General features: G+C 34.0%; 17 protein-coding genes, 2 long non-coding RNA genes and 1 other non-coding gene across 26 annotated transcripts; 11 read left to right on the top strand and 9 right to left on the bottom strand.

Moving 5' to 3' along the window:
• The first annotated feature begins 2,315 nt into the window (after window positions 1-2,315).
• On the top strand, window positions 2,316-11,145 carry LOC103852806 (disease resistance protein RPP5). 2 transcript variants are annotated; one of them, XM_009129708.3, is made up of 5 exons: window positions 2,316-3,027; window positions 8,604-9,702; window positions 9,798-10,091; window positions 10,176-10,478; window positions 10,560-11,145. In XM_009129708.3, exons 1-5 carry the CDS (start codon window positions 2,537-2,539, stop codon window positions 10,929-10,931), a joined length of 2,559 nt encoding a protein of 852 aa, XP_009127956.1. In that variant the 5' UTR covers window positions 2,316-2,536; the 3' UTR covers window positions 10,932-11,145. The 2 variants fall into 2 exon arrangements, with proteins under 2 accessions (XP_009127956.1, XP_009127955.1); XM_009129707.3 differs by having other exon boundaries at window positions 2,328-3,027; window positions 10,554-11,145.
• Window positions 11,146-15,017: 3,872 nt separating this feature from the next.
• On the top strand, window positions 15,018-17,179 carry LOC103852805 (nuclear transcription factor Y subunit A-3). 3 transcript variants are annotated; one of them, XM_018656216.2, is made up of 5 exons: window positions 15,018-15,297; window positions 15,615-15,890; window positions 16,066-16,232; window positions 16,320-16,490; window positions 16,564-17,179. In XM_018656216.2, exons 2-5 carry the CDS (start codon window positions 15,641-15,643, stop codon window positions 16,936-16,938), a joined length of 963 nt encoding a protein of 320 aa, XP_018511732.1. In that variant the 5' UTR covers window positions 15,018-15,297; window positions 15,615-15,640; the 3' UTR covers window positions 16,939-17,179. The 3 variants fall into 3 exon arrangements, with proteins under 3 accessions (XP_018511732.1, XP_009127954.1, XP_033140671.1); XM_009129706.3 differs by having other exon boundaries at window positions 15,025-15,293; window positions 15,614-15,890; XM_033284780.1 differs by lacking the exon at window positions 15,018-15,297 and adding an exon at window positions 15,324-15,496 and having other exon boundaries at window positions 15,614-15,890.
• A 656-nt stretch (window positions 17,180-17,835) lies between these two features.
• On the bottom strand, window positions 17,836-23,956 carry LOC103852804. Of its 2 annotated transcripts, XM_009129705.2 has the most exons (4): window positions 20,726-23,956; window positions 20,470-20,645; window positions 19,680-20,346; window positions 17,836-19,594 (listed from the first exon to the last, which is right to left on the bottom strand). In XM_009129705.2, exons 1-4 carry the CDS (start codon window positions 22,019-22,021, stop codon window positions 19,514-19,516), a joined length of 2,220 nt encoding a protein of 739 aa, XP_009127953.2. In that variant the 5' UTR covers window positions 22,022-23,956; the 3' UTR covers window positions 17,836-19,513. The 2 variants fall into 2 exon arrangements, with proteins under 2 accessions (XP_009127953.2, XP_009127952.2); XM_009129704.2 differs by having other exon boundaries at window positions 19,680-20,645.
• A 232-nt stretch (window positions 23,957-24,188) lies between these two features.
• LOC103852803 (threonine synthase 2, chloroplastic) lies at window positions 24,189-26,394 on the top strand. The gene is made up of 2 exons (XM_009129703.3): window positions 24,189-24,877; window positions 25,335-26,394. The coding sequence occupies exons 1-2, from the start codon at window positions 24,272-24,274 to the stop codon at window positions 26,283-26,285; spliced, it is 1,557 nt and encodes a 518-aa protein (XP_009127951.1). The 5' UTR covers window positions 24,189-24,271; the 3' UTR covers window positions 26,286-26,394.
• A 1,314-nt stretch (window positions 26,395-27,708) lies between these two features.
• On the top strand, window positions 27,709-30,845 carry LOC117132167. Its single transcript, XM_033285894.1, has one exon. The coding sequence runs from the start codon at window positions 29,340-29,342 to the stop codon at window positions 29,571-29,573; it is 234 nt and encodes a 77-aa protein (XP_033141785.1). The 5' UTR covers window positions 27,709-29,339; the 3' UTR covers window positions 29,574-30,845.
• A 1,040-nt stretch (window positions 30,846-31,885) lies between these two features.
• Window positions 31,886-35,321, top strand: LOC103852802. Its single transcript, XR_630009.3, has 2 exons — window positions 31,886-34,788; window positions 34,856-35,321. It is a non-coding gene; the product is annotated as an uncharacterized LOC103852802 (long non-coding RNA).
• Window positions 35,322-39,537: 4,216 nt separating this feature from the next.
• Window positions 39,538-40,344, bottom strand: LOC117131946. The gene has a single exon (XM_033285189.1). It carries the CDS (start codon window positions 40,342-40,344, stop codon window positions 39,538-39,540), a length of 807 nt encoding a protein of 268 aa, XP_033141080.1.
• A 1,749-nt stretch (window positions 40,345-42,093) lies between these two features.
• On the bottom strand, window positions 42,094-42,175 carry TRNAS-AGA. Its single transcript has one exon. It is a non-coding gene; the product is annotated as a tRNA-Ser (tRNA).
• An 841-nt stretch (window positions 42,176-43,016) lies between these two features.
• LOC117125717 lies at window positions 43,017-44,379 on the top strand. Its single transcript, XM_033285188.1, has 4 exons — window positions 43,017-43,161; window positions 43,243-43,534; window positions 43,623-43,817; window positions 44,148-44,379. The coding sequence occupies exons 1-4, from the start codon at window positions 43,017-43,019 to the stop codon at window positions 44,377-44,379; spliced, it is 864 nt and encodes a 287-aa protein (XP_033141079.1).
• Window positions 44,170-46,752, top strand: LOC103853386 (U-box domain-containing protein 52). The gene is made up of 2 exons (XM_033285996.1): window positions 44,170-45,160; window positions 45,388-46,752. The coding sequence occupies exons 1-2, from the start codon at window positions 44,416-44,418 to the stop codon at window positions 45,819-45,821; spliced, it is 1,179 nt and encodes a 392-aa protein (XP_033141887.1). The 5' UTR covers window positions 44,170-44,415; the 3' UTR covers window positions 45,822-46,752.
• Window positions 46,753-46,793: 41 nt separating this feature from the next.
• Window positions 46,794-47,917, bottom strand: LOC103852801 (mitochondrial import inner membrane translocase subunit TIM23-2). Its single transcript, XM_009129702.3, has one exon. It carries the CDS (start codon window positions 47,572-47,574, stop codon window positions 47,008-47,010), a length of 567 nt encoding a protein of 188 aa, XP_009127950.1. The 5' UTR covers window positions 47,575-47,917; the 3' UTR covers window positions 46,794-47,007.
• Window positions 47,918-55,018: 7,101 nt separating this feature from the next.
• On the top strand, window positions 55,019-57,690 carry LOC103852798 (eukaryotic initiation factor 4A-3). 2 transcript variants are annotated; one of them, XM_009129700.3, is made up of 4 exons: window positions 55,019-55,214; window positions 55,549-55,618; window positions 55,697-55,806; window positions 56,386-57,690. In XM_009129700.3, the coding sequence occupies exons 2-4, from the start codon at window positions 55,551-55,553 to the stop codon at window positions 57,450-57,452; spliced, it is 1,245 nt and encodes a 414-aa protein (XP_009127948.1). In that variant the 5' UTR covers window positions 55,019-55,214; window positions 55,549-55,550; the 3' UTR covers window positions 57,453-57,690. The 2 variants fall into 2 exon arrangements, with proteins under 2 accessions (XP_009127948.1, XP_009127949.1); XM_009129701.3 differs by having other exon boundaries at window positions 55,086-55,214; window positions 55,558-55,618.
• A 268-nt stretch (window positions 57,691-57,958) lies between these two features.
• LOC103852796 lies at window positions 57,959-58,749 on the top strand. The gene has a single exon (XM_009129698.2). It carries the CDS (start codon window positions 58,154-58,156, stop codon window positions 58,529-58,531), a length of 378 nt encoding a protein of 125 aa, XP_009127946.1. The 5' UTR covers window positions 57,959-58,153; the 3' UTR covers window positions 58,532-58,749.
• Window positions 58,750-58,999: 250 nt separating this feature from the next.
• LOC103852797 (casein kinase 1-like protein 2) lies at window positions 59,000-63,498 on the bottom strand. The gene is made up of 14 exons (XM_009129699.3): window positions 63,202-63,498; window positions 63,095-63,135; window positions 62,191-62,260; window positions 61,948-62,096; window positions 61,761-61,856; window positions 61,613-61,680; window positions 60,945-61,006; window positions 60,800-60,863; window positions 60,627-60,711; window positions 60,423-60,549; window positions 60,233-60,312; window positions 60,086-60,149; window positions 59,827-59,966; window positions 59,000-59,611 (listed from the first exon to the last, which is right to left on the bottom strand). Exons 1-14 carry the CDS (start codon window positions 63,275-63,277, stop codon window positions 59,336-59,338), a joined length of 1,398 nt encoding a protein of 465 aa, XP_009127947.2. The 5' UTR covers window positions 63,278-63,498; the 3' UTR covers window positions 59,000-59,335.
• A 2,039-nt stretch (window positions 63,499-65,537) lies between these two features.
• On the bottom strand, window positions 65,538-70,925 carry LOC103852794 (probable phospholipid-transporting ATPase 5). Its single transcript, XM_018656757.2, has 9 exons — window positions 70,679-70,925; window positions 68,236-70,135; window positions 68,054-68,164; window positions 67,692-67,968; window positions 67,528-67,616; window positions 67,359-67,446; window positions 66,843-67,277; window positions 66,568-66,759; window positions 65,538-66,495 (listed from the first exon to the last, which is right to left on the bottom strand). Exons 2-9 carry the CDS (start codon window positions 70,047-70,049, stop codon window positions 65,809-65,811), a joined length of 3,693 nt encoding a protein of 1,230 aa, XP_018512273.2. The 5' UTR covers window positions 70,050-70,135; window positions 70,679-70,925; the 3' UTR covers window positions 65,538-65,808.
• Window positions 70,926-71,586: 661 nt separating this feature from the next.
• On the top strand, window positions 71,587-72,949 carry LOC103852795. The gene is made up of 2 exons (XR_004455731.1): window positions 71,587-71,792; window positions 72,160-72,949. It is a non-coding gene; the product is annotated as an uncharacterized LOC103852795 (long non-coding RNA).
• A 2,657-nt stretch (window positions 72,950-75,606) lies between these two features.
• On the bottom strand, window positions 75,607-79,289 carry LOC103853384. The gene is given in 7 exon segments (XM_033285187.1): window positions 75,607-75,882; window positions 76,132-76,291; window positions 76,370-76,504; window positions 76,937-78,509; window positions 78,720-78,769; window positions 78,772-78,809; window positions 79,198-79,289. Coding segments are annotated over 4 exon segments (276 nt in total). The 3' UTR covers window positions 75,607-75,882; window positions 76,132-76,291; window positions 76,370-76,504; window positions 76,937-78,413.
• On the bottom strand, window positions 78,278-82,102 carry LOC103852793 (protein ELF4-LIKE 2). 2 transcript variants are annotated; one of them, XM_009129695.3, is made up of 2 exons: window positions 81,326-81,723; window positions 78,278-81,245 (listed from the first exon to the last, which is right to left on the bottom strand). In XM_009129695.3, coding segments are annotated over exons 1-2 (390 nt in total). In that variant the 5' UTR covers window positions 81,328-81,723; the 3' UTR covers window positions 78,278-80,857. The 2 variants fall into 2 exon arrangements, with proteins under 2 accessions (XP_009127943.1, XP_009127944.1); XM_009129696.3 differs by lacking the exon at window positions 81,326-81,723 and adding an exon at window positions 81,735-82,102 and having other exon boundaries at window positions 78,315-81,245.
• Window positions 82,103-97,641: 15,539 nt separating this feature from the next.
• LOC103852792 (AP2-like ethylene-responsive transcription factor AIL1) lies at window positions 97,642-102,891 on the bottom strand. Its single transcript, XM_009129694.3, has 9 exons — window positions 102,629-102,891; window positions 101,723-102,320; window positions 101,454-101,536; window positions 101,318-101,326; window positions 101,096-101,184; window positions 100,828-100,901; window positions 99,314-99,364; window positions 99,145-99,221; window positions 97,642-99,065 (listed from the first exon to the last, which is right to left on the bottom strand). The coding sequence occupies exons 1-9, from the start codon at window positions 102,840-102,842 to the stop codon at window positions 98,887-98,889; spliced, it is 1,374 nt and encodes a 457-aa protein (XP_009127942.2). The 5' UTR covers window positions 102,843-102,891; the 3' UTR covers window positions 97,642-98,886.
• A 2,075-nt stretch (window positions 102,892-104,966) lies between these two features.
• On the top strand, window positions 104,967-106,485 carry LOC103853381 (putative nuclease HARBI1). Its single transcript, XM_009130300.2, has one exon. It carries the CDS (start codon window positions 105,013-105,015, stop codon window positions 106,351-106,353), a length of 1,341 nt encoding a protein of 446 aa, XP_009128548.2. The 5' UTR covers window positions 104,967-105,012; the 3' UTR covers window positions 106,354-106,485.
• Window positions 106,486-107,519: the final 1,034 nt, after the last annotated feature.

The raw sequence follows: 107,519 nt of genomic DNA, 5'->3' as shown, positions 1-107,519 counted from the left end.
GCGGGGGCAATGCCTCTAGTAATAATAATAATAATAGAGATTCAATCCATGTTTGAGCACAAAAGCAAAGATATTACTAGACCATTAACTTTTGGGTAAAAATTAAATAGCCAAGCCGAGAATAAAAAATGAAGGGAAACTTAACCTACAGTGAAACTTCTATAAATTAATAATGTTGAGACTACACCAAAACTATAATTTTTTTATTAATTTATAGAGATATTAATTTATCGATATACTAATTGAACCAAAAACTCAATTTGGGACTATAAAATTATATTATGTTATAGAGATTTTTAGTGTATATTAATTTTTTCTGGCAACAAACGGCTATTCTATTACTCAAACTTGGGGTGGCCTGGGTAACCAGACCGAAATAGAACAACCAACAAAGCACAAATACCTATGAAAAGAACGTGCATTCCTAGCTAATGAGTCAGCAATTCCATTTTGCACTGTTGGGAAGTACTCGATTTTGAAGTCCGGAAAACACATCTTGAGAAGTTGAATGACATGTAGCTCGGTTGAGAAATTTGGCCATGCTTGTGGATCCACTACTATTGCAATCAGGTCCTTGAAATCTGTCCCAAATCTCTGACATGTCGATTGCTGTAGCATGCTTTCCATTGCCCATCTTAAAGCTTCCAGTTCAAAGTGTAATGATGTCTCACGCCTCCTTAGATTCCTTGTCCCCATTAATTGGATATTCCCTCTATCATCCTTCCACACCCATCCAATTCCACTGAATTGATCCGTAGAGGTCCATGAACCATCCACCATACAAATATTTTCCAAGCTTAAGGCTTATGTGTCTTCACCCATTTGTGTCTGTGGAGGTGTATATTAATTTATAGAGTATTAATTTAAAGAAGTTATATTGTATATGGTAACATGGATAGAAACTTGACCCTCAGGTTTCGTTTCGGGTCTCTTAATTCGTAGGGACAATATTAAAAATATTTGACTGAGAGGAAAGTTAAGTTACCAATCCAGATTTTAGGGTAAAAATAGGTAGAGGCTCGGGGATTCGATGCCATATAAGAACTTTTCTTATACTTTAACTAAGAAAAGCTAAGAACCATTTCTTAATTAGGGTTCTTAACTTCGGCTAAGAGACGGTTTTTAGCTTTTTTTTTAGATTTTAACTAAGAAAAGCTAAGACCCGCTCTTAAATAAGAGATATAAGAGTCGTCTCTTAACCGAAAAGTGTAAAAAAGAAAAAAAAATATCAAATCATGAGTTAAGAATTCCGGCTAAGAAACTGGAGTTAATCATGCTGAGCTCGGTTTCTGAGTTAGCGGGTTCCAGATTTATTTGGACGATGTAGGATCTCCACTACTATGGTGATGGAGATCCCAGTCCTTTAAGTTTAAATGTTTCACATGGGAATGCAAGTGCCTCTCCAACCATACCCGCGGGATTGGTTGAGAATCAATCACCAAAATAAATAAATGTTAAAATTACCAATCGCTAAACACTCAGTTGTCATTTTTCTTTAATGAATGTTAGATTGGATTCAAGTAAGAAAAACTGTTTTTATTAAGACATCATCTTGATGCAAACCAGAGCTGCATCGCCTTCTCATATTTTCTATGAGTTCTTCCACGAACAGAGTCAACACGTTCTGTGTGTGCTTGTCATCAGGGGCGAAGCCACATCCAACACACTGGGTGCATGTGCACCCCGTATTTTTTCAATTTTTGTTTATTTTGTAAGGTAAAATGAACTATTAGATATGATAGAAAACTCTCTTTGTTGCACCCACTAATTTATTTTATACACACTTGATGCACCCAGTAATTTTATGTCTAGATTTGCTCCTGCTTGCCATTATATCTTGCTACAAGATGTTGGCTTGTAGGTTGCTTAACGTGACGTCATTTCAGCACAGTAACCTTAATTGTCAAATTAATATTTCTTTAAGACTGGGAATTTTTGACATTGGTCCTGTAGTGTTTTAATATTCGACGTTAGCGTGTAATCTGTTATAATATTTAAGGGTAGCCTGTCAAATGAAATTATAAGTTGGAATTTGAAAAAATCAACTCGTATTACCGATAGACCATCATGTCTTCGGTAATAACAGAAAAATGAAACAATATTGTTGCACTACTTCCAGTGTGCAATATGTGTATATATATATGATATATCCTATAATCATCAAGGGTAACTTATATTGTGTTTAATTCAGTACAAAAACGTCACAAAAACATAATCCGCCGACGAAAGTTCACGAAATGTTCGTCTTTATTGTTTTTTTTTTGTCACCGAGCGTTCGTTTGATAAGTAAACTAGTAAATCCAAAAAAAAAAAGAATTGGTATTAATATACTTAATTTTCGACATTGTCCTATTCATATCTTCAATAAGAGAACGATATATAGCATCTATCGTTGTATATGTGCGATCAGAAATGCTTTGAAGACTTTTCCAATCCGATTCATTTTTTTGTTTCTTTTGGCATGCACACGTAATTAGCAAAATACATAGTTATCTTATCATAAAGAGTTAAGATCGTCCGAGAAGGTCCTCACAAAATGGCGTCGTCTTCGTCATCGTCTGCAACTCCGGCACCGAAGTTTGATGTGTTCCTAAGCTTTCGAGGACCAGACACCCGCAAAAACTTTGTCAGCCATTTATACGCGGCACTTTGTAGAAAGGGTTTATATACTTATAAAGACGATGAGGAGATGGAGAAGGGAGGCTTGATTCCAGACGAACTCATCAAAGCCATCAAGACTTCCAGGTTCTTCATAGTTGTAATCTCAGAAAACTTTGATAATTCATACTGGTGCTTGGAGGAGCTCCGGGCTATAATGGAGGTGGAAGCGGTCAAGCGAAAGGAAGACATCAATGTGCTGATTCCAATCTTCTATAGAGTTAAACCAGGTCGCATCAATCGCGAAAACTTAGCCGCTGCGTTTTCTGACATGAAACATCCACCGATGGAGGAAACGGCTATGATTAACGAATGGGAAAATACTCTCAGTCAACTAGCCAATAGGGCAAGCTACATCTTCAGCACCCGGTAAGAACTTGTTTCAACTGAATCTGTTTTTAGTCTAATATTGTGCAAGTTCAACTGGAATGCACTTTTATAGAATAAAATCTTCATGTTTTCTTTTTCACTTTTCATAATATTCACCAAGTTTGCTGCTGCACTTAGTGTGTGGCTTTCCACAAGATAACATGGAGTTCTAAATTTATTTAAAACAAATGTAGCACAAGTTGCAAAACAGTGTATTTTCTTTTTGAGTAACATATATTACAAAAAAAATTCACCACTTAAAAACCAAAATAATTATTCCTTTACATTTCATAGTATTTCATATCATTCAAAGAAAAAGGCATTTAATTTATTCAAAGAATCCTTCCAAGTTGTAATTTTTTTTGGAATAAGTAAAATGTTAATTTCATTCCAATAAATTTCATTAATATTTTTTTTAAATCATTAATATTATTCATTTTATTCTTGTTTTTTACTAATTACTGGTTATCAGTTAGATTCTAGTTTTTTGGTTCCCAACACTGAATTATTTTAATACAGTTAAGATATAGATTAAAATTTTAATTACTTTTAGGAAAAGAGACCATTCATATATTGACACATAGGTGTATCCAATCCAGATATCAGTTTGGTTTCGGTTCGGGGTTTTTGTTTTTTTGGTTTATAAAAATAGCTACCATATCTACTTTGGTTTGGTTCGGTTCAGTTCATATACCGTAGATTTTTGGTTTATTCGGTTTTATACCAAAAATACATAAATAAATTTCTTTTATAATATTTTGTGAAATTTAATTTATATAATCACATATCGACTTTAATGTAACATAAAGATATTTCGGATTTTAAATAGACTACATTTATTTTTACTATTTAAAATAAGTAGTAAACATATTAAATTAATAATAATAGTTTATATATAATAAAAATAAGAAAAGTTAGTAATCCATAATATTATTAAATTACTAAATATTAACACACATGTTTTTCAACAAAAAGGTAAAATGCAGTTTTGCTTAGTTAAAGAAGAGAATTTAACTTAAAATAAAAATTAAATTACTAACTAATCAACATTTTAAGTATGAAGATTATATCAATAAAATAAATTATGTATATATTATCAATTATATTACATAATTTATCTGTAGTTATACTATTATATTTTAGTTGATCAGTTTATTCGGCTTGAACAGTTTATACACCAAACCATATAAATATACCGCGGTTTCTTAAAACTAACATTCATTTGGTATATTTAGGAGTGTCAAAATGGGTAAAATGGGTCAACCCAACCCATAACCCAAATGGGTTTACTGTTAATGGGTCATGGGTCATGGGTCAACCCAACCCATTTAATAAATAGGTTGGGTTGATCCATGACCCATTAAATTAAATAGGTTAGATGGATTAATGGTTGACCCATCAACCCAACATTCTTATAATAAATTATTTTTAAGTTAAAACCAAGTTGATCGAAATGAGAAAACGTTTTTTATGGTTTTGGCGGAAAAACGAATTTTTACAGGAAAATGAGTTTTTGCAGTTTCCGCGAGAAAACGCGTTTTATGGTTTTTGTGGAAAACACGTTTTTGCAATTTAGGTAGGAAACCACATTTTTGTGGGAAAACGAGTTTTTGCAGTTTTGGCGGGCAAGAGCGTTTTGTGGTTTTAGCGGAAAATGTGTTTTTGCGGTTTTGGAGAGAAAACAAGTTTTTGGGTTTTGGCGGAAAAACGCGTTTTTGCGGGAAAACACGTTTTTGCGGGAAAACACGTTTTTACGGGAAAACGCGTTTTTGCGGGAGAACGTGTTATTGCAGGAAAACGCATTTTTGCGGGAAAATGCATTTTTGCGGGAAAATGCATTTTTGCGGGAAAACTTGTTTTTGCGGAAAAACGCATTTTTGCGAGAAAACTGATTTTTACAGTTTTGGCGGAAAATGCGTTTGGTGGTTTTGGCGGGAAAATGTGTTTTTGCGGAAAACATTGTTTTGCAGGAAAACGAGTTTTTGCGGTTTTGACGGAAAAATGCATTTTTGCGGTTTTGGCGGGAAAACGAGTTTTTGCGGTTTTGGCGGGAAAACGCGTTTTTGTGGTTTTGGCGGAAAAACGTATTTTCACAGTTTTAGCGGAAAAACTTATTTTTGTGGTTTTGGCGGGAAACGCATTTTACCACCGAATAAATGATTGAAATTTTGAGAAACTTATGATTTTCGAATTCTATCAAACTTTAGAATTGGGTGGTTTACGCATGGTTTTTTTTAATTGAAAACAAAATGGGTCAGAGTTGACCCAACCCAATAAACCCATTAACTTGTTAACCCATTAACTTGTTAACCTATTAACCTATTAATCCATTAACCTATTAACCCATTAACCAATGTTTTTAAACCCGACCCGGACACTGAACCGGACGACTTACCGGGTTGTTGGGTCACTGGGTCGACCGCGGATGAACCGTAGATTAAAAAATGAATTAATTTTTTTATATAATAATATATTATCTATGAAAATAAATACATAAAAATTAAAGTTTAATATTTTCTAAATGTTTTTTAAAACATCAAAAAATAGTTTGGATATGTATATATTTTATGTTTAAAAAGTATTTAGAAAACACTTAACTTTTGTTTTTATATTTTTATTTTTATTTGACATACAAAATATCAAAAAATCAAAAAAATGTTTAGACTATTTAAAATTTTATGTAACAACGTAAGAGTTATGACATTTAAAAAAATCAAGATATAAAAATTATAAATATTTAAATGTCTAATGTGAATATTAAATAAAACTTCAAATTCAAAATAAACTAAAAGTTAAAGATCATTGTAATAAATTGTCAATAACGGAAATAAACTAACACCAAAGCATATAAACTAATTTTGGTTCTCTCTACCATCGTTCACTTCATTTTCTTCAAGTGGCATAGTGAAATCTTCATCAAAATCTAAAAATCACAATATAAAACTGAAAAATGAAAACCTAACTTTTTTTTGACAGCATCTAACTTCTTAATTGGAAACAAACTTAGAATATAAAACATAATCTAAAAACTAAAAAAAAGTTATTTATTGGTTCAACCGATGGTTCAACGGGTATAGGGTTCCGGGTTTCAGTGGGTTTTTGCGAGTTTTTGCGGGTTTCTAAATATTGGATTTTTAACAAAACCCAAACCGGATTTTTTCTGGATCACCGGATTTACCGGTTCAACCGCGGGTCCGGGTCGAGTTTCAAAATACTGCCATTAACCTATTGGATCAAAAATAAACATTTCATTTGGGTTAATGGGTCAAGTTGGATTGGGTCAACCCATGGGTCATGACCCATTTTGACACCCCTAGGTATATTCGATATCATCAAATCCAAACTATTTTCACTATTTAAGTTTAGTTCAGTTTTAATTGGTTTCCTTTTACCGGATTGAATATCCCTAACACATAGACACAAAAGTTTTAAAGAGCTTCTGTTGGGATGTCTTTTAAGAACCAATTGTTAATCTCTCTCCTATTTTTTTATTTTTTTTTATTTTTTTAATTATTTTATTAGTTAAATTCCCTATTGCATCTTCCCGTTGGAGAAGGCCTAATAATATAGTAACTAGTTTAACACCCGCGTCTTGCGCGGGATGACTATTTTATATACAAATTTTTATTTATGTATTATTATTTGTTTAATTTTTTTATATATCATGAAACAAATTAATAAATATATATTGAATAATTAAATCACGTTTGTTTATTTACAATCATTTTGTGGTAAATTTAAAAAAAAATATTTTCTCTGTTTTTTTAATTTAAATAATATTAACATAATATTTAATATTAACATAAATTTAAATAATATTAATACTAATATTTACAATCATTTACAATTATGAAATTTTATAATCATATCGTTTTATGACCATTTGTATTTTTTTAACAAAAATTTTCAACCATTAATAACAAAATTTTGGTGTGGAACTTTTAATATTTTTAATAATTTATAATCTTTCTTGAAAATCCAATGAAATTTTCGCAATTAAAATATTAAGTTGTCAATACTTGTTGAATGAAATTTTTTATATGGTACATATTTTAATATATATATATATATATATTAATATGAATATCTATTAAATTTTATTTTTACTCATATGGTTTATGGTCATTGTATCTTAGCATAACAAATATTTTAAACCATTGATCAAAAAAATTTCAATGTGAGACTTTTAACAGTTTTCGCAATTTCTAGTCATTTATAAAAATTAAAAATAGAAAATATACAAAAATGTAAATTTTTATTATAGGGTTAATTTGATTGTTTAATTTATTTTAATAATATAACATTAAACAAATATAATGAAGGATATGTAAATTGTTATCAAATCTTTATTATTAAAATCATGAATTGTCAAATATATATTTTCACTTTTGATAATTATGTAGCTTTTATTCAATGAAAGATGAAAAATATTAATTGTAGATTGTTAATTAATTTTACGGTTAGCTTAATGAGAAATATGTTTAGTGGACCAACATGTCTTTCTAATGATTTCAAGAAGCATTTTAGTGATGACACATGTCATAACTAAAACTAGAGATTGATCTGTGCATCTGCACGTGTATTGGTTCTTACATTTTTATACATTGGTATTTTTCATAATTAGTGCTATATATTTATATGAGTCGTAATATAACTAACTGTATTCAAAAGATCTGAACCGAATCGGATAATATGTTTATTTTTGGTACAAATATCTGAATATATTTCAGATACATTTGTTATTTAGATATTTTTAGGTTCATATACATCAGAACCGAACTCGTCCAGATCTAGAAAGACCCAACTCAAAATCTACAAATAAATTTATAATATTTAAGCGGAGACTAATTTCAAAAAATTATACCCTAAAAGAACAACACGTACCCAAATGGATAACCAATGTTCATGCCTAAAGATTTTATAAACTAATAAAAAGAACTTTTTCTATGTGTTTGGCTAAATTAAGTGAAATAAAAAAAGTTATTTATTTAGCAAAATAATTATATGAAGTCTGAAATTAACTGACAATAAATGTATAACATTTTTATTATTTTGATTTAAGTTATTATTTTACTCAAAAAATATGTCTTTCAAATATGTTTTTGGCTACGTAATTTTTCACCGATTGAAACTAAAATAAATAAATAAAATTTAGTAAAACAAATTAAACCGAACGTTTAGCCATATGCAAAACCCAGTTATTTTACATTTTTAATTTTATAATTGGCACAAAGTGAATGTTGATTAACTAATAAATAAAAAGCTGCATTATTATTATTATGGCAATATAATTAATGATATGATGTATTGTTTATATAATATAATTAATGAAATTATTAAGCTGAGTGAAATATATAAAGATAACTAATGTAATTATACTAATGAAATTAATAAAAGGATACTATATTTTTTTATACTTTTATTTTTGTTTCCAAATAATTTTTATTTATAATATTATCCATGTTTCCAAACAGTATAAAATGTACTTTAGCTTTAATAATATAGATGTTGTAATTCTCTCTTTTAATATATAGTAGATTATTAACCAACAAACAACTGTATGTATTTAATGTCAGTGTGGACGAGGCAACCAGGATTGAAGAGGTTGTCCAAAAAATATCAGATTGGTGGTTCAGTGGGCAGGAGAGAGATCATGCCGATATAGTTGGGATAAGAAGTCACATGGAACGCTTAGCTTCTCTGTTGGAAATGGAATCCGACGACGAGGTTCGAATCGTAGGAATCTCGGGAATGGAAGGAGTAGGTAAAACCACCATTGCAGATTATCTCTACAGCCAGTTTTCCAGACAGTTCGCAGCATCATGTTTTGTCGATGTTAAGAAGAAGTATGAAGAGGGAGGTCAACTGTACCTGGAGCAATACGTCCTCTCAGTAATTCTCGGTACTGGAAGTAACAATCTGGAAAGGATGAGAACTAGATCCCATCACATAAAACAGAAACTTAGGAACCGGAAAGTGTTTGTTGTGCTTGATGATGTCGATAAAGTGGAGCAAATACATGGCCTGGCAAAAGACAAGAGCTGGTTTGGCCCGGGGAGCCGTATCATCATAACCACACGAGACAAGGGTCTGCTCGACACATGCGGGGTACAATTTGTGTATCCAGTAAAATGCTTGAGCGCAGAAGATGCCTCCCAGATGTTTAAGCAGATTGTTTTTAAAGGAAGCGATCCTCCTGCTGGTTTCGAGCAACTCTTGACCAGAGTTTCTCGGCTTGCCTATGGCCTTCCCTCTGCCATTAAAACTGTAGCTGAAAGATCATTGTGTAAATGGCGCAGTAAGACCAAAGACGAATGGGAAAAATTAGTGCGCAAGTATGAAGAAGCTCCTTTCCAGAATATTGTGAAGATTTTGAAAAGCAGCTATGCAGATCTGTCCCTAGTGGATAAAATTGCTTTCCTTTATGTTGCATGTCTGTTTAACGGAGACGATATCAAACGTGTGAGTAATCTTCTTGATGATGGTGAATCTAGCATTCAAGTTTTAGTGGATAAATCTCTCGTCGACATATCAGCTCAGGGATGTATAAACATGAATAAACTAGTAGAAAATATGGGAAGAGAAACCGTTGTTGAAGAATCTGATCTTACCCCGACAAAACAAAGAATTTTATGGGATCCTCAGATCATCTACCACGTCCTGCGAGACAAAACAGTAAGCGCACGTTTATTTCGACAGCATATTTCTTCTTCTTAAAAAAATAAAAACTTTCTTTTTAGGTCACTTGGCTTTCACGTTTCTATCATCAGGGTACAGAAAGCATTAAAGGCCTAGCACTATCCATGTGTATGATGCCTGACGTGTTAGATATTGAGAGAAGAAGTTTTAGGAAGATGCATAATATGAAGTATCTCAAGTTCCACACGCGCAATAAAACATCCAAGTTGCAGCTTTCACCCACAGCCAGGCTACCCCACATGCTTAAGCTACTAGTTTGGGATGCCTATCCATTGTCAACCCTACCTTCCGGATTTTCCTCCGGCTGTCTCGTTGAACTCACTCTGCGTTGCAGCAATCTTCAGTTCCTCTGGAAGACAAATCTGGTGGATTAAATTTATGTTTATTTTAGTATAGCAATTTGTAGAAATTATAAACTCAGTTTTGTTTGTACCTTTAATTGTTTCCAGGACCTTGGCAAGTTGAAGAGACTAGATGTGAGCGAATCCAAGGAACTGGAAGAACTTCCAGATCTTTCAAGTGCAATTCAACTTGAGGAATTGGCTGTGGAAGGCTGCAAGAGTCTTACATATCTCAAAGATCTTCCACAGAGCCTCAACTTTCTGAATGCACACGGCTGCAGTTCCTTGGAGACTGTTTCCTTACACTCCAATCACTCGATAAAACACATCGATCTTAGCGATTGCTCCCGACTGAACAATGATCAAGAGCTGATCACTCACTTCCTAACCCAGGGACAACATGACCAAGAGGTACGTTTTTTTTTTGACCTGATTTACTTTTCAATCCCTCAAAACATTCTAATATCACGATTTGATCGCTCTTAGTTTCAGACTTTGCTGCGATTTGCTTGCATACCGCAAACTACAATGCCCAGTTACTTCGAAAACTGCTGCCCTCGGCTCTCCCCCAACCTTATGGGTTTCTCTGCCGGTATCATGGTTGCTTGCAGCGGACCCTACCATCTCCAGTTTTTGGAGTCTTCTTATAGTTGGAACCGCGAGGAACCTTCGATTACTCTCAAACCACAGCTTTACCCGGATTTGGAGAGGGTGGAAGAGGAAGCTATGAATTACCTAGTAATCATCCAAGTCTTAAGTAGCATAAATAACAACCAACCTTGCAAGTTTCTACTTGAACTTCCATCCAGGTTTTACTCTCCACCCATCGAGATAAAAGAAGGTAGAGTTCACATGTTCCATTGAGTTTCTTTTTCAAACTTCATCCCAAATTTTTCTTTACTTTCCACTCGATACAATGAGAGTATTATTAATATTGTTGTGATACAACAAGACAGACCATATGCTCATATATATATTCTTGTGATACAAGACCATATGCTCATATATATAGATGAAAATCTTGTGATAAAAACTTTCCTAATCTAAATCTAACATATAAATGAAAATCTAGTGATAATGTAAATAAATATTTTTGGCTTCTTTCCAAGTCTTTCCAATCAAATTTCATGGGTGTTATCAGCTTTCTTTTTTTGGTGTAAAGGGTATCATGGCCACAAAATCCACAACTTACTATCCAAATTATCTCCAGTAGATTATCCGAATACCTCGCTCCGTAACAAAGGAGCATGAGAGCAAGATATGGTAGCCGGATATAAAGAACAGAGGCAACAGACAGTTTCAATTTGCATCCCCATGATGTGATTTTGGTTCCCATAGGTAGGTAGCCTATCGAATATGAAAGCCGGTTTAGGCGTGTTGCGTGTTACCTTTTGAACCAAATCAGTTTTGCTCAGTCCATTACTTTTACACGTCCTGCTAGACGAGTGGGTACTGAAGTTGCCATTGTCAATGGACCAACCGTAAGACTCTGGCACGGAAGTGGAAAAGGGGAACCTGAGGCTTGTTAGAACATTTCCAATCTGAGGTTTGAAGGTGTTCCGCTCAAATAGTAAAACTTTAAAATTAATCTATATTTTACGTAATAGTTCTTATAATTAGCAAAAAAGTAACCATTTGCAAAATATTATTTAAAAACATATAAATGTGATTTTCAGATGCGAGATCAAATCAAATGATCATTACTGTCCAAATTACACATTGTATCAAGAACTTTTCAGAAACGTTGGCAAGCCTGCAACACCTGCATTTCGGTCCTAAGAGTAGTAGCTGATACCGAAAGTAACACATTTACCGTCCAAGGGAATGTAACGACATTGAGCTTTTCATCTTGGAGCCTCTGGTCTGCCTCTTCCCATCTGTCTGCACTTTTTCTTTATTGACCAACCGATATTTTCTTGGTTGTTTATACTTACACCCCCAAGACTTTAGAAGTTTCTTTGTTTTCAACACTTGTTGTACTTTACTTTCAGCTGCTAAATAACCTTTTAGGGAAATTTTGGGAAGTTAATAGTTAAATTTTTTTACAAAACAACGACCAACCCGCCGAAAATGGGTTAAGCGGGAGAGACCTGGCCCGCTTCTCAGCACTACTATGCACACAACTGCAATTCCCTGGACAATGTGGCCTTTCCGCAAATCATTCAACCATACACATTTTAGCCAATGCAACAAGAGAGAAACTATCACTCGGTTTCTAGATGATAAGTCTAGCTTATTTATATGTTCTCACTGGAAATGTTAAACCTTATGTCATGACAATACAGCTAACACTCATTGAAATTGTGATCCACAGTTAACGCCTTGCCGCCTTGGGAAGCAAATATAACATCTACACGAAAGCAATCTTCTGGAGTGATTCGTTGACAACAGATAATACTAGCTTCTTCTTGGTCTTCTTTGATAAAGGTAATTAACTTTTCATTTTGGTCCCTAGGGGCTAGGGGATGATGAGTACTCCATTTTACCCACGTGTCAAAACTCTCATGGATCGATCAAGGGCTCAAAAGCCTATAAACATATGAATTAAAATCCTAATAAAATTGTTAAGCAAATTAAGAAAGAAACAAGAAGTAGCAATTATTATGTGTTGGTTGTTCCAAGTATAAAGGAGGGACATACGACTATGCTTGACTTGCACTAAAGCTTTCTTTCATTGCAAAAAGGGTTAGGTACTTGATTAAGAACTCAACCTAAGTTTTAGTATATTAAAATTATTATTCCTCTCTTATTTTACATGCCTACACTTTTCTTAAACTGATATCTATACTATTAAAACATAATCATTTTTAGGATTATGCCCCTGATCTTTTTAATTAATTACAAAAAATTTCATTACTTTTTTCAATTGTTTTTAATGGTTTTCAGAAATTAAAAGCCCAACATTGCTTCTGTCCAACAAAACAAAACAACCCAATAATTAAAAAACTTAAAGTCAAAGAAGCCCAACAGTGTTTTCTTTTAAAAACAATTATAAGTCAATTTAAATACATAATTATTATTTAATATTTGTGTAATTATAATTTAAAATTTATGCATTACTTAAAAATATGTAGAATGAAAAACGTAATGTCTATTACATTTTTCATATAATATTTAATTAATAAGTTAAAATTGTAAATAAATAACCTTAGCAAATATATATAATCACAATATGATTAAATTTATTGAGTAAAAGTTTACCATTTTAAAATCTTTTAACTAATTAATTAGTACACAAATTTATTATTATATAATAAAAAATAAAGAAGACAAGATTATAAAAGTTTACTATAAACAAATATAAAATCTATTAAAATATAGATTAGACAAATATTTATTAATTTACATGAAAATTTAAAAATAAATGATTTCGCGCTTTGAAAGCGCGGGTCAAAATCTAGCACTATATTAAAAAGAATGGTTGTAACAAAGTCTATAACTTATGGAGCAAAACTGAAATCTGATTCCAAAGTGTTAATTAGGAGATAAGAAGCTAGTGGGAGATGACTAAACACCTAAATGCAATTAAGGACGGTCCACACAAGTTTAAAAGCCTTCATTGTTTGCAAACGACAACACACTTTGGGTTATCACCATAAAATAAAAAACCTCAACCACTTTGACCGAAAAAAAGGATTTAAATGTAGGGTTTATTTGCCAAATAACAAAAAAAATGAAAAAATAGATTTTGGGAGAGAGAGTAGAGAGAGATAGAAAGAAAAAGTAGGAGAGAGGGGGAAATTTTGGCTAGTTAGTGTATTTAAGTTTTTTCATATATATAGAGTGCAATTTCCTTTAAATGTATTTATCTAATTGTTAAACATTAAAACCTGAAACAACCAACCCAAAACAAACTAATATCCAAATTAAAAAGATTTAATGTCTTCTTATTTTCAAAATAACAAATTTAATAATCTGATCTCGCGCAAAGCGCGGACCTTATCCTAGTCTATATTATTAAAAGAGGAGTATAAAAATAAATTACCCCTTAGTTTTTCAACTTATTTACAATTATATCTCATTGAAGTAATAAATTTATCTATCTTATAGTATTTATCTTTTTTACAGTTTAATTAGTGCATTTTCCTAATTGAAGTATGATAAATTAAGTACAATTTAGTTAAGTAATACTTCCTATAATCTAACTAAAGAATAAGTTATAATTAATTAATTTCAAAAATGTAATAATATATCTATTATTATGGGTTGTTTATTTATTTTTTTGGTATATTAACTATGTCAAAAAAGACACAAGAAAGCATTATAAAGATACATAATATGAAACACAAAATTGTAAATAATATATTGAATTATTTGATCTAATAAATCAAATATAGCCATTGATAACAATTTGTTTTGCATTAAATTTTGATCCATAAAGAATACATTTGCACGGACACACGGATCATATTTTAAAAATATTGGTGATATAATTGATGATCAAAAATAAAATAAAATTACTTATTATAAATTATAAAATTATTGTGTTTATAAAATATATTAAACAGTTATTAATACAAATAAATTTTAAAAATATATATACCATTTATAGAAGATACATATTTATTTATTTTAACTAAAAGTAGATATTCGCGCGGATCAAGCTCTAGTTAAATTAAATATTAATATAAGTATCTTAGCGAAAGTGGCGAAGACACCTAATACTTTTTGGCTTCACAACTAAACTAGATTGATTAGGAAGACATGATACAGCTATATGAGAGAAAAGTTATATAAATACATTATCATTTGCCTTTTAAAGTTTAGTATTTTCGCAATTTAAAATTTATAGTGAATTTAGGAATCAGAATTCTGAAATGTCAAATAATAAAATGAACAAAAAGTCATTTATCTATTAATTTTGTGGGGCAAATGATTCTAGAAAGTGGGATAGGCAGAGAGACTTTATTCTGTGTGTTTGGGTAAAGTGAAACAATTAAATTAAGCGCTCTTAAATGAATAATTAAACCACTTAACGACAATAATGAACCACAAGGAGTGGTAATGGTGGCCATGGCGATGGTGATTTCCTAGAGAGAGAGAAAAAGATCGAAGAAAACCAAGAAGCATAAGAAAGATCAAACAAGTCCAACACGACACACACACTCTGATTCACCGAGTTTCCATATAAAGAGACAAGAACCGTTTACTTCGGACAAGGAGACATGCAAAACTAATCTGGTGTCTTGTCTTCTTCACCGTCGGTCCATCTAATTCTCAAAAAAGGTTTTTCTCTTCACTCCACCTATCTCCTTCTGCATCTCTAGTCCCTTATTCGATCAGCTTAGATGTTTAATCTCTCCCAAGTCTTCCCCTTTTCGTTGTTCGAACTCTGGTTTATCACTCTCGTTGCGTGTGATTGATCTTGTGTACTGATTTGCTAATCTTTTCTTCTCAAGTCAACGCCTTTTTGCCCAAAACTGTATAAAGTTAGCAACTTTCAATCTCAATTTGTTCATATATTCTAGGTTTTTGAATTTTTCTATGGATCTTGTTTTGTGTATTAAAAAGTTTTAATCTTTGGATCATGGTTGAATGATATATAGGTCTTCTTCTTCAACTTGTTAGACGTTATGCATCAGATGAATAAGAAAGATTCAACTTTGCCGTACCTTAACACTAGCATCTCATGGGGAGTGGTTCCAGCTGAACCCCTAAGCATGAAAGTGGTTGATGCAAGGCCTGAACATACCACAAAGCAAATCAGTTTCCAGGACCAGGATTCATCTTCAACTCAGTCCACTGGTCAGTCTTACACTGATATTGCTAGTAGTGGTGATGATGATAATCCTTCCAGACAAATCCCTTTTTCAACAAAATCAGGTCAGTTTCTTACACTAGGTTCTTATTCTGTTCTGTTTGTTTATGATTGTCTTCCTATTCCAATTGAGAAGATGAGGTTCTTGCTTGATGCTTTGACTTGATCTTGATTGCTGGTATATGTTCATTTTCCATAAGAATGTTAGCTTCTCTCTTACTTTCTATGATGTTTGATTAGGATCTGAAGAAACTCAGCATAAGGGCTTCACAACTCATCCTAAACCCGGCTCCATGACCGGACTCCCTAGTATCCACTTTGCTCCACCGCAGGCTAATTTCTCTTTTCACTATGCTGATCCACAATTTGGTAGTATGTTAGCTGCAACTTATCTGCCACAGGCACCAGTAAGTGTATGCAATGAATCAGTTTCATTATTCCTTGCCAAGACATAATTTTCATGAGGTCTCAAGTCTCTTCACTCTCTTTTGCAGGCATGCAATCACCAAATGGTGGGTATGGTTCCTGGTCGAGTTCCGCTACCAGCGGAGATCACTGAGACTGAGCCAGTCTTTGTCAATGCGAAGCAGTATCACGCAATCATGAGGAGACGGCAGCAACGTGCCAAGCTTGAGGCTCAGAACAAACTAATCAAAGCGAGGAAGGTAACAATATTTATCAACACAACAAACAAAGGCTTCCCATTTGCTCATCTCTGTCTTTTTCTTACTGCAACAGCCGTATCTTCATGAGTCTCGACATGTTCATGCTCTTAAAAGGCCAAGAGGATCCGGTGGAAGATTCCTCAACACCAAAAAGCTTCTTCAAGAATCCGAACAAGAACATGGCAAGTCAGTCCAACAGGAAAGCGAAAAGGCAAACATGTCTAGATTCGAAGCTCATATGCTGAAACACAGCAAAGACCGTGGCTCAACCAACTCTGGATCAGACATTACATCTCTTTCCGACGGTGCTGATGTCTTTGGACACAGTGAATTCCAGTTTTCAGGTTTCCCAATCCCAACTCAGACTAACCAAGCCATGCGTGTTCATGGTCAGTCCAATGACATGCATGGAGGTGGGGACTTGCACCATTTCTCTGTCCATATCTGAGACATTGGATCATTTGGTGCTGTTTCCATGTTCCCACCAAACGGGGGAAGTCATCCTTGGCTACTACTACTAGTTCTGTTACTTGCTACTGTTTTCATTTCACTTTATGTATGTGTTAGACATCACAACAACAACCAAAATCTTCACTTTGGAACACACTTTTTCACTTATGTGTAAACTACTAGTTTGATTTTCTTATAAACTTTGAATTGCTTTATGTAATGAAGAAGTCTCTGGATTATGTATGAATGTGATAAATAAACACAGATTCTGCTTCCACTCCATTAGCAAGTGCGAAGAGACATTAGGATTCTTGGATATTTTACAATTTAGTTGACAATGTTTGAGATATATATTTTTAATGAACAATCTAGTTTATATATAAGATCATTTCCTATTCTGTATACAGTTCCTTTAATTAAGAATATATGTAGGTTGAAATATTCTACTTTGAGTCTCATTTCATCACTTAAGATACTTGAAAATAATACCATCTCTTCAACACTTTCATGAATAAAATATCAAAGCCGTCTCTACAAATTATTTACTATTCAAGAAAGAATAAACTACTTTGATAAGGTAAGAAGAAACGTAAGATTCTGCTCCAAAATACATTGACTTATGTGACAGATACACATTTGTGTTCCTCAAAAGCTAACAATGATCCCATTTTACTTGGATAGAAATAAAAAACAAAAGACAGCAGTTTCAGTTATATGTAGTCACAATCAAATCTGTAAGTAAGTGACTCATGAATTAAGAGCCAAATCAAATCTTGTCATGTGTCTGTTTATTGAGAGGTAAGAGTATGCCATATGCCCATTTACCAAATGTAAGTCTTGCAGGCCATACCGGTCTAATACCACGGCCATAGTGAACCAATCCAATTCAATCCCAAACCGAAAAATAACATTTTTCTTTTATTTAGAAACAACTGAATTAACACACTCCTAACATCTTATGACTGGAAACAAAAGAGAAAGCAGAACAGCAAGACAAGAACTTTCTACATGGTTTTCTCAGCTGTTAACACTATGATTTAGAGCAAAACCCGTCATGGTTCTTAGCAGAAAGCCGTTTCAAGAACTCGTAGGTAGTGATCATAGTGGTTGCAGACATTGACATTGAAGCACATCTTGGTCCCAATCCTCTGTAACAAGATGTCCATCCACCTTCCTTAACCAAGTTTCTTATACTCGGTCCACGCCTCCAGTTGTTGTTGTTATTGTTGTTATTACTACTACTATTTTCCCCATCAAGAACCAGCAACCTCGTCTTGATAGTGTCCAGTGGCATTGTGATCAAAGCATAACCGTTTTATGAACAAGAAGATTCTCGTGTTCATAAATTCCTATTTGGTCTTGATGATGCGAGATTCTCCTCAATACGTTCTCGTATTACTGATGAAGAAGCTACCAGATATAAATATATATATATATATATCAGAGAGAGAGAGAAGAGAGTAATGGCAAGAGAGCACGACAATGCAACCTTTTTACAGTTTATACTGTTATCGAGCTAGTACAGTCTAGGGTTCCGTTTTATTTTTGTAGATAAACACGAAATTGAGATTCCGGTATAGCTATCACCTAGTATCTAACTGGCTTATATATTCCAGTTCGTTTAACTGAATCGCACGTAAGTTATTGGTTACTAGGCCTAACCAAAGAAAATTAGTAGGTTTTCGATTCCAAGTGTTGTTTGGATACGGATAAAAAATATTACGGGTATGAATGGTGACCAGAAAACAGCGAGGAATAATGCATTCTCTAACGTTCCTGAAAAAAATCACCATTCACAAGGAATAATAATTCTCTCTCATTCCCTTTCATTCCTTTTTTTTAGAGAATTAAAGAACAAAAGTATTACTTGTTAAAAGTGATAAAGAACGACCATTCCTTTTCATTCCTGCTATTTTATTCCCGAACATTCCTTTTTAATCCGTTCCTCTTATTTCCCGAATGGATGGTCACCAATCAGACCCTACATGATTTTTTACTAAGACATTCCTCTTGCAACATGGGACAGAAAATGATCACCATGTTCTAACTTTTTTAACTTTAATTTTAAGATTTTTTAAAGGGAAAATGGTCACAAAAATCCCAAACTTTCAAATTTTGGCTGTTTAAAGCACAATGTTCTTACGGGACAATTTAAAACACTAAGTTTTCGTCGACTTTTACTTTAAATCATAAACTTTCATTGACTAAGCCATATTAAGCATGTCCTTAAGTGAGTTAACAGAAACATAAACGCTGTTAATTAAACCGTGTCAGCTAATGTTAAATTAAACTACGTAGTTTAGTTTTTTCTATTTATTTAGTTTGTCTGATGAAAAAAAAATATAGCCTACGTCTTTAGCAATGAATTTTTGGCAACAATTTGATTGATAATGAACATTGACATCCCGAAACAAAATGAATAAAAGACCATAACCAAACCATGTCAAAATGCATATAATACTAGTCATTACATGATCTGAGAATGAGTTCAACAAAAAGTAATAAACCAAGAGTCAAAACACAGTCACTACATACTAGAACACAACTCATTTTTATGATTCAATCCATGATCTTCAACCTTGTGATCCAAGTCCTACTGAAACACTTTGTCCTTGTGCTTGTGATCCTTGTGCATGTGATTGTAAAAGTTCTCCCTAATTCAAATGTAAAAGAAAATGTATGACACAAACAAAACTGAAATGTATCAAATAAACTGAAAAATTTCAACGACATACAAACCTGGTTCTTTGGTCGTCCTCTTGGCCTCTTTGGTTGACTCTCAACACTCGGATTTTTGCAACCTTGCTTATTGTGCCCATCTTCCTTGCAGTTTGAACATGTCATCACTCTCTTCCGGCGTGTCAACATAGTTTTACTTGATCCAAATTCATTCCTTCCTTTCCTTCTAGCATAATTACTTGGTCTTCCCGGATTGCCTCTTCTCCATGGTGGTGGCAAGACAGCTAGCCTATTCAATCGAGGCCATAACATCATCCCTTGTACAGGTTTTATACCATCTTTATATGTTTCTCGCCACTTCTGTGTTGTGTAATACTCATTCACATAAGCTTCAACCTTTTCTTTTTTACCTATTATAACACTTGCGGCATGAGCACAAGGGATTCCAACCATCTGCCACTTTCTGCAACTACAAGTCTTCTCATTCATATCAACCACATAGTTAACACTATTGTGCTCTACCTCATACAAATTATTTCTGGCCATGTATCGGATGCAATGCTGTGACCCATTTATTGCCTTTTCTATCTCACAATGTGCTCTTTTTGTGAACCTTGTCTTCAACCTTCCAGCAATAATGGATCTCTTCGCGTTACGTACCATACACTGTCTTCTAATATCTTCTAGCAAATCTAGTAAAGGTTTTCTCCTTGCTTCCCTAATAGTTCTATTAAAAGATTCACTGAGATTATTGAGATTGTCATTGCAGCATGTCGCAATCCTAAAAAACGCTCTAGACCATGACTCAGGATTGGTGTTTTGCAGAGAATTATAAGCATGAAGATTGAACCTTTTTAGCGCTTCTGAATTGTCAGTGTACTCTCCTATCGTGTAGCTGCGAGCTATCTTCCAAAATAGGCGTTGTAGTTCCTGATCATGACTATCTCTCTTCCAATTGTCCATTATATGTTTAGCACACTGTCTATGTTCAGCTTGGGGAAGGATTGTGTGAACAGCCTTAACTAACTGTAAAAGAAAGAATGCATCAAATGAAGCATCAAACAAACAAAAAATAAATATATCAAAATAATTTCATCACTACTAACCCTCTGTTTATCTAAAAGCACTGCCACATTTTGTCCATCACCAAGATCCAAATCGACAGAGAGAAGTCTAACAAACCAGTCCCAATTTGTGTCATTCTCTATTTCAACTACTGCCCAAGCAATGGGAACTATCCTATTATCTCCATCTCTTCCAACTGCAGCTAAAAGATGACCTTTTATATCCCATTTCAGAAACGCACCATCCAATCCTATGATGGGTCTACATGTTTGCTTCCAAGATTCTCTTTGTGCTCTAAAACAAATATATAAGCGATAAAACCTTTGTTTGCTTCCAATTGTTGTCCCTGGAACAGTCTCTATCTCGAAAGTAGATCCCTCATTCTGTAGATATATCTCTGCTTGATAATCCCATATCCTTGAAAAATGCTTTTCATGGCTAGCTTTCCTTTCTCTCAGAACTTTCGACTTCGCCTTTCCACACTGGTCATCAGTAACTTCCAAATTGTATTCCCTCTTGATCTCATGAACCATCTCATGTTGTGTAAGTTTTGGATTAATTCTCAGCCTTTCCGAAAACAACCACGCAATTGTTGATCGCTTCAACATGTTAGACCTCCCTGATCTAACACATATATGGTTATTCACATAGACCTTTATTTGCATCTTATGTCTCCTCTTCTTATATGAGCAGTAAATTCTCCATGGGCATTCAACATCCGTGTCACTACACTTTGCACCAACCTTCATCGCCTGAGACCTATAAAGTTCAACGTCGTATCTAGTTTTCAGAGAATATTTTAGAACGGCAAGCTTGAAATCATCGGTAGAATTGTAAGTCTTCCCCAAAGTGAGAAGTTCTTCTGTGTCTTCATTCTCTCTAAGCTCGTGCTCTGTTTCTTCTTCATCGTCGTCGCTAGATGATAAAGGATCGGGAATCCTCTCATCATCCCAAATATCATCTCCACTGTCTACATCACTCCCAACTTCCTCATCTCTAACAGCTTCTCTAAAGTAATCTTCTAAGTTTCCATCTTCTTCGATACCTAACCCATCATCAGCGTCTTCATCATTCACAACATCACAATCATCCTCACCATCAACATCACAATTTTCTCCATTGTCTGGCTCACGCTCTCTGTCAACATCTCTGTCTTCTTCCAGCTCGTGCTCAACATATATGTCTCCATCCAACTCTGAACTTCGTTGCGGTGCAGAAGATTGAACCGGAGCTCTGATAGGAGGAGTCTCATGTTCTAATTGAGTTGTTGTATCTTGCTTCCTCTGGTGCGTTGGAAGTTTTTGTCGATGTGTACCTCCTCCTCTTACCCTCACCATAGAAAAAATTCCAAACAAAATAAAAGAGAGAATACTAAAGAAGAAACAAGAAGAAAGAGATGGAGGGAAGACAAAGAAGAAAACGACAGAGAGGAGAAGAAAAGAATAGAAGACGACAAAGAAAAGAACAAAAAAAAACAATTAGGGTTTGATTTTGTGAATTGGGGATTTTTGGACAAAACTAAACTACGTAGTTTAACTTAACATTAGCTAACACGGTTTAACTAACAGAGTTTATGTTTCTGTTAACTCACTTAACGACATGCCTAATATGGTTCGGTCAATAAAAGTTTGTGATTTATAGTAAAAGTCAACGAAAACTTAATGTTTTAAATTGTCCTAGAAAACGTTTGTGCTTTAAATGGCCAAAATTTGAAAGTTCGGGATTTTTGTGACCATTTTCCCATTTTTTAAATCACGCATTTTTTTAAGGAATGTCTGCATAAAAGCAGATGCTGGCAGGTAACATGTGTCAATCACGACTAAGGATAAATAGTACAAAAGAGACACAGGCAAAATGATGATGTACTATAGGATCAACGGGAGAGAGATGAATTAGGTAATTCGTCAAAATGAACGGCTGAGATAATCCTTCATACCAAACTAAGGAGAGAGAAAATGGATCATCCGCTTTGGTGATATGAATTAAGATGGGGTTGGTGTCCATATGGTTGGGACTATTGGGCGGAGTTTGGAAGGAAAATAGCAGCAGCAGAAGAGTTAGTGTGTGTAAGAGAAGAGATTAAGCACGTGACCTCTTCTTGTGCACGATTCTTTATCACAGTTTCCACCCTCGCTCGAGTAGTTTTATTTTTTACCTAGAGATGCTAAATTTCATGAACAGTGGTAAAATCAACTTGAAAACATATACATGATAAACCACCAAACACTAGTTCAGTGGATTTTATGATTTTCAAGTAATGTCACAACACGATACAAGGACAAAAAATGATATACAAGAACATTTCCCACCTTATGTTAGCCAGCCCACCACAATGTTTGTATATGTAAGAAGTAAGATCCATTTTCGTTGGTTCAAAACATTCTCCATGTGTACTTAAACCCAAAACCTGCGTCTGTATTGTAAGTCCAGTCTTAACCCGTCTCTACAATGAAGATGTGAAAGCAACTTTGATTGAAAAACGTACCTTGAACACCCATTAGAGATGCAGTAGCTAAGGGAAATGGCTGTGGACTACTTATTCTAGCGAACCAAGATAAACCACATAGAACAGATTGAAGAGTCAAATAAGTAGATTCACAGACTAAACAAGAACCAATCCTATATTATATTATTATCCGAGTGTTTTAGCAAAGCAAACAAAGAAAGACGCGAGTTACATAACAAAGCACACGAGACCCTAATGGTTAATCAGGCCACTATCAAAAGCTCAAAATCACAGCAAAAATTACATCGTTTATATTGTAACTTGTAAGCTAATTTCACATGACTTGTTCATTTACGGTATCTTTGACCCAATCCGTATTACAAGATTCTGTGGAGAAAACGACAACCCATAGTGTGTTTTATTGAAAAGGAAAAGGTGCCAGCACTATCAATTTTGATAATTGATCATACCATAGCTAGGTACACTTCAAAATTATATCATTAATGCTTTCTATGCTTTTAATACACAAATCACAAGCACGCACTATTGATTCTTGAATCTGGATTATGACATACAAACCATTACACTCACAATCTTATCTTCATATATAGTTACTTGATTAAGAAGGCACGAACTCACAATAATTCTTGTATTCATGAGGATGTCTTCAATTTTTCTCATAAGAGTATAATCCTCTATTGAGGAATGCTTAACCATTGATGAACTAACTAATCATCTTATAAAATATAAATCAGTAGTTTACTCAAATATTATTTTATAAATACGCATCATGATAGATGAATAAGATCGTACCATTTTTAAAAGTTAGTGTTTTTTCTGATCTGTAACAATCTAATTCTCATATATAATATATGATTCATGAATGTTTAAAGATCCATTTGTGTTTAGTGCCTATTACACTACAAAAGGTAACGTTTAGAAAAATCAGTAATCATGTACATAAAAAAACATCTGAATAATTGATTTTCTAGAATTTGGAATGATAAAGCATTTAAGAATAGTTGAATAGTGAATATATTTAATACTTATAAATAAAATAGTTTCTGACTAAAGTGTCAACATTCTTCTCTCCAATCAGTTTCAGTGTGTCTGTACTTTACTGCCTACACTCTCTTTCATCATGGCTTCCTTCTCTCTTCTCCACTCCGCCACCTACTTTCCTTCCCACTCTAAAACCTCCTTCAAACCTCACTCCACCGCCTCATCCACCGTCCGATGCACCTCCCAAACCACTCCCTCTCCCGCTGCTCCGCCGCAGAAACACCGCCGCTCCGATGAGAACATCCGCGACGAGGCTCGCCGCCGTCCTCAGCTCCAAAATCTCTCCGCACGCTACGTCCCCTTCGACGCTCCACCGCTCTCCACTGAGTCCTACTCCCTCGACGAGATCGTCTACCGCTCCCAGTCCGGCGGCCTCCTCGACGTCCAGCACGACTTCGCTGCCCTGAAACGCTACGACGGAGCATTCTGGCGTAACCTTTTCGACTCACGCGTCGGTAAAACCACTTGGCCGTACGGATCAGGCGTCTGGTCAAAGAAAGAGTGGGTTCTTCCAGAGATCGACGACGATGACATCATCTCCGCCTTCGAAGGAAACTCAAACCTCTTCTGGGCCGAGAGGTTCGGGAAACAGTACCTTCAGATGAACGATCTCTGGGTGAAACACTGTGGTATCAGCCACACGGGCTCGTTCAAAGATCTTGGCATGACTGTTCTTGTTTCTCAGGTTAACTAAAAATACATTTTATTTACATAATTCAATTTTATTAATTATATTTAATTTAAAATAACAAAATATGTTTAAAAATATTACTTATAAATCAAAAAAACCTGAAAAAAGTTATCTGATTATTTCTTACCGAAAATTGAATTATTGAATTATTTTAATCATAAATATTTTAAATTATCCATATTTTATCCAAAAAACTCAAAGTATCCAATATTATTTTCTTCAAAATTTTGAACTAGTCAAAATTATCTAAAACTAGAACCAAATTAGAATTTTTTCGGAACTTAACCAACTTCCAACTCTTTTGTAGAACCGAACCAAAAATCAAATTAACCGAACATAATCTTAGCATGAAGGTTCTTGTTTCTTTTACTGAAAATAAAATATTGGATAATTTGAGTTAAAATATGATAACTCATGATTTGAAATATTTTGAATGGTTCTTGTTTCTCAGGTGAACCGTCTCCGGAAAATGAACAAACCAGTCGTCGGAGTCGGTTGTGCCTCCACCGGAGATACATCCGCCGCGCTCTCCGCATACTGCGCCGCCGCAGGAATCCCCTCCATCGTCTTCTTACCGGCGGACAAAATCTCCACGGCTCAGCTCGTGCAACCTATCGCAAACGGAGCGTTTGTGCTAAGCCTCGACACAGACTTTGACGGGTGCATGCATCTGATCCGAGAAGTCACGGCGGAGCTCCCTATCTACTTAGCCAACTCTCTCAACAGCCTCCGTCTCGAAGGTCAAAAGACGGCGGCGATTGAGATCTTGCAGCAGTTCAACTGGGAAGTTCCAGACTGGGTCATCGTCCCAGGAGGGAACCTCGGTAACATCTACGCGTTTTACAAAGGGTTCCACATGTGTAAAGAGTTAGGGCTTGTTGATAGGATCCCTAGGCTTGTGTGTGCTCAAGCTGCTAACGCAAACCCACTTTACTTGCATTACAAGTCAGGGTTTGATCAAGACTTTAACCCGATGAAAGCAGACACAACGTTTGCTTCCGCTATCCAGATAGGTGACCCCGTCTCGATAGATAGAGCTGTGTATGCTTTGAAGAAGTCTAATGGGATTGTTGAGGAAGCTACTGAAGAGGAGTTGATGGACGCAACGGCTCTTGCTGATTCGACTGGTATGTTTATATGTCCACACACTGGTGTTGCGTTGACGGCTCTGATGAAGCTGAGGGAATCTGGAGTTATAGAAGCTAATGATCGGACGGTGGTGGTGAGTACAGCTCATGGGTTGAAGTTTACGCAGAGTAAGATTGAGTATCATTCAAAGAATATACAAGAGATGGCTTGTAGGTTGGCCAACCCACCGGTTAAGGTTAAGGCAGAGTTTGGTTCGGTTATGGATGTTCTTAAGGAGTATCTCAAGAACAATGAATCTAAGAATGTTGATTAACATATGCTTTGGTTTGAAGTGTGTTTTCTTGTGAAACAGTTCTTGTCCCCACGGATGGTACTTGCTTGCTTAATTAGAGTAACTTAATAAAAAACTTAACAAATAAAAATGGTTTGCATTGTAACACAACTTAAAAACACCACATAGAAAGAAAAAAACACACATAGATAGAGAAGTGCTTCTCTAGCTGTAATAGTTCACAAAAGTAACAAAGCTAGAGAAAAACTTTATTACTTGCTGATAATCTTCTAAAATGAGAAGAGCCTAGTCTTCTAACATGATGGAGTAAAAAATAGGTCTGTTTACAGGAGACCTGTCTCTTCCTCCGCCAACAAAACCTTAACAGCGACCACAAAGCCCCAGGCCTCCAAAAGGCCAACGGCCACTATAGCTAACAACACCAATCTTTATATCTGCTTTAGCCATTCTCTGCCCAACTTTTTCACCTTTATCACTTTCCTCGTCATCTGATAATGAATCATCATCAGATTCGGATGAAGAAGAAACTTTAGCAGCTACCTTAACACTTGCAACAGTTTTCTCCTCAGAATCCTCATTAGAAGATGATTCATCCTCAGAGGACCTGATCTCTGCCTTGGCCTTTAAAGAGTTCTTGACATGATCTCTCTTACCCTTCACTGAGATCAATAGATCCACCTTTGTCGCCAACGTATCAACTTTTGATTCAATCCGCTGAAGACTATCAGCCAATCTTTCCATCGTCTCACTCCCCTCTGCTTCTTCTTCAGATTTGTTTTGGTCTCCAAATCATCATCTTCAGGCTCTCTCTTAGCTTTCTTCAAAGGCTTTGTGGCCTTAACCACACCAGAAGGAACTGCTTCACCTTCGGTGGCAGTTTTCTTGCTGAAATTTTTCATGGAGAAAATGGAAATAGCGATTGTTTAGGTTTGAGAGACGTAAACCCTAGACTGCTGCTTAAGTTATATATTAGGTTAAATGAAACTAATTCACAAAAATATTTACTTTTTTCTTGGTTAAGCGGTGTTACATGGAAACGGGAGCGGGTACGTGGAAGCGGAAGCGTATGGAAGCGCAGAAGCGAGATTTTTTAAAAAATTAGGAAGCGGGTACGTATTGGAAACGTATGTATATATATATATACATATATAAGAATCTTTTTAAAAAATCTAGAACTAAAAATTATATGATTTAAATTTAAAATAAATCATTTATATTTATAATAATTATATGATTTCGTATTAAAACTGTAAAATACACATAAATTAAATTATTATATTAATTATTTTTATTACTTTATAATTAATTGACATAATATATTTGAATATATGATTTATCTTTAATAAATATCTCAATGCATAAAGATAATTTATAGTATTAATTTTAATTGTTTTATATTTCTATTCAATCTATTCAATACTATTAAAATTTGGATTTTATATAAATTAAAATTAAAATTTTATATTTTTATTGATATAAGACATTGTGTTTTTTTTTAAAGAATGGAAGCGTGATTCCAAAATGGAATCGTAAGCTTCCAACGTGTTTTTAAAGAGAATATTTTAGAAGCGTTTTGGAAGCGAGATTCCGTAAGCTTCCACAAGGTTCCGATTCCGATTCCGGTTCCGAAGCGGGAAGCGTACGTCCGATGAAACTTCCGTGCAACGTAAGCCAATGATGGGCATTGGCTTCTAAATCTAATGGGATTATTATAAGGGAGAATTTGGTGTATATACATAAGAAAACATAAAATAAAAAATATAACCATACTACAGTAATTACTATTTGATGGGACAAATTGGTACATTTTTTACTTTATTTTTTTTAGGAGCATGTGTCACGTACATTTAACATAATAAACATATTATACCGTATTATGTATATTAAGTAAATAGTATAAAAAAATACAGAAAATATTCAAAACTAACATGCATTTGAAGAGGAGGAGGAGGAGGAGCAAGGGAAGAAGAGGAGAGGAAGAGGAGGAGGTGGAGGGAGAAGGAGGGATGAGAAGTAAGAGCAAGGGCATGAGAGAGGAAGAAGAAGAGGAGGGAGGAGGAAGGAGGTGTAGGGAGAACCGGAGAAGGAAGGAGGTAGAAGAGGAGGAGGGAGCTCCAAAAAATTATACTATTTACGTAAATAGAATAGTATACTACTATAAGTATTAGTAACACATTGTTTTAAATACGTTTAATTAAATGTATTATTTTATTTTAATAAATAGTATAGTATAATTTTTGTCCGATATTGTTTAAAAATCTGTTTTAAAAATTTTAAGTCATGCCATATGTAAAAAAAATATGTATATCTTTAGTAACATAATTATTTGGTTGAATTATATTTATTTTTAAAGACATACATCAATAAAATTGGAGGGGGAAAAGAATAAAAAAGACAAAGAAAAAAAGAAAATGAAAAAAAACAAAAGAAAAATGATAATCAATGGTTGAGATTGTTCAAAGGGTAAAATAAGTAATATTACATAAAATACACATAATACTCTAGCCTAATTGTTGTTATGGACATACACTTTATTTCTTTTTTTGTTATGTACATGTGCCCTAATTTCCCTTATTATAACCCATTTTGAGATTCAGATTTATGGGGACCGGGTTCGGGTCAAAATTGGTTATTTCTATTTTCACAGCAATCTTCTCCAATTGGATTACAAGAAGCAAATATATGTCCAATAGATAATTTGTTTTTTAACAACAAGTCTAATATATAATTTAAATAAGTAAAACGTGAAAATGTTATAAAACATTTTGAAATATAGCAAAAGAAAATTAAATAAAGACCCTAATGTGATCACAATTAAATCCACCAATCATGGCAACAATTAAAACTTTGACTAATAAATATAAATATTTTTGAACAAGAAGTTTGACTGATATTTATTTTGATTTACTGTAGAACTTTGACTGATTTAATTGAAAGAAAGCGTTCATCACGGTCTCATGACTATAAATAGAGACTACTGCATCATAAGTTTAACTCATTCATAAACATAAAGAAGAAAAAAATAAGAAGAAAGTATACAAATTTAGCACAAAAAAAAAAGAATACACAAGAAAAATGGGGAAAGTAATGAGCATGGTGTGGATAATGATGATACTAGCCGTCGTAATTGTCATAGAAGGTGAAGCAAAATCGGAAATAGAATGCAGTAAGATCTGTCGTGACCATTGCAAGCGCTCTTCGCCAGCGTCAGAATGTGCAGCTTGTCGTACAGAATGTTACAAGTCTCCACCAGTTGCAATGAGAGGCAGGAACCGTCGCATGGTTCCGGAAGTACACATACAACAATAGATCAAACTACAATAACAAATAATAAGAATCGATTTATTTTTATACATATAAATTATAGGATGACTCAAACCCTATTAATAAATAAAAATAAAATATTAACTCTTGTTACAATATAATTTCATATATATCCATGAAACTTAAGAATATTATTGTTATATTCATTTATGTAATTTTGAATCAAATATTTTAGTTTATTTTTATTTAGTTCTAATCATAATATATATTATGTTATACACAATCTTACTAAAATATATTTACATATCTAAGAAAATAAACAATTTAAATACAAATAAGAATTTAATCAAAATTAACTATATTTAGAGTAAAATATTATACTTGAATTCAGAGAAATAGATGCAACCCAATATATCACTGTAATAAATAAATCGATTGTTGATCCAAAAATAACCAAACCGACTAGATATATCCAAATCATATAATATTATCAATCTAAATTAAACATATAGATTATAAATTGTTAAAACTAAAAGTAAATATAAATTAATTATAATATTTTAACTCTATAAATATTTATACTTGTGCATGATATTAAAATCATATTATTATAATAAAAAGTAAAGTTATTAATTTAATATAATTAATAATAATATTATACTTATTTAGATAAATTATAGTTTTAGTAAGATTATGTATGAAGATGAATATTATATATATATATATATTCATCCGATTTCTATATCTATGTAGATATATATTAGTGGTTAAAAAACAAATTCTGCAAAAAATAATAATTTTAAATTCTTATACATATAATTATGATACTGGTTGGTTAGTGAATATACTGTTAGTTAAGAAGTTTATATATATTTATAATTATATATATATATATATATATACATATATATATATATATAAGCTAACAATGATCGGTCGACGTTGTTGGTGTATACAGCTTATGGGTTAAATCATTCAGAGACCCCATACAAGATATCGCTTGTAGGTTGGCGAACCCACGAGTTAAGGTTAAGGCAGAGTTTGGTTCAGTTTTTTTGGGGTCAAGTATAGAGCTTTATATGAAAAATCTTTAGTCATCTACACGCAAGATAGATGTGTGTTAATTTACTTTGGATATATCTTGGTGTATTTTATTTCTATATTTATTTTGCTATTTCTCATTGTTTAGAATTCTTTGTCTAGAAAGTTTACTTATAATACAGTCGACAAAAAAAAAGAAACAAGTACTTTATATATGTCCATATAGATAATTTGAAGAGGTGGTTGTTAAAAAAAAAGATAATTTAAACAAGTAAAACATGAAAATGTTATAGATCATTTTGAAATATAGCAAAAGAAAAATAAATAAAGACCATAATTTGATAGCAATTAAATCCACCAACATGACAACAATTAAAACTTTGTCTAATAGATATAAATATTTTGAACAAGAAGTTTGACTGATATTTATTTTGGTATACTGTTGAACTTTGACTGATATATAATTGAAAGACATCGTGACTATAAAAAGAGACTTCTGCATCATAAACTTAAGTCATTCATAAACATTACGAAAAAGAAAAATAAGAAGAGTATACACAAATTTAGCAACAGAAAAAAAAATACACAAGAAAAAATGGGAAAGTAATGAGCATGGTGTGGATAATGATGATACTAGCCTTAATGGTCATAGAAGGTGAATCAAAATCGGAAATAGAATGCAGTAAGATCTGTCGTGGCCATTGCAAGCGCTCATCGCCAGCGTCAGAATGTGCAGCTTGTCGTACAAAATGTTACAAGTCTCCACCAGTTGTAATGAGAGGCAGGAACCGTCGCATAGTTTCGGAAGTACACATACAACAATAGATCTTCCTTGTTTTTATTTAAATATATCTGTAACGATACACATGGTGATTTATATATGTATGGATGTTGAGTCTTCCAAACCTTTTAATACTTACTAGGTTAAGACTAGCACCTTGCGCATGATAAATACTATATATAAAAATTATTTTATGTATTATATGTTTTATATTATAAAAAAATAAATATATATTAAATAATTAAAAAGTCAGTAACTATTATATATTAATTAATTTTTTATATATATAATTAAATTGGTGCGAACATATAATTAAATTTTATTAAACCAAACAATAATTTTTATATTTGATAGGATATATAATTAAATGTAAATAATATTAACATATATAGTATATTTTTAATATTAATCTCTATTAAATGATACTTTCTATTCATATGGTTTTTTGATCATTTGTATCTTTGATAGCAAAAAATTAATATAACTGATAACAAATTTTTCATTTTGGAATTAATAGTTTTAATAAATTATAATTTACATTTTTATAAAAAAATAAGTTGTCTGTGTTTGTTCAAAGCTTTTATCAAAAAAAAAATTATTCAAAGTAAATTTTAAAACTAAAATGTTTATGTATTTTATATAGTTTAATTTAAAATGATATATATATATATATATATATTTTAATATTAATAATTAATAAATGAGACTTTCTACTATATGATTTTCTAATCATTTGTGTCTTGTCATAACAAAAATTTAAAACCATTGATCACAAAATTTGAATGCGAGACTTTTAAAGGTTTTAATAATATAGAGTCATTTTAAAAAATTCAAATATAACATATACATAAACATCTAAATTTTTATTATATGGTTAATGTGGTTGTTTAATTTATTTTAATAGTTTAAAATTAAACAAATATGATAGAAAATACACTAATTTTTATCAAATCTTTATTATTCAAAATTATTAAATGTCATATGCACTTTTGCCACATTAAGAAATTTCGTAAATTTTATTTAAGGAGATAATAAAGAACATAAATAATGAATTTGTTGTTAGTTTAATAAAAACATATGAACCAATTTATTTCTCTAAGAATTCTAATAATCATTCAAGTGATGACACGTGATTACAAAAATTGTTGTAATGCTTCTTAATAAATATATAAGGGATAAGTAACGGCTTAATAAGATGAGACTATTCAATGTTCTATCTTTTGTTTTCTTTTTCTTTTTGTAATTTTGTCGAAAATCAACATGTTCATTCTCTACCAATTCAACTTTTGAATCCTAGTAATCGAATTTAGGGATCTTTAATCAAACAATAAATAGTGTTTAGGGGTCCAAAAGTTTCGTTTATTGAAGTGTTTAAGCTGAATGCCGAAAGGGGGAAATACAAAGAAGGTGAATTCGTCATCAGAATGACTAACTCGTCATCAATATCAGTTTCTCTCTCGGTATTCTCTATGTTCTTCCTGTCCTTCTCTCGCTCCCTTTTTATAGACTCATCTCCGTGTCGATTCCATCTTCTCTCATCATTACTTCTCTGGTTCAAAACAATGTTCAGTGGAGCTGTTGACAGCTACATTCGGCTTCGTAGTAAGGTGCAACGTCTCTCTCTTTCCTGACACTCGGTTGCGTGTGTTAGGTCGTCCTGACGGGTGGGTAAATCGATTGACTCTCTATTAGTTGGGCTTTTGTTGGGTCGTCTTTTTTTTTACGTCCGTTATTTTACTGAGATAAGTCAATTCCTTGATGATAATTTGGGCCTACATAGAACAATGAAGTTAGTTGTTGTTGAAACTAGTAAGAAAGAAGTAAGAATCTGAAATAGTCTACAAGTTCATTCAGATTAAAAACACCGAAAATATTGATTTGATAGTGTACATATTGATAAGCTATTACTGAAGGTGATTGGTTAGGTTGTCTTTATACATTTAATTTGTATATTCAACCATTAAATTAATAATAAGGGTTTATTTAGTTTTTAAAGATATAAAAATAGCTGTAAGAAACTTATTTTCTAAAGCAATATTTAAGCTGTACAAAATATAACGGTAACTATATATATATATATCTTTTAATTCTTACAATTACATCAGATACATAATACATATACATCAGGAAATCATAAAGACTAAATTCTATGATAAAATTTCTAAAGTCCACATTAATTAACAGACTCGTGCTAATATGCATGTGTTGCTAATGTGAAATTTAGGTATGGGCATGATTGATTTAAACATTGCGATTATAGTTGTGAATGAATGATTTTACATATACATATATTTGCCGTTTTAAGCATTACTAAACGATTTGACAAAAAAACAAGCATATGTGTCAGTTAGTAATAGCGATTTAATAATAAATTAATAATATTCAACACATTATAAAATTATAGAAATAACAAATTCATATTATTATAATAGTTATTGATTTAATATAATTAATAATAATATTATATTGATTTTAAGATGTAAGTTAAAACTTTTTAATGAAGAATTTGTTTTTTTTATGAAGACGAATATTATTTTTCAAAAATATTTCATTTGCTGTCTATATATGTAGATATATAAATATTAGTACATAAATAAAATTTTATGGAAAATTTTAATTTAATTTTCTTATAAATATAATTATTATATTGGTTGGTTAGTGAATATCTATTATAAAATAAAATACATTCATACAGTTATTATTGTTATATATAATTATATAAGGTAATGATAACGGTGGTGGTGGTGGGTACGTCTCATGTAAAGATGTCAATGTAGACCGTAATCCGCATGTTATGTCCAAATAACCCAGTAGCGGAGTGGATCTAAATCTTTATATATAAAGAAGGGTTTGTATCTCTCCCAGGCTATCCACGTCAGCTGACAGGTCATAAATTCGTATGATACTGTTGCAACACGTGTCCTCCTGCAACGAAATTCTGCGTTTCATTAATTCTCAAATCAGATAGGCTTGGCAATTGGATGGGCTTATTTCTACAAAACTTAATTTTTTATGGGCCGTGTATTCGAGAATGGTCTATTGTCCGCAACTCCAAATGTCATCATCGTCTCCTCGCATACCCTATCTTTCAGAGACTCTTAGAAAACGCCTCATTCAATTGATCTAATAAAGCTTCATAACTGCGACAACAAACTTTTCGCCTCTCACTAAAGGATGCAGTAACCCCACCGTCTTTGCGTTTCTCAGAATCGTACCTATAAATATGGATGTCGACTTCCATGGCTCTCACCACTGCAATCTACATTCCATTCTTCACTATTTCTCTCTCTGGAATTCTGTTTACAGCAAAAGACATTCACAATTCCTACTCTTTCAATTGCAACACGACCGAGAAAGTAATGACCCGTTCTGGGAAGCGCAAAAAGTAAAAAAAAAATGGAAAAGCTAATCAGCGCCGCCATGCTCACGAACGACAAGGTAGTTGTTTTAATTAAATAGCGATCTTGAGAATATTGAGTGGACACCTTCATATTTGACTTTTCAGATGAAGTTTGGGCTGAGTTAGTGACGTAACCGTTGCCAACCAACACGCCACTGAGACATCGCTGGCGATGTCTTCGTTGTTTCCGAACAGGGACGAGAGGAGAGAGAGGTATATCTGATGGCCGTTGCTGCCGAGAGGTGGGAACCAGTGGATCGCCGGCGGAGACGGAGTGGATTGTGCGGCTGTGTAGAGTTTGTTTAGAACTACGCCGTTAAAGATTGAGAGGACAGAAGACGATAAGATTTGAGTGGACGACATGTTCTCTTTAATTTGATTTTGTTTAAGGATATTTCAGAAAAAGCTCTTAAATAAAAACGTAAACAAATCAACTTATGTGCCATTTACATTACGATTGAGTCTTATATTGTGTAAGTTATGCGAGAGAGATAAAAAAGCCCATTTCCAGGTTTATATCTAGATAACTATATATAGTGTTTTAAAATTGAGATTTAATTATTTTAATCAATTATATTTTAAATGACTTAGTTTGGAGGTAGACTAATTTATTATCATAAAAGAAATAATTTGTGTAAAATTGTTTTAAAATTTAAATCGTCTTAAAATAAATTTAGCATTATTTATTTAAACTTTATATTTTTATTATATCAAATTGAAATAGAAATAATAATAGTATATATATGTATATATTATTACATTTTATAAAATATTTTTGCTAATTTTTTATTCTCTAAAAAAGAAAATAATGAAGGTTACGTTCATTTTAATTCAAACCAAAAATATTTATTGAAAATAACAATATGATCTAAAAATTCTTTTCATTATTTGTTTGTCTATAATATCATTTTCTAAAATGATTTTAAATACTTTATAAACTAATATGAAATCATATAAAATAGTTTTATTATAACTTTCCGCCCGTAGGGCGGGCCGATCCTAGTATATATATATAAACCGCAATTCGCAGCAGATTGACCCACATGGACAAAGATAAAATCGAGTCTGTTACGGGTTGGACTACTTAGGTGCGAGTTGACCTGCTTAATGTTTCTAAAACTGAGTTTTTATAGAATATAACAACTATGAATTACTTGAAACAAATATGTTTTATAAATACTTTATTACTAGGTGATTTTCCCGTGCTCATGCACGGATATAAATATTTCTAAAGTAAATAAATTATAATAATTGATTGCTACTTACTTTTAATTTTAAATTAATTTATAATTTATATGCATCATTTATATTAATACTACTATATTATTTTAATTATACATATAATTTTATATATGTTATATCTAATCAGTTTTGTTGTTTTCTAGTCGATTTAGTTATCATTTGGGTAAATTAGATTACATATATGAATTCAACTGTAATATTTTTTTATTCTATATATTAAAATTTTGATTAATTTCTTATTTGCATTTAGGTGGTTGTTATTTTAGATATGTAAATATATTTTATGAAGATTATGTATAACTTAAGATATATTGTGCTTAGAATGAAATAAAAAAATAAACTAAAGTGTTTGATTCCAAATTACATAAATTAATATAACGAAACGATAATATTCTGAATTCTCATGCATATATATAAATTTTACAAAAAAAACTAAATTGTAACAGTTGGTTAATATTATATTTTCATTTTTAATATGTTTTGAGTTGAGTTACATATATTCTTTCAAATTAAAAATGAAGTATAATTATTATTTTTATTATATTTAAGTTAAATGTGCGTGTATTTTTATAATATTTATCAAATTATATGTTGATGTTTTTGAAAAACTTATTAGTAAATAAAACGATGATCAATATGAAGTTACATGCATAAGTAGCTGATGCATTTTTGATAGCTCATGTGCACATATCAATATTTACAATAATTAAAATATTTTAAAAATTTTAAATAACTTTATGCCTTTAATTTATTGAATGGAAACTAAAATTTATTTTAAATAATCTTAAAAATGAGAATTCAGATTTGTTTTGGTATTTTGATTATTGTTCTATTAAGTTCCACAAACATAAAATTTAAAAGAATATTTAATTTTAAGAAAAAATAACTTTAATAATGATAAAATATAATATATCTGTCTCATTAAACTATTTTGTAACTATTTGATCTAAGGATGTTTATTTTTAAAAAAACAATTTACTTTTTTTTTTGATATCTCTTAAAAATAAGCAGTAAAAAATATAATTTGTCGATATTTGTATGCTGTAATTGAAAGATATTACAGTCAACTAAATTATGAAACTCTTAAAAATAAGCAGTAAAAAATTGTGATTGTATTTAAAAATAATATTATATAAGTAAAATATAATTTATCAATATTTTTTTGCTGTAATTGAAAGATATTATAGTCAACTAAATTTATAAAACTCTTAAAAATAAGTAGTATTTTGATCTAAGAAAATACATTATATAGAAATTTTTAAAACTCTTACATTATATAGAAATTTATATTTTGATCTAAGAAAATATAGATATAAAGAAAGTATTTTATTAGTTCAAAATTATATTTTATGTTATTTAAAAATATTTTTTAAATGTAATATTACTATTTTGTGAACTTTCCTTTTTATGAAATCATATTATATATACATATATTTTCGTTTTTCAATTATTTTTTTTAACTTTATAAAAAATTTCCTTTTTATTATATGTGTATATTTTTGAGATTTTTTTTAAAAGAAAACTAAATAAAATAATAAATAATAGTATTTTAAATGTAAGTTAATTCATTAAGGGTATCAGTGTAATTAACCATCGTGAGAGTTAACGTGAGAGCGACACATAAGAAACTGACTTCTCAAATAATATAATAGAGATCTTTAAGAAAAAAAATTGAACCATTTAAAATACAAATGAATAAAAACAAGAATAAACAAGACATTTAAAGAAAACCGTATATCATATCTGCACAGCATAAATTAGGTTTATGTTTCTTTTAGTAACTTTATAATCCCTTTTTTATTATTTGAGTAACATTAAAAATAAATAACCTTTAGTTCATGTGTTTATTACAAGTGTGTCATTTCTTATGTGGCAACTCCACAAGCTCTCTCACCTATTCTATTTAAAACCCCTTTGTTAACTAGAGTAATTACACAACATGTCATTGATCAAAACATTATAATTACCTTAGTTTTTTCTACATTTGTCACATATATACGTTGATACATATTACATCAAACCTTATCATTTATTTCTTGCGTTAGTTACCTTAACTGAAGTTCTACGTATTACATCAAAGAGTTTAAAATTATGTTAATTACCTTGACTGAAGTTTTTTTTATTAATTTGTTTCAATACAAAAACATTATTGACATATGTAGTGGTCTAAATTTTTATTCAAAATGAATATAGATGCGAAAAAATTAATGTGCGATTATCAATCAAAGTTTGTTTTCTGAAAAATCCTAAAAAGTATTTGATGATCAATACGTGCTCAAGTGATTGATTTTCTTAAAAATGCGAAAAAAAATTTGTCCTCTTAAAAATATATCAAGAGGAAAACTTTGTTTTCTTAAAATAGTGAAACGGAAGAACCATGCATATGGCATATACTTGCCCCGTTTCATTAAATTGTTAGATGATCCCCGCCATGCGATTGTAGAAACTAAGGTACAATACGATTTTCTGGCATACAATTATAAAAGCTTAACTTAGGTGATCTATCGTAATTAAGATTTTAACGCCAGTTTGCATAATGCAAATAATGGCAGAGCAAATTGTCCATGATTCAAACGTGATTTGCAAGGACGAAATTGATTGATGATTGTGAAAATGGAAACTTCCAATAACTTTAATATATTTTTAAATTACAAATTTGGGAAATTGATGATAATAATATGTGATTTGCGAGGACTTGACTTTTCTGTATAAGAAACGTAAATTAAGGTTCAAATTATTGTAATCAATTAATAATTGTAAACTTTCTTGAATTTGTTCAATTGCGATTGATAAAAGGAAGTTTGCATTAACTATTTACAATATTAAAGTAATTCTCGACCAAGATTGGAGCGCAAGTTATGTGTAATATTCGATTTAGTTACGACCATTATTTTGAATCCATACGACCACACGGTGATTCCTTTTTAGTATAAATATACGGCTTCTATAATTTAGAAAACTCACCACACCTTTCTTCTCGACTTTGTTTATATCAAAACATTATCTCAAGCAATCAAATGGCTAGCTTTAACTCTATTTTCGATTTGAAACCATTCAAGACATTGTTTCTTTTATATTTTATTAGTATATTGCTTATGTTTCGTTTTATTTTATATTTATAATTTATTTTATGCAAACAAATATACAATTTTTAAACAAAATTTTTGCAGCTTAATTTAGATTGACATATTAAATTTTGTCTAACCTTTACTTTATAACATATAGTATTTCTTGCTATGACTTTAACTTTATTATGTCTACAAATTAAAAGTGATAATATTTTGAAATCTATTTACTCCGCGCAGGGCGCGGGTTATCACCTAGTCTAATTATTATAGCCAACACAAAAAAAAATGAATCTATATCAATATTTTAACCTTCACTTTCTTTGTAATCATCTCATGTAGTAAGCTTATGAATTATCTTTAACTTTTTTTTTTTTGGTTTAAATGTTAAGATTTATACCAAGATTTTCAGTTTTTTAGAATTGTGGCAAGCCACTTATTACAAGAAAATAAGAGAGAGCAAAGACAACAGAGCAAGAATTACAGGCCCGCGGGCAACAAAGAGAGATAGAGCAGGAGCAGCGAAGGCGATGGCGGAGGTTGGGCGTGACGACTGATGGCAAGCAGGCGATCCTTGATGAGACGATCCACCCGAGAGAAGACTTCAGCAACTGATGTAGAGACTTGCTGGAAGATGCGCACGTTACGCTCCCGCCAGATGCAATACACAATTACCTGCAATATAAGCTTCAGCACAGCATCCATACCAGCGACTCCAGCGAGTTGGGGATGAGCAATAACACCAGCAAGTGCTTGGATAGAGACTGGAGCAAGCAGAACTGGACTGGCAGAGAACTTAGCCCAAATTGCTGCAACAAAAGGGCATTGAAAGAAAAGATGAGAATGAGACTCTGTTCCGGAGAGACAAAGAACACACTGCGTTGGAACGTTCATGCCCCACGAAGCAAGCCGATCCCTGGTGGGAAGCCTAGCGAGAGCCACCATCCAAGTAACAAAAGAACATCTCGGTATTTCTTCCTTGAACCAGACTAGTCTGCTCCATGGTACCAGAGGTGAGGGTTCTCTTAGCCTAATCCAAGTAGCCTTGGTCGAAAACTTCTGGACATAATGGTCCTCTCCATTCCTCCACAGATAGACATCCCTGCCATTCTCATCAGAAGGAGGGGTCATTGTTGAGAGGACAATCTGCAAGGTCTCTGCCTCGTCGGACCGAGCATGAGGAAGTAGCCAGTGGCCATTAGCAGCCGCCTCACACACGTTTGCCTCCCTCCGAAGACGAAGCTCTCTGGTGCCAGATTCACCAAATGCACAGATCAAGGGTCCCATATCATTCCAGAAATCATACCAGAACTTAGCTGTTTTCCCATCACCCACACTACATCTTAGGAACAATTATCTTTAGAAATTATCTTTAACTTTTGTATCTCAGTTCATTATATGTTTGTTATTCTCAATATTCTTAATTTTTTGACACCAGTGTCGATTGATAATTGAAAACAAATATATTATATGTAAATAATTCAAATGATAAGAACATTGTAAAGTATATCTGCTATAGTCTCTCGTTCTTCTATAATTCTTTTATTCTCTCTCTAGTTTCTCGTTCTTTTTTTTTGGAAAATGAATGTTTTTCAATCTAGTGCATATCATTACAGAAGAAAAACTTCATGACTTATGTTTTCATAAATCACATTCATTCTAAAATGACATTTATAGCATAAAAACTATATACATATTTTAATCATCATGAATGGAGATCCGCGGGTTGGCCGGTTCAACTTTTTATGGACAGTGCAAGCCAGCCGTCGCAAGTTGCGATATGTAATTTGACATCTAAGTTCTTGGGTTGAAGTTTAAGCAGAGTATTATCATTCCACGAACATACAAGAGATGGCTTGTATTTGTAAGTTGCCGAACCCACCGGTTAAGGTTAATTCAGAGTTTGGTCCGGTTATGGATGTTCTTCTAAGGAGTATCTCAAGAACAATGAATCTAGGTGTTGATTAAAATATGCTTTGATTTGAAGTGTGTTTCTTCCGGAACAATTCTTGTCTCTAGGGCATGTTCATGTCCGTATGATACTTGCTTGCTTAAATAGAGGAACCGAAGTAATAAAAAGGGTGCATTGAATTTGAATCACAAGTTAAAAAAAGAAATAGCTAGAGAAGAGGTTTATTACTCGCACAACAAAACCTTAACAGCCGCTACAGTGCCCCAGACCACCACAACGACCACCTACAAAAGGACCTCCAAAAGGCCAACGACCTCTACCGCGACCACGGAATCGCAAAGGACCACCCCTAAAACGACCAGGGGCAAAACCGAAACGATCTTCACGCTCCTTTTCATCAGATTTCTCGGTAGAATCAACACTAGTGCCCTCCATTTTCTGCTCAGGTTTTTCACCTTGGTCACTTTCCTCATCATCTGATGAATCTGAACTAGTAGCCAGAGTTTCCTTCTCATCTTCTGAATCATTTTCTGATTCGGAGGAAGAAGAAACTTTAGCAACAGGTTTCTCCACAGAATCCTCATCATCAGAAGAAGATGATTCATCCTCGGATGAACTGATCTCAGCCTTGGCCTTTAAAAACTTCTTGGCATGAACTCCCTTACCTTCCACTGAGATCAATAGATCCAACTTTGTCACCAACAAATCAAATTTTGATTCCATCCGCTTTAGATGATCAAACAATCCTACCGTTGTGTCAACTACGTCTTTCTTCTGCTTCTTCAGATTTGTTTTGGTCTCCAAGTCACCATCTTCAGGCTCTCTCTTAACTTTCTTCAAAGGCTTCGTGGCCTTAACCACGACAGCAGGAGCTGCTTCACCAGAATTCATGGACAAGACCAGAAGAGACGAAAACCCTAGACTGCTGTTTAAGTAATATATTAGGTTTACTTAAACAGTAGGAAATGACCGAAACTAATTCACAAATACGATTTATTTTTTGTTGACCCTAAAAATGGCCCTGGGCCTTGGATTATAACCGTTTCCTTGACCGACTATAGTAGAATGATTAAGTTATGAAAAAATAATAAAGATGGCAAACAGGGAAAAAAAAACGAAAAAACCGTGAACGGCAGGATTCGAACCTGCGCGGGCAAAGCCCACATGATTTCTAGTCATGCCCGATAACCACTCCGGCACGTCCACCTTTGATGACACCATTACTTCGTAATATATAGAGAATGCAACTCGAGCTTCTAAAAATATACACTACGAGTTTCCTAGCTATTTCACAGACTTCTTGGTTTCTCATTATGTCCCAAAAACCATCACTTGCTACTATTCTCTTGACCTCGGCATGAACTTCACTTCCGGGTCTGGGTTCACATATGGCTTCAGATATCTGTCCAAAAGGAGAAAAACAACACTGTGTTGTTTCTTTTATGTATTATTTATAACACGTGCAAATACAGATATAGCAAATTAATTTTTACAAACGACGAAAATACTAAAATTCGTTAAATATTTTGAATGGTAAATAATAACATAATCACACTTTTAATATACAATTTTACTGTAAAACGATATATATATCATCTACCACCATATATTTTGTATAAGACTAAAGCACAGATAGTATGTTGCATTAGTTAATGAATAATCGGACTCCCTTTTGATTCGAACCGATGCTTAATTATAGTAACAAGCTGGAATGCACCAGCAACTCCCACTTTCTAAAGATAATTTAAGAATTGTGATATAAAATTCTCCATTTTCGTTTGTTTGTTCAGAAGACTGTTGAGAGTCGTTGAGAAAAACCTTCCAAAAATAGCTAAAAATACAAAACCACTCAAAGCTTCATCATTCACAATACAAAAGTCTGTTTCTGTTATCGTCCATTGTTACTTCTCAGAGGCTGCAGAGCCAAACGAAAGAAAACAAACACAATCGTTTTTGGTTAAAGATGTAAGTGATATATTAACAAGTGTTATGGTTTGCTTATGAAGAAACAGGCTATTCACGTTTCTTGGGAAGCAAGTCTAACAACATGTCTGCAAGAAGAATAGACAATGGCTTAATCACGGCCATCGCCATTGATAAAGACAAGAACAGCCAACACGCCTTGAAATGGGCTATTGAGAACATTCTTGTCGATTCTCCTCATTGTGTCCTTCTCCACGTTCAACCTAAAGGCATAGCTTGCTCTCTACCTCTAATCATATTAAAACAACAATGTCAACAGAACTCTAATTAGGTTTCGATTTAATTTGCAGAAGGAAACATAAGACCATGTTTACAACATGACAATCAAGACGAGGAACAGCAGTTGTTTCTTCCTTTCAGAGGATTCTGCGCTCGAAAAGGAGTTAGTAATCATTTCTCAATCTCCTTATTGCAGAAAATCACTTTATGGTTCATTACTTACCATACAATGGCTTGTCAGATTATAGCCAAGGAGGTTGTGCTTCGAGATAGTGACATCTCCAATGCTATTGTCAACTACATCACCAACTATTCCATTTCAAACATTGTTGTTGGCTCATCTGCTCACAAATCCTTTTTCAAGTATATATTTATTTTTTTCATTATTGATTCTCACACTAGACTTTGGTTTGTATGAATACTAACATTATTGACCCATCTCTGTAACCAGAAAGTTTAAGAGTCCAGACGTGCCCACCACGTTACTTAAAACAGCTCCAGAGACTTGTGCAGTCTTTGTTGTGTCTAAAGCTAAGCTGAAAAAAAGCAAATCCGCAAGCCAGGCTCAGAAACATCGTCATAGACAACAAGATCTCTCTTCTTTGATGTATAATTATGATTCAACGAGCTCCTGTGATTCAGAGAGGTAACATCTCAACTTTCTTCCAACCATTATCAAACCATGGTTCTTGTTTCAACAAGATTTTAGTAAATACTCTCTCCCTTTCATTTTATATTTAGTTCTAGATTTTTTTTCATAGAAAATCATTAATTTTTTTGTTTTACCCATAGTTAATACATTGTTTTATTTGATTATGTTAATTACTGATAAAATATGGGTAAATTGGAAAAACTATCAAATAAATGTATTGAAAAGATAAAATGACACTTAAACAAATTTTAAACTATAAAACAACAATTAAATGAAAGAGAGAGAGAGAGTAATGTCCTTTTTGATTTACATTTAATTTGGCAGACAATCATCTCTATCTGCTCAATACAACAACTCCAATTCATATTCCTCTCAATCCTATTCACCTCGCATCTCGCCACCACAATCTCTGAGTGAGTTTTCTCAGTCAGACACTGAGAATAGCAGTTATGGTGTGGTCTCAACTATGACTTCTTACACCATCTCTCAAAGTTCCACAACCAAAGGAAGCTCCATCTCTTCTACATCCATGGTCAGTATCATTACATTCAAGTAGACATTCTGTCCCTCAGTTTCTTACTATTATATTAACATGGTTTATGTTCAGAATCAACATCTTGAAGCAGAGGAAGCATTAGAGATGCTTAGAGCATTGTCTGAGGAGAAGATGGAAAGACATTCAGACATCCAAGCAGCTGAAATGGCAAAGCAGTTAGTCAAAATGGAGAGCCAAAAGAGAAGATTACTTGAGCTGCAAGCCAAGTTGGGGAAGCAAAAGATGACCAATAATGTCTCTTACAGACGTTACAGTACCGAAGATGTTGAAGAAGCAACCAATGGTTTCTCAGATGCTCTAAAGATTGGAGAAGGAGGGTACGGACCTGTCTACAAGGCTGTCCTAGACTACACTTTTGTCGCCATAAAACTCATGAAGTCAGGTATCACACAAGGCCTGAAACAGTTCCAACAAGAGGTTGAGGTTCTGAGTAGCATGAGACACCCTAACATGGTGATCCTCCTCGGTGCATGTCCTGACTATGGTTGTCTTGTTTATGAGTACATGGAAAATGGAACACTTGAGGATCGTCTCTTCTGCAAAGACAATACACCTCCACTTTCTTGGAGAGCAAGGTTCAGAATCGCTGCTGAGATTGGTACAGGACTTCTTTTCCTTCACAGTGCAAAACCTGAACCATTAGTTCATCGTGATCTGAAGCCAGCAAACATTCTACTTGACAGACACTTCACTAGCAAGATAAGTGATGTTGGTCTAGCTCGCCTAGTACCTCCATGTGGTGCAAATAGCGTCAGTGACTATCATATAACCGCTGCAGCCGGTAAGAATCTTATCTACCATCTAAGATATCTTAACATGGAACCACAGTGGCCGGATTTGAGCTAAGCCCAATGAAACTTGGTCTTGGCCCCAAAATTTTTGTAGGTTTTTGACCTAAGCATAGGCTCCCAAAATATGAAGAATTTTTTTTTATAAAAATTCTTAAGAAATGTTTATGGCCCCTAAATTCTCAGATCCGGTTCTGACCAATGTTTGTTTTCCTTTTAGGTACATTTTGTTACATAGACCCTGAGTATCAGCAAACAGGAATGCTTGGAGTTAAATCTGATTTGTACTCTTTTGGTGTGGTGCTTCTTCAAATCATAACAGCCATGCCAGCAATGGGGTTAGGTCATAGAGTAGAGACGGCTATTGAGAATAACAAGCTAAGTGAAGTTTTGGATCCAAAAGTATCAGATTGGCCTGAAGAAGAGACTCTTGAGTTGGCTAAATTGGCTTTGCAGTGCTGTGAGATGAGGAAAAAGGATAGACCAGATCTTGCTTCAGTACTGTTACCGGCTCTGAAGAGGCTTAGAGAGTTTGCAAGAGAAGATCATGAACCTATTCAGGACATAACATCTCAGATATCACAATGTGACGAACCAGATCCACTTGCCCCGGTTCCTTCCTCTCAGGTTAGTTTCTTAGAAAAATGGATATAGACCATGAACTATGTTTGTGTCATGTAGAAAGAGGATGAATCCTATTTGAGTATTGATACTAAAATACATGGAATTTGGACGTAGATTAACAAGAAGCTAACTTCGAGAGTACCTGAGACTCAAGAAGAGCGTGCTCATTTGAAGATGCGTAGTCATTCTGTACCAAAAAGTAGACCACCAAGAGCACAGAGAAGGCAGTACAAAGGCAACCGTTGGTCTTTAATGAGTTGTGCTCCATCCAAAGTTCAGTGGGGTGGTCTCCCTTAGCGTGTTGGAGCTTAGTATATTGTATATGAAACATCTTTATAGTTTTGGTGATGTAAAGTGAAACCCTCTTTAAAAGAATACTTGTTTACTAATGGAAGATAGTTTTGCAGAAACTCTATGCAACTGCAAACACTACAATTTTAAGACGTTTTAGAGGATACAAGAAGGATTACTTGAGGACATAACTTGTTTCATATCATGTAAGAAATCACCAGCAACTAAGATAATAGTCGTCAGAAATGAATTAACAATACAACAAAACTGCCAAGGTAAAACACAAAACAGTGTTTGTGACTGATCCCACATCATCTGGGAGACTGAGAGAATGCTAAAGAACAGAAGACACAATACTGTATTTGTGTATTAATATTTGAAAAACATAACTACACAATAAACAACCAAAGGAACATACCTATACAATATAGAACCAAAAAAAAAAAACAGAATTTGTGACTGGTTCTAGTGAAAAGAACCAGATAAACATAACTAGACGATATTTATAAAGACAGTGAACAATAGGGGACAACAAGGACCAGGATCAGAAAAGGCGTAACTCTGAGAACAACAGGAGAACAAAGTGATAAGAAATTCTAGAAAAAAAAATGTTCACCACTTCAAGTCTGATACAACACATAGATCAATCAAACGATAGCATAAACTGTAGCGAAGAACACTAATTTATCAGAAACTACAACCAAGAAGCGATAAACTCATGGCAAATGAATATACCATTTCATCAGTATATAAAAAAGTTTGCAGATTTATTCATCAAAATGACATACAGACTCATACACCTTAAGAACCCAAATGAAAAAAAGTTTTCATCTTTATGATTCCAAACGAAAAACCTAATCAAATCTATCAAAAATTTCAAACAAACGAGAAGACAGAGAGTCTTCCCAATTAGACACACTCTTCATCATATGGGCACATACCGCTTCACAACTTGCTTCCCTGCAACCACAGCCCCAGCCGCCAACCCACCGAGAGCTCCCGCCACCGCCGCAGATCTCACCCCACGCGCCGCCCTAAAAACCGCTCCGGTTCCAAGACCCGCCACCACGCTCGTCCAAACATCATCCCTATCCATCGCAGCCACGACGCCGCTCTCGATCCCTGCGTACATCAATCCGATGATCCCGATCCTGTTACCCCACGTTCGACCCGTGTGACCAGACGAGTTCAAGATCCTGTTGATCTTGAGCTTCGTCGTGTCGCCGGATTCGAAGTTCTTGATGCCGGTGAAGATCCCGACGGTGGCGCCGGAGACGGAGCCGCCGAGGTAAGCGGTTCCGGTGTAGAAGGTGAGATTCTCGCCCCAGGAGCGGCGCTGCTTCAAGGACTCCTCCGTGAAGAGGTACTCGGGGGAGGTGGGGAGCTTGTAGAGGTACTGAGATTTTATTGGGACCTCGAAGTTTTGGTAAGGGTTGTAGAGACGTGTGTTTTCGTCTGATTCTTGATCGGATCTGTTGTTGTTCGCCGCCATGGGAGGATGAGAGTTAGAGAGAGAGAGAGAGATTAGGGTTTCGATGGTCGCAGGAGAGAGAGAGAGAGAAGGAGAGGCGACCGAGAAATGTGTGATGCAGCTGCTCTCTCTCCGACGTTGCGCAAATGAGAAATGAGAAATGGAATTAAAATTGTTGTCTTTAGGGTTTTTAACTTTTTTTTTTTTTTAAGGGAAACTACCTCGTTAGTTCTGTCTGAAAGACCAGACTCGTTCCCACTTGTTGTCTAGATTCGTTTGATATTCGCTGTAATTTCGAATTTGGCCCCGTAGCTTTTCGTTTAAGTCAGTTAAACCCAATTTCGTTTATGTGGACTGTGGCTAGCCCCTAGCATTCAATTTTCGGTTCACATTTCAATTTGGATCAGTTCAATTTTTCTAAATTTTATTTCAGATATTAGAGATACATATAACGAATTTTTTCATATATTTATAAATTTGATCTTATTTTGATTTGACGATTTTGTTTTTCGGTTAAACTCGGATAACAATGCTAAAAACTGACTAATATCCTATAAACAATTTAGATTCATTTTGGTTCAATTTAGATTCATTTTGGTTTGATTTAGCTTCAGTTACAGATCATTTTGAATAGACCATTTAAATATGTCATGTAACTTAAGTTTTCAGATTAATCAGATAATTTCTACCTCTACTCCACCTCCTAATGTTAACTAACTCTTCTTCTTCTTCACCAGCTACTTCCCTTCCACACAGTGCATCTTCTGATTTTAGCGTTGATATCTTTGTGGTGGATACAAAAAACGCTCCCAGGTTTGTCTTTCTTTTTTTCTTCAGTTTCTTGTGTTGTGCATCTATTAATATATGCATTGGTAAAACTTCTGATGAGTTGCTAATTTTCAGGTATGATGGGATGATATTTGAAGCTCTCTCGGCTTTAGCGGATGCAAATGGATCTGATGTTGGTGATCCATTTTCAGCTTCATTGAGGTTAGACAAGTTTCTCTTTGCTATTCATTTTAAAGCTGTCCACTATGCCTATCTAAGAAATGTTATATTAATCTTGATTTTACTCTAGTTGGGGTCAGTCTCTGTTATATATTCTTTTAAATTCGTCCTAGTGGCTACAACCTTTCCTAATGGACCTTGTGGTTTACTATGGAAAGAGCAGCCAAGGCATGAAGTGCCACCAAATTTCAGAAGCGTCCTTAGTTCAAGACTACTGAGGAGGCTTGCTGCTCAGGCTAACTTTCAAAGGTTAGCAACTCAAAACCTGTAAGTCTTTGAACCCTCACCTCTATTTCTTCTCTGCCACATTTTCTTTTTAAATTCACATACAAAACCATCTCCTCCATATCTCTTTTTTTTTTCTCTTTTAATTTGTGTCTTGTTTGATCCAACACTCAGCAGTTACTGAACTTCTATAAGCTACCAGATAGATCAGAAACAACAACAAGAACACCTGCTCCAAACCTAAAAGAGACAGATATAAAACTCCGGCAAACAAACAATCCGACCCCCTCAGTTTCACAAGAGATGATCGACGAAGCTGCAATAACCGCTGCATGTAAAGTTGTAATGGCAGAGAATAAAATACACGTTGCCAAAGTAGCAGTGGAAGAGTTGAAGAAGACGACTAAGCTTGCAGAGGAAACTGATCTTCTGCTGGAGTTAGCTAAAGATATACATGAACAATGTAAAAATCGTGACTTGCGCATTATCTTTTTATTCATTAGGAAACAAGCTAAAATAATAATATAATGTATGGAGTTTTATTGTCTCTAAACTTTGTGTTATTTGTTGAACAAAAAAAAACTTTGTGTTATTTATATGTTCTTTTGCTGGTTTTCGTGACGGGGTTGTGGTCCTGGCTTGAGTCTATGAGACATATCTTTGAGCTTATCAGTCTCCTTAGGTGACAAAACTCGTGATTTTGAAGACTTTCTTCTGATGGCCAGGCAGTACACACACAGCAAGGGACGTGTGAGTCTCGGGTTTAGTTGTTGATATTATATACGAAAAAAGAAGCTCTAATTTAAGAGCTGAGCCTCTGTTTTTGAGTAATATTTTGTATTATAATGTTATTTTGGGAGAAAAATAAATTATTCAAAAATTGTAATAAAAAAAGTTTCTGATTTATTATTTTTATTACGTACTAAAAATTTTACGATTTTACAACCAAATTTTTTATAGTTTTACAAGGATGCATGTCTGATGCGTTTCTTGTTGTATTGAATTACTTATTAAAATTCACATTTAATAGTTTTTGCACTATTTTCAAATAGTCTGAATAATTAATAATAATTCTATTTTTAGAATTTCAACCATATATTTTTATGTAAAATATTTATAATATTATATAAAAAAAACAAATTTCTAAGTGTTACATTCACATTAATTTCACAAAAACATTATATCCATAATTTTGATGATTTGATTTTATATCAAAGTGACAATATCTTAAATTTTAAAGTATACAACAATCTCATATATTTGAAATATGTGATTTAATAAAAGGGAATTTTCTCAAGTTAGTTAAATATTTACATATTTATTACGACATGGGTCATGTTAACAAAAGCATATGTATCTTTTCTCTTATGTGCTATTTATACATGTTTGTTAGAAACATATTGATTTAGGATATTTAAATAATTCTTTTTGTTTACAAATTTACTAACATCAGTTAGGAATACTTTGACGACTATTTTATTTTTATAATTACATAATTTTTTATTTCTAAATAAATTTCTTTTTAACTGTATACATTTGTCTTTTTAGTTTAAATTATTAATCCTAATTACAGTTCGATGCCCATATATAACTATATAAGTAAATAATTGTCAACACAAATATATCAATATCTAAAATTTTAGTTTATTACTAAAAAAGCATTTTCTTTGTAGAAAACTACACTTATTGTTCATGCTAATTCACTATTAAGATGATATTTTGAAGATTTGGAAAAATATTCACAAGATCTATTTCTATCAAGATGGTTTTGATTGAGGACAATGTAACTTTTACAACTCATATTGTCAACCTATTACAATCATACAAATTAGAAAGCAAAGCTTCATTCATTAATTCTATATAATTAATATAATATTTGGTACATTAAATTCTTAAATTCATGGTAGAGTTTTCGACAAGAACCAGCAATTTGTGGTTACAATGACCTTATTTTAGTCTTCCATACAATTGATCCCGTAATACTGTTCCGCAAACAGGTATTTCTTTGGAATCCAAGTTTTAGCAAGTATTGAAGGTAACTAATTAATTCTCCTGTTGCCGAAAACAGAACAAAAACTCTAGTATCATTGTTGCTCCATGGACTTGGACATAACTTCATGTAAAATATAAAATATACTTTAATACAAGCGGATTACCACACTGTTTCAAAGCAAAAAGTACTAATTGAAGTAGGTAATTAGTCTTTATTTTACACAATCAAATATTTTATTAAATTAGTTAAATTATATTATTAGTAATTAAAATCTGTCGGATAAATAATTACTAATTTTATTCAAGATTACTAAATATTACCTTTTCTTTTCTTTTTAAAAATTTATAATTTTATTTGTAAATTATATAATGAAGCAAAATATATTGGTTCAAAGTTGCCTTTCAGTAGCGGAAAGCGTGATTACTATGTCGTATATCCAATTACAAGAAAAGTTTTGAATGTTAAAAAAGGTCAGTAAGGCTCAACCGCTCAAATAAAAAAACAAGGTCATTTAAGACATTAATTTTTTTTAAATGAGTACACAAACATTTTATCATTGCGAAGTGTCATAATTATGACATATCAAGTTAGTAGCTTACTTCTTATATATACCCATAGTGCATTATATTCTACATATATTTCGTAAAAGTTTTTACCTTGTACATTATCATGATGGAACTCAAATGATTGGATTGTTAATAAATTTGTTTTCTACTTTATGGCCTTCATTACTCAATCTTCAGTACTCAATCTTTCGTTATTCATAATTGATTTTGTAACATTCATTGTCAAGGTAAGTAGATTCTTCATCCAATATAACTTTTTTTTGATTAACACTATACAAAATATATACTCAAGCAACACATAAGAGTAAAGAACCTGAAACATTTTACTCACTACATGAACTCGGAGAGTGGAAAAAAAAGAGAAAGGTAATGCAACCGAATGGTCTTTCAAGTATTACAGGATTTGCTTTCTCTTATAAGAAATAGAACACTTAGTGCCCATAGTTCTCTCCATATTAATTGTCTCTATTGCTGTAGGGGTTGGGTTCAAGTACCACCCAGGAGGGAATGATGTACTTTCATAAAATTGATCTCCACCAAAGAGAGTTTGTTTGGAAAAACGATGTTGATCGAAATGCAATAGAATTATCTTTCGGAAAAGATCGACAAACGAAAGGGATGGATTTATAACTGTATCCAAGATTCTCTAGTATTGAAGCTTCAATTATTTTAAAGGTATAATCTGTTCTTTTTTTGTACAACATATAATATATCTTAGCTTGCTATATATGCTGGTCACATACATTTTGCTTTTATATACAGCTTGAATTGATAGAATATAAATTATGTATAACGTGTTTGTAAATAATGAATGTCTTGTTCACCATAGAATAGTATCATTTCTTTTATTCCTTAACAAAATTATATTGAAGGTTTTTTTTTGTATTTTTTTGTGTATAATTGATGAATGATCATTACATTCTATTCACATTAAATAATATTTTAATAGAATTTAGTGGAATTAATCATTCCACATCATTCTACTCTAAAAATAGATAATTTAGTTACAACCATACTTTAATACAAACAGATTAGCACATGGTTTTAAAGTAAAAAGAAATACTAACTGGAAAAGGTTATACTTTTATCTTATTTTATTAAATTTATTAAAATTGATTATTAGTAATTAAAATCTGTTGGATGAATAATTACGGAGTAATGTTTACTAATTTTTACTAAAAATTACTAAATAATTACAGAGTAATTTTTACTAATTTTTACTAAAATTACTAAATTTACTTAATATTTGCTAAATATTACTACATTTTTATTTTTATAATTTAAATTTTATTTGAAAATTTTTATAATAGAAAAAAATATATAGATATGGAATATATACTATATATAATATCTGAAATGTCATTTTACTCTTAACAAATGACTAAAGTAACATCGTCATTTCAAAATTAGCTGTTTACAAAATGCCATTACTAAAATTTTATATTTTCCCTTTACTTAATAATTTTTGGTTTTTATTATATTTTATTTTCCAAGAACATAAAAATATTCATAAGAATATGATGTAGATTGTCATATATATATATATATAATATATATATATATATATATGCTCTGAAAAGGAAATATCCATAAGATTTTAGTTGTTATTGAATATATATATATATATATATATATATATATATATATATAATACTTAAAAATATCATCTCAATGATATAATAATTATTAAAAAATGTGTTAAACAATATAAGTGATCATATAAATTATATATTCATCCTATGATCATCTGGTCCATTCAAAATTTTATGTTACTAGTGTTACCCTCGTGCTACGCACGAATTAAATTAACTGTTTTTAAAATTATTTGATGATAAAACTGCAATTTCAGAATTATCAATAAAAAAATAATTATATTAATTAAATATTCTATAAGTATGGATAACAATTTCATAAAATAGTTGCATTCAAATAAAGACCTTGTAAACGGAAAATAGTTCAAAATAGATATATGTTGAAAGTATTTTATATTTAAAATTTGAGATATATACAACACATAAATATAGTTTAGAGTTCTAATTTCAACGTATACTCATTTTCTCTATCTGTAGTAAATACTAAATAGATAACATAATTTTTTTTTCGACTAAATAACTGAAACTATGGACCAAGAGAAACTTTTCAGAAGAGACGATGTTACCTTTCCAGAACAAATTTGTCTTCTTTATACTTCTGATCTTTCTCATGCTCTGATTCCTAACAAATAAAGAAAGAAAAAATGTGAAAAAATGAGAAACCTGTCCCAAGAAAACTGGAAGTGAGACTAAAGAGTAAAGAGAGATATAAAGCAAGTTACGTATTTCCAGCCAACATTATCTCCGCAACAGCAGCAGAAAATATCAGCAACGGTGTGCATACCCGAAAGTATCATCCTTTCCTCTAAAGGACCCATATTTATGTTCACTCTGAAAAATCAAGACTTAGCATTGGAATCAGCTTCTACAATATATCCAACTCTATTGCATTAGAGAAATATAGTTAACATAATTTTTCTAAAGAGAAGTCACAAAACAGATATTAAAACCAATTTATAAGTAAAAAGAAGGTAAATACTTTACCTTTGTTGCTGATAAAATACTTTACCTTTGTTGCTGATAAAATTTTATTTCCCATTTAGGTTTGTCTCCTTTTAGAATCTGTGAAACAGAAGTATATATACACAAGTGTCATTTCCACTCTGAATTATTTTACTGTTTGGGCTCATATTACATCTGACGAATACAGAGTGGAGTTTGAGGTTTTGAAGAAACTGTGAAAATAGACAAAAGGAAGAGCATAAGTTCTTTACTCTTTTGACCGTTTTAAAAAGTTTTGGAAATGATATTTAAAGCTGGAAATATACAGAAGAAAACAGTTGATAATGAAACGTGGGTGAAATTTTGAGAAAATTTAGGAATTAGATGGTTGAAATTGCAGAAAAATAAGGGGTGGAGAATATTTTTTCAACCGGTTGTTTTCGCTTATTTGTTTTTAGTTTTTTTTTTTGTAAAACTAATGCCATGTGTCATACTGTTATTGCTCATGTGACTTGTGATTTAGTATATAAGGGATATTTAACTTTAAAATAAATAACCAATTCAAGATTAAAATTAAAATTATGACTGTAATAATTTAATTTAGTTATAAAATAACATATAAAAATTAAAAAAATATTTCCCAAATATATTTATAATTATAAGACAAACTGAACTAAATGTAAATAACATGATTAATTTGTTTTATTTATTTAAAATCCAAAACAATTATGGTTTAACTCGGATGAAAAATGCAACATAATATATAAAAATAATAATTAATTAATTCTCATATTTTATACATAAAATACATCTATAGACAAGACAAGATTTATATTATTTATTAAATAGTATTTATTTTCCTATATATAATTTATAAAATGAAATAAATTTTATAAATAAAAGAATTTAAATATTAATCAATTATTATGATTCTTAAAATATTTTTATCTGTGTATACAAAAAAAATTATTTACAAATGGACGATCTAATTCAAGTCGTAGAATTGCTGACAAAAAAAAAAAATTCAATTCATAGAATTATTAATCAAGTCAGTGTATAAAACTTCCACACTTTAGAACTAATGTTGAAAAAGGAACAAGAGTGAAAAAGGTATAAAAATGAAAAATTGGAGGACAAGTCAGTAAATAAAATAAAATGTTAAAAGTTGTTTTGGTTTTCAAACCTAAAAAAAGAAGACGGTGGAAGGTATATAAAGTAGAAGCAGTTACTTTCTTCTTCTTAAACTCCACGGCGCAGATCCGAGGAGTTTCCGTCTCTCATTTGACCATTTCTTCTCTCTCGAGATCTCTCTTTTTCACTTTGTGCTAACAGCAGGTTTGTTTTAATGTCTCTCTCTGTACTTTGTGTGTGTTTGGAATCTCTGATACTGGTTTTGATTCGTATTTGTTTCATCCTACGCAATGCTGATTCGTTAGAGATCTAGTTTTGTACAATGCAGATTGGGACAACTTGTTATGTTTTGGTTTCATTTTGTACAATGCAGATTGGGACAACTTGTTATGTTTTGGTTTCATTTGATTCTTGCTTTCCTTTCCAGTTGTTGTCGGATCTCAGACATTTGAATGTTTTCTTTGTGTGATTTTTGAAATCTATATTTTTTTGTTTCTTACAATGTCGTTTTGGTTTGTGTTTATGTATATCTCTCCAGTCATGGCAGGAATGGCGTCAGAAGGAACACAATACGATCCTCGTCAGTTTGATTCTAAGATGAATGCCATGTAAGTTCTCACTTACCATTTGAATCACTCTATAACCTAAGTAGCTAACCAAGACTAAGGTCTATGATGGTTTTGCAGACTCGGCGAGGAAGGAGAGGAAACTTTCTACACCACTTATGATGAAGTCTGTGATAGCTTTGATGCAATGGAACTCAAGTCTGATCTCCTGAGAGGCATCTATGCCTACGGTTAGTGAGATAGTACAAATTTTTATTCCTTCATTGTATATGTTTTGGTTCTGTCTTTCTTTTAGTTACTTCAAAGCTTAATGTCACTCTTAGCCCTAAGCACATTTACCCGGAACTGAACTGTGCTGAACCGAAAAAACAAACAAACCAAATTTCATAAATATCCCCAAGGATCCTGTGTCTAGAGCCTAAAAAAAACAAACCGGAACTGAACCGAGAATGAAATGAGTACCCAAAATTTTAAAATAATAGTTTATATATCTAAAAATATTAATTTTATTATGTTTGAAAGAATCAAATATTCTAAATATACTGTTTGTAAACCGAATTAGACCCAATATGTTATCGGGTATTAGCCAGTTCCCAACATTGTCATCCGAATCAAAAACCGAAATAACAGAAACCAAACAAAATTTCATAAGTACCCAAACTGATCCTATATCTCTAGGACCGAAAAACCAAAAACTGAGAAAACCAAACCGAAATTCCTAGGCCTAGTCACTCTTACACAAACTCATTGAGCTTCTGTAGTATAGCTTGTCATAAATTTCTGTAATCTAACTGGTAATTTGATTCCAGGTTTTGAGAAGCCATCTGCTATTCAGCAGAGAGGTATTATTCCTTTCTGCAAGGGTCTTGACGTGATCCAGCAAGCTCAGTCTGGAACCGGCAAGACCGCTACCTTCTGCTCTGGCGTGTTGCAGCAGCTTGACTACACTCTTGTTCAGTGCCAAGCTCTTGTTCTGGCTCCCACCAGAGAGCTCGCTCAGCAGATTGAAAAGGTTATGAGGGCTCTTGGTGACTACCTCGGTGTCAAGGTTCACGCCTGCGTTGGTGGAACAAGTGTCCGTGAGGATCAACGCATTCTCCAGTCTGGTGTCCACGTTGTTGTTGGAACACCTGGTCGTGTCTTTGACATGTTGCGTAGACAATCTCTCCGCGCTGATGCCATGAAGATGTTTGTTCTTGATGAAGCCGATGAGATGCTCTCTCGTGGTTTCAAGGATCAGATTTACGACATCTTCCAGCTTCTTCCTTCTAAGGTTCAGGTCGGTGTCTTCTCCGCCACGATGCCGCCTGAAGCTCTCGAGATCACAAGGAAGTTCATGAACAAACCGGTGAGGATCCTTGTGAAGCGTGACGAGCTGACTCTTGAAGGTATCAAGCAGTTTTACGTCAACGTTGACAAGGAAGAGTGGAAGCTGGAGACGCTTTGTGATCTCTACGAGACGCTAGCCATCACGCAGAGTGTCATCTTTGTGAACACAAGGCGTAAGGTTGATTGGTTGACTGATAAAATGAGGAGCCGTGACCATACTGTTTCAGCTACGCACGGAGACATGGACCAGAACACGAGAGACATCATCATGCGTGAGTTCAGGTCTGGTTCTTCTCGTGTTCTCATAACCACTGACCTCCTTGCACGTGGTATTGATGTGCAGCAAGTGTCTCTGGTGATTAACTTTGACCTCCCTACACAACCTGAGAACTACCTTCACCGTATTGGAAGAAGTGGAAGGTTTGGGAGGAAGGGAGTGGCGATCAACTTCATGACAACTGACGATGAGAGGATGTTGTCTGATATTCAGAAGTTTTACAATGTGGTCGTTGAAGAGTTGCCAAGCAATGTTGCTGATCTTCTCTGAGTCCTCCGTGTTGTGGCGGCATGGTAATTTCTCTCTCTTTTTTTTTACCGAGTAACTGCTGAATTTTACCACCCTTTTTACCGCAGTTTTACTATGTTTTGTTTCCAGCTTATTTAGAGTTTATTTTGGTAAAATGAGAAGAGAACTCATCTCATGACTTTTTGTTTTGTTTTGTTTTTTTGGGCATTATGTTAAAACTTTCTTGTTAACGCGACTCACAAGTTTCTATTTCTCTTAATCATGTTTTATTTAATTTGGTGGAGTTTCCGAGTTTGGATGTGTGTTTCGGCTAAAGTAAAAAAAAAAGGGTAAAAAAACAATATATTCTCTCGAATTCATGAATGAAGAAGCACCGGCCATGTGTATATTCAGTGAACATTAGATGAGAAGATCTTACAGAATTTTCTTAGGAAGAATAAACACACAAACACTGTACTAGGTACTCTACTAAGTAGTAATCAAACTCTTTTTTTTTTTTTTGTAACACTTTAATAATTAAACTCTAATAATATTTTTTACATTGATCTCTAGACATACACAAGCATAATTCATCTTGAATATAATGTACCTGATCTCCCTTCTATATACTCCTATATTACATAAGCCAAAAGTGTTATTACAAGACACAAAAAGAAGAAAGCATTTCTCCTTTTTTTCTTCCTAAAAGCAGACCCAGCTTCTTGAGGTTGTTGCAAGTGAAGATGTTGAAATCAAAGTCATGCAGAGAAGAGATGAGAAGTAGCAGTATAGCCTACAAGTACCATTGCTTAACGAATGGTGAAACACCAGAAGCAGTAGCAGCACCAAGCCCAACAAACCCACAGCTTCCAGTGATGTTGAGATCTTATAGCACGTCAACTTATAGTCCACACAAGAATCCAACAACAGTTAGAGACAATCCCAACAGTAAATCGAATAATAAGGTGAAGAAAGGGTTAAAGGAGGCAGAGATTCAGAGGAAGAAGAGAGTGGCTGCTTATAACGTGTATGGTCTTGAAGGGAAAGTGAAGGGATCTATTAGAAAGAACTTCAAGTGGTTCAAGGAGACTTGTTCAAATGCTGTCAACGGTTTGTGGTGATCTGATAGAGAGATATTCAGCAAAAGGGAAGAGTAGTAATCAACGTACGATATCTGATTGTATTAAGAGTGATTTTAGGAGTTTATCTTGATAATAAGAGCTGTAGACACAAGCAAGCAAGTGTTGTATCTGATTGTTCTGTTTGTAAACTAAAGGATAAGTACATAATAAAACTGTTGTCTTTTCTTTATATCGGTTTTTAACTCTTGTCATGATCCTACAACAAAATCTTCTCAGTCTCTTCTCTTGCTTCTTGTATCTTTCAGATTCCACTTTTAGCAAACTCAATATTATGATCGCTGGTAACAACAAGAGGTTCAGGCTGGCTGATACAAGTTATGATGAATTTAATTGCATTCGCTATATACTCCATTCATAGATATGAAGAATTGAAATATGACGCAACATGGAACACTCATGTCCTCTAAGGGTGCAACTTGGCATGACATACGCAACTCTCATGTCCAGTTTTAAACAAAACAGTACAATTAACGCTTACACTTCAAATCCCTTCGAGACTCCAAATTAACTTTGCAGTACCAACTGAGACATACACAACAGAGTAGAAAAATAATCAAATGGGGACTAAAAATGTCAAGTCTATTGACTCCTTGACTCACTTCTGAGTTTGTATTCCTCTGGAATCACTTCTTCAGAGTCTTTACTTTATCTTTTGTTATTTGAGAGTGCTTACAAGCACAAGCAAAGTCTCCCTCCCTCTAAAACCTGGGGAGGGCCTAAGAAAGGTTTTCTTTTGTCTTTAAATTTACAAACATCATTCACTGGTCAGTGGGTACCCAGCGGCTAAAAGTGCAGACCCTCGATCCCTTTAAGATTGGACTCATAGTTCTTCATAACTGAAGTATTTCCCCTTGATGGAGATGATAGCTTCTTGTTCTCAGATGAGACTATAGGTGAGCTTCGACCACCATGAATCTTTGGGTTGGAGCTTGTTCCAGCTTCAGTGATTTGAGGGTTTGATGGCTCGGAATCAGTTCCAGGAACTGCAGCCTCGCGACTACCGGAGACAGCAGCACGTCTTGATGACCCAGTTGCGCGGAGAAAGCTAGAGCTAGATAACTGTCACAAGCAAAACAACTCGGTTACTATTTTATATAAAGAACAAAGAATCCTATAGATCATGTTTGCAAAACATGATACTACATACTGGTAGGGGGTAAAAATAAATCAAATTCAGCGGCCAAATCCTTGTGTATACAAACTGGCTCACATAACGTTATGTTCATCTATTCAAAACAGGAGCTAGAAAAAGGATACCAACTTTATGTACTCACCATTACATCTTTAGAGATTGCAGGATCATTTGAAACTGGTGCTTTTTGTTTAGCTAAGTTGCCTGAATTAAATATTTGTCCAGAAATCCGCCTAGGGTTTCCTGATGGCCAGCCAGAAGAAGTTCTAGCTTCCTCGCCACCTGCAGTGGAATCAAAGAACATATCTAATACTCATATTCCTGTAGAACCGAGGATCATAGTTTAAATGCTTAACCACACATAGAAGAAACTACTCAAAAATCAAAATAGATGGAACAACCTGATGGCCTCTCAGCACTAGTAATAGCAGGGGGAAGGCCAGAGCTTTGCCCAACTCCAGGGACCTGTAACAAAGGTATGTACATTAGCAGAAATTAAGTAGACAGATGAAATCCGAAAAAGGAAAAAAAAACAACATGATTCTTACATTGGGACGGGGAGGAGTAGAAAGCTGTGATTGCTGATACTTCAAGATAGTCCAATCAAATACATAATCAAACTGAAAGCCTAAAATACGAGCAGAGAACGCAAATTTTAAACCAACATATTACTTTACTGATTCAAGTTAGATTTGATTCACCAGACTAGAATTAACAAAAGTGACGAGTGAACCAGACCTTCGCGGATAAACAGGTCACGGAAAAGCCGTTTCAGGTAGGCATAGTCTGGCTTGTCATCGAATCTCAGGGAACGGCAATAATGGAAGTAAGATGCAAATTCAGATGGATATCCTCGGCATAGAGACTAAAACAAGAAAAAGAATAATTATCAGTATTAGACCACATGTATCACCAACACAGGCCTCGGGTAATAATTTATACCTCAATAGATGTCGATACTTTCTTCTCACTAATTCTCTCATACTTTTGCTTCTTATTCCCAGCTTTCAGTCCTTGCCAAGGAAGACTGCATTCAAGTGGCAAAGTAAGCCGCAGGCCGCCTTATTAATAACCAATAGCAACATCTAAACATGGAAGGTAAGAGAGGTACGCACCTTCCTTTTAAGAAGTACATGAGAACAAATCCAAGTGACTCCAAATCATCTCTACGGCTTTGTTCTATAATACAAACGACCATTGCTGTTCATAATCACGTTTTTAAAATAATTAGAAAGTGAGAAACTAAATGAACTGGTATACCAATGCCAAGGTGAGTGTTCATGCTGGCGTATCTAGCAGTTCCAGTCAAATTTTTGTTTTCCCTGTGATAAACAAGATATTAGGATTACAATTGCTAAGCTAATATATCATATACTGCAATCATCGAAAGGGTTACTAATCCTAGCAATTCATCAAATATTTTTCTTACATACTATTGCAGCTTCACAAAAACTGGAAAAAAATAAACTAAATATCCTCAGTAAGAGGGCTATATATCTACTAAAACGGTAGCAATACCTTATTCCAAATGAAATAACACCTATAAAACTCTTGTTTTGTTTCTAATCATTTATATACACTAAAACAAGAATAAAGCAATGATTATACTCAAAAACAAGCAAAATTCGCCCCATTTTCTAGATAAGGCAAAAACTAACAGTAAACAGGTAAGGTACAGACAGTAGAAAATATTGTAATAACCACACTGCAGCTTATTGTAAGCAGACAAGAAGACTCCATCCTTTCGCAGTGATATATAACATTGAGAACCTCAAGTTAAACAACACAGGCTAGTAGAAAACGAAAGCAATCCCTAGCACTAGCTCAACCAATTATTCTTATGATCCAACAACTCTAGTCCGATACTGTGAGCACATAAGTATCAGATGCACAGGCTCAACAAGGAAAATCACAGGGCTGTGGCTAACCTGTACGGTATATGCTGATGATTTGAGTCTCTATACTTCTTGGCCAGACCAAAGTCGATGATGTATACCTGTACTCGGCCAGCGTTTCGTTTAACAGATAATTGAGGAGGAGTAAACAAAGCCTAAAACAACCCTTTTCAACAACTACCTGATTTGCGCGCCTCCCAAGACCCATCAGAAAGTTGTCAGGCTTGATGTCCCGGTGTAGAAATGACCTCTGATGAACAAATTCAATGCGATTGATCTGACAAGGGTAAAAAATATGTCCAAAGTATTTAGGCAATACCCTTGTTCAAAATAGGAAAATTATTTTCAGCCAATAGAAGGGATCCTACCATTTGATCTGCAAGCATCAGTACAGTCTTTAGTGAAAGTTTCCTACTACAGAAATTGAATAGATCTTCAAGGCTAGGCCCCAACAAGTCTATCACAAGGACGTTATATTCCCCTTCAACACCATACCATTTAATGTTTGGAACGCCGGCTGAAATAAAAAAGAGGAAAGCAACCTTACTTGAATTAGAAAGAAGAAAGCACATACTGCAAAATGAAAACAAGTACATAACTAAGGTCCTTACTTCCTCCTTGTAATACTTTATATAATTTTGATTCATACAGTAACTGAGGATGCTTAGTTTTCACATTTTCCTGAAAGAAGAAAAAAAGCATGCCAATCAGAACATATACAGCAAGCACAGCAGTCAAACTCTGATATATGATTATGTGTAGAAAATTCAGAACAACAAAGAAGCATGAAAACAAAAAATGAGGATTTGATTAATATCATATTTGGCAGTCGGAACCAGCGCAAACGGGTAACAGAAACAAGACATCTCAAAACGGGTATATTTATAACATACAACCAACGTTAACATAATAGGTGTCAGCCTCATAAATCTCCATCTTTAGACCACACAACAAGACATCTCAAAACCTTCAACAGGATGGACCCACCAGTTGCATGTAATGTTGTCGTGGGCTCTTAAGAGCTCACTCAGCATTAAATAAACTATCTTCCCAAGAATCAATAATACAGTACCAGCTCTCAGTTCTAACAAAAAGAAGTAACAGCCTTATAGCTAAAGGCAGTGTATTAGCCTATAAAGTATAGTACATACCTCCTATGTTTATATAGTAATTCATATTACTGCTTTATTTCACAATTCACATTGAATAGCTAGTTTTCAATCATGCTATAAACTGAATATTCGTAGTTTAACATTCAAAGCTTGGAACTTTCAACACCATTCAGAACTTGGAACTGTCAGATATTTCAACATGGTAAAAAGAAAAAGCTACAAGCTAAGAAAAACCAAACAATAACAATAAGAATTGACACAAAACAATAACAATAAGAAAGTTAATTTCTTTATAAATCGACGATATATGCCCACAAGTAAGTAGTATCAATAAGCAAGCAAAGACCTAATTCCCCCAAAACAACTAGGTTCTCTCTACTTCATTAGTGAAACGAATACTTACGAGTTTAATGGCAACTTCTTCATTAGTCTGTATATCAGTACCTACACAACACCATACTCCTTCAGTATAATTCGATTCAAACAAGCAAGTATAGTTAAGGGGATTACCAAGATAGATCTCTCCGAATGATCCACTTCCGATCTTCCTCCCCAGCCGAAACTTGTTTCCGACTCGCGGCTCCATCGAATCCAAACCCTAGAACTACCTCTATACTACTAGCTACTACTGGAGCAGAGTACTTGAGGCGTATGAATCAAGCGGATTGAAGATAGGAGTAGCGGTGGATTCCGATTGACTTCCGGCGAAAGAGCGTCGGCGACATCTCTCTACCACGCGGCGAATATAATCCCAAGAAAGGCAAGGGATTGGATGGACGCAGAGATTTGGTAAAGAACATATACAAAATGCTACTATTAATAATTTTTATTTTCTTATTATTATTGTGGAGTTGTTGGATACTTTTAATGGGCCGTACTACTGGTCCATATCGGCCCATAATACCCAACCACCTCTCAGCACTCAAATTTGATTAACCACCACATACATCACTGTAAAGTAACAAACACGCAAACAACTTGATGATTTTCATTACCTAATCATTGGGTTATGAATTTGGATGGTTATCAGATCGGGTTCTAATTGGCTATTTCAGTTTTAGAAATTGTTGGAAATTTAAATGATTTTTTTTTTGCTACCGTTCAAGTGAAACATTTCGGATATTTAGGGTCCGATTGGTAATGGCTGTAGCTTTAAATATTTTGCTGTAGAAAAAAATCTGTAGACTTTTTGCTGTGGCTTTAGATTTTATTGCTGTAGAATTTTATTAAAGCACTAAAAAATTGCTTTGGATATTTGGCTCTGCAGAGCACTTGTACAGCTGTAGGATATTTTAAGAGCTGTGGTTTCAAAAAAAAATTTAAAGCTTGATTGCTCTGAATTTGGTGTTGTGGAAATAAATAGGGCTGTGGACAGCACCTACAGCAACTACCAATCACCCCCTTAGATGAACAATTACTCGTGATTATAATTATTTGTGATTGTAACTATTTGTAATATACTATTGCATTTTTTAGTGATAAATTATTGCAACTGTTTATGATTAAAACTTTTGGTAAAGAACTATTGTGATTTTTGACCAACCATTGTAATTATTGGTGTTCACTCATAACTTTTGACTAACTATTGCAATTGTTGGTTCTATCCATTATATCCTTTAACATTCTATATATGGGATATTGACAAATAATAACTTAAAAAGAGTAAAATATCGGAAACTAATTGTTAGAAATATTGAGTGATTTATTGTTAAAATATCGTCAAATATTTTTGAAAAAAAACACTTAAATTTTATTTGTTATTCTTGTATCTTCTTAGCTTAAAATAAGATCGAAACAACTTTTAAAGAAAGTGAATTCGTACGCGATTCAATCATTATCCAAATTTGTAGTTTACACCCATTCGGGTTGTTAACCCAAAATTAACCAAAAGAAATTCTAGTATCCATCAGATTTATATAATTTTGGTAATAACTTGAATAGGTTTGGTATCATTGATAGAATATAAACTTTTAGTTTTGGTTTGGATTTCGTTTTTAATATTCGATTGTATCAAAAATAGTTGAAATATTTTAATTACTTGAAAAGTACAAGTAATATTCACCCTAATATATTTGAGTAAAAAGTTGTAATTTGGATTACTATCAAATTATTATAACTAATATTTTAAATATATTTTGAATATTTTTGAGAACTGTATTTGAGTTTGAATTCAGTTTTTGTATATTAAAAATTAGATATCAGTTTGAATATCGAGATTTTATTAATAAAGCAACAATTATATAAATTTCATTAATAAAGCAACAATTATATAAATTTCATTAATAAAGCAACAATTATCTTATAAATTATGTTATAAAAAAATTATAATTGTATATATGCAAAATAAAATTATTCTGAAGAGAGGAACAGAAGAAGAGTAACATCAGGGCCGGCTTAGATAGGGGGCGAGCGGTGCGACCGTCCCGGGTCAATCCGTTGTCCCCCTATTTCTTAATAGATAAGGATCCGATTTTTTTAAAAAAAAAATACATGTATTTTTATATTAAAAATAAGAAAAAGGGCCCAAAATTTTTTTTATATGAAAGTATTTTTTTTATTTTCATAAATTTATTTTTAAAAATACTTCTGGTATTTTGAAAAAAAAACATATATCTATCAGATTTTTTAAAGAACAATAATGGTTTGGAAATTAATTTTTTTTTCCGGGTCATGACACTATTGAACCGGTCATGAGTAACATAGCTACTTAGGCTGATAAAATTAGGTTGATAAACTACTTAGACACAAAGGAATTGTCCTCAGTAACATCAGACACAAAGGAAGTATCCTAAGTAAAGCTACTTAGACACAAAGTAAGTGTCCTAAGTAACATCAGCTACTTAGGCTGATAAAAAAAAACTGTATATATATGCAATATAAAATTAGGTTTTAGCAATCTGTGTCCTAAGTAAGTATCCACAAAACCTAAGTTTTGTACAAAAGAAACAAAGCACGTTAAAAAATGAGAACCCAACACTTAAAAAAAAAAATCAGCTACTACTCTTTACATCGATCTCACTCCTATAACCTCTCCACAAAAACAGCATCAAGAACCATCTCCAAAGTCTTGACGCATCAGAGAATTGAGACCTTTCCAGTAACCAAACCCTATACATGCTACAATGATCTAGGTGACATTGCATCTTGAGCTGAACAATGAGAGAGATTTGACTGCTTCTTACTCAGTTTCGACCTTAGATGTCTGATTTTCGCATCTACTCTAGCCGTAAACCCGATCTTGGTCTTCTCACGCGCCTTTGTACGCTCTCTGGTCCACAATCTAGCATCCTCCACATCTCTCTTGTAGTACTTGATCTCTTGTATAATATGATGATCCATAGGGTTCAAGAATCTCTGGTAAGCTATGTGAGTAACGTAAGGAATAACTGCAGTTACCGTGACCAACAATGTAGCCATCCAGTAGATAGGCGCAGGAGCAAGAATCTCATCAAGAATCCTGTAAACGTTTCCAGAGAGGCTTGATGGCATCATCCCATAGAGTGCTACAAAGAGATACCAGAAAGCGATGCTTCCCCATATCAAAACGTGTTGGATCCAAGTGAAGTGGGACATGGTTAGTGCGATTTGAACATTGACTGCCCATATAATGCAAGTGAACATGGTTGTGCCGACAGCGTCCATGTCAGCTGTTTGCCCACCTGCTCTGAAAGATTGAGAGTAAATGATTCCTATGTTGAGGAAGAATATGACAAGCGATGAGTAGACGCCGTTGCACATCCATCCAAGGATTCTTGACCAATCAAAGAAGAGGTTTTTTGTGCCTTGTTGGTATAAAGCAGGGAACTACACAAGCACAAGCAAGAAAAGGTCATCAGCAGAGATTCAACTTCTTGAAGGGTGATTATTAAAGCTTACTTGTAAGCAGATCTCGGAGGAAACATCTTGTTCAAAGACTCCAAGGGCAATCACTGGCAATGAGGTAAGGACAACATTGAAGAGCAACAAGTAGTAGTCATTGTACACTGACTGTCCGGAGAATCCAGTGAAAGCCTCAAAGTAGAAGAGAGTGAGACCAAATGCTATGTTCTTGTAGAAGAAGTAGCATATCTGGATGTAGAAACAACATAATGTTAGAAACAAAACTACAAATAAAAAGGTAATCAAAACCCCCCACAAGAGCTACTTATTACCATTTGAGCTATTCTTTTGTAGCACCAGTGTCCATGGACGACAAGTAACCGTTCCAAAAACCGAAACTGCGCAATCGAAAAGTCACTAGCCATAACAGCCTGCATGCCTTCAACACCACTAATCCCTACACCAATGTCAGCTTCTTGAATCATCCCAACATCATTTGCACCATCACCTATCGCCAATGTGGTTTTGCCAGTTCCCTCTTTAACCAGCCTTGTTACCAAAGCCTTTTGCTTGGGAGACACACGGCAGCAAATGACTGATGCACAATCAACAGCCAAAGCCAAGAACTGATACTTCATATCATCCTCCAATGTATAAGTTAGAGTTTTCCCATCTATAATCAAAGCAAACGCAGCATGTGGATCCTTCTCTAGCTTCACCATTTGCACAGCTTTAGTGAGTTGGTTCAAAATGTTCTCTTTCACAGCCTGACACATCAAACATTAGATATACAAAGTTAGCTTCAAAACTGTAGCTGAAGGGACTTGTCATTGAATGTTTTAGCATACCCTTTTGGAATCTTGAGATCCTCCATCTTGATTTATTGATGTTATGCAGATCTGTCTCATGCCTTGCCTAAGTAAACTACATGCAAATCTGCAGTTCATAAAAAGGTAATTTGTTTAATAACATATATCATTTCTAGTTTTGTGTTCAAGATAAATGAGAGATTCTAACCCAATGTTGATGGCTGTTTCCATTTTGTCCCCAGTTAAAACCCATAACTTGAGCCCAGCTTGAGCAAGTTTATCTATACATTGAGGCACCTACATTCAAGAAACTCAGTTTAGATATGCAAGATAAAAACATAACCTTAGTGTGTCTGTTTTAGTAACACATACCCCTTTCTGGAGTTTGTCCTCCACAGCAGTAGCACCTATGAGAATAAGATCTTTTTCAATCATATCAGCTCCTGTCTCAAGCAACTCATCTCTATCAGATCCTATTGAAGTTTTGGCCTTTTGAAACTCAGAGTTCCAAGCTGAATATTCTTCCTCATCAAGCTTTCTGTAAGCAAGTGCAAGTGTACGTAGCCCAGCTTCTCCATATTCAGTTAAATGCTTAGTGGTTGGTCCCAAGTATGTCTTCCCATTCTTAGCCAACCGTTCAAAGATGATGCTGCAAAATACAGTAAACAAAAAAAACTTATGTAACACATGTCTTGTTAGATGCTGTAAGTTGTTTGGTTTGGATGCTAACTAACCTGTCAGCTCCTTTGCATAGTAGAAGAAGCTGCCCTTCCTCATCCCTTACAACTACTGACATTCTCTTTCTTTTGCTTGTGAAGTCCAACAAGTTCAGAACCTTATACTCCCTACAGTGTGTATGCTACTTAGTAGAGAACTAAAGATTATAATCAAAAAAAGCCTATCTTACTACACTCACCTTTCTACTATTTGCCCTGAAGAAGAGAACCTCTCACGGATAAACACACTAGACTGAGTTCTCTTACAGAACTCAAAACCAAACTCTCTAGCAGCAGCAAGAAAAGAAGCCTCATCAGGTGACTCTGCTTCATAAGTGTACTTACCACTCTCCTCGTCAAGCTCAGGAATAGCTGTGTGGCAAATAGCTAACACGCGGAAGAACTGCAAGATATCATTTGGTTGTGACTCTCTCAACCAGTTCCCATTCATGAGTCTGTCATCCTCAAACCCAAATCCCTTTATAGGAGCTCTAGGATTGTTACTATTACCACTTTCAATCTCAATCTCATGCGTGCAGCTGCTGTCCCAAGTGCCATACACTTTGGTCTGAGACTGAGGAGTATTAGCGCTTGATATCTCTCCATGCTCTTCAAGATCAACAGCCATCTGCTTAGCAGCAGCGAGCTCCACTTCACTAGAACGCACACCGTAAGAAGTCCCAGAGATAGAGCATTTCAAGAAATCCATCTGGTTACATGTCAACGTCCCCGTCTTGTCAGAGAGGATGGTATGAACCTGACCAAGCTCCTCGTTGAGATTCGACGTCCGTGCCTGCGCAGGGACGCCGCTCTCGTCATCGTACATGCGCAAGTCCTGGTTGATGAAACTCGCTTGCCAGACTTTGACAACCTCTATGGAGACGTAAAGAGAGATTGGAATCAAGTAACCGTAAAGCAATAGAGCGGTTATGAGATGAACAACACCAGCGTAGACAGGGCTTATAGGGTTAGTTAGATCCTCAGGCGCGTCTGGTCTCAAGTACCACATCTTCGGCATGTGGAACTCTGTCTCCCAAGCAAAGCCTGATGAGCTGATGCAAGAGATCAAGATGAGTAAGACAAGAAGCGTGTAGATGATGTAGTCCATTGTTCTCTCGATTCTGCTTCTTTTAGAAGGTGACTTTGTTGAGTTCTGCATAACCTTAGTGTCGTGCCCTGTGAACACCACAACTCCGTAGATATAAGCTGTGTTCCTTAGCTTCGAGTCTCGTAACAGAATCTGACTTGGATCAAGAGGAAACGTTTGACGCTTGTACTCAAGATTCCCAACGAACGTGTAGAGACTCGGGTTAGGATCTTCGCATCTTATCGTCCCCATGAAGTTCTTGAAAGACTCTTCATCATCTAACGTCATCGTCACTTCCAAAGATCTCTTCACTTTCAAGTTAGTCTCACCGTCCAAGTTCATAGTCTCCACGTAGCAGATCCCATCCTCGTAGCTACTCGACAAGAGAAGCAGATCAGCAGGGAAGAACTCGTCCTTCTCCACTCTCACAACATCCCCAACGCTGACCTTCTTCCACTTCCTAGAACGAAATACACCATCAGTTTTATGAACACACGTCTTTCTAGCGTTGATCTTGACGTCCTGCATGAACCTACGCCAGTCTTCTAGAGCCTCTTTCATCATGCTAAGGCCCACGACGAAGACCAAGGGGGCGATCATGCTCCACTTGTTGAAAGGGGAGAGAGGGAAGACGGAGAGGATGGCTGCTACCAAGAAGTAGAGGTTTGCAGCGCGGTGGAACTGCTCGTATAAGGACTTTGGGAAGAATGTTATGAGGTTGTATCTAGTGGTGGAGACGTAGTTGGAACGGTATCTCAGAGGCTTCTTCTTGTGCATGTGAGGCTGGTTACAGAACACTGTACGGCTGAAGCCTGGACCGTGGAGCGGGTGTGGAGGGTCATCACCTTCGAGTGTACTTGGTTTAAGACATCCGAATGTATAGAGATGGCTTAGTCTCAGCTTTGATCGTATTCTACCTCGAGCCATTGTTACTCTTTTTTACTCAAGAGAACAAGATGATCCAGTTCCTCAAGAATTATAGGTTACTGCTTCATGTTGGTTTTGAATTAACCCTGTGCATATATGAACAAAACCCATTATAAGATTTTTTCCAAATTTTTGATATTTTTGGAAAAGGCAGAGAAAGTCTAAAAGGACACAAGCACCAAAGATAAAGCTATATACGGAATTAGCTCGAGTTTCGTACATATATTTTTTGTGTAAAAATATTTATAAAATTTTACCTCTATAGGGAAAACAAATCAAAAGAATCTAAGTTCAACAAAAAAAAATTATACTTTCTATGAAAGATGATGAATTTACAAAGCCCAGAGAGTAAAAAAAAATACCAAAGAAACAGAAGAGAAGAAAAAAAAAAAAGAAATCATAAGAGTTTTTGAAATCTCAATTTGATTCTTAAATTCAGATAGATAAACCATTAAGCAGGAGAATGAAAGAACACGCAAAAAAAAATTGACAGCTGTAAAAAAAAGATTAGAGATAAAAGATCCATAAACTAGATGACAAGTCAAGCACAATGGAAAACCCAGAAACACAGAAAAAAAATTTCAGACAGGTGGAGATTTGTAAGAGAAGTAGAGAATCAGAAGACAAACCCAAATGTAAGAAGCTTTGATTATTCGCCTAGAAATTGTCGGCAATGTTAGATCAAGAAGGATGAGCACAAAGCATACATATTTAAAAAAAAATGCAGCTTTCTCTCTCTATCAGTTTGCTGTCTTTTTCTTCTCTTTGTTTTCTCAGGAGACTTAGAAAAATTGAGCAAAAACAAAAATCGGAGAAAAATTTCACTCGGTTTTGGATTTTTTTTTCTATCAAAAGATAGCAAATCTGAACCAGTGCAGGTACTTTCGGGTCTGCTTCTTCTTCCTATGTATCTCTCTCTTCAACTATAATTTAATTAACTTTAATTTACAACTATTTTTAACATTTAGAATTAATTAAACAGCGTAATTGGTAGATACGTTACTATCAGTAATACGTATGCAATTACCCACAAGTAAGTTTTTCCTTAGCACAAAATAGTGATTGGTTATGGATGTTAAATTTGAAAAAAAAAATACTTGTGAGAGTTATGGATGTTAAGGAAAATAGTCAATATAAATCTGGGGAAAGATGTAAAGGTATTTATGAGCCAGCTGTAATTTATGGTAAGCAATAGTTTAAATAAAGCGCGTTTAAATGAGTTTTATGATTTTAAATATCATTTTTATTTAACTTGTATCTAGAAGGCGTAATTGGTGAAGTTGTTAATTATATCATGATTTTTTTAAGTAATTGATTATATTCCTTCCATTTATTAGTATTAAATATCAGAGTATTAAATAATGGACTCAGAAAATAAAATTTAAGTGAAACTCTAATTTACCATTCATTCTTCATTGTGTATCACATAAACCAAAAATATATAAAATATTATTTTAAAAAATACATATTCTAAATTAAGTGTTTTTATAAAAAGTTTGATATGAAAGAAAGATGTTTATCTTTTTTTTTGAACCAGAAAGATGTTTATCTAAATAGTAAAAATACCACTTTCCTATACGATATAAAAATACTTGTTTTGTCCCGACAAAAAAAGGTATATTGTTGTAGGTCTTTGATTTGATGAAAAAGGAAAGGTATCTTGGGTTCAGAAAATTAGGAGAGATGGTGGTGACGTTGTCACACACAACCTTTTTCTCTTCTGCGACGAAACCAAACTTTCAGGTAGAGTCGTTGAACCAATCCGCTCCATATTTTGTTCGCTTTAAAATCAGATTTTTCCATAGAACCTATGTAATTTTGTTTTAATTCATAGAAAAAATCTTAATGTTATTAAAGTCTTAAATCTGGTTTATTACTTACTTTTTCGAGTAATTTCAAATTGTGATAACAAGAAACATTACATAATTACTTGGAAACAAGCTAATACATAGACACATAAGCTAACAATGAAAAAAAATACTTGACCAACAATGAAAAAAATTACAGCATAAGAGATTTAAACGATGCTTTCCAAAGAATAGTCTTATACAATAACACATTATATGATCTGTTACGTATTTGATCTTCTTCTGATGTGATTTGAACGCAGCTTCAGGATGAACTTTTTGTTCACAAACCAAATCTTCAAAACCGATGTCTCCAAACATAATTCCAAAAATAGTCACTTTGGTACTATTTAGTCCGTACCAAAATCCTTCCAAGATATTGTAGGTTTCTAGTCTTCCCGACTTGACACCAATTATTAAGTGTATGCTTCAGATTAATGCACAAACAAAGCATGGTTAATGCCCTAACAAACACTATTTCCCAACGTCCAGAGAGTGGTGCAACAACATCATCCAACCTTTTAGATATATAATTCTTCAAATGTCTGAGTAACCAAATTTCTTGATTCCATATTGCCTCTCTTATCCATATTGGTCACACGTAACAGACATCAAAGGTCTTTCGTCTCCATCCCTTACAGTGATGTGTATGTTGGAAATACAATTTGATAAAAAGATAAACAATTTTGTGATGATGCAGCCTTCTTCGAGTCTCTCCCGGCCATGGCGGGATGCGAAACTGAATTCTCAAATATTAGTTGTGAATATTGAACACCTCTATGAAATATATTAGGGCGGAGACAGTGCATCAAACAAAACAGAATAAAACCGAAGCATATATTGAACATCAAAAAGTACAACTCCTAGAGGGAGACACATACAGTAACAGAGTTAGACTCCATCACCGAAGGAAATGACACACTTGAATGATAAAGCAACAAAAATAGTAGATCATAATTCGTGTGGAATAAATCAATTAACAAAAAAATAAAACAGATGAAAAAATTCCGGTGACCGTAGCCGCTGGAGACGTTTATTCGATGTAGAAAAAAATTGTCTGTCTAAATCATGTCTTTTGTCGCTCACTAACATATCAACGGTATAAAACATACAATATAATTAAATGTTTACTAGAAACTGGATTACTTAATATGAAAATAAAATGCTTTAAAATATGACATATCTACAAATAAGATTAATATATTTCGTTTGGCAAAATTTAAATTTCTAAAACAATCAATAGCAAGAAAAACGCTCCTAAAACATATATTTACACATTTTGGAGATATGTGAGGTGGGTTAATTAGGCTGCATTCATATTAACATGAAATGTACAAAATTATTGAAGGAAGACACGTAACTCTTTCAAAAACATGTAATCTATCATGTTTGAATATGAATGATAACACAATAATAATACTAACACAAATCATTAACATGCCTAAATGAAAAATACATTAGCAATGATCAAGATATCTTGACTTTGACCAAAGAAGGATCAAGATATTTTGGAATAGCAAAAAAATGCTATGTGGAGTGAATCGGATAAGAACTGGATACATCATAGATGATGTATTCTTATAGTGTATATTATCTCTCTATTTGCAAGGGGGGGGGGGGGGGGGGGACAAAGACGTGATGAGAAAAAACAAAATATGTAAATTTATTTCATATTACATGAATTAAATAACAAGGTAGGTATACATTCTTCTAACCAACCAGATATTTATATCTTTGTTTCTTCTCACAGATACATATAGAGATCAAAATTGTGCAATGACAAGTTTCGTACTCATAGATTTATGTATATTCCCCCCCCCCCCCCCCCCCCCCCCCCCTGTATTTATTTTTACTTCGATTATATAAGTATATGTTAGTGTATTTTAGATAGAGACGTTATAGTGGTTGGTGTTGACTATCAATAAAGCATATATGTGGACAAAATGAGTGAGTAAATTGTAAAAAAAAAAGACAGTAAGTTTAACTGAATAATTAAATCCTCGTTACCATGCTAATTAGTATTTTCTATTTTATCGAATGCTAATTACTTAATTAATATTCTTATTCTATGTAGTGAACATAAATTTGAATATTTATTTTTTTTAAATCATCTGGACAACAAAAATCGAAGATTTATCTTTCATATTATTTTCTTTTTAATCTTTGTTGTGTGCTACTTCTATAGTTTTCAACTTTTCATTTGTATAATGTCAACGTGAAATATTTAAGGTTTTTTCCAGAAAAGCTTTCAAGTTTACTTTGGTTCGAAGGATAGTCACATGGAACCGGTCCACGTCCATGATTCTTTTGGCTTTTTTCGAGTTTTGTGTACTTTCTTTATCCCCTGCACACGGTATTGACCACTGTTTACTATTTTCACTCACGCTTATAGACCATTAATCTCCTTTTTATCACTGTTGGGTCCCATTTTTGGAAAATCAAGTTTAACTCAATACTCGAACGAGAAACGATAATCGTTAAAAAAATCATGTGGCGATAATTAGATTTAGATTGAAACCAAAACTTACTCTAAATTTGTAGAAAAAATGGCACATGACTTTGACTAGCCGCTGCGATGTCGTGGTCGAACGACCTTAATATTGATTAGTTCACCCAACAGCTAACCGTGTCCGTCGATTTGATTGACTTTTCAACACGAATCGTTTTGTGGTAATTTAAATCTGACGGCTACAAATGGAAACGTGGAAGGAGGGAGTAGGACCTACAAAGAGGAGTCCCACAACGTAATTAAAACCGGTCAATTTGATTTTAACACAACTCAAACGTGGTGGTCCATTTTAACGTGCTGCCCAACACGGCTTAGAGAAAAGCACATATCAATGCGCCAATAAGGTCGAAACGATAATTAATTTATTATAAAGTTTAATTGAATTATTGTTAGTATTACGTTTTGAAATATTTTAAATTTTCATATGGGCGTGTAGGGTTTTAATGCGACAAAATATTAAGGCGAGAAAGATATAGACTTATAGTAATCAATTTTCAAAGACTTTATATGGTGTTTATGGTTTTAAAATCCGCAATTCCAATATTTAATGAACGAAAAAGATGTTTTCAAAATTTGAATATCCACCGGAAGAACACACAGGTGTCGTATGCTGTTACGTAGAATATTCATGTCCCAATAGGACATAAGAAATCTAGTAATCATATTAATTATTTGGTCCTGCCGTATTTATGTGACATGTTCTAGAGTAGAAGCAAGTATGCAAGACTGTAAACAAAATCATTTAAAAAAAAAAGCAAGTATGTAAAACGGTTAACCCCAAACCGGTGAAACCCCACACACAGCTCTTCCTGAACCAGGAGGACTTAACCGAGTTTGATTAGAGTCGATCACATATTAACATTTGGTTGGGACATTTACACTATATCGCATCAATTTCGGACAGTCTTGTTGTTGATATCAACAAGTCATCAACACATAGTTCAGATACGTGTGAAAGACTTCATACTTAAAAACTATTACATTGGAGGGTCCAACATTCAGATATATATAAAAACGAATGCAGATCTAAGAGTTCGAAATGAAGATCATTAACTTAATATTTGTTATAGTGTTATCATATATCATAAAGATTCCTTATAAAGTTACACAACTCTACAGAAACTGTATCTTATCTAACACTTCTTCTCTCCCTTGCTATGTTATCGACCCTACATTGCATTATCCTTGATTACGGTTCAACTTAAAAGCAAAGCTAACTACGCACACAAGAACATACACAAATCGTTTTTCCCATATGTGCAATATTGAGAAGAATGAGTAACCAAGATAAATACTATAAGAGCCAAAAATAATGTACTCACTTGGACGGCTTCTTCTGACATGAGAAACATATGGAACCTCAATTTCAGATCCAGCAAAGGATACCACCCTGGTGACGGCAACTCTCTTCCTTGAGGATACGATAATAGACCTGACCTCAGATTTTCAGATAGATTCTGATTTCTTCTCACCTGGTCTGTATATGGTTCACAAATTGTCAGACTGCAATAAACCTGAATTGATAGCTGAGTCTAATTAAAAAGTTTGCAAGTAAACAATACTGACTCTAGGAGGAAAAGCAACAGAACCATATTACTAAAAGGAAAAAGGATTGATACACTTTGGTCATAAAAACCAAAAATTTGATTCAAATCTAGGATAACCACTCCCTGTATATGTATTTATGTAAAGTGCTTCAACATGTAAATAACAGTGAGAACCAAACCTTGAGAAATTTAATGTGGGTGGGACAACCGAGGAGGTAACCCTTGGGCAGGAAGGTAGCCTATAGTCTGAGAAGCATCTGATGCAGTATACATATCCGACTCGTTCACCTCCAAAATTTCTTCATCGGTTGCAGGCACTAGTCTCCCATCTCCTGCAACCTAAGAACCATTTCAAGGCATTTATATCAAACAAGAGGATCAACTACAAAAGCGAAAGACACAATTTGTAATCTATACCCAGACAAGCTTGTAGGCAATCTGAGTTGTTGGGTGTGATCCTTGTCTGAGCACTGCCCTTCAAACAACTCTCTGCACTCCTCAACAACAGTTCCAACCACAGTACCCATGGTATATTTAACTCAAACGCACATCCTGAAATCCAAAACAAGTAAAATGATAAATGTGCTCAACAAGTGAGACTGAATCCACAATAAAGGATGCTGCTGAGAGATTACTATGTACTATTTCACATCAAACGCTAAACCAAATTTGATTCTCATTCAAATAATACCATCAAACAATTCAAAACAAAAATAGTACTAAGTTTCAAAGTAACTATTTTTATCACAAAAATAAGATTTTGAAGAGGAATGAAAACACTAAAAGAAAAACTTTTAACTCCACATCTTGAAATTCTGCAGAATTTAGCAATTGACAAAACAGAATGAACTACGCTCCGTTTAGGAATGTATAGTAGAGCTGGGGATTTTATCCGAAATACAATTTTTTTCTTTATTCAAATTGTAAGTCTATTGTTGGCCTCTATGGTAGAATCAGTCAGGGGCCTGATAGGCGGTGGTTTACCCTGTGGTGGATATCAGCGGTTCGAGTCCGCTTATCTCCAACTCGTGAACTTAGCCGATACAAAGCTATATGATAGCACCCAATTTTTTCGAGTTAAATTTGATTCGATTCGTTATTCGTTTCGATTTGATTCGAATATTCCGGATATCCGTAAACCTTCGAAGCAAAGCAAATACTAAAAATCAATATCCGTTAAAATCGAAGCAAATCACAAATATTAAAATTTTGGGAAGCGAATGTCCGATCCGAACCGGTAATATATAAATCATGTATATCTTGATTTTTTAAATGTATAAAATTATATAATTGTTATTCTAACATATGATTTGACAAATTCTATTCACATTATTACTTATATAAAAATATTACATAAAAGGAAATGACTAAATTTATGACAATTATAATTTTTTCTTAAGTTTTGTCTTATTATAAATTTTAAATAAGTTTAATTTTTTTTTACAAAATATGTGGATTCACTATTTATTTTAATTTTATCTTATATATCATGCAAACAATATTTTACAAAATAAATTTGTATCAAATTTTTAAGATTATTTGCATTAATCAAAACATATGAGATATCCGTACGTATTCGTAAATATCCGCAAATATCTATTTATTTTTTGGATATCCGTTTTTTCGAATATCCGTATTTTTTCGAAGCAAAGCAAATCGAAAAATTAGATATTCGTAGCATACAAAACAAATCACAAATACTTTCAAAACTCGGATATTTGATCCGTGTCCAGGCCTACCGTATACATAGCTTATGAGTTTATCACTTAGGAAGCTTATGTCCGATTTTGCCACGTCAGTAATAATGCCAAAACAGAATGAGCTACGCTCCGTTTTGTGTCACGTGTATAAGAACACCGTGTAGTCTAGTACATCTAAACTAGGATTACGCGCCGACTGAGAGTTTGGAAAACGGAATGAACTTTTCATGGAGTAGGTAGGTAGGTGGGTGGGTATTTCTGTTACTCCAGATTTAATTGTGGTTAAGTTATACATAATTGTCTTCTATAACTTTTACAAACTAAACCACACTGTACAAACAATTTTTGGTAGCTTATGTTTACCAAAAAAAAAAAAAAAAAAAAACAATGGCCTGTTTGCTGCTGCATCTTTCAAAGGCTAAGCATAAACCCATCAGGAGGTAAAAGCAACCGCATCAAGATAATTAGTGTATTTCTTTTCATAAACATGTGAAGATCTTTACTAGGTCAAAAGAGACCTACTCCAAATACTCAGCAATGAATGTGTTTGGATAACCAAACAAACAACAATCAATGTGATTTAATTCTTCAACCTAAACAGTTATTAAGCATCAAACCCTTTTGATAAAAGAAAAAGCATCAAACCTAATCTTAGACTACAGTTGAACATAATATGCTATTTTTGGAAAAGAAGTCTAGTGGGAAATCTTAAGTGGTTGAGATGGAAATGCTTGTTTTTTAAAAAGAGACAAAACATAGAATCAATGATAAAGGACGACATGTGTGATTGTGAACAATGTAAGGAGCTTCCGAACTCCCAAGAACTTTGACATAGAGAGTTCAGAGAGACTATTAAACTCCACTTTCAATGTAAGCACTGTCCCTAGATCCTCTTACACCATCAATTCTTGTGTGAGGATAGAGTTGAGATGGAAGTGCTTGTTTTTTAAAAAGAGACAAAACAGAGAATCAATGGTAAAAAGACAACATGTGTGATTGTGAACAATGTAAGGAGCTTCCGAACTCCCAAGAACTTGGACATAGAGAGCTCCGAGAGACTATTAAACTCCACTTTCAATGTAAGCATTGTCCCTGGATCCTCTCACACCATCAAATCTGGTGTAAGGATAAACTAGAGATTGATCAATGCTATGAGGCTTAGTTTAATAAGAAACAATTTTTACAAAAAGAATAATCTAAACCAAGAACGATGACTACTACTACCACTAGCGGTAGTTTAATATATATCAAGTAAGAACAAGCTACATCATAGTATCATCACTAGGTAAGCTAATATAGAATGAAAGAAAAACATTTATCACCAAAAAAAAAGAGAAGTAAATAAGTACTACTAAACGAGCAAAACAATCTATCAACTGTGAAATATATGAAGAAAGTCTCAAACGTTATCAGAGCCACATAACGCCACCATAATAACGTTTAAGATAAGGTTGCAACTTGCAAAATGAAAGGTAGGTATGGACTTTGGACACCTTGCAGAAAGAGAAAGAATGATATAATAATCTTATCCTGGTTTAAAGTCACTCTTTCTCTTCTAGAGGGTTACATTGAGTTGTTGGGAAGATTACAGTAGTAACGTGAGGAGGAAGAAACCGTATCTTTGCAGTTACAGACATGGCCAGTACTTCTCTACCTTCATATCTCCTCAGTCAAGGGCCCTTTTTACTATTCTATTGTTCGAATCAAGTCTCAGGAGCTAAATGTAGAGATGTGATGTAGATGATTATACTGCAACTGATTGTGAAAGGGACTCGGGTCAAAGCACTTGTGAATACAAAAGAAAGGCTGTGGAAGCATGCATCTGCATGAAGTTGACATGGTTCCAAATTCCAATTACTACTAAAATTATTTGCTTTCTCTTGCAAATTAATTTGGAGGTTTAATGAAGCTGCAGTATGTTTATGAAAGCAGCGGTAAAGTCATCTACTAATTGATCAGACCAAACATATGTTGAACTTCACCGCTTGGTTTCAGCAACAAAAAGTTTTTTTTTAAGAAGCAGGGTGCTACAGCCAAAGGAAGGCGCTGCTCGTTTGTGTGTTGAAGCTCTTAAGTGTGATCCCACCAATAGGATTGATAACAATTTTTTTTGCATTTCTATGAGTTAGTAAAGAAGTAACAAGTTTTACTGATGCTGCTGCCAGTACAAAGAAGCATTACTATTTATGAGGCTTTTAATTCTATAAGGTTTCGCATGGAGCAAGGCTGTTTCTGACTGGGAAGGACAGTTGATGAAAGTGATGCAGAGACAGGGTGAAAAGAAGTAAAGCTTTGAAGTTGAGATGAATATAACGTTAGAGATCATCATTGTCTATAAACATCTTTATGTTGAAGGAGAGAAGAAACTCCTGCATATTTGATATGAGTCTCTCGATATATTTTTTCCTCCTATTATACTAATTCAAATTTGATTTTATTTTCTGTTAGAAGAAAGTACCATGAGTATTATAGCAAGCATGAGATCTTTACCGGAGCATGGGGACCCTGCTATTTACATCCCTACATTATTGTAATTTAATAAGATATCCACAAGAAAGTTGATTGGAAGTGTGAGCCAAGAAATTTGAATATTACAAAAAAAGTGCAATACCAATACATGAAGTGAACTAAAAGGTTGGCTGGATTCTCTTGTCCAAAAGCCAAAAATAAATAAATAAAAGAAAAAGGATAGGAGGAAGTAAAGAAGCTTTCTGTTGTAAATCAACTTGGAGGAATAATGTGACCTAACTAAAGCTAAAACTACAAGTTTCTGTTGTCTTTTTGACTTTAAGGATCATGCAAGCACATAGGCAACAATGATCATCATCTTTTATTCTCTTTTATGAACTTCTTTTGTTAGATAACATTATAGTACAGTTCAATTCCTTTTTCCTTTATTTCTTAGTTTCATACTTCATTTTATCTAAAATCAAGGTCAATATGATTATATGAACATTTCTAATCTTTTAGTTACTGCAACAACAACAAAAGGTCTACAAGTCAAATCCAGAACAAAAGAAACCACATACTCTACACATGATCAGTCTGATTAATAAAAGATGAACTTCCTTTTATTCTCAGAATTAAAGACATGAACTCATTTCAACAGAACTTACAGAAGTGAAGTTGTTAATGTCTTTTTTGTTCAACAACAACAAGTCATTACTTAAATCCACACTCAAATTAGCACCGAATCTACATAACATTACCCGGATCTAAATATTTTTTGGTTGTTGGCCTTTCCATCAGATTTCAAGGTCCCAGTGGACTCCCCTTCTGATGAAGCATCAACTGATCTGGCGAAAGAATGAGAGAGATCACCATAAAGACTTGCCACAGTTCTGATATTGTTATTGAGCTCTCTTATCAAACGAACATTTCGACCCAAGTGATCTGCTTGTTTGGACTCATGGTTCTGATTGATCTCGTTGATCAAAAGCCGGTTTTGCTCCAAAATGTATTGAACCTGAACAAATCTCTTCTGGAAATTCTGCAGCACTTTGCCATCCATCTGGTATCTTTCTCCATATCCAGAAAACACATCTCCTTCCATTCTTGATTCCATTAAGCTCAAATCTTGATTAGTCTTGTTCCTGAGATTAACAATATCAGTTAGAAACAAAAGAGGGCTTATTAAAATCTACATGCAAGACAAAAGGGAAAGACAAGTCACATTTAACAAGACTGTTTAATTCTGCTTCTCCCGTTGACCTTGTCTATAAGCTTTTGATCTCACATAATAAGATCCCAATTTTTACACTAACATAAAGAAAAAGATAAAAAGTCTTCTTTTTCAGTTATATTATCAATCAATCAATCAATCTCAGAACCCTTAATTTAGGACAAGATACCAATCAATGTTTTTTGTGAAAAAAGATCTATATGTGTATATAGATAAAAGAGAAGAAGTTATAGCTGTTCTATAAGTAGCCTAGAGACAGAGAGATAATATCATCAAAAGTAAAAACCATTTCTATATGATTCATAGCAATAGGTAAAGTCTATAAACCTCAGACACTTAAACCAAAAGATTCATATCTAAGAAAAAAAAAAAAAGAAAAATAATGTTTTGATTTCCTTACCTCTGGATAATTAGCAGAGATGAAATCAAGATTATATTTTCTTGGGAAACAAAACCAAAGAATCTTATTTCTCGAGAAAATTATATGACAATTATTGGATGCTGGGAAAGCGAATCTATTTGTCCTCTCTAGACAAACAGTCTGAGACAGAGAGATTTAAGAGGAATATATAAATAAATGATTCTTATCTTTTTTCTTTTCATTAACTATTTTTTTGAAAATGATTTTTGCTCTGCAGCATCAGTTTTGTAGATTTATTGTTAAAGGTGTGCCAGTGCAGACATCTGGAGCGTATAATCATGACCCGACCTGTAAGATTTGTTTTATCTTATGTCTTAATTGGACCTGTGTATTTCAGGTAAAGAATCGGGTAATCGTGGCAGGAGTAGTAAATGTAATATTTAAAATTGTTATATGAAATGTACTCTGATAAACAGTGTTTCCAAACCCCGACATAGATCTGCGGTCAAACCGATAAACCCAGTAATCCGGTATGTAAACCGGTTTGGATTACAGGAAAACCCCATAATTAAAAAATCCGACAAAACCCACAAAAAATCTTTAAAACCCGGCTACCGGTTGAACCAATACATGAATTTTAATTCTTTTTTCCTAGGATTTTTCAGTTAATTTGTTTTGTATTCTAATTAATAAGTTAGTTTTTAGTTTTTAAAAAGCATATGATCATGTTGAACATGAATCTATTAACAAAACTAGTTGATGTGATTTGGTATTAGTTTATTTTTGATATCGATAATTTATTATAATTTTATGTTTTACTTTTATCTTATTTTGAATTTAAAGACTAGATTATTCATACTAGACATTTAAATTCTTATAGATTTTAAGTTTTGATATATTTTCATTATATCTCATGACTCTTAGTTTGTTACAAAAAATTTAAATAGTCTAATTTGTTTTGATATTTTTTATGTGAAATGAAAATAAAAATAAAGAAAACGAAATTAAGTATTTTTCCAAATGATTTTAAAACATAAAAAATTTCTTATATTTTAAATATCTAATATATTATTATATAAAAAATTAATTTATTTATTAACTCGCGGTTCGTCTGCAGTCGACTTAGTAACCCGGTGATCCGGTAAGTTGTATGGTTCAGTATCAGGTCGGGTTTCTAAAACACTGCTAATAAATGTTTAACTCATTTATATATATTTTGGAGGCGTTATTGGTTTATATATATTTTTAACTCATTTATAAATCTATATAGTATTTACAAATCTAAATAAAATATACAGATTTTCAAATCTAACATATAAATTTTAGATAATATTTACAAATCTGGAGGTTTGTCCTCGGATTTGAGTTTTTTTTTATTTTTAACAAAAAAATCTATACAAATCCATTATGAAATCAAATTTATTAGTAAAATTCATATGATTGAATAACACGTAATTTGAATTAGAATTTATAAAACCAATAACATATGATTTCAATACAAATTTTAAAATAATATAACCAATAACACTTTATTTATTGTAGATTTCTAAATCCATTAAAATACACCTACCAATAACCCTTATTATAAATGAGTTTTCAAAATTCATAGTTGAATAACAATTGATTAGTTATTTTAATTCTAATCATGCCAAACTTTTCTAATGAATACACCCTCTTATTTTCTTTACAATCTTTCCTGCCAAAACTTCACATATGGGCCGGAGCATATTTGTTAAATATATCTTTGGGTTAGTATCAATTTTTCAGCCCCATGATTGGCAATGTACAACAATGCTTTAACATAGAAAGATATCATTCTTGTTTTTGACCCAAAATAAATAAAAAGTAAGATATCATTCTGTTTTGACCAAACAAAAAAAAGAAAAGAAAAATTAAAAGAAATATGGACTTCTTTGTGTAATAGCCATATTTCAAATATAAATTAGGTAAGTAACACTGATTTTGACATAATTAGATTTCATAACATTTGTTCCATTTTCTCCCGGTTTTATCCTTCTTTTAAACCGGTTTTCAGTTACACGAATAAATATCAATATAAAAATGTACGGTGGTGTTGATTACCACATCGACAACCAAAATGAATATGACGGAACAAACTAAATGAGTGACTGGTATAGAATGAACTAAATACAATAGTACATAAATGAAATTATCAAATAATATATTATATTAGAAAAGCATAATGTGTTTATCTACAACTGTTTTCAATGTTCATATATATCTTATAGATGGTAAATAACATAAAAATAAAATTATAAGCATGTAAACATAACTCTTTCATCATATGAGAACATTCAAATGAAAATATAAATAGAATAGAACATGCTGAATGGTATAGTTTACTATTGAAATTATAAAATGGTTTAAATATATTATACTATGTATGTCTTTTGAACAAACTATACTATGTATGTCTAAAATTTACAAATAGTAGGAAAGGAGGTAATGTTTACCCTAACGTCAACTCAAACATTTCATAAACTGAGCGCAAAACACTAATCACTAAACCTTAAAAAATAATATAAATCCTAACCCAAATATCAAAATATGCAAATAGTACATAATATATAGCCTTATTAAAATAGAATTAACGAAATAACATACATTATTTCAACTGATTTGACAAGCATCGATGATGTGAAGAAGAGAATCGGAAACGCCTCGACCGTAACACCGTCATGGTATGTAGGTTTCAGAAGCGAAAATCATCATATCGTAACGATGACAGAGGGCAGGGTGGTATGGGTAGAAGAAAAGTGGTAATAGTTGGTAATCAAAGAAGAAGAATGTATTTTGAGCTTTAATTAACCGGATACTAGGGTTTAATATAGTATATATTATTGAAATAATGGAGGTATGTTTTTTAGTTAGACATTAAATTATGATTTTTTTGTAGCTATCCAGCTCAATTTTCCCAAGAAATATATCATTTTTGTACGTTTACTCTTTACTTCGCCACACATGTGCTAGTTACATTACATTTTGCTGAATATTTATAAGAATATTTCTTTACCTTCTTCTAGGTGTCAAATAGTGTCTTCTAATGGTTCATCAACTGTAGCTCTGGTCCAAACTCAGGGGCAGATCTACTTGTGTAGAAGGTGAGGCACATACTCCATACTAGTCACGTGTACGCCACCTGGGTTCGAATCCCGGCCACTGGGGAATTAACATTTCGGCATCGCCAGGGACAGAGAACCGAAACGTGGCAACACGTGACTAGTCTGGATCACTTATGTGAGGCCAGGATACCTCTGTATAATTAAAAAAAAAAATATTGAGTAGGCTTGGGACTTTTATCTAAGATCCAGATTCAATATGAGATTCGATTCGGATCCGATCCGAAAATATGGATATCCAGAAGGGCCGAATCCGGATCCGGATAGTAAAATGTTGGATCCGTCAAAGCCAGATCCAGATCCGGATATCTTAAATTTTTAGTCTGAATATCCGGATGCGTAAGTTTTATTAATAACTATTTCAAAATAGTTATATCTATTTATAAAAACTATTTTTATTTAATATAATTTCATTTTTATAATAGTATATATAAATTTTATGTAAATTTTGTAATATTATACATAGAGATAATTAAAAACATTATATATCTTTTTATTTTTAAATTATTGTTAATATTTTATATATATAAATATTATTATAATTTTTTATTTTAAAGATCCCGATCCGTATCCGGATATCCACCGGATCTTACAATTTTTAAAAAGATATCCGGGCTTTATGTAAATTTTGTAATATTATACATAGAGATAATTAAAAACATTATATATCTTTTTATTTTTAAATTATTGTTAATATTTTATATATATATATATTATTATTTTTTTTATTTTAAAGATCCCGATCCGTATCCGGATATCCACCGGATCTTACAATTTTTAAAAGGATATCCGATGCCCGGATATCCGAAAACCCCAGATCCGGATAAAGATAATAAACTTATGGATCCGCCGGATAAGGATCCGGATCCGGATACCTTAAAATTGCTTGATCCGTCGTAGGCCTAATTTTGAGTATGCAAATCTAGCGTATTTGGTTAAACAAGGTCAATGGTACCACACACTTCACGCTTGACCATATTTTTCCCATCTTCTATTTTTATTTATTTTGTTATTTTCAAATTTAACGTTTGCAATTACTCGTTTTCTTTGTCAAAGGTCTAATTTCATATTTTGACTCTACTCATTTCTTGTTCTCTTAAACTTTATTAATTTAGTTATATATGTCTAATTTGTCAGATTTTAAATACCAATTTTGAATTTCCAATTACTTATTTTGTACTCCTTCTATTTGTAGAAGGTGAATATTTTCTGGTTTGTACATATTAAAAAATATTAAATCTGATGATAAATATATTATTTTATGATTAACTATTCAGTGATATGCTTAATTTTCTAAAAGTTTGTAATTTGCTATTATTAACTCTATAAAATGTATTGAAAACTTAAAATATATATATATCTTAAAATATAAAATGCTATTATTAATCTGAACCTTTTTTACTTGAATTGATTCATATATATTTTTATATCCAAACTACCTAAATTCGTCAAAAAATATTTATTAGATACGATTCGAATCAGTTATTTTTATCCGGAAATAATTATAGATACAATTTGTTTGGATATTTTGTATCCAACCTATCCAATTTTATCAATAAAGACCCCAAAATAACTAATGTATTTGACTTATGATTTTAATATTATTATAATTATATATATATATATATATATATTTTATATATTTTTGGATATTCATTCAGTTTTCGGTACGGATTACATTTGGTACCAGTTTTTTTTGGATCGTTCGAGTATTTAGGTTGGGTCCAGTAGGATTCGGGACCCTGATTTTGAATCGTTTCTGGTCGATTTTTTCGGATACGGATATTATGCCCTGAACCTAAGATTGGTGTCATCAAATGCTCACTCTTTTGTCTGTTCTTCTCAAAACCTCCACACCTTGGCCCGAGTCCACTGGCTTCTCCTTTAAACCACCCGAAATCTTCGCAGCAATAAATATCAATGTCAACATCATCATTCAGATCACAGCGATCCAGTGATGAAGAACAGGCAGTCAAAGAAAAGACGCATTTTGTTTGTATTCAAGAGTGGTCCTTGTTCTTGGACGTCCATAATGGTTAAGCTTATCTCCATCTTTGAATGTTCACCACACACTTCATCCACCAACCTCTCTACATAAACACTGAACAGAACAGAGAAAAACAGAGCTAAAAGTAACGAGTTAGTTCTTACACCAACCAATCAAAATGGTGTGCGCATTATCTTCCTTTTCCGGCTTAGGCACTCCCGGTAACACTACCAACATCATCAGTGCTGCGGTTACACCAGGTTTTGCCGCTCAGTTCCCTGGTCTAAACGGTCTAGGCCTCTCTACCGCTAGACTTGACCTAGCTCCTAAAGGTGTGATCCCAATTAATGCACACTCACCTTGGTGCCTCTGAGGTTCTATTTGTCCTTGACGGTGCTATTACCGCTGGGTTTGTTTCCTCTGCCAACTCTGTCTACGTACAGACACTAAATTAAGGAACTTTCGGTTTGGGTTTCCGTAAAGTCTTTAACCCGCAATTACATACGCATATATAATAGATACATACAAATATATGTGTATTAAGGACCCAAGAGCAAGGACCACCGACAATCATGCTCTTAGTTCGGTCTACGCAGCAATTATTCTGCATGATATGTATGACTTTAACCCTCAAATGACCATAAGAGCATCTTTATCCCTAAATTCCAGTAAGGATTTTTTTTTTCTGATTAAAATAAAATAAAAAACGTATTAATCGTGGACCGTCACGTGTCGGTGGGGCCCACGAACAGCGCAAAAAACACACAACACACGTTTTTTATTTTGCATACATAACATACGGTTTTTTCTGAACCGTGCCCCCCTCGTAAGAGACGCTCAAAAGAGAGCGATAAAAATGCTCTAAATCCATTTGGATCTTTCTTTACTATTATTTTATCAGTAAGGCCCATCATTACATTTCTTTTGTATATATACATACATGGTTTCAGACTAAATCATTTTATAGAAAGTTTCAGGGGAAATCAAATCGTAAAATGGCTTGATGTAATGTAAAAATGATTCATTGCGGTGCAAATGAAACCGTCGGACATGAATTTCCATTAAAAATAAAACCGTTGGATCTTTCTTTTTTTTTGGCAAATTTTTTTTTTAGGCAAACGTTGGATCTTTCTTTTCATATGTTCTATTTGAAAAAAAAAAGTCTCAATCCCTTATATAGCACGTCTTCAACTGACCAACATGCTACATCTGACCCGTCATGGAGCTGAAGGGAGGAGATGTACGAGAATAACAGCAGTTGCTTATCTGATCTTGCATTTGGTAAGAGCCAGCCCGAGGTTGTCCGTAGATCAGCAACAGTAGCATCAATGGGGATGCCCATCAGTGAAGGACCATCTGAAGCCAGGTATGTGAATAGAGGCCCAAAAGGTGTCCAAGGATCCCACCAAAAGAAAGTGGATTCACCATTTTTCACAGAGATTTTCAAAAAGGGTAGAGCTTTTGGTCTCATGCCAAGGATTTTCCGAAACATCCAAGAGTAGCTGTAGTTCTTTCCGTTCAACGCCCAAAAGGAGGAAGAGGAGATATATTTATTTCTGATCCATGCCACCCAAAGCGAGCCCGACCTAAAGAAGATCATCCATAGCAGTTTAAGGATGCAAGTCTCGTTCTAGTGCATAATATTACGTAGCCCCAAGCCCCCTTCAGTCTTTGGGATTGAGAGCTCTTCCCACGAGACCTTTGCACCCGTGGAAATGCCTATTGTGCCATGCCAGAGAAAGGAGCTGCATAAACTGTTAATTTTCTTCATCACACATTTGGGCAACAGAAACGCCGACATCCAGAATCTTGTTATACCCGCTATTACCGAGGATATGAGAGTGAGCCTTCCAGCCATCGATAGAGTCCTTGAAGTCCAAGACTCCACTTTCTTTTTGATCTGGAGAAGAAGTGGATCATAATATTTTAAAGATAGCTTCTTGGAGCTTAGAGGGAGACCCAAATAACGGATAGGCAGGGAAGCTTGAGATAGTCCAAATCTTGCCTGAAACCTCTGAATAATATCATCTGGAACACCGCTGCTGAACAAAGAGGTCTTTGCAATATTCACTGATAAGCCAGAAATAAGCTCAAAATCAGCGAGGATCTGCAAAACTCCTTCTAGCGACTTCTCTGAACCATCAAGAAAGATCAGTAAATCATCCGCGAAGCAAAGGTGAGTCAGTTGCATTTCTTTGCAGTCTTGGTGATAGTCAAAAACGCCCTCTACCGCGGCTTTATTAAGCATCAAAGAGAGAACGTTCATCATCATGACAAACAAAATTGGAGATAGAGGGTCCCCTTGGCGCATGCCAGTCTTACTTTTGAAATACCTTGAGGAGACGCCATTGATGCTTACCGAGAAGGAGGGAGAGCAGATGCAAGTTCGGATCCAGGAAATGAATTTCGCAGGCAGGTCGTAAGCAGCGAGTACACTGAGGACAAAATCCCATCGGACCGAGTCAAAAGCCTTTGCTAAGTCTACTTTCAGTGTGATCTTTGGTTGGCCAGAGGGGATATGGTACCCTTGAATAACTTCTTAAGCTAGCAATACGTTTTCCACTAACAAGCGATCAGACACAAAGGCTGTTTGGTTAGGTAAAATCAGACCCGGCAGCGTCGATTTCAATCTCTTCGACAGCAGCCTAGTGATGAGCTTGTACTGAGTGTTTAGGCAGGCAATAGGGCGAAATTCCTGAATTTTATCAGCTCCTGGGCGCTTCGCTAATAGGATCAGAGATGTCGCGTTTAGAGAAGTCGACATGAAACAGTGGGTAAAGAAATTTCTGACCGTAGTTAGAAACTCTTGTCCAATAGACCAAGCACTTTTGAAGAATTCAACCGGAAATCCATCTGGTCCTGGCGTTTTGTTTCTTGGCATCTTGAAGAGACAGCTCTGGATCTGTTCGTTTGGGAACTCTTCGTTGAACAGGGACTGCTGCTGCGAGGAACATTTAACCACAATCAGGCTCTCGAGATATTCTGGTAACTCTGGACAAAAAGCACCCCTGATTGTGCTGAGAATAGTCTGGAAATGATCAACAGCCACTTGATGAACCTCCTCAAGGGAAGAGGTCATCGATCCATCAGGATTAGTAAGAAATTTTATGGCATTTCCAGCATTCCGAGAAGTAGTGAGGCTATGATAGTACAGAGTATTCAAATCACCCCCACACATCCATCTAATACGAGATCTTTGATAGAAAAAGCTATCCTCCGCAACCCTTAACTCTGACCAAATCCTTCGAGCTTCCACTTCATTTTGAACATTATGAGAAGACGGATCATTCAACGCCAGGAACTGCTTTGCTGTTAAGTCATCAAAAGCTACTGCCACCCTTTTTTCGATGTCACTATAGTTTTCCTTCAGTAAGGATTTCATCGGGCGTTTGAGGCTTTTTAACTTGAAACCAAAATCTTTTAAGGAATTAGCCTGCAACCCAACTTCTGACCAAGACTGCTCAACCTTTTCTAGAAATAGGGGATTCTTTAGCAGCAGGTTGAAGAATTTGAATGGACGTGTTCCAAAAGACGGTGGATCAGAAGACAGCTTGATGAAACCCGGCGTATGATCTGAAAATTCTGGCGCTTCAAACAAACAATGACTGGAAGGGAATTTGTGCAGCCAACAACCATTAATCAGACAACGATCCAGCTTCTTACCAATAGGATCAGAAGGTCTATTATTTTGCCAGGTGAAAGTTGGGCCAGACCAAGGAAGGTCAAATAATCCAATATCGGATAAATAGTCACCAAAAGCTCTCATACCCCTCGACGTCGAGATAACGCTTTTGTTTGACGTCTCACTGGGATGTAATATTTCATTAAAATCCCCCACAACCAACCATGGTTTTCCTTGGAGGCCGAAGGAGGCTGAGGTATCCCGGAGAGAAGTCCAAAGATCAATCCGGGTGTCAACTTCATTAGCCGCATACACTGCTGTATAGATGAATTCAGTGTTGTTTTCCAAAATAACTTCGCAAGTGATAGATTGCAGATCTTTGAAAAGAACTCTAACACGAGTTGGAGCTCTGAACAAGACCCAAATTTTCCCCAGTTCCGAGAATTCGTAGTTAGTCTTCACTGACCAATCCCCTCCAATAGCTGACAATATATTTTGCTTGCTTGCTACCTTAACGTGAGTTTCTAGAAGCGCCCCAAAAGATACTGGTCTAATGTACAGCCAGCTAGATAGTGGGCTATGCTTTGATGGTTCGTTTAGTCCTCGCACGTTCCAAAAAAATGTTCCTAACATTAAAATTATATGGTGGGGTGATTATCCTTCCACGCAATGGGAAGCATACCACCGAGAACTGGGGAGTTTCGGAGCTTTCTTTTCTTCTGATTACGATTTAGCAAAGCCAAAGAGGTGGGAGAAACTTCTTGAGAGACACATATTATCCTCCGGTCATTTACTTCTTCTGGAGAAGCCTCTATCTGAAGAACCTGGAACGGATTTTCGGTGAGCACAGGGTCGTCTCTGACAGAGACTCTTCCTTTCGAAGACCCTTTACTTCTGATCTCTGTGAAAGGAATTTTTCGTTGAGGAAGGTCGTTGCAAGTTTTCGGACGGACTTGAGTGTCAACAGCTGCTGACGCAGTGGGCGACACCAAGCCTCCGTGAGCAGAAGAGGGCTCAAAAGCCAAAGCTTCAAGGTTCTGATCGGGCGCTGGGATAGAGCCCTTGTTGGTTTCTGGGATACTTGCATTGTTTGACGTGGATCCTTTTTCCACAATAGATATAGGACGCCATTCTGGACCAACAGAAGAGCCTTTTTGTTTTACAGCCTGATTTTCCGAGGAAACACTCTGTTTACCTTTTTGCTTCTCCTTTTTCTTCTCTGGAGTCGGAGCAGAGGGACAAAGAGCTGCCTTGTGACCAATTTGGTTACAGATGGGGCAGAGAGGAGGTAACCAGGGGCAAATAACTTTAATAAGAAGCACATTCCCATCGTCACATTCAACTTCCACCTCTGGAGGCATGGGCTTAGTCAGATCAACGATAACCTTCACCTCTGCAGAAGAGATGCTGGTGAACGGTTTGGAGTCCACTACTCTACCCAGCGGATAACATACAGAGCTCAAACCCTCAGGAGTGATGAGATCAAAAGGTAGATTCTGTAGCGTTATCCACACCGGAGCCTTGTCTAGCGACGGCGGATTAGTGGTAAATTCTGACTTCCACTTCGTTACAAAGAAGGGAGAATCCCCTACTCGCCAAAGCTCGTGTTAGAGAATACGGTTACGCAGGGAAGGGGAAGGAATGTAGAAGAGGTAAGCATTCTTCGATAAGTGGTGGATGGTAACCCTTTTGTCCTTGCCCCATAAGTAGTTTAGAACACCCCAAATCTTACCATAAGAAGGAGCTTTTCCATAGAAAATACCAACAATGTAATCACTGTGAAGCTTGGCTCCTCTTTCAAAGACCCCATTGGAGACACGAACTCTAGGTCTACCTTCAGCAGACACAAAAACCGGGACTTCAGTGACCGGGAATCGAGCAGCAGAATGCAAGTTCTCCGCCCAATTAAATTTTTTCTCTTGAGAAGGGGTCGGATCTGGGTTGGAAGAACCTTGACCTGTAGCAGAAGGAGCGTCCACAGCCATAGGATATGGAGAGCAATTAGCTGGTAAATCAGTAAGACCAGCCTTAATACCGACCGACGAGGCGGAGGGAGTCGTCTGGTCAGAAGGGACCAGTACCGGAGAAGCCGAGGCTTCAAGAGATGCAGAGCCGGATTTGATGGAAGGATTAGGAGGGGACGGTGGGTGGAGCTGATGTGCCGCCGGGAGGGCCGGAGGGTCTGGTGGGAGGGGAGGGGGCGGTGCTGGCGGAGCTGGCGGAGCCATCCGGGCGATGACCTAGCATGACGGAAACAAACGGAGAGCAGAGGAAATCGTCTGTGTTGTCGCTCTCGAGAGGAGAGAGAAAAACCTTCAGCAAAGATTGTCTTCAACGCCATACGGACTCAACGTCAAAGGAAGGCTTGGGCACCGCTCATCTGGCATAAAGCTGTGATTCCTAGACACGCTACAACAGCATGGCTATTCACTCTTAACAGGAATCCAACTTTCGACCGCATTGCTACTTGGAGTTCGGATGTGGAAACGGTCGGTTTGTTGTGTGGAAGCTGCAATGAAAGCAGAGATCACCTTTTTTTCACATGCTCCTTCTCCTCTGCTGTATGGAACTCTATCATGTCTACATTTGGAATAGCAGACTGGCCTTTATCATGGTCGGAGGTCTTACTCTGGCTGCCTCATGCTCCTGGTAATAACACACAAAGGATAGCTTTTCTTCAGGGCTGGCAGGCATCTGTCTATGAGCTTTGGAGAGAAAGAAACAGGCGTCTTCATGATGGCCTCACATGGCCTGCTGCTAGGGTGGTAAAACTCATCCTTTCTTCTTTGCGGGATAAATGCTCGGCGATGGAGGCTCAAGGTCTCCCAAGAGGTCCCTTGTTGGCTTCCTTTTGGTTTGACCCACCATACTGCTTTTTCTCATTCTTGATAATCTAGTTGAATATCAGCCTTTGCTGTTCCTCCCCCCTTTCTCTTATGTAACTGTTATCTTTTAGTTCTAAAGCTTGCTTGTATCCTTTATTAATATTAATGAAAATCCTTTAACAAAAAAAAAAAAATCCCTTATATATTAATTGAGAAACATTACAATATTTAAATGTAGCCACGTGTTTTTACCAGAATGAAATTTAGAGTCTTTAGAAAATATGTTGGTCCAATTAAGTATATATTATACTTTTCATTAAACTAATCATAAAATTAATTAAAGTGTACAATTAATATTTTCTTTTCTTAAATAAATAAAAGCTGCGGAATTACCAAATATGACTAATAAATATATGACAATTAATGATTCCAATAATAAAGATTTGATAACAATTTATATCTCATCCATCGTTTTTGTTTAATTTTATATTATTAAAATAAATTAAACAATCAAATTAGCTATAAAATTAAAATATAAATTTTTTCGTATATGTTATATTTTGAATTTTAAAAAACGACAAAAGTACTAAAACTGTTAAAATTAATATGTTAAAAATTAATGGTTAGTGGTTTAACATCCCCTATATATTAATAGAAAAACATTTAAAACGTTTAGAACATGTAGTTTGTTCTAATTAAAAAAAAGTGTCATGCTGAGTTGTCATGCTTGAAAATCAATTGAGAATTTTGTTAGTCCAAAATTAAATTGCTAGGGAATGTTATATTATATAGTATGTCCATTATGGTAATTAATAATTTTAAATAATGAAGATTTGCTAATAATCTGTATACTTTCTATCATTTTTTGTTTAATTCTTTATTATTAAAATAAATTACACAATTACATTATCATATATTAAAATTTTAGATTTTGTGTATATGTTGTATTTTAAATTTTTCAAAACGAGTATAAATTACTAAAACTGTTAAAAGTCTCACATAATTTTTTGTATATGTTATATACGATATATAAGATTGATTGTTTTAATTTATTCATCCTAAAATGATTGCGAATAAACAAGAGCGGTCATTTAATTTAAATGTGCAAGCCAATTTATTACATAATAGTAACTGATTTCTTAGTTTTTTAATATATACTGATTATTTTATTATTTCATAATACGCAAAAAATATAAAATAAGTAATAAATATATAATATTTATTATACACAATGCGGAAATCTTAACCTAAGTATGTATCTCTTTAATAATTTTGAGTCTTAACCATTTTATAAATCTCATGCCAAAATAAAAGAAAGAAATGAGAATAAACTCAAAAATCGATATTTATATCGAGCAATAACCAAAATGACATAAAACGGAGAAAAATATCGAAGATAAATAGGATTGTCACGTGAACGTAAACTTCTCATAACCGTAATTAACTTTTAAATTCCTAAATCATGATATAAAACCGAGCTGACATAGTTTCATTGTAACCAAAATGTTAGGTTTTTATGCGATAAATAACTTTTTAACCTAAAATATTTTTAAAAATGAGATCAGTTTATTAGCAAACAAATTATATAATTAACAAAATAGTTTTTAAAAATTGTTTAAGGGCCAAAAATATTTATTCGATCAATAATATAAATTTTATTTTTGATACGGTATTTCTTAAATAATTTTCATATACATTTACCCTGCGCAAAGCGCATGTCTTATCCTAATTTATGTCAGTGTAAAACACGCGTTATGTCATTTTTTTAACGGTTGAGAAAAAGAGAGCATCTATGGAATAGTTCTTGTTCTGTGGAAATGGATCTCGTTCTGGTGATATTTTTTTTTTGTCTGTAAAACTATTTTTTGTGACAGATGTTTTTACCAATGTACTGATTCATATTTCGAAACAAACGTTACCTATGGAATGGTCTAATACTGATTCTGACAGTATTTTATAAAATTATTTTAAAATATTTTTTTAACTAGTATTCGAGGGGAATGTGCTGTGATTAAAGAGACACACGTAAAGTAGATTCTGAGTTATATCATATCATTTATCTGTGAGGTATGGAGCCAATTTAAGAAAGTTACACCTTCGTCATCAAAGCATATTCAAAGCAGTTCGATATATATACTTATATAGTATAACACGGACATGTGTATATATAGAGACTCGCCATCAAATGTGTGCATGTGTGGCCACATTGCGTCGACATTAAGGAATCTAGATTTTTGTCTGTGATAAAGAATCTGTGAAAGATGCTAAGCATGCAAGATACCCTACTTCAATCAAAACGCATCTTCTCCAAGACTCCAACATATATACACACAAAATTGTTATTATGATCAAAAATTCACAATGTATGTATATGTATAACGTATAAAGGTACATGTGTACACGTGTATGCAAACGTATTCAACATATACACAGACAACGAATAAAAAGAGAACGTGTAAATGCGCACCATTGGAGTGCGCGTACTTGTTATATATTAGATTGTATAGTTCGGTCCAGCAGGTTAGCTAGAATTCGAATATAAAATAATTTTTTGAAGAGATGTTTTATTTGTCTACTTTGTAATTGTTTTGAACTTATATAAAGTAGTGTCTATGCATGCTTGTATGAACTCAAAGATCAATAAGAATAACTTTCTTATTAGTTTAAGAAACTTATTCAAAAGATCTCTAAACTCATATGTTATGCCACACTTTAACATCTATATATATATAAAAATATAAACTCATATACACAATAGATAATAAGGTTTAGATAACTCCTAAACACTTAAAGACTTTCGTATTTCCTAATCCATAACTCGGTAGGAAATAGATAACTTGATCTTCAAGTTATTTCAAGCTTATTTCAACATTCTCCCATTTAAGTTTGAATTCATTTCCCGCTAAATCTTGAACACCAATGAGATCTCTCATTTCCTTGAATTTGATTCTTTCCAGTGCCTTAGTTAGAATGTATGTCTTTTGCTTGTCACCAGGAACATGATACACGATGATCTGACATTTCTCAACACACTCTCTGATAAAATGGTACCTTGAATGTACGTACTTGTTTCTTTCGTGAAAAACTGGGTTCTTAGTCAAAGAAATTGCATATTGATTATCGATCAGTATGGTGACCTTTTCACACGGCTGTTCCATGATCTCACTCAGAAACTCTTGGAGCCATATAGCTTGCCTTGCTGCCTTGGTCCCTGCCATGAACTCAGCCTCACACGAAGATAACACAATGTTTTCTTGCTTACACCACGTGATCAAACTTTCACTGAAGTAAAATATGTGACCAGCCGTGCTCCATCCATCATCAAGGTCGATGTTATGACTGCTATCTAAATATCCGATGAGTCTTGGTATATCAGAACGCACATGCTTAAAGACCAAACCAAGTGTAGTTGATCCTCGTAGATACCGTAGATATTTCTTCATTGCAGCTCTGTGAGACTCCTTAGGACATTGCATATAGCGACTCAAGATGTCCACACAATACGATAGGTTAGGTCTGGTATGAATCAAGGACCTGACACAATCGACACTCCTTCTGTAGCTCGTAGCATCGATGTCTTTTTCCTTCTCAGCTTTAGATAACTTTAACTCGGACTCCATCGGTGTGCGCGTCATGTTACACTTAACCATTCCGATTTCCTCCAAGATTTTAAGTGCATAACATCGTTGTTGCAGGGTTATACCATCGGCTTGTCGACTCACTTCTATTCCCAAGTAGTAGGTTAATTCACCAAGATCACTCATATCAAACCTTGATGCCATCTCCCCCTTAAACTCTGTAATAACCCTTTTACTTGTTCCCGTGATGAACAAGTCATCTACGGACACTGCCCCAGTTAAGAGGCATCTATTGACAGTCTCTCTATAAACCGATGGCTCTTTCCTGCACTTCTTGAACTGTAGCTCCATAAGGATTTGATTTAGCTTGTTGCTCCAGGCCCTTGGTTTCTGAAATCTCTATTGTAGTCTCTCCTACCTTCTTGATTGTTTTGGCTCGTTGAAACTTCATTGTTTGCATCCATTAGTTTCGTTTGATCTTCATGTGGTTCTTCATCATCGAAGATGCGTTCTTCGTAAAATTTTAAACGACCGATAATGTCTTCGAAACTAGTAGTATTAAGATCTAGAACTTTCTCGAGAGAAGCCACAATATTAATATACTTCTTTCGCGGGAGACTACCAAGGAACTACTTAACGAGTTTGGCCTCTTCGATGCTTACACCTAGAGCTGCAGATTTTGATGATATCTCAGCTAATTTCCTCCGAAAACATCGATAGTCTCGTTCTCCTTCATCTTGAGTCGATCAAACTCATTCATAAGGGTGTGTAACCTAGCTCTTTAACCTGTTCTGCTCCTACATGCCTTGTCTTGATTGCTTCCCATACTTTTTCGCAGTGCTGAGTTCTCCAGCTTGAAGAATAAGGGTTTCATGTATATATTGAAACAATAAAGCTATAGCCATTATCTCCATCTGATTGGTTCATCTTCCTCGATAGCTTCCCAGAATTTTTGGAATTTCAATGCGATCTTCATTCTCATAGACCAAACGGTGTAATTGGTTGAGCTCAACATCAGACATTGTATCGAAGGCGTTCATCCACCATGTTTTATCTTTTCAGACGCAGCAACAATATCCCCCATCGCTTCCTAAGGCTATGATACCAATTGTTGAGATTGTGAAAGTCCATGTCCAACTCTATATTGTCCCGATTATTAGTACGATACTATCAACTTTGGGCTTAACAGGCAAACCCGCATGAATTTGCTTTTGGGTTCCTTCCAAAAAAGCCTCATACTAATTAGAGTTGGACTTATCTTTATATATTAGACACTCTTTGTCTAATCTACCAATGTGGGACATAGTTTGATATCTTATATTCTCCCCTTCAAAGTAAGGATCACATTCATCTCGTGCCCCACAATTAACTTCTGGGATCTTCTGACTTAATCTCTGCTACATATCTCTCAATCATATCTCGATAGATACCATTCATATTTCGAAGGGTATTTTAGTCTTCTTGCAGATTTCTTGTCAACCTGAAACCTGTGATACCAAATGTAGAATCTATGTATGTTTGTATGAACTCAAAGATCAATAAGAATCACTCTCTTATTAGCTTAAAAAAATCACTCAAATTCTTAAACACTCACAAGATTTCTAAACTTATATGTTATGTCACATTTTGATATCTCCATATATATAAGAATTTAAAATCCTGAACCCAATAAATAATAAGGTTTAGATAACTCCTAAACAGTTAATTAAGAACTTTCTTATTTCCTAATCTATTACTCGTTAGAAAATAAATAATTCCAACTCAACGTATAAGATTTAATTCAATGACATGAGAGGTCTCAGAAACAAAAGAGATTGGTGACACGACTAGAAAATGTAACCAACAATTCAATACGACAACAAGTTGAAACTGAAAATCCTGGTGTCCCTGAGCTACAACAAGCTTGCTACGTGTTCAAATTTCCCTAGTGTTTATTAAACCATAACGAGATTGTATATTACATCAGTGATCAGTTCCTCATAGTAAACATCGGAAAAGTCTTACCGTCCCCTCTCCGGCAAGGAGTTTCACTTTAATCGTTATTGGCCAGAGGCAGAGTTGGAGGGTGAACGTTTGGCCTGGTCACTATTGATGATCGTAGAGTTTGAACATATTCTCTTCACATCGTATCTGCATATATCGAAATTGGTAACAGCGTTTACACCTCTGAATTTTATTGCAGCTATATCGTACGCCTCCGCTGCTTCTTCTTGTGTGCCTTCATTATATTAAACATAGTTGATAATTAATAAAAATGTGTATATATAATTTCTAGCTAATGTAAAAGTGGTTCATACTAAATGTGCCAAGGTACAAGTCTTTGTTTCCAGCAACTCTTCCGATCCTAGCCTGCCATCTTCCATGTTGATGATGCCTGCAAGCGATTTTACATGCATGATCACGATCCTAATCTATTTACATGCCTAAATGTACGTAATTTCTCAAACGTATATGTCCAGACCGAACCTTGTGACTCCTCTGTAAATCGAAGCTCCCCTTGAAAATCCACTGCTATTCCTATATGTGAGAAAGTCGACACAAAATGTTGGTCAAGGTGTTTGTAGGCTAAAAATAAATTATCAGTTCAAAAAAAAAAGAGTTGTTTAAGAGGATGATTGGCAAGTGCTTTAGAACTGATTTACAACATTTCTATAGCTTAATTCTTTTTTTCAAAAACGCAAATCTGTCATGTTTTAGATTTTTTTTTTAAGTTATAGACTTTCTTTTATTTTTTTCATTTTTGGTTTTAGAAAATAAAATACCTAAAATACTCATATATATCTTGGTTTCAGAAAATTTACAACTAGATAATCAAATATTTTCAAACCTACGACCAAAATCTTACGGCGAAAATATTTACACCTACAAAAAATCTATAGCATATTTTCACAGTAAAATATTTATAGTACTAATATATAGTTCCATATATATCAAATATAAATACAAAGGAAAATCTCTTAACTAACAACAAAACTGTGATAAAAATAGCACATTTTTTTAAAAATAACATTAACTAAAGGATAAAACGATTAAATTACTCCAAAACTAAACTCTAACCCTAATTCTATCTCATAATAAGAAACCCTAAACCCTAAAAAATTCAAATATAAAATAAAACTTGAAAAAACTTTTAATTAGTTTTATTTGGATTTTTTTCTCTCATATACTAGTTTACATTGAAAATTTGAATAAAATTTTATTTTACTGCTATTAGGAGTGGGCACTTTACCCGATATCCGAAGTGGCACCCGAACCCGATCCGAAAAAACCGAACCGAAATCCGAACCGAAGTAGCAAAATACCCGAACGGGTATTGAATAAGGAGAGATTGGATACCCGAACCCGAACGCATAATACCCGAACCCGAATGGATATCCGAAGATAACCGAACATATATATAATTAACCTTATGTTTCTAGTTTATATCTCTCATTTTATATAAAATATTTATATTGATACTACACATAATTTAAGTTCATATGATATACATACAATTACGGAAAAAATGATTTGCTACTCACTTAAAATGCATGTCAAGTTTTTTTATTTCAAAAATTAACAAAAATTTATATCCAAAATTAAAAAAAAAATAACTAAATTAGTGTCTTTTTAGTTTTAAAATGTTATGTCCAAATCTATTAACCATTCAATCTATTAAAAATAAAAAAATTAGTTAAATAAAAGTTATATTTTTAAATACAATAAACTTGAGAAATGAAAATTTTAATTTTTTTTTTCAAAATCTAAATATCCGAACCCGATCCGAAATAACCGAATCCGAACTAAAAATACCCGAACCCGACCCGAAGTACAAAAATACCCGAACGGGTCCTAGACCTCTATACCGAAATACCCGAAAATCCGAAATACCCGACCCGAACCCGAACAGGTACCCGAACGCCCACCCCTAACTGCTATCCTAAAGTATTTTTCTAAATACAATATAGCATCGAGAGGAGAGTGATTCTGAGTTTATTTACCTCCTCAACATGGCAACAAATTCTTGCCTAGTCATGTTGTTGAGTTCCTCCATCTCCTTTTCGTAATTACTCAACTGAATTGAAGAATGTAAAAAAAAACTGACATCACTATTCACCAGCAAACTCTATATCTTTCAATCAAAAGAGTCAATAAGTTCGTTAAGAAACGCATTCAGGATCTAAATATCGAAATAAATATGTTGTATTGGTGTATGTAATAATAGTAGCTAATAGTGGATGTATGGTCCACTCCACAAAAGAAACTTACAGGAAAATTTAAGTGAGTAGTAGGACCCCAATACTTCATGGCCGCTAAATCATAAGCCCTCGCAGCTTTCTCCTCATCATCATACCCTCCTGTTATAGTATTACTTAAGAGCATTATATTTATCATTTAGTAAAGTTTACAACGTTTTCAATATCACCAAATGAAAGTAAACTTAAAAGGTTGTTGCAGAATAGGTTGTTGAAATAAAGTGTTTTCGCTTACCAAGATACACTGTCATTGATCAAGAGGCGAATTTGAAAGTATATAGAAAAACCAAAAACATTATTAGTACAATTCACGAATAATAAGATTATACAATTAAATCGAAATTTAATCATTTTAAAATTTGTTTTCTAACCTTGTCTTCCCCTTCGCGACTGTCCTTCTTTCTTACAGCTATTGTCCCATAAGTGAGCTTCATATCTCCCTGTCCACCTATGTCTGTATACGTGCATATATATATATCACGTGACGTCGACACAGCAATATTTACAACTAAAACAACGCAGAAATATATATATGTGTACTTTAGTGTAGCATTCACATTGTTATATCGTGTACGTTCTTTAACAAAATAAAATTAAAAATGTCATGTAAGTTTAAGGCATCGACAATTTGATTACGTACTTTGTAACTCCACGATACTGAGAAGTTCTTTGCCCCAAACTATCAACCGACTTCCTCGTTTCCACCGGTTCCTTGGCCTGCGATTTACCGACCAAACTCTTTCTTTTCTCGTCTACCTTAACCGGTTCTTCCACCGGTACAGATACATTTAATTCGTTGATCAGATCAGAAGCAGCGCCATGGCTCATAGTCAACAATAACGTCGAGCCACTGGTGTTATAATTAGTCTCTTCGTGACTAAAGTTACTTGTATTGCTCGTACTGCCCTCTCCACTAACATAAGTATTCGAGACTGGAAATGTTGGAGTACCTTGCCCTAACCAAGATTTGAAAACCGAGACCGAACCTCCATAATCATGGCTTAGGTTGGTATCTAGGTTCGAGTATTGTGGTGTAGATACGGCTTGTTCGTAGAGAAGATAACCAGGTGGGCTTAATCTGTTAAGCATTGTAGTGCAGTTCACATTGGTTTGGTTATTGCCGCTTATAGGAGGACACTCGGTTTGATGAGAGTTGGAGAAGAAATCTTCCAGCTTTGGCACTTCTTCGTCATGATGATGATGATCATCATGATTAAGGTTAATATCATATTGCCAGACTATATAAAGAAAACAAATTAAGAATATATATTAATCGTTGCATAACCAACAACATACACTATATGTGAGCATATATACTTATAGTATATATGTGAGCATACGTATGCATAGTATATATGTGAGCATATCTATTTATAGTATATATTTGAGCATATGTGTATATATGTGTTGGGAATCCTACATCTGAACAAGCTAAAGAGAAGCATAATTAATACATTCTAAACATGACGAGCCAACTTTTCATTGTTAATTAAATGCATATGAGTTACAAAATGCATGAAACTTAACCGTATATATATACACGTACCAGGATGAGGATGATGTGTGAGAGGATCAGTGAAGAAGGGAGAACCATCCGAATTGAGAGGCATGAGAGCCTTTTGTTGATTAGTCACAACATAGTTTTCTTCGTCTTCTTCTTGAACTCTATCGGAGATTCTCAAATGAGGTGTCAAAGAAAACCCCAACCATTTGTTCATCTCTTCTCCCTTTCTCTCTCTAGATGTTTCTCTCTCTCCCATAGTTCCACAACATATGTAGGGTTTGTGTGTTTATTCAATTCGTGGTCTCATATGCGAAGGAGTCATTAAAAGACAAATATTAGAGTTACGTGGATTAAATATGACCTTTGTTTGTTATAATGTGAAAATATTATTGAAAGAAAAAAAAACAGAAACGAAGGAAAAAAAAACTAAATGTGAAAAGAAGTTTAAGACAAAACAGGTGGCGGTGAAGTTTTGTCTTCGCATGATAGAAAGGCAACAGGGAAGTTTCTTTACACATTCTTTTTCGGGCACTTGCATCTGACTTTTCTAGGCTTTCGTGCCTCTTTCCCTCAGATCTTTTAATGTTACTCTTTAATGCGATTTGGAATCTTGAGTTTCTTTCTATTTAATTTTTTGGGGCACGATTACGACGATGAAGGAAGAAACTAAGCATGGGACCGATCCGAATATGCAAAAAAATTAGGGATATTCGGATTCGTTAATTTTGATATCCGGATCCGAACTCGCGGCTTTCAGATATAAATATTAAATTAACAAATTTGATAGATCCAAATCTAAATATCCGAAAAAATTAAGCTATCTGAAACGAATCCGTCGTCGGATTTATTAATTTAATAACTCGAATAAACGTTTTCACAGCTAATTGACTAAAACGAGGATTTCAAATAGCATAAAGTTAAAATGAATTAGGATATTAGTGTATCTAAGACCATGTTTATCGCAGAACCTAAAGGGTTTCTTAGTGTTTATTGGTGAATTAATTAAATCCAAAGAAAAGAAAAATCAAGATTACCGATCCTTAATGGAGGGTTTTGGGAATCGGTTTTATGGTGGTTTTTAAAACACGTGGCAGCACCACAATTTATCTTCTTTTGTTTTTACATATCTTTTCTCTTTCTTTCTTGGCTTTTTGCATTTTCGTTTCATTCTTGTTTTCTCCGAGAGACGAGAAAGAGAAGATCGAAACCAACGAAAGACGACGACTCCGTCGGTCCCGTCGACGTCTCGTCCGTTTTCTCCGCCAGAAGATTGATCGGAAACCACCACGGAGGACGACTCGCGTTCTCCTCACCGCATCTCCTCCGTCTTCTCTCGAGTCATCCGTCAGAAGACCGATCACCGCATCTCCTCCGTCTTCCTCTTGAACTCGAATTGGTGTGTGCTTTCTCTTGATTCTATCTTCATCTCTGAAACTACTCTCTGAAGAATTGGGGATGAAAGCTTTGTGATGGACTACGAAACGTTTGATAGAAGCGGTTAGTATATTTTCTCTAACACTGTATTAGAATGAAACACCTTCCTTATTCTTATGATCTTTGGTTCTTGTGAAATTAGGGTTTACGCAAGTTGTGGACTTTCTCAGATTGAGCAGGAAGCAATATCTATCATTAGTTAGTTGGGTACTTCAATGAATCTCAGGTACTTCAATGAATCTCAGGTCTTCTTCTTCTTAAGTTAGTTTACGGCTAATCTATTTTTATGTATGTATCTTGTTCAGGAAAAGGACAGTCTTATACCAAACTAAATAAAGAGTTGAGAGTGTCAAACGAGGACATTGAGAGCTTCTCCGTCTGATCCGTGTGTCTCTCAGCTATCGCTCACGATCTCTTCAAACTGGTAAATGCTTTGTCTCTGTATTTTCAGCTCTGTAATAAAGTTGATAGATGCTTGTTAAGGTTAATAAATGCATGTTAGGTTGTGGTTAGAGAGTGTGATGAATGCTTGTGAATTGTTGTGATGAATGGTTGTGGTTAGGACTGTGTGGTTAGGTAATAAATAAGTTAGATAATTGTCTTCTCATCTCATCTCAACTCAACTCAAAGAGTAAAGCCATTACAAGACCCATATCTAACACGATCTTTCTTCTCTTCTCATCTATTAAACCCCTTCTCTTTACTTCTCTCCTTTTCTATATAAGTCACAAGTTTTGTATACATAATTCACAAGTTTACTTCTCTCCTTTTCTAAATATATCAAAGTCTCATTCGCAAAACACTCTTTCTCGTCATCTTCTACTTGATCATCTCCTTTGCCAAAACACTATTTCTCATCATCATATCTTCTACTTAATCATCTCCTTTGCCAAAACACTCTTTCTCATCATCATATCTTCTACGTAATTATCTCCTTCGCCAAATACACTCGTTTCCAAAAAAAAAACACATTTTCAATTTTGATCACATATATGGCATCTTCTTCTCATAACAATTTTGAGGGAGTAGATGGTCCAAGTTTTGATGAATATTTTGATCAATATGTTGATCAATATTTTGATCAACAGTTTGATCAAACATTCGAAAATTTGGCCATTAACTATGGTGATCAAGAATACGAAAGAAAAAAAAGAAAAAAACGAGTTCACATCGAAAGAAATCGTGAAGAAGGCGATCGACGTTTGTGGAATGATTATTTCAGTGAAACTCCAACATATCCTGAAAATCTATTCCGACGAAGATTTAGAATGAACAAGTCATTGTTCATGCGTATTGTTGATCGACTTTCCAATGAAGTTGAATACTTTCGACAAAAGAAAGATGCTCTCGGAAGGCTTAGTCTCTCTCCACTTCAGAAGTGTACGGCAGCCATTCGTGTCTTGGCCTATGGTTCTGCGGCTGATGCTGTTGACGAATACCTCCGACTCGGTGGCACGACAGTTCGGTTATGTGTGGAACACTTTGTAGAAGGAATAATATATTTATTCGGCGATGAGTACTTAAGAAAACCAACACCAGCTGATCTTCAACGTCTACTTTATATTGGTGAGCAACGTGGCTTTCCCGGGATGATAGGGAGCATCGATTGTATGCATTGGGAGTGGAAGAATTGTCCCACCGCTTGGAAAGGTCAATATTCACGTGGTTCGGGTAAACCCACAATAGTGTTAGAGGCGGTTGCTTCGTATGATTTATGGATATGGCATGCGTTTTTTGGACCTCCAGGTACTTTAAATGATATCAATGTTCTTGATCGCTCACCTGTTTTTGATGACATAATAAAAGGTCAAGCTCCGCAAGTTACTTTCTCTGTCAATGGAAGAGAATATCATTTGGCTTACTATCTCACCGATGGTATTTATCCGAAATGGGCAACTTTTATCCAATCTATTCCAATACCACAAGGTCCGAAAGCGACTTTGTTTGCTCAACATCAAGAAGCTGTCCGAAAAGATGTCGAGCGTGCTTTTGGAGTCTTGCAAGCTCGATTTGCCATTGTCAAAAATCCAGCACTTTTTTGGGATAAAGAGAAAATTGGGAACATTATGAGAGCATGTATCGTACTCCATAATATGATTGTAGAAGATGAACGAGATGGATATACTCTTCTTAATCTTTCAGAGTTCCAAGAAGGAGAAGACACTGGAACTTCACATGTCGATCTCACGTATTCTACAGATATCCCTTCAAATATCACCAATATGATGGGTGTTCGAACTAGAATTCGTGATAGACAAATGCATCAACAACTCAAAGCTGATTTGGTTGAACATTTATGGAGTAAGTTTGGACGTGATGAAGACAACAACTGAGTTCGTGTGTTTCTTTCAAATTATTCTCAGTTATTGTACTAAGCTTTATTTTTATGTTTTTTTTAATATCAATGTTTTAAATGTTATCTTTTAATATGTTTTATTTAATAAATAAATTTTATCTAATTTTTTTTAAGGATCCTAATTAAGAAACTCCCATTGGACCGCTCAAAATGGGAGTTTCTTAATTAGAATCCTTAACCCCACTTAAGTACAATTAAACTATTAAATAATCATTAAGGATCCCACTTTAGGATCATGGGATAATCATGCTCTAAGTTTGTAGTATAACAATCTTCTACTTAGTGTTTTTTGTGCTTTTAACTCAAAATCAATCTGCGTTGACTAGATTAATACAAAAAAATTTATATAATACTCTCTCTGTTTTTTATTACTTGATATTTTACTCCAATGCACAAATATTTAAAAAAAATATTGTTTATCAAAAGTGTCAATAAATTATAATATAAAATTAGTTTATTTAATTATAAATAAAAATAACAAAAATCCAAATGGTTACACAGTTTTTAATAGAGTTAAAGTTACATAGATTTGTGCAAATTTCATCTATTACGAAACAATAAAACTACTCTAAAAAATCAAGTATATTGAAACGGAGGGAGTATTATTTACGCTCCATCAAAAATTCCAATATAAAATTTATATATGTACATTGAAGCTCATATCTCATTAATCTTTACATAATTCCAATTAGTTATGCAGAAATGCTAGACTGAAAGTACATACTAGTCTTGAAAATTTTGGAAGTTCCAAAACTATTGTTTCATTTTGTTATGCCAAGAACCGGCTTTGGGTTGTTCATGTGTTTTAATTCTTCCCAACAACATGTTGATGTTACGAGAAACAAATATAAATTCAGGCAATTCTTTTAAAAAACCTTAAAATATTTTTTTTCATCAAACGAGCACATAAAGAGGAAAATGTTCAAATGAAGTTTCATTAAAGAGTTAAAAAACTCTTATGGACTTCTTTATAAATATATAAATATAAATAATTATTAAAATAATAATAATTTTTATTTTTTCTGAATAATCTTTTTCATTTGAACTTTTTATAATTTTTTTTTCAATTTTATTTAAAACTGTTTGAAATTTTTGAAATTGTTTTTGAAATTTTTTATTTAAATTTTAAGTATATATTCGTTT

The sequence above is a fragment of the Brassica rapa genome, chromosome A02 (genome assembly GCF_000309985.2).
Source record: "Brassica rapa cultivar Chiifu-401-42 chromosome A02, CAAS_Brap_v3.01, whole genome shotgun sequence".
NCBI lineage: Eukaryota > Viridiplantae > Streptophyta > Magnoliopsida > Brassicales > Brassicaceae > Brassica > Brassica rapa.
Note: the sequence above shows the minus strand (reverse complement) of the source record. Positions and strands in the feature narration are given on the sequence as shown.

Excerpts from the sequence above, each read along its gene's own strand:
- LOC103852806 (XM_009129707.3), top strand. The coding sequence starts at position 2,537 with ATGGCGTCGTCTTCGTCATCGTCTGCAACTCCGGCACCGAAGTTTGAT. Across the intron at positions 9,703-9,797 it reads ACGTCCTGCGAGACAAAACA|GGTACAGAAAGCATTAAAGG; the intron begins GTAAGCGCACGT and ends TTCTATCATCAG. Across the intron at positions 10,479-10,553 it reads AGGGACAACATGACCAAGAG|TTTCAGACTTTGCTGCGATT; the intron begins GTACGTTTTTTT and ends GATCGCTCTTAG.
- LOC103852805 (XM_018656216.2), top strand. The coding sequence starts at position 15,641 with ATGCATCAGATGAATAAGAAAGATTCAACTTTGCCGTACCTTAACACT. Across the intron at positions 15,891-16,065 it reads CCCTTTTTCAACAAAATCAG|GATCTGAAGAAACTCAGCAT; the intron begins GTCAGTTTCTTA and ends ATGTTTGATTAG. Across the intron at positions 16,491-16,563 it reads AACTAATCAAAGCGAGGAAG|CCGTATCTTCATGAGTCTCG; the intron begins GTAACAATATTT and ends TTACTGCAACAG.
- LOC103852804 (XM_009129704.2), bottom strand. The coding sequence starts at position 22,021 with ATGGTGAGGGTAAGAGGAGGAGGTACACATCGACAAAAACTTCCAACG. Across the intron at positions 20,646-20,725 it reads TGCTTTTAGATAAACAGAGG|TTAGTTAAGGCTGTTCACAC; the intron begins GTTAGTAGTGAT and ends TTTCTTTTACAG. Across the intron at positions 19,595-19,679 it reads GAGGACGACCAAAGAACCAG|GGAGAACTTTTACAATCACA; the intron begins GTTTGTATGTCG and ends CATTTGAATTAG.
- LOC103852803 (XM_009129703.3), top strand. The coding sequence starts at position 24,272 with ATGGCTTCCTTCTCTCTTCTCCACTCCGCCACCTACTTTCCTTCCCAC. Across the intron at positions 24,878-25,334 it reads TGACTGTTCTTGTTTCTCAG|GTGAACCGTCTCCGGAAAAT; the intron begins GTTAACTAAAAA and ends CTTGTTTCTCAG.
- LOC117132167 (XM_033285894.1), top strand. The coding sequence starts at position 29,340 with ATGGGGAAAGTAATGAGCATGGTGTGGATAATGATGATACTAGCCGTC.
- LOC117131946 (XM_033285189.1), bottom strand. The coding sequence starts at position 40,344 with ATGGGACCCTTGATCTGTGCATTTGGTGAATCTGGCACCAGAGAGCTT.
- LOC117125717 (XM_033285188.1), top strand. The coding sequence starts at position 43,017 with ATGTCTGCAAGAAGAATAGACAATGGCTTAATCACGGCCATCGCCATT. Across the intron at positions 43,162-43,242 it reads TCTCCACGTTCAACCTAAAG|AAGGAAACATAAGACCATGT; the intron begins GCATAGCTTGCT and ends TTTAATTTGCAG. Across the intron at positions 43,818-44,147 it reads AGCTCCTGTGATTCAGAGAG|ACAATCATCTCTATCTGCTC; the intron begins GTAACATCTCAA and ends TTAATTTGGCAG.
- LOC103853386 (XM_033285996.1), top strand. The coding sequence starts at position 44,416 with ATGGTTTATGTTCAGAATCAACATCTTGAAGCAGAGGAAGCATTAGAG. Across the intron at positions 45,161-45,387 it reads TCATATAACCGCTGCAGCCG|GTACATTTTGTTACATAGAC; the intron begins GTAAGAATCTTA and ends TTTTCCTTTTAG.
- LOC103852801 (XM_009129702.3), bottom strand. The coding sequence starts at position 47,574 with ATGGCGGCGAACAACAACAGATCCGATCAAGAATCAGACGAAAACACA.
- LOC103852798 (XM_009129700.3), top strand. The coding sequence starts at position 55,551 with ATGGCAGGAATGGCGTCAGAAGGAACACAATACGATCCTCGTCAGTTT. Across the intron at positions 55,619-55,696 it reads GATTCTAAGATGAATGCCAT|ACTCGGCGAGGAAGGAGAGG; the intron begins GTAAGTTCTCAC and ends ATGGTTTTGCAG. Across the intron at positions 55,807-56,385 it reads GAGAGGCATCTATGCCTACG|GTTTTGAGAAGCCATCTGCT; the intron begins GTTAGTGAGATA and ends ATTTGATTCCAG.
- LOC103852796 (XM_009129698.2), top strand. The coding sequence starts at position 58,154 with ATGTTGAAATCAAAGTCATGCAGAGAAGAGATGAGAAGTAGCAGTATA.
- LOC103852797 (XM_009129699.3), bottom strand. The coding sequence starts at position 63,277 with ATGGAGCCGCGAGTCGGAAACAAGTTTCGGCTGGGGAGGAAGATCGGA. Across the intron at positions 63,136-63,201 it reads ATTCGGAGAGATCTATCTTG|GTACTGATATACAGACTAAT; the intron begins GTAATCCCCTTA and ends GGTGTTGTGTAG. Across the intron at positions 62,261-63,094 it reads AAGAAGTTGCCATTAAACTC|GAAAATGTGAAAACTAAGCA; the intron begins GTAAGTATTCGT and ends TTCTTCTTTCAG.
- LOC103852794 (XM_018656757.2), bottom strand. The coding sequence starts at position 70,049 with ATGGCTCGAGGTAGAATACGATCAAAGCTGAGACTAAGCCATCTCTAT. Across the intron at positions 68,165-68,235 it reads TCAGGGCAAATAGTAGAAAG|GGAGTATAAGGTTCTGAACT; the intron begins GTGAGTGTAGTA and ends TACACACTGTAG. Across the intron at positions 67,278-67,358 it reads GATCTCAAGATTCCAAAAGG|GCTGTGAAAGAGAACATTTT; the intron begins GTATGCTAAAAC and ends TTGATGTGTCAG.
- LOC103852792 (XM_009129694.3), bottom strand. The coding sequence starts at position 102,842 with ATGGGAGAGAGAGAAACATCTAGAGAGAGAAAGGGAGAAGAGATGAAC. Across the intron at positions 102,321-102,628 it reads CACACATCATCCTCATCCTG|TCTGGCAATATGATATTAAC; the intron begins GTACGTGTATAT and ends TTCTTTATATAG. Across the intron at positions 100,902-101,095 it reads CTACTCACTTAAATTTTCCT|TTGAGTAATTACGAAAAGGA; the intron begins GTAAGTTTCTTT and ends TCTTCAATTCAG.
- LOC103853381 (XM_009130300.2), top strand. The coding sequence starts at position 105,013 with ATGGCATCTTCTTCTCATAACAATTTTGAGGGAGTAGATGGTCCAAGT.